At 44.6% G+C, this 112,214-nt stretch overlaps 1 protein-coding gene across 6 annotated transcripts; it reads left to right on the forward strand.

Annotated features, from left to right (window-relative positions):
* The first annotated feature begins 17,241 nt into the window (after positions 1 to 17,241).
* Positions 17,242 to 77,844, forward strand: Smad1 (SMAD family member 1). Of its 6 annotated transcripts, none has more exons than XM_021169555.3 (7): positions 17,242 to 17,497; positions 43,749 to 44,328; positions 59,713 to 59,970; positions 62,774 to 62,890; positions 66,418 to 66,639; positions 72,288 to 72,544; positions 76,385 to 77,843. In XM_021169555.3, exons 2-7 carry the CDS (start codon positions 43,929 to 43,931, stop codon positions 76,526 to 76,528), a joined length of 1,398 nt encoding a protein of 465 aa, XP_021025214.1. In that variant the 5' UTR covers positions 17,242 to 17,497; positions 43,749 to 43,928; the 3' UTR covers positions 76,529 to 77,843. The 6 variants fall into 6 exon arrangements, with proteins under 6 accessions (XP_021025214.1, XP_029336413.1, XP_021025217.1 ...); XM_029480553.2 differs by lacking the exon at positions 17,242 to 17,497 and adding an exon at positions 31,892 to 32,093 and having other exon boundaries at positions 76,385 to 77,844; XM_021169558.3 differs by lacking the exon at positions 17,242 to 17,497 and adding an exon at positions 39,476 to 39,679 and having other exon boundaries at positions 76,385 to 77,844.
* The last annotated feature ends 34,370 nt before the right edge of the window (positions 77,845 to 112,214 follow it).

The raw sequence follows: 112,214 nt of genomic DNA on the forward strand, positions 1-112,214 counted from the left end.
GTAAGGCTTTCAATGAAAGTAACGAAAGTGTCCAACTGATGAATGGGGTAAAGAAAATCTAATATCAAACACAATGAAACACAATGTTCAGATACAAGGATGAAATCTTTTAATTTGTGACTACCTGAATGGATCTGGAAGATACTGTGTTAAGCTAAATAAACCCGAGACAAAAAGGCATGCTCCATGAGCTCACCCATATGGAATCTTAAAACCTTGATCTTCTAGAACTTAACAGTAGAATAGTTGTCTGCAGAAGCTGGGGAGGGAGGACACAGTCTTCATTGTGAGGATCAGTGAAGAGCCCTCGATCCTGTGTAAACATGGTGAAGAGACAGTCCTTCCCTGTGAGCCTTTATGTGTAGGTGTCCGTGTTCCTGAACGGGTGTGTTTGTTTGTAAGTAACGTTAGCCTTTCCCCTGTACACAATTGTATGAGTCCTGGCCGGATGTGCCTATGTGGCCCAAGATGCTAAGGTAGACGAAACCAGTCTGTGGGAAGGGTGTTTTCCAGCATGAGAGTAGCTGGTTCATTTCATTACTAGCTTGGCTCAATGCTAGTAAATGCTAAGGATTGTGGGAAATGGCTGAACACGTACAATCTAAAAAGGATATGGCCTCAGCGCTCAAGTGATGCTGCTGAGGCCACAGGAAGAAACAAGGTGACTCCATAGAAAAACCCCAGTCGCCATGAACAAACGCACTAGCTTTGGAACATTCAGGCCCATCTGTAACTTCCGGTAGCAACGACACTTCCGGTTTATCCCTTTTCCTGGCTCTCTGTAGCAGGACTGGACACCTTCAAAGTCAGTAAGTTGTAGGGTCGTAGTGGAGGCCTCAGGAAGTCCTTCCTGTCACCAAGGACTGGTGGGTACTCAAATATCAAGGGAAATACATAGAAGTGTGGTATTGTGTTTACATTGCAAGCTAGTAAAGAGTATTCCAGGCACATGGGGGACATGAATCTCTTTAGAGTAAGTTATCTCTCATTTGCTGTGAGTTTTCTTACACAAACTCTCACAATACCTGCATGTAGCTCACTCTGTGCATATTTCCTGCACACTGGGGCAGGGGAAGTGTGTAATGAAAAGCAAGCACCCGGTTCAGCTATGAGAAAAATGGACCTAGAAAGGACAGTGTGGGAGACCTTGGAAGAAGCAGTCTTGTGCAATTTGCCTCTTCAAGATGCCTTTTCCAATACTAGCAGGCTGCCGCTTGGGAGCTTGCTCCCCGTGTATTTCCAAGATCCACAGGACAGTGGTTCAATGGTAGCTAGAGTCCCATGTGGCTTGTTCACTTATAGCAGGCCTGGTAGATGCTCAGTAAGTATTTCCTGACCAAATAAATGATCTAGTGAGTTAACGGCCATGAAAGCATCTAAGCAGGACAAAGGGGGATTGAAGAATGCTGCTTCATTTCTGTCCACTAAGATTCTCCCTTGGGAGAGAAGCAGGAGAGCATTGATACGCATGCTCTGGGGAGAAGGCCTGTGTGACAGAGGGCTTCAGTCCAGGTCCTTGTGAGCTAAATTGAATCAGTGAGCATTCTCCCATAGAGGAGTATCCCCACAGAGAGGAAATGAAACCTTCGACGGAGAGGAAGGCAATCTTGAATTTTCTGGGCCTGGTGCCAGATATCCTAACACATTAACCATGAGAGACAACAGCAGAGGCACCCAGGACTCATGCTAGACTGTGCTGCTCTTCTTCCCTTGGTTAGCTGGTGCTGAGTAACTAAGTCCCGTGCTCCACAATTTCAGGGCCTGCGCTATCAGGGAGGCCTGAATTATTCTACCTGCTACAGAGGGGTAACGGAAGCTGCGTGAGGTGCTTCTGATCCCAGCCTTCCGGCACTGAGGGTTCACCAATGTTTTCATTTCACTGAAGATTAACTGAAAGAGGCAGGGTAACCTATACATATTGGGAAGAAAGAATGTTTTCTCATTCTATTCTATTCTATTCTGTTCTGTTCTGTTCTGTTCTGTTCTGTTCTGTTCTGTTCTGTTCTGTTCTATTCTAATTTATTTATTTATTTATTTATTTATTTATTTATTTATTTATTTGAGATAGAAAGGAGGGCTTGTGCTGTGAAGGCCAGAGAATCACTTTCAGGAATCAGTTCTCTCCTTCTACCATGTGGTTCTCACCTGAGAATCGAACTCTGGTCCTCAGGTATGACCTGCCGAGTCATTTTGCCTGCCCAAAGGAATATTTTTTTTTTTTTTGATTAAAAGAAACAAAGAACAAAAACTTGTTGTACAGTGGAGGAAAATTTATTGACGGGGATGTTACGAGACTCCTCATCATGTGTTCCTATTTTAACATTCATCAGCACATAGCAAACCTACCAGTTCTCGCTATTTGCTACATGGGAAGAGTTTTGAAAGCATAGAACCTTGAAAAGCCACAAGGTCTTTCTTGGCTAAAATGTGCATGCCTATGAAGGTGCATATCTGTATTCCAGTACTTTGGAATTGAGAGCACAAATTTAAGGCCTGCCTAGACTGCGCAGGAGACCATATTTAAAAGACAAAAATATTTATATCTAATTCAAAAAAAATTGGAGTCCTTCAAGTGGGAAACCTGCAAAGTCTTGTGCTAAGATGTTTTGAATATATTACTGTCCTCAGGTAGTTCACAGTGAGAAGACATCCAAAGGCAACTCCTGACAGTGGCAGGGAGTATCTGCGAATTACATAAGACGTGCTTAGTTTGGCGCTGGCTCCCAGTGTTCCCCATTGTACGGGGTTATTCTGTGTGTGCTGCCTCTCCCCATGAGTTGCTTGAAGGTAGCGATGTGTTCAAAACCCTGTGCACAGTTAGAGTTGTTCTAGTGTCCTTTCTGCCACTGTGATAAGACGCTCGGACCAAAGGCAAGTTAACAGAGGATTGTAGCCTACAGGTCACAGTCCATCACTGGAGGAAGTCAGGGCAGAAACTCAGGGAAGAACCTAAAGCAGAAACCTGTTTGCTGGCTCCCTTGCAGGCTGGCTAACACTCAGCTAGCTTTCTAAGGCAGCTTAAGCCCACCTGCCCAGAAAATGGTGCTGCCCACAGTGGGCTAGTTCCTCCTACATTAAACACTGATCAAGAAATCCCGCATAGACATGCCCACAGACCAATCAGATCTGATCCCTCATCTGAGACCTCCTTTTCAGGTGACTCTAGGCTGTGTCAAGTTGATAGTAAACAAACAAACAAACAAAAAACAGTGCTTAATAAATATTTGTGAATGAATCAATGTCTTTATTGTTGATTTAAATTCAAATAAATCCAAGTGGTTCGGACTTAAGTGTTTGTTGCAAACCATATAACATTTTTGTTTTTGTAGTGTGTGTATGTGTTTGCGTGTGTGTGGAATATACACATACACAAGTTATGCTGAATACTTATAATGACTTAGTTGACTTTTTTTCTACCTGTCTACATTAGGGTTAACTAAGTTGTGTATAAAAGTCTCCCTCACAGCCTATTCCTCTGGCAATGTGCTTTGCAGACACCTAAATGGCTCTTCAACTAATAAGCAAATCTGTATAAATTGAAAACCTCATTACCTCCTAAATTTTGTCTCTACTTTTGCAGTCATGACAACCCAACCCGGCACGTATAGATCTCCTAATTTCTCAGCTGCTTCTGACTTGGGGGCTCCTAATTCTTGTTCAGATGAAGCAAAGACTATAAGTTTGTGGATGAAACTCCCACGGCTCATGCAGCTCCAGAGCCCTGGAAATGTCCCAATCGTGGTTTGTAACAATGTTAAGATAATTAGTTTTGTCTTTTATTTTATTACAATTTAAAATACAAAATGTCAAGCATCATTAATGACATGACTATGGAGACTAGTCTCCCCCGCACCCCCCCAACCCCCGCTCTCTTTGTCCTTAGATTATATCCTACTAAAGATTTCAATCAGGTGAACAACGTATCTCTGTTATGGTTGTTTGTTTGTTTTTGTTTTTTGAGACATGGTCTCATAGCCTTGTCTGTCCTGAAACTTATTGTGTAAACTAGGCTGCTTGGCCTTAAATTCACAGAGATCTGCCTTTCCCCAAGTACTGGGGCTAAAGGTGTGGGCCTCCATCCTTAGCAAGGTGACTTTATTTATTATTTATTTAACTTTTGGCAACTGTATCTTTGTAAGACACTTAAAATAATTCCTCTCTGCGTCACAGGCTACATTCACAGGTTGGTTTATTTTATTTTTCTTTTTTTAAAATTCTTTTTCAAAAGAATACTTTAGCTCCATAATTGTGTAAAATATGACTATGAATCAATGGTATATTTACAGTCCGTGTATGGTAGAAAATTCCAGTTTCCATTCTATTTCTCTCTTATTAAAATCTATGCAACTTTTAAATATGTTTTGGTTTACTCTTTCATTATCCTTTTAGTTGGGAGCAAATGCTTATATTCTTATGGGACATTATCTTTTTTAAGGATTTGTTTTACTTCTGTGTATATATGTGCATGCACATGTGTGTTGTTTTCATGTGCACATGTACATACATGCACACTCATGTATGTGGGGGAAACAATAAATACCAGAAGACATCATTTGATTCCCTAGTGCTGGAGTTACAGGTGGTTATGAACAGTCCAATGAGGGAGCCAAGAGCAGAACTTGGGGCTCCTGAAAGAGCAGCAAGCACTCTAACCACTGAACCATCTCTCCAACCCTGGACCTCCATCTTTTAAACATAAACAAAATAGCATAATATACATTTTTGTTCCTACTGCACTTTCTTCTCTTGATGTACCCTGTAGCATAGGGAACAATTCAAATTCTTTATCATGGTTCCAAAATGCCCCATTAATTAACTAATCCTCTAGGAATGGACAAGTGATTTAATTCCAGTGCTTTTTTTTTTTTTTTTTTTTTTTTTAAGCAAACAAAACAAAAACACAAAGCTTTTGACAGTGGAAGAAGGGATAGCAGGTAGTGAATCTAGGCCTTTCAATAAGATGAGGACTGAAAAACTATGCATAAATTTGGCAATATGGAAGCCAAGAACATTTTAGCCAAGGAGAAACTGTAACACACATGGTCTACCCAGTAGGACACAGCAGGCTGGCTCAGTAAGAACAGTCCAGTAGTGTGGCACAAGACAGAAACTGGGCTGTAGATGGCAACGGGGAAAACAGAAGTCTTCCTTGGTTTCATCATCACTGTGACAAAGTACCCAGGAGGAGCAACTTGAGAATGAAGACTTTTATGTATTTATTGTTTGTTATTAATTAATTTGTATATTTACTTTCCATCCCGATTGTAGTTTCCCCTTCCTCCTTTCCTCCCAGTTCCTCCCCTGAGCCCTCCCTCCCTATCCTCCTGTCCTCCCTTTCTCCTCAGAAAAGGGGGTGCCACCCATGGATATATCAACCAGCCTTGGCATAACAAGTTGCAGTAAGACTAGGTGGATCTTTTATTGAGACTTACACAAGACAGCCCACTTGGGGGAAAGGGATCCAAAGGGAGGCGACTGAGTCAGAGACAGCCTCTGCTCCTGCTGTTAGGAGTCTCACATGAAGACCAAGCTGCACAGCTGTTATATCTGTGCAGAAGGCCTAGGTCTGTCCCATGCATGGTCTCTGGTTGGTGGTTCAGTCTCTGAGAGCCTCTATGGGCGCAGGTTAGTTGATTCTGTAGATTTTCTTGTGGTGTCCTTGACCTCTCTGGCTCCTTCAACCCTTCCTTTCCCTCTTCCATAGAATCTCCCAAGCTCCACCTAATGTTTGGTTGTAGGTCTCTGCATTTGTTTCCCTGAATCACTGAGTGAAGTCTCTCAGGTGACAGTTATGCTAGCTTCCTGTCCCCAAGCATGGCAGAGTATTATAAATAGCACCGGGGGTTGGCTCATGGGATGGGTCTCAAGCTGAGCCAGTTATTGGTTGGCCATCCCTTCAATTTCTGTTTCATCTTTACCCTTGCACAACATCTTGGCAGAGAAACTTTGGGTAGAACAGTTTATTTTGACTCATAGTATAAGGAGGGATGCAGTCCATCTTAGTGGGAAGAGCATTTGTTGGGTGGCTGTACATGTGCACGTGTGTTATGTTAACAGTTTCCTCCAAGATTAAAACATGCCAATCTTCAGAAAGCTCCTTAAGCAGGAATGGAAACAGCTCAACTCAGCTTCAGGAAGTCCCTGAAACCAACCAGATTCACTAGGCCCCTCCCTGCTATAGTAACCAATAAAAGCTGAGAGTCTCTCTCAGACAAATAGAGCTGCCAAGAAAACTTTCAGACAAGGCAAGCTGCAAAGGAACCTCAAACCAAACCAACCGAGATACCTGGAAAGGATAATCTCCAGCTTGTTGAGCTGCCTGCAGGCTGTGCAGTGTGTTCCAGGTTCCCAGGTTTGTGAGCTGTCACCCATGCTGAAGTGGGCTTTGGTGATGCAGCTGTCTTTGAGTCATTTCTGCTCCTATAAGTAACCCTTCACCCATATCCCTGTAAGTAACCCCAATAAGCTCATTGGTTCACCAAGCTGGAATTTAATGGTATCCGTACTTTGATCTTGGGTGAGTAGATGTTCGTGTTGTGTCTCCCCAGGAAAAGTTTTGTCACATTACAATGTACAAGTAAGAAGCAGAGAGCAGAAAGAAAAGAGGGCTGGAGTACAAAGCCTCAAGGCACATACTATAATTGATTAGAATGTTTTATGTATGTATTTTGTTATGGAAGATATTGGAGCATGTTTATAGTTTATTCTCCATTTTCTAGTTGTGGTAAGAATAGCTGGGAAATATAAATGTGTGATGAGCATTTCTTAAAAACTACTTTTTTTCTGGGGCTAGTGAGATGGCTCAGTGAATAAAGGTGCTTGCTGCCAAGTCTGACAGCCTGAGTTTGACCTTGGGAAGAGTGTACGTGATAGGAGCGAACAGACTCCAGTACATCATTCTCTGACTTCCATACCCTTGCCATAGCATGAGAGCACAAAAATAAAATGATGATGATGATGATGAAGGAAGAGGAGGAGGAGAAGAAGAAGATAAATGATCTTTCCTGAAGTTCACAGGCCACCATAAGAAGACAACCATCTACCACTTATCTAACTACAATCCAGCTGAAGTTCTCATTAATCCAGTCATGTTTCCCCACTGTTTCGGACCCACCCACCAGTCTCACTAGGCCTGCCAAAACCATTCCTGCTTTGGCCTTCCTGAGTGTGATGGTTAATATTGACTGTGAACTAGATGGACTCTAAAATAACTAGGGGATAATTCTCAAGGTATATGTGTGAAGGAGATTCTAGATTAGGTTCACTGAGGTGAGAAGACCCATCTTAAATGTAGGTGGCACCATCCCACTGGGGAGAATTGTGAATAAATAAAAAGGCAGAGGGACAGGGCATCAGATTCCTTCATAGGTGATTGTGAGCCACCATGTGGGTGCTGGGATTTGAACTCAGAACCTCTGGAAGAACAGCTAGTGTTCTTAATCACTAAGCCATCTCACCAGCCCCTCTTTGAACTTCTTGACTACAGATGCTATCTGACCAGTTGCCTCACATTCTGGCTGCTGGACCTTCCTCAACGAAAGACTGTATCCCTCAAACTGTGAGCCAGCACAACCCTTGCCTCCCTCAGGTAGCTTTGTCAGTTGTCTGACCAAGACAATCAGTATTCCCAGCTGCTCTGTATGGAAGCCTCCCCATCTGTTGTTTCTCTCGTGGCTTTATATAAAGCATTCAGATTTAACAGCCATAGACTTTTGGAGTCAATACATTTTTTTTTGGTAGTTCTTATTTTTTCTATTAAGAATTCTGGAGAGGTAACCCCAGGCTTTCCTCCTCCACATTAGACCATATGATAATTTCACATTGTGTTTAGAATAAAACTCTGAAGTCCTGGTGAGGATTCAGGCAGGATTGTTTGGCATCTGTATTGTCCCTTCCTCAGCTCAGAGGACTCAGGGAAGCCCTCTGGTCACTAACACAGACCCCTGCCTGGGCTCTGACATCCTTATCACTCACAGTGTGATTATTCTGACACTTTAAATGACCATGTCTTGACCTATGTCCTTTGCTCATTGTGTCCCCAGTGACAACCGACAATCCAGAATGAAGCCTTTATACAACACAGACAGTTCAAGGCTGTGTCTAGCATACAGCAGGAACTCAATAAATGTTCACTAGATAAAATCTTGTTCTCTCTCTCTTGTCAGGACTTCCTCTAATAACTTTTTCATCTATTCTTTCTCTAATACTAATGGCTTTTGGGATGATACAACCATGACAAATTTAAATTTGATTTAAATAAATAAAATTAAAACAAATTTGATCTTCTAAAAGTCCAATCTTTAGAGAGTTTTATTTAGACAAATGAGACTATCCCTGAGTTCATTTGGGTAAAAACCAAACAAACAAACCAACCTGCTAAGTTTGTCTTATATGGGCAAGTGCACTGTTAGTCTGTAGCCTGGGCTAGTCTTTCTCTAGAGAGATGAGACACTCAGGTGAGTGTTGATACAGAGTGGGCAATCCTGGAGGAGGACACCATCCCCTTTTTGCTTATCCAACCCCACAGGAAATAGTGTGTCCCTCTGGCCGTGTACTGCTGCTGGAGACTGAGCTTAGCTGGAGGCAGGCCAACCTGGCCATAAGACTAAGACCATGTCTTTCAAGACACCACATAGATAGTCTCACTTAGATTTCCACCTCTGTTCTCTGGTTCAACCTCTCACTTAGGGGAGTAAGCAAATGCTTGCATATGTGTTTGCTTTTCTAAATGAATTTTATTATAAAATCCTTGCAAATAATAAAAATAACACACACTGAAAATAAGTTAGAATTGGCATTTGGAATGAGTACTAGCTGTTTTTGTATGTCAACTTAACACAAGCTGGAGTTATTACAGAGAAAGGAGCCTCCCTTGAGGAAATGCTTCTATGAGATCCTACAGTAAGGCATTTTCTCAGTTAGTGACCAAGGAGAGAGGGCCCAGTGCATTGTGGGTGGTGCCATTCCTGGGTTGGTAGTACTAGGTTCTATAAGAAAGCAATTTGAGCAAGCCAGGGGAAGCAAGCCAGGGGAAGCAAGCCAGCAAGCAGCACCCTTCCGTGGCCTCTGCATTAACTTCTACCTCCAAGTTCCTGCCCTATGTGAGTTCCAGTCCTGACTTCCTTTGGTGATGAACAGCAATGTGGAAGTATAAGCTGAATAAACCCTTTCCTCCCCAGCTTGCTTCTAGGTCATAATGTTTTGTGCAGGAATAGAAACCCTGACTGAGACAGAATGGAAGCTGTGAAGGGTCATACTAAATTTTACACTTTCAACTTAGAGTAACTACAGGAACCAGCAAAGTAAAAAGGGGCCATTGCATTGGAGGCAATAGAGGGGGCATTGCAGGGGCTAGGGGGCTATTATAGGGGTGGGTGAATTGTGGGGACTAGGGAGTCATTGAAGGACAATTGTGGAGACTAGGGGGTCATTTCAGGAGCTGGGGGGTCATTGTGGGGACTAGGGAGTCTTTGGGGAGGGCCAGGGGGCAATAGGGGGACTGGAAGGCCGGGGAAACAATAGAGGGGCCACTGGAGGGGCTGGAGGGGAATAAAGGGGTTATTGCAGGGGTTAAAGGGGCAATAGAGAGGCCTAAGGGGTAAACGGGGTGGGGAGTAGCAAGGCACTCATACTCTGAAGCAGAAAATGGGGACAGCAGAGTGGGAGTCTAAATAGGGACAGGGGTGGGCACATAAAGTAACAGTGAGAATGTCTGAACAAGCCATGAGGGGTCATAGTATTAGCTATCTGCCTAAAAAAGCCAATAATACCTCCAAATCAGTGTACAAATAAGCATAGATAGTTTAAATGAAATTTTCCCATCTGTACTGAAAATGTTCCCACTAAGAGTCAAAGACCATCTATGAAATACCGAAACACCAGGTGTGAGAGTTCCCCTTTCAAATTATTGGTCAAGATTGTCCAGCAGATTCCCCAAACAGACTGTTGCGATTGCCATTGGTTGCTTCCCAGAGGTGGAAGGTAAGTCCTATTGCTGAGGTGGGCAGGTCTCTGTGAGTTCCAGCCCAGTATGGTCTATACATCAAGTTCCAGGGCAGCCAGAGCTACAGAGTGAAACCTCCAGATAGTCCCCCAGCACCCAAGAACCCCCTCATGATGATCTCCCTAGGCCCAGCAATGACTCTCTATTGTCCCCTAGCTGTGACCCCCACAATAGCCTCCTAGTTCTGGAAATGGCCCTCAACACCCACATGAACTTCAGTTATGGGTTCCAGAGGCTCTGAGCTGGAAGCCTCCTCCCTGAAATTAACTTTCACCGTACCAGAAAGCAAAGCAAAGCAAAGCAAAGCAAAGCAAAGCAAAGCAAAGCAAAGCAAAGCAAAGCAAAGCAAAGCAAAGCAAAGCAACACCAAGCCATGCCTTTTCCTTATTACGAAGGTAAAACAGCATTGCACGTCATACCTTTTTCAGATTATTTTAGTTTTATTTTTTGAGCTAGGGTCTCACTACGTAGCTCCGGCTGGCCTGGAACTCAATGTATAGACCAGACTTACCTGGAACTCTTAGAGATCTGCCTGCCTCTGTCTCCCAAGTGCTGGGTAAAGGCACAGGAATGATTTTTGAAAGCAGAAATCATTGTAAATGGTGTGATATGCTTGAGTCAGATTATCCCTTCACTTAGAAAACTGAATTGTCTTAGTGACAACTTGAATTTAAAATCAGAGGCATTTTCTGAGCATGCTTGAATCTTACTAGAATAGTATTTCAGGATATTAAAAAAAAACAAAAACAAAAAAAAACAAAAACAAGACCTTTAGAGCCTGGTGGTGGTGGTATACACTTTAGTCCCAGCACTCGGGAGGCAGAGGCAGGCTGGTCTCTGTGAGTTCAAGGTCAGCCTAGTCTACAGAGTCAGTTCCAGGGCTATCTAGAGAAATGCTGTCTAGAAAAACCTAAAAACAAACAAACAGACCAAAACAACAACAACTCCCTTGAACAGAAATGTCAACAGCTGTATGAATCTTCTAACATATTTAGCAAAGAGTGCTGAACATTCTCTAAGGGAAGAATAGAAGTCAATAAAAATGGATGAGCCTAGAACCATTATGTAAGGAAGAAGGGGGCATAATATGGTGAGCACTTCAAAGTTTATCTGCTTGATCATTAATACAACTGACTCACGAGTCAGAAATAACTGATGAAGGGGGGAGGGGAGCCTTTTGCAGCAGGAAGTCCTGGTAGCTTGCCTGATTGTGGTGTGCTGGTAAATGTTTAACAACCAGCTTTCTAAAGAGAGCCGGAAGGACCTTAGCTCATGGTGGCATTTGTTCATTTTGTTGTTGATGTATTCATTAGCACCACGAGTAACTTGCTAAATAGGTCTGCAAAAGACTTGCAAACTGGGCCTGGTAGGACAGGTTTGTAGGTAAGGGTGCTTGCTGTGCCAGAAGGACCCCAGTTTGATTTTCAGCACCCATGTAAAGCCTATGGCTACCCATGCAGGTAACCACAGGTTGGGGGTGGGGATGGGGCATGTAGAGACAGATAGATCTCAAGAGCTCTCTAGCCAGTCATCCTAGATGAAAGGGTGGGCTTAAGATTTGGCCAGGAAAACTGTCACAGAAAAACAGACTGTGATAGAGAAAGATCCCTACAGTAAGTATGGAAGCACATTTGAATATAGGCATGTGCACACATAGTACATACCCCCGCCCCCGCCCACACATACCCCCCAAGGCTCATGATCCGGGGCAAGCCGTCTGAGCACATTGCTGTATTTACCCTTCACCTTCTTCCACAGGGACAAGGATCCAGATTTTAAAAGGACATTCTCCACTCTTCCTCGAAGATAGGAAAGACCGCAGGAGAGTGGCTGTCAGAGCGTGCTGGCAGAGACTGTAGGAGTGGTGACAGCCAGTCACAGGTGGTACTGGTAAGTAGCATCTTTCTTAAAGGAGTTTCAGGCTCAGATCTCCTCTTCTACTGAGGCTGCAGCAGCCATCTGTAACTAGCCAAGAAAGAAAAGCCAGGAGACTGGCAGTGTACTCTGTTTTAATGACCTTGAGTTGTCTCACAGCCCCTGGCCTTCTCCCTTGGGTCTTCTATAAGCCATGGCTTCTTCAGGCATTGTATTAAAAGTAGGTAAACTCATTCTTCTTCTATCTCAATGGACACAGACCTACCAAAGGGAGATTGCCACTGAACACAAAACTATGGAAAAATTTTAAAAGATCATACAGTCACTTTCAAAAATTCATTGTTCTGTTGATGTGAGTTTGCCTATAACTCTTGGCTTGGAGACAGAAACTCCTCTAAGCACAGCACTGTGAAAATCTGGGAAAGGGCCTACCTGTTGTATGCAGGCTACAAGGAGAGGCCATGTTGAGTACCATGAGGGCATCAGCACACTTGTGGGACCAGCGGCGAGTCACTTAGCAGTTGGCACGTTAGCTATTCATCTGCAAAACAGAAATAATGACATCCATACTAGAAGGATTTATTTTTTTTAAAGATTTATTTATTATATATAAGTACACTGTAGCTGTCTTCAGACACTCCAGAAGAGGGCGCCAGATCTCGTTGTGGATGGTTATGAGCCACCATGTGGTTGCTGGGATTTGAACTCTGGACCTTCGGAAGAGCAGTCGGGTGCTCTTACCCACTGAGCCATCTCACCAGCCCGAAGGATTTATTTTTATTGTTAATTATATGTATGTACGTGGGAGGGCCTGAACACTTGCATATAGGCATCTGTGGTGGCCAGAAGAGGGCGTCAGATCTCCCGGAGTTAGCTGTGCAGGAGGATGGAAGCTACCCAGTGTAGATGCTAGGAACCAAGCTCAGGTCCTCTGCAAGGGTTCTATGTGCTCCAAACTACTGAGCCAACTTTCTGGCTCCTCGGTGTGTTACTTGAGGGATTAATAACTTGTACAGAGGGCTTGAAACAATGCCAGGCAAACAGCGAACACAAAACCTGCAGCTGTCTTCACCGCCCTCCTCGCACCCGTAATTCAGTAGGTTATGGTGTCATCTAAAGATTATGAGGATGTCCTGTACTTCCTGGGGATGTTCTGAGACTGTGACCAGGCCTTTCCAGGGTTTAGTCGTCCTTCTGCTCAGTAAGCTCTGCCTTAGTTAGGCTTTATTGCCGCTAAGAGACATCCTGACCACAGCAACTCTTATAAAGGAAAATAACTAACTGGAGCTGGCTTACAATTTCAGAGGTCTAGTCCATTATCCTCATGGCAGGAAGCATGGCAGACATGGTGCTGGAGAGGCCAAGAGTTCCCCATCTTGATCTGTAGGCAGCAGAAGGAAGCTGTCCCACTGTGCATGGCTTGAGCATATAGAAGACCTCAAAGCCCCACCTCCACAGTGACACACTTCCTCCAACAAGGCCACACCTACTCCAAGTAGTGCCGCCCCCCCCCCCAGGCCTAGGGGGGGGGGCAATTACCTCCAAACTGTCCCAGCATTCAAGTGCCCCTTTCTCAAACTGTTCTTTGAGAATGGCCCTCAACTTGAGAGACCCACAAGCCCCACAGAGACCAGCAATCCACAGATCCTATCACCATCACTGTCCCATCATGTCACCCTCTCTCCTTGCTCATCACCACTCAGTGCTTGTGGTCACTCCTTTGTCTCTGCTCTCTAGTGCCTGACTCCCTTCCATCACACTCACCGGCAGAGTCCCAGCTTTTGGGACACTCAACTGGTTCGGCTTCAGTTAAGTGAAGCTGGCTGCCTGGGTTTGCTTTAAGTTTTGATGGCTAACTTCAGATGGGTACTCAGCAGTGTGGCCTGGCATTTCCACCATATTTCCCTACTTCCTGTGCTTTCTGACTCTGAGAAGATGACAGTCCAGAACTCGCCTCTCATCTACCCACTAGACTCCCATTCTCTGGAAGCAGTCCTGGGTCTGTTCATAGAGAGGGGGAAGCAGGATAAGATCTCCCTGGTGCTCACACCTCTGTACTCGCTAGTCTGGTGCACCTGGGCCTCCCCGCCTTCCCTCCCAGCCTTGGCTTCTTCTCCCTGCACTACTGTTCTGGCTTCTGATGTTCCACGAGTCTATGAAGCAGAACTGCCCTTTCCTCTGCTAGGAGGGACGGGAACTGTATTAGTCAAGGGTTTCTGGAAGAACAGAATATGATAAATACATGTTATGAAAGGAATTTATTCAATTGGCTTGTGTGAAGGGTGTGGGCAATCCAACCACGGTCATCAGCACTATAGGGAGTCATTAGCTGGCAGTACACAGGCTGGATGCTCCGTTAGTTCAAGCCTGTGGCTGAAGGCCTGGAGGAGTGCTGCTTTTCAGTGTACATTGGAAGGCTAAAGAAGCTAGGTTCTGATGGCACTGAGGAATGGAAGCAGGCAAAAACAAACAAGCCAAAAAAGAAAAAAAACCCTCAAAAGCATGAGTTATCCCATTTTTCTGGTTAGCTAAGATATCTACTAACAATAAAGGAAGGGTGACCAAGCATGCTAGCAGCGAGAAGGAGCACATTTGAGCATGGAACTGAGGAGCAGTGCGAGTGAACATCAGACACTGGCCAGGGAGGGCCTCACGGCACGCTATGAGTGATGGCATGGGTGCGGGTGAGCAGAGCTGCATGGACGTCTCTGGGAAGGGCTGTCCAGGGAGGGTATGGCCATACACTCAGGTGGAGCTGTGTCCAGACTGATCTGCAAGATGGAGGTGGCCAGGATGGCACTGGGAAGAGAAGAGAGAAAGACTAGGCTGGGGTGGGAGAGAATGGCAAACAGAAGGTAGATTGCGCATGGCCTCCATGTGGTAAGATGGTTATTCTGAGAGAAGTGGGAAGCCAGTGATTTTTGTTTTGTTTTTTTTTTTGTTTTTGTTTTTTAACAAACAAAATGACTTTAATAATGAGGTTAATCACAATTTACAACTGTCTCAAAAATGCCCTTTTTGAAAGAGTATCCAAAATTTTATTACCATTTAAAGAAATAATCTGCATGGAGTAAAATAAAAATTTATACTGTGCATAGTATTAGTAACTATCATTTAGGGACATTACTCATACAGTAAGAAAGGCCATCTGTGGTGCTATACATTACTTTAATAAACAGTTGCATGATGCCACTGTATATCTCTCTAGGATTTTTTGTTTATTTTTATTATATGTGTATGGTGCTTTGCTGGTATGTGTCTCCATGTTTTCACTTATATTATGCATGTTTCAACAAGGCCTTCCCTGGTGTGTCTGGCCTGGTGCCCTGGAGGCCAGAAGAGGATATTGGATGCCCTGGAACTGGAGATATGGTTATGAACTGTCCTGTGGTTGCTGGGAGTTGAACCCAGGACCCTCTGGAAGAGCAGACAGCTCTTAACTCCTAAGGCATCCCTCCAGGCCTCCCTTCAGAACTTAAACAAGAACCGTGCACTGCCTTTAGATGCCTGCAATTTAAAAAAAAAAAAGCACTATTTGGATAAAATTTACAATCATAGAATGTAGCTATTCAAAATGTACAATCATATGACTTTTGCTATATCCACACAGTTGTGTAACTACTTGATTTTATTATTAATCTTATTTTGGAATCCTTTAGAGACCCTCCTAGGCCTTTCAATCCTGCACCCGACACTGTAATCCCGGGTTTTCCTATTCTGTTCCATGGCTTTGTCTACTATGAACATCTCGCATGAAGGAAGCAAGTTCATTTGGCAGAATGTCTAATATTTGGTTGTTTAATTTTGTTTTTTGAGACAGGTCTCACAGAGGCCACGGTGGCCTTGAAGTTACTATATATCCAAGGATGCCCTTGGACTTCTGACCTTGCTCCAGCCCAGAGGGTGGGCATTATAGGCCAGCACTACCCCACGCGGTTTATTCTGTGCTGAGGATGGGACAGAGGCTCTCATTCCACCCTGGGAGACAGGGGAAGTGCTTCTTTCCTTTTCTATGGCTGAATAATGTTCCCATGTGTGGATATACCTCACTCTTTTCATCTACAGAGGGGCTAAAGAGGGGTGGGGAATGGCCCTGAATGGCTTTAAGCCAGGCTCACTCCAACTGTTGCCCAAGGGACCAGAGAGCAACCAACTATGTCAAATGCTGCTTTTAAGGAAAATAAGATGAGATCCAAGAATTGACCAGTAAGTGCTCAAATAGTTTAATGAAGAAAGAAATTTAATTAGCAGGAATATTCTTATGTATAATTTATAAATGGCATTTTATGGGTTTATGGGATTTGTTGCATTTCCTTTGAATAATTAAATATGTAATGCAGATATAATACTTAAATAATTAATAAGAATTTTAAGTGGAGTGCTAAGCATGTAAAGGTACAGGAATAATTGGAGAGTGTCATTAATTTGTAGTGGCCTTTGGTATTTCTTTATATTGCTGGCAATGATTTTTCTCTTTTTTTGGTTTGTGGGGCATTTACTCCTAGAATAGTTCTTCTCTGAACATAACTCAACATTATGATAAGTGTTCAAGATTTCATGCCAACTTCCAGAAACTGACCAAGAAAAAAAGTTGATTGTTTCAAGAAGGTGTTTTTGGTGTCTGAACAGATCAGTAAGATGTGAGTTCCGTTGTGTGTGTGTATTTTTGCTTTGTGGGTTTTTTGGGGGGATGGGTGGGAATAGGGGCAAAACTGTCATCTAAAAGATCGCACCAAAATTTACAGTACTAAAAGGGTATTTCCCAGTCCAAAGCCAGCCTGGTCTGTAGAGAGAGATCTCATTTCCAGGCAAACAAGAAAGCAAGAAAGTTCAGTTGTAAAATTCTTGTCCAGCATGCATAAGGCCATGGGTTTGATGATTCCCAGAACCTTATAAATAAAAATATGTGCAGCCCTGTAATCCCAGCACTGAGGATGTGGAGGCTGGAGGAAGAGAAGTTCAAGGCCTTTCCCCCTTCAAAGCGTGTTCGAGGTCATCCTGGGCTATGAGACCTTTTAACAAACATACAAATGGTTTCTGTCATTTGCCGCAGGAAGGGTACAAACTGGAAATAAATGCATCTAACTAGTAGTTGTCAGGTCAGCCAATTTGGGGCTCATGCTACATGAAGGGCCGGTAAATCACTGAGTCAGTGATTGCAGGGCCTTTAAAAATGCGTTTTTAGGACCATTGAGTGGGCTCGATGGTCGTGTTCGAGAACTTTTCAGAAAATAACACAGGCTTTGGAATTTGACTGGCAGCTAGGCAGGGACTAGAGTCAGAGGAAGGCGCGGGCCGGGAATTTGGAGAGGATCCCTAAGCGGCAGCGGGCGCGCGCGGTGCGCGTGTGAGCGAGGGCAAGCGGCAGGCGGGTTGTGCGCCGGGTATTGGCAGGCGGGCTGTGGAGGCTGGGCGGTTCCGACTGCCTGACGCCAGCGCGACCAGATCAATCCAGGCTCGGGGAGCGAGCGGGCGCACCAAGGCGAGGCCGGGGCCGAGGCGCGGGGACCGCGGCCGGGAGCTAAGCAGAGCGCGGGGACGGCGGCCGGGAGCGGATCGGAGCGCGGGACCCGGCGCCGGGTCTCGTGCGTCCCTGCGGATGGGCGCGCCGCCGAGCCGGTAAAGCCGAGCGTACACGAGCCGACTCGAGACAGACTTGTCCTGTGCCGCGCGGGGCGCACCGGGACAGGGACCAGCTCCTGGGGGGGATCCTGGGCGGGCTCCGGGGGGCATCCCGGGCGGGCTCCGGGGGAGGGTCAGGGACAGGCTCCCAGGGGATTCTGGGCGGGCTCTGGGGTCGATCTGGGACGGGCTCCGGGGAGGATCCGGGAGGACTCGGGGACCCGCGCTGAAGGAAATCTGGGACGAGCTCCGGGACGCAGTCCCCCCCCCCCCCCATGATGGCGCCTCGCGGCCGCGAACCTGCCGCCAGACCTCCCTGCCTCCCCGCGTCTTTGTCGGGCGTGTCCAGTTCTCTGGGGACCCCCGTTCCGCATCGGGCCGCAGCCCCATTGTGTCCCCGCCCCGGCCTGCAGACCCTCGCGGGGACAGCGCTGCGCTCCGCTCGGGTCTCCCTGGATGGACGCGCGCGCCCCTGTGGGTCCCCACACAGCCTGATTTGGGGATCGAGGTTAAGGAAAGTTCGTAGCGTAGTTCCCTCTGATTTATTCAAAGGTCTGGCGGCCTCGCGTCTCCCCCCTCCCCTCCCGCCCCCTTCCGCCTACACCCCCTGCGTCGCCCAGTGTCGCCTCATTCCTTTCCCTTTACCGGATTCGATTGCCTCACTGCGCGTTCCGAGCGCCGAGAACAACTGTTCTCGTCCAGACCGTCTTTGTTAGTGTTTCTGTCGCGGGGTGGGGGCGGTGGGCGTGAGAGCGCGGGCCTGTGCGGCCGCTTTGCGAACTGCGTGAGAATGCTGCGGGGCCAGCGTCTCCCCGAGGTGCTCTGAGGAGCCAGGAGGGACCATCGCCGGCCACATCCAGACAGTATGGTAGTCGCGGCTTTTGTTTATTCGGAGGCACATGCAGTTTTTCCAAATGCACGGTACAAAATAATCCAGCCAAGAGCTTTCCGACTGAAAATCGCCTATGCCACGGCCATCTAAGAGAGCATCGTTGTAGAATGCTTGTTGTCAACCCCTGGCCTCTTCCCCCTCTCTTGGGTTCCTGGGTGACATCTGAAGTTTTCAAAGCACGGACTGAAAGGAGTTGCTTGGTTTATGTAATGCCTTCCTGTTTTTGGAGCAGAATCACAGCATGCCCTTCACAGCATCAATCTCTCTCTAAGGGCCTGTGGTGGATAATGTGCCCACACCTCAGCACAATGAGAAAAACTGTTCCCTGACCAGGTTCATTTTTCATCGTGTTTATGATTACCACTGTAAGTTGTACCGGAAGCTGATGAGCTGTGCTGGAACAATTCACAAAGAGTCAAGGCAGAGGCAGCAGTGTCCACTGCCTGGGTGTTTTCAATTGGTGCGACGATGTTTTGCACCAGCGTTACTGTGATGTAGGTGCCAGGCCTAAATAGACTGGACTGACTTTTGGGTTCGCCCTCTCCATCTCTGCTTTCCTCGTTTTCAGTTAGATGATATTTCTCTGAAGGTGGAGTGCCATCTGTGGAAGTCTGCATTTCCTAGGGAACTGTAAACCAAGGTCTCGGGAGATGGGTTTTCTGGGGGTGGGGATGCCAGAGGCTCCAGAATGATCAGGTTTCTTCAGAGGATGGGGATTTGTCCTTGATTTAGTTTTGACCCCTGCAGCCATAGGTAGTAATCAAATCCGCTCTCCCTTTTGCAGTGTCCTCTAGTTCTGTATCCTTGGAGAGATGGTGGTCTTGACATTTTGGAGGAGGAGCTGGGTTTTGTTTTGCTTTTGGCAATTAAAAAATGCTAAACTCTTGTACATTTTGGAATTTAAATTCCTTTTCTGGTAAATTCACGTGAGCATTAAGAGGAAGTAAATCTTGGTCCCCAGTTACACACATTAGTTAAAAACTAAATTTCGGTTTTTAATCTTGATTTCCAGCTATTCTGGGCTCAAGATAAAATGCAATAATGTGGTATATTGGAAGAAGAATAAGCTCTGATGTAATTAGATGAGCATATTTAAGCTGCAGTAGCCTACATAATCAAGGCCAAGTTGTGTGTGTGTGTGTGTATAAAAGACCTCATTTGTGTGGTCTTACAGGGCTAATGGAGGCATCGCCGAGACTTTATAAATAATGTAGAGTTGTGTGTAATGCGGAGTCTCCAGAGAGGCAGAGAGAGCATCATTACCAGCCTTTTCAACCTGCTTGAGATCTTAAATTGATTTACAGCACTGAACTGGTGCAAAATGATCCGTCAGGATGACATGGGGTCAGCCTGTAAAAGTCTGTGATGTCAGCCTATTAGTTCAGCCATCATAATTAAACCGTATTCTAGGGCAGCTAAGCAGGACTCTGGCGTTATACTTCAGATATGGGTACTACATGGATTTTGTTTATGGTGGAGAGGGGAGGTGGTGAAGAACCTCTGTGTTGTTAAAAGAGGGCAAAGTGTTCTGAACTGTGATTTCTGGGGTGAGGGGTGCTGCATCTTGTTAAAGGTGTAGCTTTTCATCTGATGCTCTGGGGTGGTAATGGGGACCTTCACAGTTCCGATCTTTGTATGAAATGTGTGCGTTCGTCAGTGTGAATTTAACTTGGCCTTCAGGATGCGCTGAGATACCAAAGGAAGGCACACTTCTTTGTTTCTGCCCTGAGCTTGCACCGTGCTGGTAAGTGAGTGAGGAGGTTATTTATTGCTTTAACAGGTTATAGTCACCAGGCTTCCACTGAAAACCTAACAGCGACTTAATCGGAAAAGAAAGACCATCGCTTTTGCTTAAGTTCTTGTAATTTAGGCACTCAGTCTATTAAGTAGAAGTAGCCTTGACTGTGTAGCTCAGTCTTTATTTAAGATACAGTGTTGCCTGCACCGCCCACATTTCAAGTAGTCATAAGTCACTACCATGTTGAATGGAATGTGCCTGTGATGGTTTTTATTCTCACAGAAAATCCTAGATTCTAGAATCTAGAGAGTTGACCTAGGACTCCTCTGCACAAATACTTTTTTTTTTTTTTAGAAAGGCAGTTTGGTAGCCAGGGCTACATAGAGAAACCCTGTCTCAAAAACCAGCCAACTAAACAACAACAACAGCAACAACAACAACAACTTCAGTTTGGAATGCTGCTTGAAGACAATGGTTAAAATGAAGTTGGCTTTCAATAGACCCTATTTGCCCTTTGTGACCATGATTTGGAGCACTAGGTAGCTAGAAATTATTGTAGTTTTTTTTCTCTCTTTCTGAGTTTTTACTGTGTGCCAGGCATTGTTTATGGTGGTTATAACTTATTTAAGCCCTGGAACTTCCAGAAGAGTGGTATTCCCATCTTATAGGTAAGGAAACTGAGGCAGAGTGCCTGTGTGTTGCTTCAGGCCACACAGCTGGCAAGTTCTTAGGATTTACAGTCTAAGCAGGAATGTGAATCAAGCCACCTGATAGCCCTGAGCCTCAGTCCTAACTCTGTTTTATTATTTATTTTCTGTTTTGTTTGTTTGCTTTGTAAACTATTTTCCTCTTAAACTTTCTCATGCACCAGAAATTTTTCTGTGGCCTGAGTATACGAAGTCTATGAAATAGGTCTACAAACCAAATACTTCCTGATAATTAGTTACAAAGAAATGTCCATTATTAAAGGCCAGCAGGATGGTTCAGTGTGTCAGTAAGGCTGATGGACTGCACTTGATTCCAGAACTCACATGGTAGAAGGAGAGAACAGACTTCCACAAGTTGCCTCTAACCTCCTTAAACAAATTGAAGATAAAAACATCTTAAATTTATTTAAAGATAATTCTTTAGTATACAAAATATATACACATACCACTTACTAAAAAGGAAAATAAATGTGCTAATTAATCAGACGGACATTCTGTTTGTTTATTTTACATTAAAATTGGCTGGGCACACAGGACACAGGGAATCTTCAGATTTTCACAATAGATGATACTTTGACTTCATGATCGTCAGTGCTGACACCTGTCAACCTAAATATGTCCTGTCAAATGACAGAAGTGTGTTTAGGGCTGTTTTAGAAATTATTGGGAATTCTAACCTTATCCCAAGTCAAACTCAATGAACATTTACTGAAGCCCAGCATCTCGACTGTCGATTTGTAGGATCGAACATTCTACCACAGTCCAGGCCAAGGATACTAGTGTCTGCTGTGGGAGGTGTAGGGGAGCGCTACGAAGCTTCCTTTCCTATAATGAAACGGTTACTTAAAAAAATAAAGTTAAAAAAAAAAAGCCCCAACATTTGTCTGTGTCTGTGAAGAGGGCAGGTGCCCGACACATGAGGGTTAAAGAAAACCCACTGGCGTCTTCTCTCCCTCACTGCCTGGGTCCGGGGATCAAGCTTGGGTTGTTATTAGGCGTGGCAGTAGGCACCTTCACCAACCTTCTTCTGTACCAAGGCACTGCAGTTCTGTAAGAGTTACACATTTGGTGTCTATGGTAAAACTACAGCCATATAGATACAGAGAGATAGTAGCTTTTTTTCTATAATTCATAACACAGGATAGTCTCAGATCGGAGCTGACGTGTTGTCCTTAGTTACTGTGTGGTATAAGGACGTGTGTGGACAGTGCAAAGCGTGCATGCTGCATGTTCCAGCCCAGTTGTATGGTGCAGCAGGGGTGCCAAGAACACCGTGGACTCATTGTCTGTCTGTCTGTCTGTCTGTCTGTCTTCCTTTCCTACCTGGAGACCCTCAGGTTCACTATCTGGAGTCCTTCGGTTTGGAAGGCTTTGCTTTGTCAGTATGGACATGTCTGTCTGCTTGTACTTTCAGGCCTTGAGACAAATGGGTTCCTTGCCATCCTGTTTTTGGAGGGTGCTTTCTCCCATCACCCCCCATTTAAGCAGCACATGATTTGAAGACAAGTTTGCCAGGAAAGCAGCGCGTTTACAAGTCTGGGCAGTTGTATCTCTGCTTTTCTGATTAATTCCCTCCACTTGCCCTTTGTGTTGCTGTGATCGGCCCCAAGCTGACAGATGCTGCTGCTGAAGAAGGTTGCAGTCACCTGGTTGTTATCAGAATGCCTCTGCTTCCCCTAACGGAGCAGCCAGAGATAAGAGAGGTTCTCGAAAATTCCTTGGAGAGTTTTTTTTTTAAGAATGGGTGTCAACTTTTGTAGAAAGTCTCACAGTTCAGTTGCTCTTAACTCTTTTGGAGGAAGAATTAGAGCTGTTTAAGAATCTGATGGAAGTGTGGTTCAGTACCTACCTACCTGGCTCCTACATCCTGTATACTCCTGTCTTCCTATCCAGAGATGTGGCTATGCACTGGTGAGTTTGTGCATAAGGCTCTGTGCTTTCAGGCGAAGTACACTGTTTGATTTTGAGACTGTCTTGCCAAGAGCTGCAGAGACTAAAGGTGCTTACTGTTAAATACTGCTTTCAAGAGTGTCTAATCCAACTGGTTCCTACCGAGTTGGCCAGTCTGAGGCCAAGAGAGGTTACCTGGCTTGTGTAATGTCTCCCCTCTAACTGATGGAAACAGAAAGCCAGATCTGGATCCTCTGTGTATTGTGGGCCCATTTATTTTATTTTATCTATTTATTCTTTCTGTTCCATTCAGTGTTCCTGAGGCACTGAGCTGAGCACATCCTGGATTTTTTGGGGAAGGGAAGAAAGAATAATTTCTTTTGGCATAATTGTGTTGTTTTTATACTTAACATTGTTTGAGCTAAGTAGCAATTAAATCTGACAACCATAGAGAAATGTTTGCTTTCTACAGCTTAAAATTGATTTTTTTCTCATTCTAGACATCAAAAAGAAACCCCCCCATGTCTGATTTAATCAATGGGATCTTACTAGAAATGGGTGATCTGAGGCTGTACAAAGTTGAGATTATTAAGTCAGACAGTTGTGACATACTGAACAGTGCATGAAAGTCTTCTTTCGACTCTTTAGACCACTGTATTCCGCACTAAAAGCTGAAGTTTGGGGTCTGTCGGGAAGGAGCTAGGTGGGTAGTAGGAGAGAGTTGGAAGCGTATGGGAAGAGAAAGGGTAATTTAACTATAAAAGGGTGGAGAAAATATAAGTCAAAATGATGTTGAGATTGGTGAAGTGTCTTGGTGTTCTCTGTGGTACCAAGATCACGGGCTATGTTTAGCAACATAGAGCATCTCTTCTGAAGTCTATTGTTTTCAGGCTGTATTCCTTCTTTTGCCATTATCGGGTAGTAGACATCTTCAGTCTAATTTGACCGTCAGTGTTCTGAGTTGTATAGCAAAAACACATGAAGTATTTTCAGCAATTATTTAACTGTGCAATGGCCCCCTTTAAGTTTGAGAAGAAATGAAACCAGGAAGCAGGATACTCTCCTGCAGCCACTTCAGATCCAAACCGATCATTTAGGTGTGTACTGAGATAGGGCACAGTCAGTCCGCAAACCAGCTCTGCAGCGTGAGCGCCAGGGCTCTCATTTGCATAAAAGACACTTTCTCGTGAACGGTTCAAACATCAGTGACTACATCCATTTTGGGGGATGTAGTCAAACTGGGAACTGCCGTATTTGGAGGGTGGAGCAGCTCAGCTTTGCAGTTTTCATTATAAACTTATAAACTGGCATCTGAGAATGGAGTACCCCTGGAAGAGAAAGCCTCAGAGCCTGTCAGGATCCAGGAATCCTTTTCTATTGATTCTCCTACATCTCTTTTTCTGTGTGGTTCCCAGAGTTGAAAAGAATCCCTGCATTTCTCTTTGAAGAGCCCACATCTGTGCTGTGGGGAATTCGTGGTGTTGGTGGCTTCTCCTTCCTCTGTAGTATTGTTTAGTATTAAAGATACTCCTGAATCGAAAGAAGGCACACATAACACACGTCAGCGTTAACTAAACATCCATATGTTTCTTAGTCCAGGGCGTCAGCGAATGTTTATGGTCATATTTGGGAAGGAGCGATATAAGAGGATCTACATGCTTATTCAGAAACATGTTGTAATGCTGAGTTTTTAAATGTTTTATTTACAGTTTTCCTGAATTTAGGAGAGCCTGTGCTAGATCCTTTTCATTTATCCTTTTCATAAGTTTTAGGATCTGCTGATTCAAACTGTCCCTTCCTGCTCCTTGTCTGTCTGTGCCCTTGCAGAGCACAATCACTTCAGACGGGCACAGCTATTTTTCCTTTCAGTTTCAAACACCAGAAGAAAAAAAAAAAGAGTAGCTAATTATCTTAAACTACTATAATTAGGCATTAAATTAAGTCATTCATTTAGTTAAATTCAAGTTCCTTTATTTGTTTGGATTGAAAGAAAACATTTATTTTTATTTTTTTAGTGGAAGAGGGATATAAACCCCTTACTTGGTGATGATTTTTTTTTTTTTGGTGTAGTATTATAGGAAATGTGTACATCAATTACCCATGATTTTTTTTTTAACAGTTAGAGTAATTAGTGAGAAGACACATAAAAATGAAACAACACAAAAAAAGATCAGTAACACTGTAAGAATTATTACAGAGCAGTCTGGGGACTCCGGTGGGGTAGAAGTACATGGGGCTTGCATCGTAGGGAGCACAGTGGATAAGCAAGGGCGGATGGCCCTGCAGCAGCCCCGTCCACTGGAAATCCTGCAGTGGTGTAAGTGCCAGCCATGTACCACCCAGAGCTGTGGCCACGGGTGACTGTCAAGCTCGGAATGTGGCCAGTGCAGCTGAGGAATGGCCTTTATTCACGGCTGACCTTGGTGGGCGTTCCTGACGGAGCCTGAGAGGAAGGGGGATTTGTGGAAGTTCAGATGGACAGTTGAGGGGTTGCCATGTGCTATAACGCAGAAGCAAAAAGAAGTCACCGAGAAAGCTCGGTCATGAATTTGGAATCGGGTTGGGGTATGTTGCATTTTTTTTTTAATTTTGTTTTTAAAAAAGCTTTCTTTTATGTGATGATGAATCTTTGATAAAATGGAAACGAACAAAAACCAAACAATGAAGATGTGGCCATTACATGGCTGTGGGATTACAAAAGGGATGTCAGAGATGACCTTTAAGCTTCAGACGGCAGTGGCTGGAAATGTGATGGAGCCACTCCATAGAGTGAGGGAGAAAGGTTGTGCGGGCGAAACATTGGCGTGGATCTATGGATTTCCACTAGGATGCCTGGTTAAGTCCACAGTTAAGTTAGAGATGGGAAACTCAGAGCTATGGGTGGGTCCTGTGCAGGGCAAGCTGCTTCTGCACAGAGCTACCTGCTCTGTACCCAGAAAGCCCAGAAAGGGAGGCAGCATGTATTCACCTTTTCTATCCAAGGCCACACACAGGAATTAGGAAGAATATTTGAAGAAGTCAAAAGAGGCAACTGTAAGAAAGCAGCAGCCTTGGAAGGGTCCATGGGTAGAGTCCAGAGTAGGCTCAGAGAGGAGGCGTGCCTGCTACTTAGGTTAAAGGGGGAAAGCATATTTAAGTATTATTAATGTAATTATGCAGAGAATGAGTGTATTAGGAAATGGGGAATAGATTCTTAAACTCCTACTAGACCCTTCTTTTTTAATGAGACTCTATATAGAGAGGGTGCAGAGATGAAGGGACATCTTCAAAGAGTGTGATTGTGATCTGGAGCACAGATGACAAAATACTGACCCTGTATTATCTGAGCAAGAACCAGGTTATCCAGGGAAGTGCCACCACAGAGTGCGCACCGGCCTGGAGTGACCGTCCAAAGAGTGCACAGGGGCTTGGGGTGATCGTCCTGCACTGCCCTGCAGGGGGCTGGTTACCTGTGTTAACATGGTGCCCCATCAAGCCCCCAAAACACTCACATTGTAACTTTGGAGAAACTGCCATTAGCCTGTGATTCTTCTCCAGTAGCAGAAAAATGGAGATGGTAGAACAGCCCAAGATTTGCTATGGACATGAAAGAGAAATGGTTTTGTGTTTCATCTAGTTTGAAGCCTGATTTCATGTTCTACCAAGGAAAAACTCTGTGTCGCTTTAGAGATATTGAAACAGTGTTAAGATGCAGGAGTTGGCATCTCCTTAGGGGCAAGTGCAGAGCCATGAAAGGCTCAGCACAGAACTAGCCATCGAATGAGAGTTCAGCCTTGGTAACTGCTTAGACAAATCAACGGTTTCACAGCTGAGAATGTTAACAAGGCAGCATCTCGTCCAGTCTGGAAAGAGGAGTGCAAGAGGAGGAGTCTAATGGGATGCGGAAGATCTTTGGAGAAGGAAGGGCAGAAATAGCCACGTTTGGGAATTTGTACTAAAGCGTTTTCCTGACAGCTGCTGATGAAGGTGTTTAGGAGGTGTGGTAAACTGAGGGACGATCCCTTTAATGAGCTAGATACGTTATTTAGATTGCTCAAAACCTTTCAAAATTATCATTCTGAATTTATTTCATAAATTTATTGATGCTTCTTTCAATTGGCTTCCCACCGCAGGACTGGCATTAAATAACTGTCTCCTCTGTCTGTTTCTTCTTTTTACATCATTCAGTAATGTTCATCTTCCCCCATTCTGACAACAAGTAATTCAGTCAGATAGATTCTGGGGTGGAGTCTCGCTGTGGTAATCTGAAGGAAAGCTGGCGAATGGCAGTCTGAGGGCCTTACCACTCGGTAACTGCCAGATGTGCCACCAAGGGCCGGATCCAGAGAAGAGACGTTTTCTAGATAAGACAAATGTCCTGTTGGTCTGTATGCACCAAGTATGCAGACAGCCTCACAGCAGGTCTCAACAGCACTACCGTGACCACTGGGAACCTTCCAGATGCAACAGAAAGCAACGGCCCAAGAGAAGAACTTGGGGGACTGTGAGTGAGCAGTTCACAACGGAAACACAGGCCGAGAACTGTGTCCTGCAGCAGTTCACCCCTGGGAGGGGGCTGTGCTTTCTTGGACCTTAGTTTGGACCTTAGTTACTTCCTCTCTGTGGATCAGAACGCGTCTGTCCGGCAACACTAGGCTTCTCCGGTGAAGAAGAGGAGCCCAGCATTTCAGGGAACCTGGAGGGAAGCGGGGGTTGTGGGGGTTCGAGGTACATGTAAAGGCCACCCATTTCCTCCGCAGTAGCCTGTTTCCTCCAGGACAGGTCTCGGAGCCAAGGGTGACCTCTCTAGAATTTCACGTTTCTCGTGCTGTTAGGGCTCCTGTGCATGTGCGTGGCTCTGTCAGCTGGCAGAGTTAGTGAGCCTTGAAGACACTGGCCTTCCCTAGCACCTTGGGAAATAGGTTTCCCCGCCCTTCTGCCTGTGTTGTAGTATTAGATTTCACAGTGACAGTTTCTCATTTATACGAGTTAACAGTGATGTCTTAGAATGTGGCTTTGATTATTGAGACGGACTGGTTTATGAAGAGTTGGTGAGAAAAGTTCCCCTGTGTAATAAAACCTCTTCTAAAGTTAAAGAAGCATCCAGATTTAATCTCCTGGTTTTCTGTTGTGGATAACAGTTACTTTGCAGGGGCTCTTCATGTACTACCCAGATGAGGTCTGCTGGTGATCGGCAGGATTCTGACCCAACTGACTCAAATTCTGTCTTGCCTCAGCGTCAGGTATAAGGGTGCTGCGTAGCCACCAGACAGAGTTTATCTGTCTTCTCACCATCGCCTTTAAATGGCCCGAGAATATTTTCAACGTGGAGGGGGAAGCGTGCGTGTCTCTCCTGTAGGCTCTGTGTTCAGCCTGTGGCTATCCCTCCTGCCCATCTTTTATGCCTCTTCAGGATGACGAGTGGTTAGGAAGAGGGACCCTGACTCGGTATCACTGGTCATGTCACTCAAACATCTTCAGCTCAGTTGGACCGGAAGAATGAATGTTGAGATGCTAATTTTATTAAATATAGTGGCTTTTCTTATTTTAAGAGAGAGAAACTCTGTGTGTGTGTGTGTGTGTGTGTGTGTGTGTGTATTTGCAGACAGCTTTTTGGGAATCTGTTCACACCTGCCACCTTGTTTGAGGCATTACTGTGTCTGAGCTATTGACGTTTGTCTTTCTACTGCATACTCCAGTCTGTGAGTCCCTAAGCAATACTCCTGTCTTCTCCTCTCAGCTCTCCATGGGAGCGCTGGCATCATAGATGCACACTCCCATGTCTCTATTTTTCCTTGAGTTCTGGGGATCGAACTCAAGTCACCAAGCCTGGCAGGCAAGCGCTTTGACCCCATGAGTCATCTCCCTGACCCAGTACCTTTTCTTGACGGGGAATGAAATGAGCCCTTATAAAAGCTCAGGACAGTTGGTATGTGGTGTGCCATCACATCTGTTTCAGCTTCCTGTTTTGTTGTGGGTCCTTGTTGGCTTTGCAGTCTGGAGCGACTAATAACAACCTCATTATCTTCCCTGTTGTGTACCTTAACCCCCTTGGGTCTCGCCTGTGTGGGAAAGAGGTTCTTACCGGCCTACTTTTCTCCTTTAGCTTTCTCCCGTAAGTTCCTGAATGTCTAAAATGTATAGTTATACTTAATGCACATCTCACAGTTTAGGTTTCTGTTTAGTTTGTCTAAGCTTGAGGGGATGTTTGATAGGTTTTAAATGGTTTTTTTTTTTTTTTTTTTTGCTAACTGGAAGAAAACAGAACTTATCCAAATGACTGGCACAGAGAGTAGGATGGCATTTACCTGTGCTTAAGGAGAGTGTTGTCAGATCGTACGGGATGAGATGTTCCGTGTTTCAGGAAAGCTCCCTTCTCAGAGGGCACGCCTTGTGTTGGGTTTGGTTTTTAAGTCAGTGTTAGCCAGTGCCGCAGACATCACACATTTCTACCTGTCTTTCTGCACATCCTGTGCAGTGTGAGAGGGGAAGAAAAGCGTGTAGCCTCTATGTGAAGAGGCGATCCAGTTGGTGCAGTTACCATACAGTAACTAACATGAAAGGCTGGATAATAAGCTGTTGATAGTCTGTGGCTGAGTTTTAAAGGCAGTTCACATATGCTTGGGGTAGTCTCAAAAATCAAGGGGTTGGGAAGGAAGTTTGGTGGTTTGGTAGGGAGTTCTAAATTTTATTATTTGTGTGTGTGTGTGAGCATGCGGGCATAGGACAAGATGAGAGTTGGTTCTCTCCTTCCACTGTGTGGCTCCAGGGGATTGAACTCAGATCATCCATCCGGTGTGGAGACAAGCAACTTACCCCCTTGGGTCTCGCCTGTGTGGGAAAGAGGTTCTTACCGGCCTACTTTTCTCCCTAGCTTCCTCCAGTAAGTTCCTGAATGTCTAAAATGTATAGTTATACTTAATGCATATCTCACAGAGTTTGATGAAGTTGGGATAAAGGGTTATAAATACAGGGCTGGGACTAAGGAGCTTGACACTCTGAGGAGCAGCACAAACCTGCTTGTCGAGTCTGCCCTCTGTGGTAATACCTTTTATTTTAGTTATCATGTTAACGCCACCGAGTTCCTTGAGGGCATGCAGGGTGTCCTCATGATTTCTGTGTGAAAGCACACTGGGTCCTCTCACCTTTTCTGTTCCCCAGAGAATCACCTACAGGCCTATCACAGGAGTACCAGGCCCGGTGCACAGGGAACCTGGCACAGTCAGCTGTCTGCCTGACACTGTGTTTATGTGTGGAGTGCATAGTCTTCCGTTTTGATGTTTTTGAAAACATGTTAGGAAATCTGCCCTGTTAGTTGTCAGTGCCTTGTGGGTATGAACCATGCATGGCTTTTCTGCTTGGTAGCCTGTGACATGGTGTGGGGCCACTGAGGGCTCTTGCTCTGTCCTTCTTTAAGAAGAGCCAGAATGTGGGATGGGAGAGATGATTCAACTTTCAAGCACTCCTGCAGGGTCACAGATGTGGTTCCCAGCACCTGCAACAGGCAACTCAGTCACCTGTAACTTGCACTCCAGAGGATCCAGCGCCCTCTTCTGGTCTTTGCAGGCACTACATTCATGTGCATACATGGTACTCCTAGTTTGAAAAGAAAGGATGTGTGTTTTGGACATCATTCCCTCCGCCCTAGCAGGAATCAGAAACTCCTCAAGTTGAAGAGTTTGCAGCTCAGCATAGAAAATCGGCAGGGGGCCTGGGATGCTTAGATTGCAGAGAGAAAGGATGAATATGGAAGAGCTGAGCATGATCACCTGTCAGTGTCTGGGAGATTGTTCAGTTGTCACAGCGTGGGGACGGAGCATGGGGTTGCAGCTGGTTTGTAGGAGCAAAAGGCCAGGGATACATCTCAATTGCTATCATGCTGAGGTGGGAAGAGTCTTGGAACAGGGCGTGAAAAGGAGTATCAGGAGGCAGGAGGATAATGAAGTCGAGTGACTGGTGTGTCTGCCGCATCTGCTTTCTCTTTTCTCCACTGCCCCACCCCCTACTCCCCGCTTCTTCAGTACAGACAGCATTGGACTTGCAGCTGTGTGTTAGACTGTACAGTGACTGTTGTGGTATTTTTATCTTACTAAAATAAGATGCTCGAAAAATTCTTGGCTAAATTTTCTTCACGTCTATGCTTGCTCAGTTGGAAATGTATTACCTCAAGAACAGGGAATGAGTCTAGTAACTTCTTTTTTGCACTTTTATATTTTTAATAAGGGATCTTGAAAATAGAATTGTTAAACTATATTCACTCATTTGTGTGTGTGTGTTTGAGGGAGGGGGCTTGTGTGCCACAGGGCACATCTGGAAGGCAGAGGACAACCCTGTCCTCTCCTACCACGCAGGTTCCTGGGGTCAGCAGCAAGAACCTCTACCTGCTGACGCTGATTATCAGCCCAGAAAATGAATTTCTGAAAAAGAGTTTAGTATTCTGCAGTCAGCTAAAGGGGTCCAGGAGTGGAGTGTCTGCGTGGCCGTTGGTGACATCCTCTTGTCCTGCTTCACTTAACTTGAAGCTCTGTGAGTAGACAGGAACAGGATTTTGTCATGGCAGCCCTGATAAAACCCATGATTCGTCCATGGTGTCCAAAGATGGGGACAAAGCAAGAGGAAAAACAACAGCAGCAGCAGCAGACATAAGTTAGGAAGGAAAGGGGTGGAGCCGTTAAAATTAAATACTAAACAAATCCCTCTGCCTTATGCGTTAAACAAAGCAGTGTCTGTGGGGCAGTGATGGCGCATGCCTTTAATCCCAGCACTTGGGAGGCAGAGGCAGGTGGATTTCTGAGTTCGAGGCCAGCCTGGTCTATAAAGTGAGTTCCAGGACAGCCAGGGCTATACAGAGAAACCCTGTGTGTGTGTGTGTGGGGGGGGGGTTGTCGTTCAGGAAGCAGGGAGCCTTGCCTAGCTCCCTTGGCCCACAGGTCTGCAGGGTGCTCAGGTTTTAGTTACACAGACTCCACCTCCTAGGATTCCCACTGGGATGAAGGGATTTGGTGTCTGGCTGGTTGAGGGTTCCTCCCCCTCATTCAGATTTCCATTGTAAGGGACCCACAGTTTAGGAGACAGAGGAGTGGTAGTGGCCACAAAGAAAATGACAGCATTGGCTATTCTCCTTCCTCTTGCATGTGCCCTGGGTAGATAAATAGCCCAGAAAAGTGCCCCGTGCCAGTCTCCACTGTACTTTCTGTGCAAGCCGTGATAATGGGAAGTCTCTTGAGTCTTGTTTTCTTTCTTCTGTGCTTTTGGGCCAGTGGTGAGCCCAAAAGTTTAAGGATCTGCTCAGTTATGGATTAATGGGCACTAAGACCGTCCAGTAATTGAGCAGGTACTGGGGGTTCCCAGCCTTCCGGAGAGCATGGCGTTGGGGCTTTCTGATCGGTAAGTTTTACGGAGCATACTGGGTAGGACTGGACTTAAATCTGAGGCAGGAAGGTCTGTGTGCGCATATATCTAAAGCTTGGTTTTTCTAAATATAGTGAAAAGTGACCTTTGTTAGCTCTTAGGATGGACAGCTTACTAATGGACAAAAGCTACCACTCTGGCTTCTCCCCTGAAGCGACTATATGTGATGATCTGTTCGTAGGCGTCTGGAAGGTTGACACTGGGCTCTCGTTGATTCCATGGGAGTGGGAGAAGGAGAGGGGGCTATGGCTGCTCTCTCACTGTTTCAGGGGCTCTCTAGAGTTCATCCCTACAGTTAGTGTGCCCAGTTCACAGGTTTACTCTAGAGAAGAGGCAGAGACAGTTTGCTGTGAAGATGTTCAGATAATTGAGAATATTTTCCCCTCTTTTCTTGGTCTTCATGAACTATTGACAGAAAGAGGAGTTAATAGGAAACAAACTTACTTTTTTATAATAGGATACCATTTTGAAAAATTGAATTTTTGATCCTTTAGCCAAACTTCTTAATGAAAGAATTCATCTGTGTCCATGTTCTATTTATTTAGGCAAGATCGTGGATCCTAAATGGGCTCGGGCTCACAATGTTTCTCTGAAAGTTCATTCAGTGCAAATGCCCCTTCAGTTCCCTTTATAGATACACCTAAAAAGTCCCTGCGAGCACCTGTGGGTCCCACTGCTGCCAGGGCTTTGATGTTACAGAGAATGAACCTTTTACTGACGTCCAGCTTTTATTATTGGGGTTTTAAACATGAAAACAAGAATCTGGTAAAAGAAGTGGTTAGCTCCCCCCCCACCCCCGCCCGTCAGCTCTCTCTGTGCCTGCAAATGCTCACGCGTCCTCTGTGCACAGCTTTGTGTTTCTTTTAGACTTTTTGAAGAGGTTTCATAGGAGAGACACCGATTTGTAACGTCTTTTAACTGGAAAAAAAATCCATTTTTTTCCATGTGGTTCATGAATGTATCTCTTTTTTGCATTTTCATTAATGCCCATGTGTGTTCAGTGTATTTAAAATCTGGTGTTGTTAAATGTCTGTTCTTTCGAGCAGGATATGAACATAGATCTTTGCTGCGTTCACCTGATGAAGCCACCTTCCTTTAGCTCTATCAATTCTTGATTTCTCTCCATCCTTTGCCAACCTTAGACCCTTCCCCATGTCCTCCTGGAACTCTCCAGCTTTGCGGGGGTGGGGGGCCGCTTTCCCACGTCCTCCTGAAACTCTCCAGCTTTGGGGGGGCTCTCTACTCCCTTTCTTATTAGTCATTCAAGGTCTCACTGTCCCTTGTTCACCTCCCTCCCTCCTGTCTTGGGTTTGAGACAACCCCTCCAGGATTCAGTATCTTGCTCACCATAATGCTGGCTTTTAAACTTCTAAAAATTAAACGGGTGTCTCCAACCTTATGTTTAACTGTTCTCTCTGTTTACACAAGCGGCTTTGTTATCAGGGCGCGTCAGATCTGACCGCTTCTGACACACCATGCTGCTCTCAGACCTTTAACACCTTCTGTCTCAGTGACTGCCACCTTTTCCGTGGAGACTCTCTCACTCACAGAGTCCCTCCCTCTGCCCCTTCAGTCTGCCACAGCCCAGCAGGCTGCAGTAATCTTGTTAAACTACTAGTCAGATGTGCCTGACTCAGCTCAGATCTTCTGACAATAGTTCCCACTGGAGGCTGGTCCCCTGCTTACCTCTGTCCCCTCTGTCCCTTCATCCCTGCTCTACTCTAGTCACCTTGGACTCTTGGCTTTCCTAGTACATTGCAGATGATTCGGGACAGACGGCCTTTGCACTCCCTCTGTTTGCTTCTCCTGGGTCTCTCAGGCTCTGTTCTCAGTGAGGATTCCTTGACACCAGAGCGTGAGCCTTTGTCTCAGTACTTACAGTCGTTCTTAGTACATCATTGGTGTTTGTTGAGTGAATTTAATAACTGTGGAAATCACCTTCTTTAAGTATTAAAAAAATAAAGTTAGAAATGAAAGAAAATTGAACAGGTTTCATTTGACATATGTAAGTAGTATCAAAAGAGCGTCACTTGGCAAATCGTTCCTTTAACAGACTGTGTTCAGATGTTTCCGTGGGCTGTCATTTCCAGACCATCCTAATTATATATTCACATTTAATCCTTGTAACAACCAGCAAAGTAAACTGGGGTTCAGAAAAGCAGCAGCATGAAGTGGGGAACAGTTCAAGCCCTTTCAAATTAAGGACTTTTGTTTTCTAGTTACAAACCATCATAAAATTACAAAAAAAAACCAAAAAAACCCAACTTTGAGAGCCTGAAAAACAGGCCCTGGCTAATTTTGGTATTAGTTTGCCGTTTGTTTCCATTTTGAAAACATAAAGCAAATGGTTAATGTTAAAATTCCTGACAAGGTCAAAGCAGCAAGTTTTATTTCTCTCACCTGTGCAGGAAGTGGCCTCCACCCAGCTTGACTGAATTAGGAGGGAAGTGATTTTTTCAAGTGATAAAAAGAAATAAAATTCCTTGCTCTTCCCACAGGAGGGGCTCAACAATTGGAAGAGTGGCGTGAGACCATATGTTGGTTTGCAAAAGGATATAACTCGTAAAGATGTTTCCTTTGATGCCTGTGATGAACGGGGATGTTTCCCCTCTAGAGGGTCCTGATTAAATTAAGCAATTAAGAGCGGGGCTGAAGGCTCTAAATATAGGGAGCGAGTTCAGGCTGTCCTGCCCTGTGTACACCAGCATGCCGCACAGATGTGGCTGTTGTTACAAACAGCACCTGCCAAGTTCAGCAGAAAACCAGACTCGCATGTTCCGAAAGATGTGAGGGAGGGGTGAGTGGGGGGAAGCGCTTGGATGGTCTTCCTGCCTGTGCTCAAATCCTGGCCTCAGTGGATTTGCTCTTTAAATTCCTTGTTTTTTAAAACCCCATTCATAAATTTTTCATTTTCTCTCTTGTCCTTTTTGTTGTGTTTTGTTCTTTTGGGGTCCCACTATGTATCCCCTGGTTGGCCTGGAACTTGCCAAGCAAACCTTGAACGCACAGAGACCTGCCTGCCTCTGCTTCCCAGGTGTTGGATAGAGCCACCAAACCTGGCTGATTCCTGGACTTTTATGTCTAGCTGGACTGTAGCTAGTTCCAGAGAAGTTACCTCACTTCTGAGCCTCCAGACTCTTAGTAGAATCGAGACAGTCCGTGAGATGTAGAGACAGCCACTGTCTCCCCAGACGGGAGCTCAGCTAACAGCAGAGCTCCTGGGTATGAGAGGAAGTTTGTCCCACTTAGCCTGCTGTAGACTGTAAAATGACTGTTGAAGATAAAGGTCCAAGGAGAAGAGTGCTTCTTGCTGTTGTCGTCGTCTGTGTGCTCATTCATTTGTTTTATTTGGGAGACAACTAAGGGGCTCATCTCTCCTGCATTTCAGGACTGGGCACCCAGGTGAACTGTTTCAGGAGAGGTCAGGGGTTTCTGAGTCTGCCCAAGGTTCCTTCATGCTGATTAAAGAAAGAGCATCCAGTAGGGTTTAGGGAAATGCCAAGGAGATGGAGGACAAGGAGATGAAGGACAGCCAAGTCTGGTGGTTGAAGTTGGGGACAGTAAGGAAACTTTGTATTGGCTTTCATCTCCTCACCCAAAAAAGTCATTATCTAAAACCAAAAAAAAAAAAAAAAAAACCAAACCAAACCAAAACAAAACAAAAAAACCCCAAACAAACCAAAACCTTAGAACTTGCTATTGCCTACGGAATTTGAGTGAAATGAGGCAGGCCACCCTGTTTAAGCCTAGATGTGTTGGGGGAAAAATTTTTGTGTATGCAGAGGGTAGCGTTTTCTAATATACGAAAGCTACATTGAGACACATACCTGATCATCTAAATATTTAACTACAGCTGTATCCTGGGAAGCCCTGTTGTGGTGATGTCTGTAAATTCTTTAATTCATCAAGGGGACACTCCTTGTAAAGTCAGTGTCACAGTGTCACAGTGTCTGTAGGTTTGTAAGTGGTAATCTGGGACCCACACCCTTCTCTCTGTTGATTTCTAAGTCTTGTACTTAACCATCACTCCGAGAGACCGTGTGGCCATGCCTGATAGCCTGTCATACTGGAAGACTGGCTGTGCTTGCACCTTAAAGGCAGCTGTACCAGCTGGGCTCTCTCTACCCCCTGGACCCTCTTCTTTCATTACCTACTACCCCTGCCCCACCAGGGAAAATCCAACTCTGGAAAGGACTTTTTTTTTTTTTTTAAATGCAAACAAGGTAAACTACATACCATGTGTCCCAAGATTGAGTAGATTCCTGTTATCTCTGAGCATCCTTACGTTGTTTTCTTATACAGGAATTTTGTAGAAATATATTTCCCCTAGGGACTTGGCCAAGAGTTCATAAAGTCGTTAAAACAGGCTTCCGGGGCCAAGAGAGGCTCAGTAGGTAAAAGCGCTTGCTGCCAGAATTTCACCCACATGGTGGAAGGAGGGAACTGACTCCTGAAAGTGTCCTCTGACCTCTGCATGAGCAAGGACGGATGTGTGCACACACTAGCATGCACACACACACACACTACATAAATGTAATTGGAAAAATTAAGTTAGATGCCACAGAGGGAGTATTGAAGGGTTCTATAACTTTCAACTTCCTTTCGTTCTAGAATTTCTCTCTGGCTTTGGTTAGCAGGAAGCCTTGCTGTCTGTTTGACCCCAGAGAGTTCTTCTGGGGTGTCTTGAGAGTTGAGTGCTGTTTTCTTGAATGGGATGAGCAAGGAATGAGCAGGCAGTTCACCTGGCTCTGCCCACAGAGGAAGCCCCTTCATAGCACTTCCACTAGAAGGTGTTCTTTGGGCCTAACATAGTGAGGTCTGTCTTCATTTTTCAGTTGAGTTGACTAGCAGCTTCAACTTGTCTTTTCTCCTGCCTGCCTTATCTTTTCCCACCTGACAGCTTCTTCTGCTTGTTGGGAGAGAGGGAATGCATCTGCCAGGTGGTTACACACTCCACCTCCTTTCTGATAATACGTAGCCTTAGTTCAGACTCAGTATGTAAACTAGGCTGTCTTCAAACCAGAGATTCACATATTTCTGCCTACCAGAGTTCCCAGATGAAAGGGGCTCAGGATTCTGCCTCACTATTTCTCTCAGCCCTTAATCCATCCGGGTCCCCAACCTATCGGAAGGGCTGCCCACATCAGAGAGGGCTCCTACCACCCTCCAAGAATCTTCCTTGGAAAATTCCCTGACCGATAGATAGACCCAGAGGTGTGGGTAACTAATTTAGGTACTTCTTAACCCAGTCAAGTTGACAATGGAGATTAACTTACAAAAGCTGTTGTCTCTGTCAGGTGATGGGGATGTGGCTGGCTTGGGATTCTGTTGTCTGGCTTTTCAAGTAAGAAACGCTTGACTCTATTGAAATTTTTAGCTCTTTGGTCTTCTGAAGTTCTGCTTAACCCAGTGGCCTAATTTCACACAGCCCTAATGATTATAACAGTGGTTTTCATACCCACCTTCTGACTTCTGCATTGATTCTTACCAACAAGACTCATTGTATTTTTTCACTGAATTACAGGTTCTAAGTGTTGGGTTTTTTGGTTTTGTTTTTTAATGTTTTATAACATGCTCCTGGCAGTAAGCCTGTGAAAAAAGAAAATTTCCTTGTGAACTTTGTCTTTGGATTCTGCAGCATCTAGTCCTGTGTTAGCATGTGGTTTCTCTGCATGTGAGGAATTACATTTTTTTAAAAAATCTATTTCTGAATAATGAAAGTTAAATTATAGACCCCTGTGTGCTCGTCTTTGCCTCTCTTTGATGTTCCAGTTTAAATATTTCAGAGGAAGCAAGTTAAAATTAGACGCTGGGATAGGTTGGCCCTGCCTTTCTGTGCTGATTCAGAGCCCCACCCCCACCCCCCCACTGGCCCCAGTCTATACCAGCAGTTCTCAACCCGTGAGTCAGGACCCCTAGGGGTGGGGTGAGCAACCCTTTTACAGGGGTCACCTAAGACTACAGGAAAACACAGGGATTTACACTACAGTTCATAACAGTAGCAAAATTACAGTTATGAAGTAGCAACAAAATAATTTTATGGTTGGAGGTCACGACAACATGAGGAACTGTGTTATTAAAGGGTCACAGCATTAGGAAGGCTGAGAATCACTGTTCTGTCCAGTGGATCTCTCAGCTGTACATGCTGCTGTGATGTCCAGGGTCTATGGCAAGATGGTTTTCCATATTAAAAATACAAAGGACACAGCTCTATAAACTTTCTATGGATCATGTTTATTCTGTATGTCTGTGTAAAATGGTGGCCATGGTGTAGTCGGGAAACAGGCGCTGAATTGGTTTGAGTTACTAGAAAATATCTATCTTAAATATATATATAGGATCAAACAAAATCTTTTTAAGTTTTTTCTTGAATAACTTACCCAGCTGTTAAGCAGTTTCATAGTAGAGTTAATCAATGCCCTGGGCTTTTTGTTCTGCTCAGTACACTTGATCACTATGTCTTGATACCATGCTTTAGTTAAGACGGAAGGGCTGAACCAGAGGGTAAGAACTGGGGGAGGAGTGGGCCGCCTGCCCCGTGCACAGCTGAGCTCTTACCTGTCAGTTACTTGTAAAGGCAGTGTGAACCTTCCATCTTCTTTTTCTCAGTTTTAATTATACCCTCAGTTGCATGCATTTTGTCTAGTCCACTGTTTTCCATGCCAGGATAAGAATTGGGAGCTCTTGACTCTAGCTGCATATGTATCAAAAGATGGCCTAGTCGGCCATCACTGGAAAGAGAGGCCCATTGGACACGCAAACTTTATATGCCCCAGTACAGGGGAACGCCAGGGCCAAAAAAATGGGAATGGGTGGGTAGGGAAGTAGGGGGGAGGGTATGGGGGCCTTTTGGGATAGCATTGGAAATGTAATTGAGGAAAATATGTAATAAAAATATTAAAAAAAGAAAATATATTTATTACAACATAAAAAAAAAAGAATTGACAAACAGCCTCTACATCCAAGCTAAAACCATGACGGCAGTCTTCGCCTCATTTCCTCCTTCTTATTAAAGTCAGGCCTTCACACATATGCAGATCTCCAAGTCCAGGCTTCTGAGGAGCCTGTAAACTTCTGCAAACTGCACAGCTTTCCGGACTGTTCATATCAGCTTTTGGTTACATACAGCACCTAACTCTGTAAGGATGCTCGTAAAGAGGTCTGCTCTGAGTTGCTCAAGGAAAGTGAAAATCTTCCATGCCAACACACTTTCAAAATGAATATGTGTGCTTATGTGCATGGTATGTATGCATGTGGACACACACAGACCATGGTGTGTGTGTGTGTGTGTGTAGTTGGTTTTCTCCTTCCCCTTCTACATGGGCCCAGGGGTCAAACTCAGTGCTTGTTGGGAGCAAGCACGTTTACTCACTGTACCATCTTGCCAGCCCACCATCGATTTTCTTGAATTATCAGCTGTTGGTTGAATCCACAGATGCAGAGTTCATGGATATGGAAGCCAACTGTGTCTTCCGATACAAGCTAGAATGACTCTTCCGAGTTTCTCAAGGAATTCGAGGCATTGATTCGGAGACTGCATTTGGTGGTGTTTACACAGTTAGGTAATTACTGTTTCTTTATGAGATGAGAGGCAGATAAGAAAATGTCCATTGTGCAGTTGGCTGATTTAGTTTCCTCTGACACAAAGCAAATCACGCAGCAATTAAAAGTATTTAAATCTGGAACAGAACTCCGGGTTCTGCAAGAAAATCCCCAGCTCGGAATGCTGAACTATCTCTCCTGCCTCCTCTTACCCATTTGTGACTGTGTCTCCTGAATATGTGTGTGTGTGTGTGTGTGTGTGTGTGTGTGATGTACCTGTGTGTATTGTTTGATTAGCAAATATTCACATAATGACGTTTCAAAGACTGATTGGAGCATATGGGGAAGTGGGCGACATCTTCTGTAAACCCTGGCTGCTGTTCACTGTTGGCAGACTCACAAATCGTCCGCTCTCTGTTGCCCACTTGCTCTGCTCAGTGTTCTCTAAGCAGGGTTTCTGAACAGAGGTTCGGGGCTGATAACAGTCGACACTGTGGATGTGTGCGTTGCTGTTTTCCAGTGATAAGTAATTCTATGATGAATATCTTGGTGTGAATTATTTTCCCCCTTTTCAGTTTAGAATATTGTTTCTCTACAGGTAAGTCTAAGCTTGTGATGAGGCGACAGGGTCGGGTGCAGTGTTCCTCATTGGGGTTTTTTGTTGTTGTTGTTTTTGGTCAGTGTGAAATGTCTGTGTTTGCACAGGAGGGAAGGAAATCTCTGTGTGCTGACTCATGTTTTTATGTTGCGCTTTAAACTGATAAGGCCAGTTAGCTTCTGATATAAACTAAGGCAGGAAGTACAAAAAGGGACAGAAGGAAACCCTTCTCGTCGTCTGGCCGAGTGTATAAAGCTCACTTTGGAGTGTGAGGTAGATCGCCTGGAAATCTCCTGTCTGTATTTTTTATGGCTGCCATGCTCATATTCCAAGGCTTGTGGTCTTTTTGGTTTAATTATTGTGAGCACCGTTCAGACCATGACTGCCCAGGTAAACACCGTTGTTCCCAGTGTGGTGTCTGCAGAAACCCTACTTTCTTGAAGGTACTGTGCTGCCTTCCCTGTGTTCCTGAATCACACAGTCAGGCTTCACTTCAACCTCCCGCTAAGATGCTGTACCGCCCTCCCCAGTCTTGCCCCTCTGGTCTTGGCTTCTGTGACTACACAACTGATCCCTAGGATTCCTCTCCCATGTCTGAGAGCAGGCAGGTTAGGACTTTTAACAGTCTGTGCAGTAGACTTAGGCAAAAGGGGTTTAGACCTTGGCTCTGCCTCTCGCAGATTGGCTTGCGAGTAGAGCCAACATTTAACTTTAAGTTCTACTTCCTCATGTCTGAAGTGAGGAAAATGGAAGTCACTTTTGTAGGAAGTGCTCTCGATGCTGTCTCTGTCTCTGCAGAAGTCTACAGTCCTTCCCAGGCTCAGGCTCCTCTTTGGAAAACTTCCTGGAAATCCTGGAGTTAATTCTTCGCCCCTTTTTGTCTTTACTGTTTGACTTTATCTATTCAAGCTTAAGCCTGAGTAGCCAGTGATGCCCCAAGATCGAGACTGATAGTTGGGGTGCGTCCAGCTGTGCAGCATCCTTCTGCTGCACCCGAGAAGGGAGAGGACTGTGGAGAGTTTAGTGGGGGCTTTATTGCCATGCCTGACCCCCTCCCAGAGCCCACACCTCCTAATACTGTACTGTACAATTTAAGACTATGGGACACACACAAGCATCAGCCTGTACTCCGGCTTCTGCCTGTTTGACGACAGTCACCACTTCCTGTTAGTTACCCTTGGTACTGTGTCAGCATTCCTTCTGCCAGAGGCCAGGGAGCGCTGAGGAGGCCTCCGTGCAGTCCTGTGGGGCTGGCATTGGGTTAGCCATCTGCTCCATGGACTAACTTGGATGTCTTCACCTCATTCTTCCTGGGAGCTTTCAGGGTATTGGTCCCTGCCTCTGCCCTCCAGTCTAGCTCAGTTCCAGGTATGCATGGTAGCTGTTTTGAGAGGAATAAAGATCCAGAGTGGTGATTCTCAGGTACCCCGTGCACCCCAACACACTCATTTTGTATGGTAAACCCTCATCAGAAAAGAACCCTAAGGTAACTTTGAGATAAATAATCCTTCTTATTTGAAAGTCAGTTATGAAAATATTAAAATTATTATAATATAAAATATTAGCTATTATATATTAATTGTTAATATTATAATCATATAAAAATATTAGCTATTGGGTGAGGGTAAAGAAAAGGGCTGGGAAAATTCAAGGCCTCTTTAGTTGGCTGCTGGAGGCCCAGAAAGGAGTAGTCTTTACAGTTCTGAAACAAAACATCCCCCACCCCCCCAACCCCCCACCCCCGGAGTTTTCCTGAACAGTGAATTTTCCGTATCAATAGGTTCTGGCTAACCAAGGGTGACTTCTGATAATGGCTAGGCTTTGTTTTCTTTCTCCTTCCCTGCTAAATGAAAATGTCAGGATAACTGGTAAATGTGGGTGTCTCCCTAGAAAGGAGAAGTAGATCTCTCTTGCCTGATGGCAAGCTGTTGCTCTTTCAGGGACTTGGGAACGTAGAATCTTTTCTTCATCTTTGTCTAAGTTCTTCCTGGAGCCAAGTCTCTCATCAGACATTTACAGAGAAGCTGTCCACTGCCAGGTACCACGCTCCACAGATGGAGCGGACAGGTCACTTACTCTAGGAATGAAGATGGAAATGCAGATTATCCCAGTTAGCTGTGGTGACCATCTGTGAGGATCAGGAAGATTTCCCCCAATCTGTTCCTGTTACTGCTTATTTGTGATTTTTCTATTTTTATAGTTTTCTCTAGTATACTTTAAGAAATAATTTCTAGATTGCTTGTATTTTTCTTTGAGCTTAAATCACTGTCCACCTCCCCATGTTGGGTACAAAGAACATAGGTTTCTGGTTTTTCCCCCCTCTTCCAGTAAGTGCACTTTAGCTATAAATTTCCATGTGATTATGGCTTGCCACATCTTACTATTTTTGATATCATATATTTATAATCATTCAGTTAAAATATTTCATCTCTACTGTAGTTTCTCCTTTGACTCATAGTTAAAACCTGGTTGTTTCCAATAACAATATTATTGTTGATTTCTTAGCTATCCTAAGACTGAGGGATCTTACTGCCGTTTATTATGCGTGGTTGTGTGCACATGTTGCAGACATCAAGAGTTGTCCGCCTTGGTTGTTTTGTTTATTCATTATCGGGACAGAGTCTCCCTGACCTGAGCTTGCCAACTGGCAAGGTGAGTTCAGAGACTCACCTGTGCCCTCTCTGAGTGGGGTGACAAGCAGAGTGTGCTCAGAGTGTGGACTCTGAGAATGGAGCTCAGGCACTTGAGCTTAGAAGGAAGGAAGGCGCTTTAGTCACCAGTGGGATCCTCCACCCTCAGCAGCTTATGCGCCAAAGATTTCTTCTCCTTTTTCACATGTTGGTTTTGCATATCAATTTGGTAATTTTACACTTTAGTCTTCTGTATCTGTCAGCTCTTGGGTATCAGTTAATCGTCAGTCTCCCACCAGGAGTGTCAGTTGCTGGAGTTTTGATTCTTTGCAATTTTGTGCCTGATATCTGTTGAGACTTGTCGCTTTCGTTTACATATGAGGTGGTGATATGCAAATTGCCCGAGTGAGTGGATCTTTGTGCCCGAAACCCTCACATGACCTTTGTCCAGGGCTTGGGTGCTGCTGCGAACACTCTCTTCTCTTCCTCTTGTAAAACTGCCAATCCTGCTGCCTCAAGGCCCCACCCACCCTTATAATCTAATTTAACCCCAGTGAGTTCCTCAGAGGCTCCAAGCCCAAATACAGTCGAGCAGAGTGGGCACTACGCCTTTAACGTATGCATTTTAGGAGAACGGAGCCCAGTTCCTGGCGTCATAGAACACAAATGTTCATGATCTCAGCATGGGCTTGCATCTCTCTAATGAAGTCACTGAATTGTGAGGCTGAACAGTGTAAGCCAAGCATAGACTACCTGTACAGAGACAGACTTAGGTAGTTAGTACCAGACACATATTAATTAGCTAATTGTGACACAGTTAGAGCTAATTTTAAAGTCAGCTTCTTGTCTTTTCTTTTGCAGGCGCTAACTGGGATCCTCGCTGGAACAGGAGGAACAGTATTTTCTACCTTTCCAAACCGCACACCAAGAAGCTAAGGAGAATCTATGTAAATACACTGAGACCTCTGTTGGCTTTGCGCCCAACACCCCGGAGCTGGCACCTCACCTGTCTGAGGAGCGTGTAGAACTACACCAGTCGCTATGAATGTGACCAGCTTGTTTTCATTCACAAGTCCAGCTGTGAAGAGACTCCTTGGGTGGAAACAGGGCGATGAAGAAGAGAAATGGGCAGAGAAAGCTGTGGATGCTTTGGTGAAGAAACTGAAGAAGAAGAAAGGGGCCATGGAAGAGCTGGAGAAGGCCCTGAGCTGCCCTGGACAGCCGAGTAACTGCGTCACCATTCCTCGCTCCCTGGATGGCAGGTTGCAGGTGTCCCACCGGAAGGGACTACCTCATGTCATTTATTGCCGTGTGTGGCGCTGGCCCGACCTCCAGAGCCACCATGAACTGAAGCCTCTGGAATGCTGTGAGTTCCCATTTGGTTCCAAGCAGAAGGAGGTCTGCATCAACCCCTACCACTATAAGCGAGTGGAGAGCCCGGGTGAGTGACAGAGCGCCCAGTGGGCCCCTTGAGTCCCACTGAGATCAAAACAAAAGCACCTTTCTGTTTGGGGTTGTAATTCCAAAATATCTGGGGGGGGGGGGGATTCTGTATGTATTTGTACCTGTGTGTGCAAAAGAGAAAGAACGCAGGCATGCTCAGATGTCCGTCAGCCTTCCCTCGCTGTAACAAGCACCTGTAGCAATCACTGTGTTGAGAGAAAAGCTTCATCTTGGTCATGAGTTTGAAGGCTTCAGTCCTTGGTCCCATCAGGCCTGTACTCTCTGACATCCTGGGGTGGAATGAGTGGTGGAGCAGAGCTCATTCTAAAGAGGAAGGAGCTTGAACCCCACTCTCCCCCTCAGTGCCTGGGATATTACTCATGAGGCTTTGGGGACAAGCCTTCAGCACTTGAACATTTTAGGAGTGCTTTCCAGGCCCAAATTTTAACAGCCCTGAGTATTTCGTGCATGCATAAGCTCCCTTCTCTCTAAGTGAGAGAAGGGAACAGGTTCTGAAAATTCTTCCTTAGGAACAGGTTCTGAAAATTGGATTTTGTGTGTGAATTTGCTTTGAATGGTGCACATTGGTTTTGCATTTCTCTCTGCAAGTTTAGCTTGCAGTGCATCAAGAGAAGACACCAGAAGCATAGGTGCTTGCCCTGTGCTCACAGGAAGGGTATCACGGTGGGGTGGGGGTGGGGGAGCAAGGTGCAGCCGTGACCAGAGCCAGGTCATGTCTCCCGGCAATGCCTTTTGTCATCCGTGTGGAAGTGTGCTGCGGTGTGTTCCCTGCAGCTCTGTTCTGTGCAAGGATTTGATGCTGTTTGCGTTACAAGAATCTCTGTCATGTCAGATATGGCACTGGGGTATGGTGAAAGTTGTATGGTCAGGATTCCGAACTCATATACAGAATCAGCTACAGTTAAAAATGATCAGCAGAGGAACTCTGTCTGTATTGAGTAAGCTAACCCTTCCTGGTACTTTCTCTTTCAGTTTTGGTGGTTGAAAAAGTCAGTGCACTCCATTGCTTCTAGGGCTCAGAACTCAGGGCTCAGAACTCAGGGCTCAGCTGGGCTTCCTCTTCTACCACAGGCTTCTAAGGAGGTTGGACAGCCACCTTGTAGAGATCAGGGCAGTACTTGGGCCTGGTGCTGCTGGAGGGTGACCTGCAAGCTCTTGGTGCTGTCAGTCCTCATATAGGCTGGCTTGCACTGGTGAGCCCAGCTCTTTGACCACACAGCGTCACCTCAGCAATGGGCTCCATTCTCAGAGTCTTGGGAGTAAATCAGCCCCATTATACTGGAAGGAGATTGGGGTCTTCCGATGATGAGGCTGGGTGCTGCACAGCTGTTCAGTTGTCTTGATCAGGAGCCATTGCAGACAGAGGAGGACAGAGCCCCTCTTACTCTCTGAACAACCAAGTGACCATCTTCATGGCATTCATACCATGTCAGGCATCGTAAGTGATTTGGGGGTGATTTGACATGTAGGGCAGATGATACAGTTTCCACATTACACAAGGGACTTGAGGGTATGAGAGGGAGTGCCTATGTGGTACCAGTCTCCCGTGGATACAAACCTCTACATCTTTAATTTATATAGTTTTGCCCCTGAGTTTGAGTCTACACTGGACAGGTGGATCAACTGGCACGTGGTTCTGTATCGAAGCCTTGAGATGCTTCGCTGTCATCCGCAGAAGGATTGTGTGAATGGACTTCCTCACTTAACTGGTGGTTTATGGCATCAAAATTATGTGGCTCCCCTCCCTGTTCCTGCTCCTGGGATGGCCAGGTCATCTCCTTCTCTTACAGGAACTTCAGACGCCAGGGAAAGAGGAGTTGTTTCAGTGAGTGCAGACCTACAGTGACGTGTTTCTCTCTTAAGGCATTTTGTATTTTTGTGCAGTATTTAAGTCACGAGAAAGTAAAGGCCAGGAATAATTGGCAAGCACTTTTGTGTCCACCACCTAGTTTAAGGAAAGAGAGCATATAAGGTTAAACGAGGTGTGATAGTGTACCCTGTTAGTCACCGCCATTCGGAATCGCACATTTATCTCCGTGCATATTTTATATTAACACAACGATCCATAGGAACACATATCACTTTGTGTATTTTAAAATATTCTACAATGACATTAGATTTTCCTGGAACTGATTGTTGTGTTCAATCCATAGGGTGTTGCGTGCTTCTAGAACGTATGTTTTTAGGATTACCTTGTCTAGTGCTATGACGGGCCTTCTCCTCTGCTGGAATTTCATTTGAGAAGGACGGATAACATTAGGCCCATCACATAGTATTACCTAGCTCTCTTAAGTGTTTTCCATACCCTTCTTACATACCTTCTGGCTTTCTTCCCAGGTGCCTTTCTTATTGGACCCTTTGAAAATGGCACTGCTGTTCTGGGCTAGGACTACATTTTCTCCTTTCCCTGGCCTTGCTGGGTTCTTATTAGCTCTGCAATTCTTTACTCTTTGTCAAACCAGATGGGATGTGGGGTTTTGTTTTGGTTTATTTTTAGGAACATCTCAGATACAGACACATGGTTTTCTTTTAGCCAGAAACCGAAATGGAGATGGGATTCTCGGCGAGTAAAAAGTATCGTGCAGATATTATATACAAATTAGATTCTGGGTACATGTGTTTCGGTGGTCATGGCCCACAGGGAAACTTTTAATGTCAGGTAAGTAAGGAAAAGGAGCCTCTGAGTCAAGAGACTTCCGTGTCAGACATCTGGAAAGCAGAGGGGTTTGGGCACGGGAAGTGCTCTCACACCTAAGGGATTGTTAAGAACACCCCACTCTCACTCATGGTGCCAGCTAGCCAACATTTTGTCCTGCTCTGCTGCATCCCCCGCCCCGTATGTAAACTGCTTACGACAACTGTGTAGCCCCTGCAGCTGAGGTCCACTGAGAAGTGGCCATGATCGAAAGGACCTCTTTCCCTTTGCTCTTTAGTAGCGCCCTGTGGGTTCTGGCTTCTGCCTCCTTTCCCACTTCTTTCCCACTTTCTTCATGGCTGTGTACTTGTGTTCTATGTGGGCACTCGGTGCCTTTCCACCTGTTCATAACTCCTTCCTCCTCCCTCCTGGGCCAGCTCGCTTCTCTTTCTCTTCCATATCTAATCTTGCAGAGGTCTGTTTAGGTGGGACTCTTCTTTAATTCTGCTGTTTTTGTGCCCCAGAGAGATTATGCTTTTCCCATAGCAACCCGAGCTTCTTCATAATAAACTTCACAGCCAGTACTGTTCAGCTGAGCTCCGTGAGTAAACAAAGTGTTAGGTGGGCACTGTGCTGGTGTCTCACAGTGACACTGATCATTGTTGGTCACTGAATACGCTGTGACTATCTTATTCATATGGACATCTGTCTTTCTAGAGGTGGGTTTTCCATTTGTCTGCAGCCTTTGAAAACCATCTTCCTCTCAGGTCCTTTCCTTCCTGGTGTTAAGATTAAAAAGGGAAACTATTTCTGGCCAACTCTAGTTACTTAGTAACTTGCTCTAACATAAAGGGTTGATGAGGAGGTGGAAGGCTGGCCAAGTATGAGTCTGGGTTTCCTATCCTTTCTCTTCTTCAGCCAAGAATGTTGCCAGCCACTCACAGGGCACTTCTGGAAACCCCTTGAGGGTAAGGAAAAGATGTATTTGATTTAAATAGACCAGGGGTTTCCTTTCAGTTTTCATAGTGTGAAGTGGTGTTGTGCCCCCGTAGAGTGCATGTATGTGATCACATGACAGCTGTGCACTGCTGGCACTCAGGGTTGAGATTCATGCTAAGGTCACTGAACCGCTGGTTAGGTGCCAGGCTAGTCAAGCCCCACAGCCCTTCTAGGTTCTCCCATCCGTAAGGTGCAGGTGAGTTGGTCTTTACGGCATTGAGCATTTGGGGCCTTTCTTGTTCTGATACTTGCTCGTTCTAAATCTTTCCTTCAGATAGTCAATTGATTGATTGACTTCTGAGAAACAATTGATTTCTCTTCAAAATCTGGTCAGGCAGATTTTGTCATTGCTCATTTGAGTATCTTCATTTTCTATTTCTTTGCCCCAAAGCAATGTCATCAGTTTAAGTCATTACAGTTTTTCTTTAACCTGGGCCGTGCCATCTTGTTACACACCCCAGCACTCTGGGAAACGTTGCCTCTTGTGCTCACCGGAGCCCCAGAGATGCTTCCTTCTGTGGAATGGTCATGCCCTGGCCACCATTGAAACATGCGTCTCTCCAGAAGGCCTTTGGAGTCCCTTCCTCCCCCGCCACCTCGCACGCGTGTAGACACTTGCAGGAAGCAGTTCTCAGAGCTCCCGACACTATGACCCAGCTGCTGACGTCGCAGTCCAACTGTTTGCTTGGACTTTACTAGCCTTCAGAGTGGAGGCTGCTTATTAGTGGTTGGATTAAATATTGCTTCTCTTTTTCTTTTCCCAAAGTAAATGCTGACCAAGGCTGAGTAAGTCACCTAATTGTGGCATTGAGAGGACCATTCAGCTGCTGTCCACTGCTCCCAAAGTGCCTTAATGGGGGTTTCCTGTCCTGTCCACTGACTCTCTCTCTCTGTCTCTCTCTGTCTCTCTCTGTCTCTCTCTGTCTCTCTCTGTCTCTGTCTCTGTCTCTCTCTCTCTCTCTCTCTCTCTGTTTCTCTCTCTCTCTGTGTCATGTTCATAAAAAATATTTTTGCACTTTGAACTTCACCATGGAAGCCCTTATCAAACTCAGGTTTAAAATTCTGAGATTTTTGTCAAGTGTGCCAGTACATTCCTATAATCCCAACACTCAGGGGGCTGAGGAGAAAGATTGTTTGGGGCCACACGCCAGACTTTGTTTCATAAGACACTGTCCCCTAAACAAATAAAGTTTGAGATTTCCATTAACAATGGAAATGGAAATCTTAGCTTAGTTGGCAGCCTAGTTGCTGCTGGCTGCTTAAAATTGAAATACACTGAAAATCTTCCTTCCCTGTTGGCTGAATATGGGCTTCAGCTCCAGCCATTCTGTTCATCCTGGAAGAAAATGTTTTAAATGTTATAGAACTGAAGAAAGGTTCATTATTGCCCAGCAGGAACAGGGCAGGGGAAGGAGATACTGAGGAAAGAGGCGAGCTGTGTGGGTCCTGAGGATGCTGGAGATGTTCTACATTTAACAGTTCTGACAATAGACTCTGTTGGTGGCATAAAGCTGTATATGAAACTGTAATGATCTCAACTGAAATAGCGTTCTGTGGATAAGTGTCAGTTGGTCTCACAACTCAGTCACCCAGTGCTCTGCCCTCAGACAGCCAGGGACCCTGTCGGATGGTGCAGAACTGCCTCCATTTAGTCACAATGGAGCCTGATTTTGATTCTTTCCTGGGCTCAAGATGTGCTACCCCAGTGCTGGCAATGGTGGGGGCAGCGGTGGGTGGCAGTTCCAGTCACACGCCAGCTATTGAAACCCCAGGGTGGAGGCTGCAGTGGGCAGCAGTCACACACCAGCTAACCAGGAAACCGCAGGGTGCCGCCCAGGTGAGGGGAGCTTTAGGGTTAGGTAGGTTAGGCAAGAGTCCATTTCCAACTTGGAGTATTTTGACTCAGAGTTAAATCTCTCTGCATCTGGGCAACAGCCAAGCTTGCTGGGTGGGGGGCCAGTATTGGCGTTATCTGAAGGCTTTAAGGTTGTAAGTTAGAGACCAAGATGTGTTCATAACAAAGATTTTGAAGATTGGAGATAAATTAACTATACTAACAAAAGAAATGAAAACAAGGCAGCATGTGCTGTGTTCCAGGACATCTACATTTCTCTTCCTTCTTACATTTATAATAAACACAGGAGTCTACAGGAACTATGCCCACCAGAAGACTGGCATATAATTATAGCAGCATATGCTAAATTCAGTGACAGGTGTGGATGAGGATGAACTTAGCTCATAAACCTCGGAATAGCACCGGCAAGACTTCCTTACTTGAGACACCTGCACACTGTTCCTACTAACCCTGGCTGTGGTGCAGTGCAGAGATGTCCGTGTATGGCCACTATCTCAGAGATCTCTTTTTATGTGGATGTGTGCATTTGGAGGTCAGCCAGTCTTGGTTGTCATTCTCAGGAACACAGTCCACTTCTTTGCAACAGAGCCTTTCACCAAGGTTTATGGTCACCAGGCTTGACTCTCTTGGCCTGAGAGTTTCAGGGCTACTTCTGTCTTTGCCTACCTACCCAGTTTGGGAGCCTGGGGAATTTTAAGTGTGAGTCATTGTGCCTGGATGAATTCTGGAGTTGGAATAAGTTCTTCATGCTTGCAAGCTAAGCACTTTACCAACAGAGCCATCCCCAAGCCTAAGAAGAGGATGTGAAGGGTTCTCTTATGTTGTAGAGGGGCACAGAGTCAGCACATGCTGCTGTACCCACGCAGAGGCCAGAGGATGACGGCTCGGGAGTTGGCTTCCTCCTTGCACCACATTTTTGAGGTAGGGTCTTTCTTATTGTTTCTGCAGCTGAAACACACAGGGCGCTTTGTTCTGTTTCTTCTTTAATGCCAGATGTAGTGGCCCACACCTGTAATCCCAGGAATAGGAAAGCAAGGGGAATCAGGCAGGACACAGCAGCAGGACAGAGAGACTGCCTTAAACCTGAGGCTGTCTGATGAAGAAAGTCCTTTCAACAGAAGCAGACTGTAAACTACGCTTGTGATAGGTCAGACATCCAGAGACTGCACATGGAGTACCAGTGAGATAGGCTCGGCCCACAGGGGGCTGGTAGAGTGGGGTTCCTTAGGAATTCAGGACAGGAAAGGCCATGTGAGGAAGATACCAGTTTCCTTCAGTAATGCTGTGAGATCCTGATGGGGACAATGGGGCTAGGCTTCACCCGCCTTGGGCAGTTTGGCCCTGAGCCACTTACAGACCTGCGGGGGAAGCTGATGGTTGCGATGGTCCATCTGTCCAAGGTTGTTGTGAAGATCATAATAGTCACAGCGTATGAAGAGACCTCCATACTAGTGCATACTTGAAAATGATGTGATCTACAAGATAAAGAAGGTCGCTGCTTTCCTCCATATCTCCCATAGAGTAAAATGAAACCTGCAAAGGAAGCAAGTCTTCACAAAGCGATTAGTTCCAGAAAACCTGTGGCAGTCACTACATTAAAATGGTGACGGTGAATCACGGCAGCCAGTGTTTGTCCTGGGCTCCATATTTACTGCCACACATGCATTCTCACTCACTTCTGACCTAAGAAGCAGGTGCCAAGGGCTGGGGAGATGTAGAGCCAGAGTAATGTACAGCTTGAAACTGGAGATCTAGGATCCAAGTTCAAATCCCCTGCTTCCCAAGAACCAGGGAGCAGTTGGTTTTCTCCTTAACAGAGGAGCCAGACATCCAGAAGTATAAGTATTAGGGCATGTGTCCTAAGATGCACATGGCAGCCTGCCTGTGGCCTGGGCTGAGTTGGGAGCATCTGTGCCATGCCCTGACGGGAGCACCCGAGCCCGTGCCCTGTGTGTTTAGGAAGTTCTGTTTACATTTATTTCCCATCCAGCAGTGATCAACCTTAGAAAACCAGAGTCTCGCTTGACAGAACATATTTGTTGGGATCCACTTTGAACTCAGAATAAGCTAAACACGATTAATTGAACTATGATTGTTAGTTAAACAAGGCGGCTTGGAGGTCATTGTCGACAGAGCAGTGGATTGTTAGGTACCTGAGCCAACTGCTCAGAAACTTCCTTAAGACCGCGGTGGTCCAGCTCGAACCCTGATCCCACTAGACATTAGCTATCTAACCATAGGTGAGCTCACGTCTTAGGTAAGTTACTCACTCAGTCTTCTGCATCTCCATTTCCACTTTATCTTAAGATGCATTCCCATCAGTTTTAATGTCCTGTGTGATGTCTGTCTGCATGTGCGTATGTGCACGTGAGTGCAGATTTCTTGTAGGCCAGATGCATGGGATCCCCTCTGGATGAGCCGCCGGATGTGGGTGTTGGGAGCCAAACTCCAGTCCTTTGTAAGGCCCGCTTGAATACACTCTTAACCTGCCAAGCCAGTGCTCCAGCACCTCCGATTCTTCATTGGGCAGGCATGACTTAGGATAAGGTATTAGAGCGTGACTCTAACACTTGATACAGCCATCAGCATGTGTAAGTGACGTCTGTCTCAGGGAAGTACCGTTGTTCCAGCTCTACGATTGAAAGGAAAGAAGGTTTTAAGAATCTCTCCTGTTTCTTGTCTATTGAAGAGTTAAACAAAACCCTATGGTTGGAAAGCTAAAGCAGTATTGTTCTCTCATGCATTGCCAACAGTGGTTTTTGTTTTTAACTCCTGGTGTGATAATTTTAGCTTATACTCTGAGGTTATCCTCTACCCTAGAAGACTTCTGTACTCTCTTAGAACCTCATGCTTCCCTCTGTGGAAGTGAAGCAAATAAATGTTTAGCAAAGGAAAGGAAACTGGGCAAAGAGAAAAAGCGGGGGTGGGATCGGCTGATGGGGACACCAGCGTGGAAGTCCCAGCAAGAGCGTGTGCTGCCTAAGTTCATGCAGTGGGGACCCTGGGCCGCCTTGAGTGACAACACATGTTTTTTCCATGACACCATGCAGCTTGGCCAAAGAAACAACTGTTTTATTTTGTTGTGTTGTGTTGTGTTTGTTTGTTTGTTTTGCACATTTGTCAGTGTGTGTGGCGGTCTGAGAGTAACTGGCAGGAGCCCATTCTTTTCCTTCTACTATTTGGAGTCCAGGAACCAAACAGGTCCTCAGGCTTAGCAACAAGCATCTTTACTTGGTTTCTCCGGCCCCTAGACACTGCTTTATTGTGAGCAGTCTAAGGCCAACCTGGCTGTTCCCGTAGCATACTGGTTTGAGTCTGTATTTTACCTAAGACTCAGAGCTGCCACTGTATGGGGTCTTAGAAATGCCAGGAGTCATTGCTAGGTATTTGACACAAGTGAGAAATTTGAGGTTTGGTTTCCATAGCTAGAGACATGGAACAAGAAACCCATGTCCTATACCCAAAGCTCAGTGACCCAGGCTGAGTCCACCCAAGGGTCCGGGTTCTGGTTGACGTCACAGGGATAATGTTCACAATCTGCTGTTAAGTCAGGAGCAGACTTTGGAAAGACTGCTCTATACTATACTAAACAGGGCAGGAACTATAATATAACTCTCAAGTGTATTAATTGAAAACACATGAAGGACTTTTTTGTATGTCAGACTCTGGGCAATACAAAAGAAGGAACAACAACAGTTCCACCCTCAAGGGCATGACACTCTACCAGATGAGGAAGTCAGGTGAGAGCTAAAACATAGCCGTTACCATAGTAAAGCCTTTTACAGCCACCATGGAGCACAGGAAGGAGGCGTTCCTGCTTGCGTGGACAGGGAGCAGGGAGGGCGTCTATGAGAGACAAGGAGACAGAGACCACAGAAGCCCAGGGTAGCCAGGTGGGAAGGGAGGGCTTCCCCCAGAGACAGGTCAGAAGAGGGACCTCAGTCCAGGCTGCAGTCATAGCCAGCATATGTGGCAAAGTCTCACAGAAATGCATTTCTCAGGAACCATCAGTGGTGGACCAGAAATTACTGGCTCACATTTGCCAGGAAGTTGAGTTATATTTAGGCTATTTTTGAAGTAAACTGAATGTTTGGCTTTTATTTAAAAAAAAAAAAAAAAAAGTTGATACTAGTATTGAATAAAATTCATTTCTCTACCCGTGTTCAAATTGTATTTGCGATTTTTTTCTTCTATGAACATACTGTATACTTCTTCGGAGTAATTGCTACATTCCTACAAGGTAAACACTACAGTATCCTCCTTAGGTAAAACAGTCTGTTGAAAATATGATTCTCCAACCAACCACCTAAGCATGGGGGTGGGAAGACGGCTTAGTCAAGGGTTTACTGTGTCTGGTCCTCAGCACACACAGGAAAAAACCTGGCATGGCGGCCCATGGTTGCAATCCCAGTTCTGGGGGAAAGAGACAGGGCAGTTATGGGGGCTCGACGGCCAAGCCAGTCTAGCCAAAACACTGAACAGGTTTTGTGAAAGAGCCTGTCTCAAGAAATAAAGGTGACAAACAATTGAGGAAGAGAACCTAGTGTCTGTCTGTCTGTCTCTGTCTTTCTCTCACACATACATACACTCTACCCCCGCCCTCCTTCTCTCTCTCTATCTATCTCTATCTCTGTCATATATATACACACACCACCACCACCACTACCCTCTTTCTCTTACACACATGTGTACATATAAACCACACATACCACATACTCACTCTCTCTCTCTCTCTCTCTCTCTCTCTCTCTCTCTCTCTCTCTCTCTCACACACACACATACACACACAGACACACAGACACACACGTGCATGCAAGCGCACACACACCCATCGCATGCACCCCGTGACTTTCACAATCTCCTCTGTTTTGTAGGACTAAGTAGTAAAGCCTGGTGGCTGTGATCATTCTTTCACTCAAGCCTTGGCCCCTCTTTCTTCAGGTGCTAGATTCAGGATGAGTTACTTAGCTAGGCTGAGCCTGCTTCCCTGGAGATTACAGTTGTAAGAATCAACATGGAGACACCCTGTGGTGGAGCTGCGTCCTCCAGTTGACTTTTATAACCACAACTCAGGAGGCCTTATCTAATATTTCAAGCCCTGCCCACCCTCAGCTCACCACCAGTGAGCAAACAAAAAGGTAAAGGGTTTTTAGCTGTTGTTTATTGCTGTTAAAATTTAACCTTGGTTAAGATTCGGAGAACCATTTCTTCGGTTTCCGAGGCATATCTTGAAGTAAGGGATTTAGTTTTATAAACAAACATACTATTACCTTGAAAGCCGTCTTACCTCCCTCCCCCCCCCCCACACCACCACACACACACCTCTTTACATGGATGATTTCTGCTCACAAGGTCACCCAGTACACTCTTACCAGGGACATCTGTCTTAAGTGGCTGCTGAGGCGACTTGCCCTTTTGGTAAAGGTGTTACTGTAAGACTGGCTGCTCTCAGAGAACCCCAGTGAGATGTCCTGAGGTCTCGCCTGAACAGAGCTTTGCACACTGCAGTGCTAGCATTAGGTGTACACAAAGTTATTGCAGAAGACAAACAGGATTTAGGGCAGAGCTGCCTGAGGAAAGCCAGAGTGAAATCCCAACACGTTGGGTGATTTGCTCAGAGTCGAGGTGGTTGTCCTGCTGAGGTCCCTTAACCAGGGACCTCCTCTCACCCTGCAGAACCAGGCAGGAAGCATTTAGTAGCCTGATTGCCATTCTGTCTTCATGGAGAAACACAGCAAAGGGACTGGCAACCTCATCTCCAGAGCTCTCTGTGTGTTAAAGCAGAAACAAGCTGCCTTTTGGAGAACGTTTGGAGGGTCAGAGCACAGTTGAAGACTTGCCAGGTTTAGATGAGAACACATTGTCACTGACCATTTCAAGCCACGCTTGAGACTCTGGACAAAGCTCCCATCTGGGATGTGAGGGTGCTGTGCACTCTGCTGTATAATTTTAGCCGTTCTTGGTCATTTCTTTCCCATGCGCCTTGGCAACGTAGTAAAGCAGAGCCCAGTAGAAGAATCATAAACATCTCCTTGGACTGCAGCATCCTGCAGTTTCAGTCTCGGTTTGGTTGTCCTATTAGCCGGAAAAGGGATTTTACTTTTTCACGGAAGGAGATGCAGAGTTGAAAAGCAGAGTTAACAGTAGCAGGGAAAGGAAGAATTCTAACTTCTCCCTCCCGAAAGGTCAGGAAAAGATGGAAAGAGAGCGCATCCTACTTTTAAATTCTTAGAGAGCTGGAGAGATGACTCAGTGGTTAAGAGTACAAACTGCCAAGTTCAATTCCCAGAATCCACATTGGACACCTCACAACAACCTGCAACTCCAGCTTCAGGAGGCTTAATACGTCTGATTACAGAGGGCACCGGCATCATGTACATGTACAGATGTGTACACAGACTCGCACATATACACACAAAATTAAATAAAGGCTAAAATAAAGAATCTTAAAACATTTAAATAAAGATGTGGCAGAGAGTGAAATAGCTTAGTTGGTAAAGTGCTTCCGGCACTAGCCTGAGGACCCCAGCATCCAACAGCAGATTTCCCTAGGTGGCACACACACATGCACACATACATACATAAACACACACTTACATAGACAAACACACATGCTCATACATGCACACATAATCACACTCACACACATAGACACACACATAGACACACACACAGGCTTCAGGTGGTTGTCAGGTACATGCGAAAGGCTCCACTCGTCCAGGCCCCCTTTTCTGGAAGAGCACAGAGCTCAACCAGGCCTGGGCGTTCGTTACCAGAGTTCTCTGAACACACAACCTGGTTATCTTAGAGACGAAGCTTTAGTAAAACCAACCATTAAGCTTCACATCCAAGGATAAACCTCAGGGCCCAAGGGCAAAAAGAACAGATTCTGATAACGTTTAGAAAGCAAATTTGGACTCTGGCTTCTCCAAAGTATCTTATAGAAAACAGCATCTAGAACAGTTCCAAACCGAGCATGCTGTCCGTAAGTAGCAAGTTTGAGGTGCTTGGGAACTTGGAAGATACTGCATGTGTGTCCCTAAATTCATGTTGTGACCCGAACCCCAAGTACCATGGAATGTGGGTTTTAGAGACAGGGCCTTTAAGAAAAAGATAAAGTAAGATGAGGGCACTGTGGGAGGCCCTAGCATCCTTGTAAGATGGGTTAAGCTATGCAGAGATGCACCAGGATAGTAGGCCACCAGGAGCTGAGAACAGAGGCCTGGGGAGAACCCTTCATCATGGACGTTGGTCTCCATGATCACAGGAAAATGAATTTCTGTTACTACAGACACCTCTCTTTGGTATTTTATTACAGCTGTTCTGGGAAACTAATATAGGCAGTGTCTGCAGATCACAGCGCCACCATGGACTTGAGCTGACTGTCCCGTGCTTTTGCTTTTCCAGAACTGGGGATGAACCTGGGCTAGGCAGGGACTGCACCACTGAGCTATACCCAATGGCCTTTCTTCATTTTAACTACACATGCATGCAGGTGCCCTCAGAGTCCATGTGGTTGCTGGAAACTGGAAGAATGGTGCATGCTCCTAACTACTGAGCTTCTCTTTAGTTCTTATTTTGAACAGTTTCGCTAAGTTGCCCAGACTGGCCTCGAACTCATTTTGCAGCTAAAACTAGCTTTGCACTGAGTATCCATCCTCCTGCTTCCATCTCCTGCCCAGCTCTTCCTTGTTGTAAAGAAGGCACTTCAGCTCCAAGATACTTTCCTGTGCACTTGTGAATGGAATGGCCTCTCAATAAAGCATCAAGAACTTTTTTGTTTCCAAAAGGTAGGCAGAGACGTAACTAAAGCCATTTGGAAAGAGAAGCATGCACCCTGAACACCAAGAAGAAAAACCAACAGGAGCTGGGTGTCATTGAAATCCCTGGTGGTGGTACACACTTAATCCCAGCACTCTGATCACAGAGGCAGGCAGCCTCCACCAGACAACCAGAGCAGCCAGGCCAAACATGCAGGTGCTCTCTCCTTTTCTTAATAAAATGTGAAAATAAATAAACAATCAAAAACCCAAGAAATGAAATGATGGCAGGGCCACAGAGCAGAGCAGAAGGAAACGTCTGATAAATTGGCAGAACATACATAGGACGTTGTGAGAAAGATCCCCCCAGTCCCCAGAACAACGATGGACTCCCTAATCAGTGGCATTTAAGGTGGCTGGTTAAACAGTTAGAAAACGATAAAATTAAATGCATTCCTCGTACCACAAATAAAACCAGCGGCTCAGAAACCTAAAACAAATTGGGAAATTCTCCATGCCCGAGAAGGGAAGGGTATACAGGCATGAATTCTTCCATTCAGTGAGGGTATACAAGACTTTATGACTGCAGATTCAACACAGAGAGAGAGGGAGGGAGGGAGGGAGGGAGGGAGGGAGGGAGGGAGGGAGGGAGGGAGGGAGAGGGAGAGAGAGAAGAACCTTGAGAGAGAGAGAGAGAGAGAGAGAGAGAGAGAGAGAGAGAGAGAGAGAGAGAGAGAGAAGAACCTTGAGAGCTGCCTGTGAGGAGGTTAGAATAAGGGAAGAGTTGGAGGAGACTGGGTAGGAGGTGGGTGCTTCTGACCTTCAGAGCACAGGAAGTGTTTTCTGGATTTGAACAAAGCTCTGGGGATGTCGCTGAGGACTGACAATGAATGGAGCAGATAAGCCTAACCCTGGAGGTGGGAGTTATACCCGAACACGTTTTGAGCAAAAATGGAAATGAATCCAAGAATTTTGCATATAAAACCAACCATGCAGTTTTACAACATGTTGCTTTTCTCTGTTAATTTTGGGCCACTAGGGCAGAAGGGCTCTCAAAGGTCTTTGTCACTAAGGGGAAGCTACCTGGTGACTCTGGAGAACATCTTGGGGTGAAATAAAATTCCCCAGGGTGGGGTTCTATATGTTACAGGCAGCCCATCCCATGCAGGTCATCAATTTGGTGGTGGCTCTGCCTGGATTTGGGGAGTTAGCCACGCTGATCTCCACCATCTTAGTTTCTTAACCTGAAGCTTTCAGAAGAGGCAACTCTTTTTCTCTTGTGTTTAAGTACCTACCTCTTAGCAAAATGTGACTGTAACATCTGGGTGCTCCTTGACCCTGTTTTGTGGATAACTAGCCATCTTCCTTAGCCTTTGGGTGTTCCATGCCCACTGTGTTTATTTCTTCAACCTCCTCCATTCTCCTGCTTTTTATTCTAAAAGGAGCTAATGGGTCAATTAAAATACTTAGCTGGTAAGTAACATCATTCAATATCATTTCAATAACTCAGATGTCAGCAGACTGTCAGGTAAGAAGACCATCACAGGCAATATATAAATACATAAACAGGGTAGCCCAGGCTGGACTCCAGCCTGAGGTCTGTGGTCTTAACCTCCTTCCTGAGTACTGGCATTGTGGGTGTGTGCCACTGTGCTGTGTGTGCCTTTGGGCGATATGTGTATGGAGGTGTGCACATGCCACAGACCAACTTTGTGGAATCTCTTCTGTCCTCCCTTTACCAGAGTTCCAGGGATCAAACTCAGGTTACCCAAGCTGTGTGACAAGTTCCTTTCCCGATGAAGCCATCCCGCTAGCCCGTGATGTATATTGTTATATTGTTGCTTTAGGTTTTGTGTGAATAGGAAGATTTAAAGTGGAATAAAGCAACATGTTTTAATCTAAAACTGTGTTCTGAGCCTTCCCTGGGTCAACAGGCCAGGGGCGCTGCTCTCTGGCTGGAGTCCTGTGATCCGGACTGGAGAGTCACTCTCCCTCTGGTCAGTACTGTGGAGGGGTTCTGGTCATTTGCCCTCACTTACTGTGAGTTCATTAACAGTTTTTCACCTTTCTTATTCGCCTCTCTCGCTCTCTCTCTTTTCTTTCTGCTTCCAGTTCTCCCGCCAGTGCTGGTTCCGAGGCACAGCGAGTACAATCCTCAGCACAGCCTTCTGGCTCAGTTCCGCAACCTGGGACAAAATGAGCCTCACATGCCACTGAACGCCACGTTCCCAGACTCTTTCCAGCAGCCCAACAGCCACCCGTTCCCCCACTCCCCCAACAGCAGCTACCCCAACTCTCCTGGCGGCAGCAGCAGCACCTACCCTCACTCCCCGACCAGCTCAGACCCAGGCAGCCCTTTTCAGATGCCAGGTAAGAGGGCGTATCCAGAGATTGGGGATGGGGTGTTTGGGGGAGGTAACTGGGCGTGGCCTGCAGGAAGGCAGTCTGATCCCCGAGCAAGCATCCCCCTGCCCCCAGCCCGTGCTTCAGAACAGCATTGTAGAGAGAGGAGTCTCACAGCCCAGATAAGGGACGGCCTGTTTGATTCCTGCTGCATTTGCCCCTTGTTTTCAAACGTTTTGAAACAGCTGCATCCTTCTGGGAATGGCATGGTTGTTCCAGCCTCTGCTCTTCATAAAAGAAAGAGCGAAAACGCCATGTTACACACAGTGCCAGTTCTGAGAAGCGGCTCCGACATCGAAGAGCCCTTGCTGTCAATGCAGACTTGGAAGAGCTGTTTTCTGAGCGGCCACAACTCCCATTTAATTAGATTCATTTAACCAGTGATGTAATCCCATCAAGCCTGTACTTTTAACAAGGGATTGTAACAGACATGCTGGAGACCATCTGCTGTTTAACTTAGCAGAGACAGAACCAGCTATTTTCCTGTTGTAGTCATAATGGATGCTGTAATAGTTATCAAAATACGTGATTAATTAGAACGGTCTAGCTTTCAAATTGCAGGTTAGTAAACAAGCAGCTCAAATATTAGTGCCAGAGTCCTTGCCAGTCAACAGAAAAAGGATCGGATGAGCAGAAGACGAGCTTGGATCTGGGTATTTTGTGAGGGAAGATGACTGGGCAGGCAGGCATGCTTATGGAACCACTTAAAGTGCTTTAGGTTAAATTGCAATTCAGCATCCATGTTGAACCTTCGGAAATTGAAGGGTGGTCCACACTTTTTGCTGCTGCTTTTTTTCTTTTTTAATAATTACTCTTATTTTTCAACCTGTTAATTTTGCATTATATCTTTCTGTTTGGGATGGAGATAGGAGAGAGATTATTTTAATAACCAGACGAACAACACTCAATGGTTTCCTATCTACCCATTCCCTGGCAAGCCTGTTGAGTCAGATGGATGGGTTGGTGGTGGCAGGGTTCATTTCAGAGGACTTGAGCAGGGGCAACCCCGGGCAAGCCCCAGTGAAGGGAATCAGAGACTATTGCTAGAATTCACTCTTGTCCGTGGCTGCCAGGGTTCAAAGCACCATTGAGAAGAGCAAAGAGACCGGGCACGCACTAGTGAAGATAGAGCTAAGAGAAAAGGTGCGCACTAGCGGAGATAGAGCTAAGAGAAAGGGCGCGCACTAGCGGAGATAGAGCTAAGAGAAAGGGCGCGCACTAGCGGAGATAGCGAACTAGCGGAGACACCCGAACACGATCAGTAAAGACCTGGCCACTCCGAGCCCTGTCGGTGTAAACTCATCGGCTTCTGTTGAGAACAGCCTCCTGGTTTTGTTCCTGGCTTGAGCAAAGTAGACTTAACCTTACAGCTGCAGCAAGAAGCTGGAGTGTGGAGAGGGCAGACTGAGAAGTGCAGGAAAGTACCTGGAGCCTGCCTGGCTCTCTGCTCCTTAGCAGCTAGGCTAAGATTCTGCCAGGGTCGGGGTGGCGGCAATTGCCAGGGAGCCTTGAAGGAGCAGTTTGTTATTTGGGGTCCACAGTTGCCCCTAAGTATCTACCCAAGCATTTATGAACTCCTAAGGTAAATTTCCATTCTCAAGGCTCTGCCGTACATACTGGGTGGGCAGACAGGCCAATGAGGAACCTGGTTTTCTGAGTCCTGTAAGAAAATACCAATCTTGCATTAATGTGTGTGGTTTCAGTAATCTCGTTACTTATTAGAAACTGTTCAGAGAAGACCTATGTAAATTCTAAAGCAGAAGACAGCTGAGCTAAACTGATTTCATTCCTACTATTCTGTTATTGGGGATTTTTAGGCTAGTCATTGCTTACATGGTTATGGTGAAGGTAGTCCTAAGAGATTGCTTAAAGTCATGGGAAACCAAAGTCTCAATTAGCAGGCCATAACAAACCCAGACAGTAAATTCCTGCCCAGATGTTTAATGTCAGAGGCCTGGGAAGAAGTTTCCCGTTACTAAGTCTTGTCAGGCAGTTTAGTTACAGTGGTGAAACCAAACTAGCCTGCCGCATGAGAGTGTGCACACGTGTTCTTCTCAGTGGATTTAGAGGGGCCATGATCCTGGAGAGTCATGGTGGCTCCGGGTGCCCACTTACGGCTTGTGTTTCTTTTCACTGAGATGTCACTGGGAACAAAGTTTGGGGCTGTGATCATTTTCTGAAACTGTACCTTAAGTCCAATGTCTTTAGCCATCTCATCCTTTGTGGAGGGGTAAGGGTTTGTGGCTGAGGCAGGGTCTGATGTAGCCAAGGCTAGCCTTGACTTCTTCTTCATCCTGCCTCTGCTTCCCACCTGCCAGGATTGCAGGCATACACTACCACATAAGCCTGCTCGTTAAAAGGGCTGATTCAGCTTGAGTGCTTAATACTCAGGGAAGCAGGGGCAAGCAGAGCCCTGGGGCTCACTGGTCGAGCAGCCTAGCCTGCTGAAGAGTTTCAGGCCATGGAGAGTCCTTGCTTCCCCCCCAAAAGGTGAGAAGCTGGTTAGATGGCTCAGTGGGTAAAGACACTTGTTGCTATTGTGAAAACCTGAATTTAGTCCCTGGAACCTACATGTTGGAGAGACCTAACTCCCCAAGTTATGCTCTGATCCTCCCCCATGTTCTCCCCCCCCCAATAAGTAAGTCCAAAGTTATCTTCTGACCCCCTACATACATGTACACACACATGCATCTGCATACACAAAGACTCTCAACACAGAACAGAATATATGCCTGACACATGTATTTTCTTTTTCTTTAAAACTTTGTAGCTGACACACCTCCACCTGCTTACCTGCCTCCTGAAGACCCCATGGCCCAGGATGGCTCTCAGCCCATGGACACGAACATGATGGCACCTCCACTGCCCGCTGAAATCAGCAGAGGAGGTAAAGTCGGTTGCTGCTTCTCCCTCCTAGAGTTTATTGTCTGCAGGTCCAAGGGTTACTTTCAGTCATACAGACCTTCCAAAAGTAGCTGTTTATGAAACATACAAAAATCAGTTGTTGTTGTTGTTGTTGTTTTAAACCTAAGGGAAAGAATTCTCTAGAACCCAGCCCTTTGCTTAAACTCTGTCACAATCTCATAAGAGATCTCAGATTCAATACATATTGAATGTATTTTCAATAGCTTACGAAATGGCCTTAAGCATCCTCCTGCCATTTTGTACTAGCAAGTTAAGTGAGGCTAAGTCTCAGCATTGGCGATTAGAAAACCAAGCTGTGGCCAACTCTGAAGCCAACCAAGCAAGCTGTTCATCCATCGGTGCTGAATATTAAGCCGGCGTTTATTATTTATTTTAAAAATGAGCAAGTGTATCTATCTCATTAGCATGCTAATTTGCTTTTACCTTTTGTAAATGGTTACATGATGTAAACAAAGAACCATTTAGAAATATATTTATATGTGATTTAGTATCAATAAATACGTGATTTGTATAGCTGTTTCATGTACCTGTATACATATGAGGTTATTGGAGAGCTCTTGGGCATGAAGAGCTAGAGGGGACAATGGCGAGGCCTATGTTACATAACATAGTCCTTTATTTAGATGGCCATGTGTTCAGGTCTTCAGTCATTAATAACTTGGGATCGGTGCTGCAAGAATTGTCTTTTTAAGGGCCAAGGGGAAACAGGCCATCCACAGGACTGCAAAGCAGACTTCCCACGGGTGAACCCACTGAAATCCATACAGCTGGGTTCCCAAACGATTGTCTTTGTATTATAGTAGACACACACACACACACACACACACACACACACAATGCGTGCGCTGGCACCTCATCTATTTTATAGCTCTTATCCATCACTGAAACAATGGTGCAGTTTCCCCTTTCTGCACTCATGCCTAACTTGGTTACCAGAAGAATTTACAGGATGAGAATTTGTTTCTCTTCCCTTAAAGAATTTACAATTGAACTGAAATTCACCTTCCCTCCTTGGGGAGGGGCCTGGTCATCACCACCAGCTCCATTTCAGCCCAGTAATGAGTTGGCGGATGGCCCCACACACTTCTCAGGACCACAGTGGCATGTTGAGTGGGAGCAGAGAAAAGCAGATGCTAGAATCCCTGAATCCTGCCCCAGACACCAGGCACACTACCCCATGCTAAGAGGTGCCATGCTGCCCTGGCAAGGTCTCCCATCCGCTCAGTAATTTCTGGGAGGGGCCTCCGGCAAGCACTTAGCCCAGGGGTGAAGCAAGTTGAAAGTAAAAGCCACATGACTGCTGACTAGGTCTTATTTTGTTCCTAACCCCACTTAGTGAAACGAGAGGTGCCTTGGCCTGAGTCAGAGTTGCTGGTGCTTTTTCAAGACTTAACTATTATGCTGTCCATATGGTAGTGTGAGGGCAGCAGTGTGCCCTGTTCATATGTGTTCAGACCCACAAACTAACCAAGAACAAGCCCTGACACCAACTCTGGATTCGGGACGATGATGTGTCCATGTAGGCTCCTGACTTATACTGAATACACCAATCTGATGGCAGATCTCTGTGATGGGAGGATGTACGGGAAGTCTCTGTGCTGACTTTGCAGTGACCCAAAACGTTGGCTCCAAAAATAAATACCCTTTATGAAACCCTTAGCTGTACAGTTAAGTAAATCGGAACATACATGAATCAGTGATTGTGTTTTGAAGTTTCCTTTATAAGTGCTCTGTGTTTTATGGGTCTTGGTCATCGTTAGATGTTGGGAGTCAACAAGCAAAGAGTGTGAGAGAGGAGCCTCTATCTGACCCATTTTTGGAATTTTTATTTGGGGAGCAAGATACCCTGTGTGGACCCTGTATCTGTACTGATGAGATTAGCTCTAATACCCCAAATAGAGACCATACTTTTAAGATTTTTTTTTCTTTTTAAACAGCTTTTAAAATGTTCCCTGTTAGAGCCAATTTAAAATCGCCTTGTATAGTCAAAGGAAAAAAATGATGGCTTTTTTCCTGTTGTCACCTATGGTGGTTTTCCCAGAGCAAGGGTCAGCAAACTACAGCCTGCAGACAGATCAGCCCTCTGTCTGTTTTTATAAATAAAGCTTTATTAGAACACAGCTGTGCCCATTTGTTACATATTATCAATGGCTGTTTTCCTGTGATACAAAGGCATAATGGAATAGTTGTGCTAAAGACCATATGCCGGACAAAATCTTTCTGGCCTTTTATAGGAAAAAAATGTGTCTGAGTCTAAACTAGATGAATAGCATTTCCAACAGCACTAAGAGCTGATAAAAGGCTTGTGTGACTGTGGCCACAGCCGCCTTTGAGGTTTGACACTTGTGAATCACCAAAGCTTTGCTTGAAGAACAGTGGAGAAACAGGGGGGAACTGTTTAGAAAACAAGGGAAATAGTTTATTTTCAGCTAAGCCATTTAAGTATAAAATGTAACTGAAGAAGAACATGGAAGCCCTTCTCTCTCTTTTTTTCTTTTTTCTTTTCTTTTTTTTTTTTTTACCATGTCTGCTGAATTTTCTTTGCATTTCTTCCCCTTTGTCATGAGGCCCCATGAGGTTGAGATCAGTAATTATGTTGGCAATAGTGTGGTTTGTATGCCATGGGGTCTCAAAGGCGGGTTAAAGGAGGTTTGCTGCAGAAAGGATTCATCTCCCAACCTTTTGGTTGAAAGCATTTAGAAGTGTTTTCTGTTTGGAGATTCGTCAGGCTTAAGAGATCGGACTTAACAAGCTGCATCCTGTCGGTGAAGCTGGGTAGTTTCCATTGTTGGCCCATTCTGGGAAGCGAGAGACAAAACACACCTGCTCGGCATGACTTAGAGCAAATATAAGGAAGTTAGCATGGAGTCTGGATGAGAGAGATATGATTCACTGAGGGAGAATGGCCAGCTGGCAAGATTTCTTCCTGAGCTAGAATCACAGCAGAACTGCAGCCCTGGCCATCACTGGCTCTTGTGGAGCCAGGCAGCCTCTCCAGGATAGGCAGAAGTTGGTTTTGGTGCTTTGAGAAAGCAGAGGCTTACCAAGGCTTTCCCAAAAGAGCTCCTTCCCACACCAACCCTGTTGGCACGCCTCCAGGCCCCTCTTGTTCCTGAGCCACTTGGTTTTTCATTGGTCACTTGTTGTATTTCTTGTAGGTGGTGTGCCAACTAGAGTGATTCCTATTATTCCTGTATGTTAATGAGCAAGTAATAGATCGTTAGTATTCAGCAGGCACTGCTGCTGGGCTTGCTTAGCTGGTATTTTGGTTTTCTGCTAATCATTGGAGAAGATTGTTCCCCAATTAAAGGAGAATGCACCTTTAATAAGAAGTACTTCAGTTCTCAAAAAATGATACATGTGATCATTGTAGTCGCCCTTGCATGTCTTCTCTGTGTGGTGCCCAGCCAGGTTTACAGTGCGGTTTCAGTTTGGGGATGCTCCAGGCGCAAACCTTGAGCAACACAACCTTTTCTTCCCTTCTTACAGATGTTCAGGCAGTTGCTTACGAGGAACCAAAACACTGGTGCTCTATTGTGTACTATGAGCTCAACAACCGTGTGGGTGAAGCGTTCCACGCCTCGTCCACCAGCGTGTTGGTGGATGGTTTCACAGATCCGTCCAACAATAAGAACCGCTTCTGCCTTGGCTTGCTCTCCAACGTTAACCGGAACTCCACTATTGAAAACACCAGGCGACATATCGGGAAAGGTGAGCTTTCCCTTTTCTCTGCTTGCAGACGTTCGTCTCTAGAAGTGACTCAGTCATTCCTGTGGTGCAAATGCCAGTGAATGTTCAGACACTGCTATTTGAAGACATTTTCCAATTCCTATTATTGAAGACTATGCTAATTGATGATCTTAGTGGTTTTTCGACTCTGGTAATATTGTTAGGAATTAGTGCATACTATGGCTTGCTACTGTGGGCAGTACTCTGATGTTTTTGTTATAAAAATACCTTAGAAAGAATTTTTACATTTATTGCCTATGTGTGCATGCGCCTGTGTGCATGTGTACGTGTGTGCTCGAGGGTCTTGATCAGAGGACAGTCAGGGAGTCGGTTCTCGCCTTCCGTCCTGCGGCCATCAGAAATCAAACTCAAGTCATCAGCTTGGTGGCAAGCACTCTCCCCATTGAGTCACATCGTTATCCTACCTGTCTTTCTTAATAGACTTAATTATTTATTAGTGGTAAATTAACACAGTTCTGTAACGTTTACATGCATTTATTATATGATTAAGCAAATGGCTAAACGTGTGGGTAGGTGCTCAGCTCAGCCTTCCCTGCGAAGTAAGGAGCATGCAGGCATGAAGGAGTGTGGCCTCCCTTGGAAGTGTCGGTATAAAATCATAACTTAATGACATGGCGTGTGTTTATATGCTGTTGTGCATGTCTGTATGTGAGCCTGTCTACATGTGACCCTCTGAACATGCAGGTAGTTTTTCTACCCTGTGTACCGAAAGGGCAAAGAAGCAAAGATACAAAGTATTGACAAGCACATGCCTGGGGTCCATATCATTGCTGCTAATATCTGTCCCCACTGAGGGAGACGGTGGCTGCCTCCAAAGCTGGGTCGAGGCAAGCCCAGAGGATCTCCTGTGAGAGAATGAGAAGGAAGGATTCAGAAAGCCACGGTGCCTCTTGGCATCCAACTCCCACCTCACAGCTTTGGACAGTTCAGTAACCAGAATCTATCTATCCTTTGGTCTCCGTGGTGGGTGTGTTCCAAAAGAACTAAATGCCCATGGAGGCTCAGTTCCCACATATAAAACAGTGTAGCAGTCAGTAACTTACCACACTTCACCTTTCAAGTGTCCTTCTGAGAGCCATACCTACTGCAGAGTTCATGTCATGTAAACAGTGGCACTGCTGAGTGAATCGTGAGGAGACACAGCCTGCACATGTTAGGGTTGGTGCTATCTGAAAACATCATTTTTGATCTGCGTGTAGTTGAAACTGGATTCCAGATCCACAGATAATGAGGAGCAACTATAATTAACTGCAGTAGTGGATCTTACGATACTGCTGGGTGTGGTGGTGAGCCTAACTCCTGTAATTCCAGCACTTAGGAGGTGTGAAGCAGAAAATCAGGAATCCCAAGCCAAGTCTACACAGTGAGATTCTGTCCAATAAGCAAATTCTAATACAGCCATAGGAATCATTAGTAGAGAAATGACTTAATTGGGAAGTCCAGTCGCTAAATGAGCAGTGAGTGCTACAATACAAAAGTCATCGTTTTTGCAACCATTGAGTAAGGACCGCGGAAGAGTCATTGGTGTGGGGCTGATGAGGCAGCTCAGTGGGTGGGTGATGGGGCTGGGCTGGCTGCCTAGCCTGAAGGACCTTAGCTTAGTCCCCAGGACTGCCCGGTGGGAGAAACTCAGCTCCCGTGCTTTGCCCTCTGACCCCACCACCATGCTAGCCCGTGGGTCACACGTGCATACATCATCTCTGCAGGTCAAACAAGGAAGTGAATGTTATAAGACAGCCGTCAATATATGCCAAATATGAAGAGAAGTTTTATGACAGAGCGTTTGCATGTTTTAAAATATTTCTCTAAAAGCTATTTTAGTTGCAAGGCAAAGTAAAAATAAATTTATACAGTGGATAAATCTGCATAGCCAGTAAATTGTTTGATTGATCCCCATCGGGGCATCACCAGTGAGAGGCAGACAAGGAGCATGTGCTAGGGAATTAGAGGCAGGCAGATCTCCATGAGTTGCGGGCCAGCCAGGAGACAGTGGGACCCTGTCTTTAAATAAATAAACAAAGTAAAAAAAATAAAAGAATCAACATCTGTAGAAATAGATCAAATAAAAAAGGAGGATATTTTAATAAGGCATAAGAGGCATTTAAGAAAGTGTTCTAAGATTATTCTTAGAGGAAACCAAACAGATGGGACTAGGTAGACATCTTAATATGATCAAAGGAGGGGAAAATGGAAATGACAGCTTAAGGTGAACATAGGCTCACAGCTCACATGGGCGCTTTCCTATGCCTGTAAATGCAGGGTACATTTAGAATGTACACCTCTCAATACATTCAAAATGGAGGAGTGTTTGTTTCGCTAAATTTTATGGGGACTTTGACCCCAAAGTTAGGAAAAACCCACATGGTAGAATTTCCTCTTTAGGACATTACAAGGGACTGGGTGTGGTGGAGCACGCCTTTAATCCCAGTACTCAGGAGGTAGAAGCAGAGGCAGGCGGATCTCTGAGTTTGAGGGCAGCCTGGTCTACAAAGTGAGTCCAAGATATCTACGGTTATAGAAAGGAAACCCTGTCATAACCACCCCGGCCAAAAAAAAAAAAAAAAGATTAGGAGTGACATAGGGTTCTGGGGCTGTACTTCCTGAAATCACCCCAGATGCCAGAGTAGTGGACTCAGTGTAGAGTTTCAGACGGTGGAAGAAGCAGGGGTTATCGTGACAGATAAGCCGAGGACTCACATCCTGACCCGCAAGCAGCAGCAGACGCCATGCCGACATTGCTGCAGGTGGCATGTTAATACAGTCTTCTTGGGACATGTCCCACTAGAAATGGACATGAGGTGCTCCCCTCCCGCTGGACAGCTCAGGGGTAGCCTTCATGTCCATCCCTGTCGCTCTGTTTACCCGGAAGCTTGTACTGCCACTTCCCCTGACCTGGTGTGTTATTGCTTTTATGTTGCTGTGATGAAATCATAACCAAGGCAACGAGAGAACAGAGTTCATGAGAGCTTACGGTTCCAGAGAGATGAGCCCGGCACTGCAGGAAGGCCAGCGTGGCGGCACGAGCATGGTGCTTAGAGCAGAAGCAGGTGGCTCACGTCTTGAACCGCAAGCACAAAACATAGAGAACGTGAACTAGAAGTGGTCTAAGCCTTTAAACTCCCAAAGCTCACTGCTACTGACACTTCTTCCAGGGCTAAGAGAGACAGAAAAAAATTGCATATACAGACAACCTTTGGTCCTTAAAGGGATGGCTGAATATTGTAAACCAATTTCTTTCTGTAGGATTTGTGACTTAAAATGTGATGCCAAGATTACTTGAAAAGGTTAATAAGAATAGTTAAAAATTATAATGGGCGGACAAGTAAAGAAAAAATTCTGACATTAGGGCTAGTAAATATTACAAGTTAATCAATCAGATTTGCTGTAGAGAAAACAGCAAAGTAAACGAAACTCATGCTGCATTGCACATGAGAGCTGATGTTAGGTGTTGGCATCAGGTCAGCAGCATTCGCTACTGGTCCTGCACGTCACACCACACGTGGGAATGAGTTACTGGGTGTCTGTAACAAGGCAAACAATTAAAAAGGCTCTGTGAAAACACATTCGATCCGAAAGGTCGTTTACCTCAATAAAAGTCATAAAAATTCAGCCAAACTTCTCTAGGTTAAAACATATGTCACTATCTATCATCTGTCTGTCTATCATCTGTCTGTCTATACACACACACATACACATAAAATGAATAACATTGAAGGACAAAGGAGTAAGAGGAAAATACAAGATAAGTCATTTCTATCTGGCCCTAAATATACAACTCATAAAAAAATAAAATAAAAATAAAAACCCTACAACCGCAGCAGAATAGACAGGTGAGCAGTAAAGATGGGGAGTCCACAGGAGACACACAAATGGCCACTAAGCTGTGAGCGCATGGCCAGCCCCACATGCAAATTATAACGATTATATTATTTTTCAGCTGCAAACATTTTTGCTCACTGATGAGGGTCAGATGAACGAAGCACCCGCACAGTGCTGTTGTGGGTGTAAATCGACACAAGCATTCTGGAAAGTCGTTTGGCCATGCAATTCCAGGGTCTTCCATCTAGCCCTTTAACTTCCGGGAATCTCTTATAGATACTCGTAACAATTGGTCCAGTGACATTTGTCATGACTGCAATAATAGAAAATTGTTGTCAACAGTGTACTGTGGGAGAGCACTTGGATAACAGGACAGTTGGGCAGAGGTTTAAAAGTTTGCTCAGCACAGGTTCCCCAATGAAGGAGCTAGAAAAAGGACCCAAGTTGCTGAAGGGGTTTACAGCTCCATAGGAGGAACAACAATATGAACTAACCAGTACCCTCAGAGCTCCTAGGGACTAAACCACCAACCAGAGAGCACACATGGTGGGACTCATGGCTCCAGCTGCATATGAAGCAGAGGATGGCCTAGTCGGTCATTAATGGGAGGAGAGGCCCTTGGTCCTGTGAAGGTTCTATGTCCCAGTGTAGGGGAATGCCAGGGCTAGGAAGCGGGAGTGGGTGGGTAGGTGAGCAGGGGGAGGGGGGAGGGGATAAGAGGATAAGAGGAGAGGATTTCCAGAGGGAGACCAGGAAAGGGGATGACATTTGAAATGTAAATAAAGAAAATATCTAATAAAAAAATTGATTCCAAAAAAAAATTAAAAAAAAAAAAAGTTTGCCTGAGCAAGTGACTGAAGTGACTGGGTTTACTGATGGCAAAGCCAGCAGTGTATGCATACTAACAAGCAGGTTTTTCTGTCACCGAAACATTGTTAATATTTTCCACATCTTTATATTTTCATACACTGCCTTAATTTTCTAAGATGAAAAGTCATTATCTTTATTATCAGGATAAAGTGGTTTTTTTTCCTTTAAAATTGTTTTCTAGCCCTGTGTCTCTGTAGAAACGGCACATGGTGTTTCCTTGGACAGTCACCGTAGCACAGTGCCACAGGCATGGAGTGGTCTGCAGCCACACCACGTGCCTCCTTACTGTGTGCTTGTTCCCCCTGGGGAGGCTTTGAGGGCTTCCCTCCTCCCCATTTTTAATTATTTCCTGTGGGAAGGGTCACGTGGCACTGGGAGAACAGCTTTGCAGGACTGGCTCTCCCACCTTCACCAGGAGAGGATCCAGGCCTCTGCCCACTCTCCTAGGTGGGGTGTTGCCTAGACTCCTGGCGTTCTAAGCAGGGAGACATTTTCAGGTAATATTTGTAGTAGTTATTTTGGTGAGTTTTTATTTCTCACAGCCTACCCTAGGTTTTGTTCCTCCATGTTTATTGATCATCCCTTCCATCTCTCTGAAGTTTTCTGAACAATTTAGCCCTGGCATAAATGCAGGAGTGTTTAAAGGCACAGGATGCCCCAGTAAACTCTAGGTTTTACTGCATTCTATTTTTAGAGCACAGATATACTTTTAACCCTAGCCAAGTGGGGCATTAAATACTCAGTGAAATGAAAGTTTTATACTTTATTATTTTTTGAGAGACTTTGTTATTTCCTGAACAGACTGGCTGACACAAGGGTAACATAGTTACCGACCTGTTTTGTCAGAGTAGCCCAGCCTAACTCTGCCCAGGCACCTTTCAGCCAGATAATAACTGACTGACATGTCTGTCCCCCCGCAGGAGTCCACCTTTATTACGTTGGAGGAGAGGTATATGCGGAATGCCTCAGTGACAGCAGCATCTTCGTGCAGAGCCGGAACTGCAACTACCACCACGGCTTTCATCCCACCACCGTCTGCAAGATCCCCAGCGGGTGCAGCTTGAAAATCTTCAACAACCAAGAGTTTGCTCAGCTACTGGCGCAGTCTGTGAACCACGGGTTCGAGACAGTGTATGAACTCACCAAAATGTGCACTATTCGAATGAGCTTCGTGAAGGTGAGCAGTGCCCACCTGTCTCATTCAGGCTGAATGCTCCCCCCCAACACACACACATACTTCCCCCATACACATATGCTCACACAACACACACACATGCCTTCTCACAACATTTAAACCTGTGCCTTCTTGGTGTATATATACCTATCAGCAGGCTTACTGCAGACGGGTTTGTTTTTTCAAATCTCTAACAAGAGGATCACTGTCCAAAAAGTTATCTCTGGAACATAGCAATGTAATCTTTCCCTCCCACCGTGTGGATCCCAAGGATAGACATCAGATGCCGAGGCTTGGTGGTAGGTACCTTTACCCACCTGAGCTATCTTGCGGACCCTGGTCAATCTTCTGTACTTTGGAGAGAGGGTCTAACATAGCCCAGGTAGCTGGGCTGATGCTGAGGAGGAGTTTAAAGTCCTGATCTGTCAGCTCTGCATCTGGAGTGGCTAGGTAGGATTCTAGGCTGTGTACTACCATTGCCCTGCTGTAAGGTCTGTGCTCTACTAGGCCAGTGCTCCACCCACTGTGCTGTGTCCCCAGCCCCATAGCTGCTATCGTAGCATAGACGATGGCGTGTCTTTAACAGGTAGCTTAAATCTGTGGTCATGCTATGAGACAGCTGAATAAATATCTTTGTTCCTTTTGTTCTTTGCTTTCAGCACGGTATGCACAGGAGACTGGTGCCTAGTGACTGTAGTTCTGTAGTCAGTTATGATCTTTTAGGGGCTGTGCTCTTTTAGGTGCCTTCTGGCAGGCAGTTTGATTCCTGGGACCCACATGGTAGAAACAGAGACCCAGCTCCCTCAGCTGTTCTCTGTCCTCCCCATGTGCACACACGGGGCTGGGAGGGGAGTAAATAAATGTAACAATTTACACTGGAAATTATTTTCAGTTGGTCAGGCTTCTTTGTTTTGTTCTTACATATTTCTAGTAAATCATGCGTTTTATGTATAATTGAAAAGTTAGCAAGGCCCTGGCCTTCAGCTCCAAAAGTATCTGTATCAAAGAAAGGAGAAGATCGGCATCATTGCTCTTAACAGATATCTCTGTCCACTTCTGCCATTGAGAATGAAAGTTTTTGAAGATGCTGATGAAATGTTACTAGCACACTCTAGTAACTGGCTCGTCCCTGAAGTCTCAAAGATAAGTCTTTGTCCCACTTCACCGTGAGGAAGCGTGCTAATTACAGACTTGGACGAGGCAGTTGTCTTTCCTGTGCCATCTTCAGAAGCTCCGTGGCTTGTTGCAGGGCCTGTTTAGTGGTTTGTTCATCACTGGGCGATTCCAGAGCCTTGCTTTGCTCGGCCTCCCCCAGATCAAAGGCACCCTGCCCCCATCCTTAGCTGAATGTGGCACCTCCTTAATATTAAAAACTAGTGCCCCTTAAAGAAACTGGCCTGTATACTATGTGCAAATGTGACCAAGGAGCCGGTCCTTGTTCACTGTTCACAAGTGCCACTTAATTTTTGACTTAGCATTTTGGCTCAGGTGATTTATCAGCTACTTGACAACATGGATTTTGTTTGGGGGAGAGGACTCTTGAGAGTGGGGGTGTTTTGTTTGGGAGAGAGGACTCTCGAGAGTGGGGGTGTTTGAACTGTGGTTGAGGCACAGGGGCTGTTCTCAGATCTCCTTCTCATGGTCTGTAAAATGGGCCTGGCTCTCACTGGGGCTTGGGTAATTATGCCTGAAGTCCCTGATGGACTGTGATTATTGAATTCTTGAAGAAGTTTTGGCTCCAGTAAGCTGTCTCCTTGGCATTTGTTTCCTATTGGTTACACAACTAACAGTTAAATGTTACTTTTGTACATTAAAAAAAAAAATTGCACTAAGGTATTTAAAGTTTTTTGTTTTGTTTTGCTTTTACTTTTATTAGTGCATGTATGTGTGAGCGCAATGTGTGTGTGCTGCTGGAGGTCAGAGGAGGGTGTCAGGTCTCTCGGAGCAGGAGTGGGCTGTAGACTGTTGTGAGTAGTCGTGGGCGCCTGGAACCAAACTCAGGTCCTCTCTTAACAGTTAAGACATCTCTTCAGCCCAAAGCTGCAGATTCAAAATTTATTGACTTTTTTCTTTCTGCAAATACTTTATCATTATTCTAAAAAGAAAATACAAAGAGGGGAAAAGACACATCTGAAGCCTCTGCCTTCAGGATGCATGTGGCTTCCTGTGGCTTTATTAGGAACAGAACATGAAAGGATGTAATACTTACAAGAATGGCATCTGTGCAAGAGAGCGTGGATGTGGCTGGGAGCTTGGGATGGACAGATCCTGCCTACTAGAAAGCTGGCAATGGGCTCGAGAGATGGCTTTTACAGAAGGTCAGAATCCTGTTCTCATCAGCCACGTCCCACAGTTCATAATGGCTTGTATCGGAGACCTGGATGCCGCAGCTAGGCCTTCGTAGATAAATCCACACTCAGTGTCATGCAACAGCAATGCGACTCACAGGGACTGAGCACGAGTTGCTAGGCTTGCGTAGTAAGCGCCTTTGTCCAAGAATTCACCTCTGGCAGTGTTTTCTTCTTGAAATGGGTGTTGGGGTGCAGGTCCTTGAGATTGCATGGCAAGCCCTCTGCAGGCTGAACCATCTCCTTAGCCTATATATATATATATATATATATATTTTTTTTTTTTTTTTCAGACAGGGTTTTACTCTGTAACCCAGCTGGCCTGAAACTCACTATTCTGTCCCAGCTGGCTACAAACTTATGCCAATCCTCAGGCCTTACCTCCCATATGCTGGAATTAGAAGGGTGGGCCACCATGCCTGGTTCCCCTCTGTCCATCTTTGTGGCAGAGGGAATACAACCCAGGGTCTCTCATATGCTAAGCAGTACATTCCACCACTGAGCCCTGTTAGAGCTGTTGCTCGCTACCTTCTCCCCTTACCCTGAATACATCCAGTAGAGGTGATGTCAGACAGACTAATGTTCTGTCTCTTCCCCACTCTGGAAGATTAAATTCTTCTACCTGTCAACCACACAGATCTCTTGATCTTTCAGTCTCAAGTGAAACTCGAGGGAGGACAGTTATACACCCCAAAGTTCTTCCCAACACTTAGTCATTGTCTTGAAGTGGCAGGCTCCATCATTCATCTGGTCAAGAAGGTGGCTTGCTACATGGTATCAGAATGATCAATTAGGACAATAATATTCTGCAGACGTCACCATGAAAGCCAGGAGTGAATGGCTGTCCTATAATCCTAGCACTAGTGAGAGGCTGAGGCAGGAGGATTGCAAATGACTTCAAAGTCAGTCTGGGCTACACTGAGTTTGAAGCTAACCTGGGTTACTCAATGAGACCCTATCTTAAAAATTAAAAAAAGTAAAATGGTGTTGGTGTGAACAAGAGCACAAACTTGTGATTGACCCTTGTTTGAAAAGAGTTATGGCTGCTAGGGTCTGGTACATACCTCTCTCTAGCAATTTTAAGGAATATATCTGAGTGAGAACTTTAAAGACAAAGTTGGGTGTGTGCACTCCACCTGTGTTGTGTATGTCCTGGGTTTGAACATTCAGCAGCTACAGTTATATGCAGGTCTGTCTCTTTAGACAATGAGTTCCTTGAAGACATAGGGCTGGCGGACATCCTGCTGGGATTAAAGATGTGTACCACCCGCCATACCTGACAAAATGGGTCATCTGGGGGTCCTAGGATGGACTTGAGTATTCAATATGTATCCCAACATTTACCGACTAAATATGTATGCATTTGTGGTGTGCTGTTCTTGTAAGATGTTACCATGAGTCCAAGCAGGCTTCTACAGACTGATCATCTGACCTTTTTACTGAATCACTGAGACTAAGGAGCTAACTGATCCCCAGTGTGCTTTCTTTCGCCTAGGGCTGGGGAGCCGAATACCACCGGCAGGATGTTACCAGCACCCCCTGCTGGATTGAGATACATCTGCATGGCCCTCTCCAGTGGCTGGATAAGGTTCTTACCCAGATGGGTTCACCCCACAATCCTATTTCATCCGTGTCTTAAAGACCTGCGGCTTCTGTCTCTTGCAAACTATCGAGCCTTGCATGTACTTGAAGGATGGACAAGTCAGACAGGATGGAGACCTGACGAAGGAGCCACGATAATACTTGACCTCTGTGACCAACTATTGGATTGAGAAACTGACAAGCCTTGGTTGATAGCAAGAACCCTTCCAGTTTACATTGTGACATTCTGTTGTAAAATCAACTAAAATGCTGACTTTCAGCAGGACTTTTGTGTATAGTTAAAAAAAAGAGATGGCCAAGCCAGGGACAAATTATCTATTAGGAAAAAAGAAAAAAAATGATTGTAATCAATCCTTTTGTGTGGGGTGATGGCAGAAGGTTGGCGCTGATCGTCTTTCTGAGGTGGGCTTTCATCAGGCTCAGAGCCCACGTTGAATCATCTTCTCATGGGTTTTCTTAATATTTTAAAACTATTTGTTTAGAAATGAATGGGTTTTTTGTTTGTTTTTAAAGTACAGGTTAATCGTTATGACATGCATAGTAATCTTTCTGAAACTGTATGCTGACTGTATTACTGTCAGAATGATGGCAGGCATATGCTCTTTGCTAAATATGTATATACAGAATATTTGGAGGTTATGAATAGTCTAAATGGCTAGTGGGTTTACAGAGTATCTGAGGGGCGGGGTGGGGAAGAAAAGGACGGCTGCAAATGTAGACTATACCGTAAAGCTCAGCTTGCTGCCTTAAACAGACAAGCTGGTGTCTGAATTTGCTGTGTTTCAGTTTTTGTAGAGTTTTATCTGACTTCTTTTCTTCTGTCTCATCCGCTCCACGATACAGTTAAGCAGCTGGTTAATTCCTATAACTGTGAGAGCAAATGAGTAATTCCTTCTGTTCGCAAATCAACTGGCTTCGTGTTTCAATACCCAGTATATGAAAAGCTTGAATTGAATGAGCAATTTTTATGGAGTTTACAATACAGACATAGGCTTTGATTTCCAAATAAATTGTTTGCCAAACCTAGTAACGCTGTTCATTATTCACAGGTGTAAAGATCTCTCTATTGGAATCCATTTCAAAGGTTGGTTTTTTGGTTTTTTGGTTTTTTGTTTTTATTTTGATTTGGTTTTTTGTACTATTTGGTTTCTTTTCTTCTGTTAATTTTTTTTATTCTCCTTTGCTCTTATACAGTGAGTACTTTTATTCCAACACTAGCAGGATTTTTCTCTACTGGAAATTTTTAAATAAAACCTGTCATTATTGCTTACTTTGATTAAAAAATGTGTCATTTTTTTTCTTTGCATGTTAATATTTTAGATCAGTAAGATATGGTGCTCTTTTGAGTGCTCTCTGCCTGATACAAAAGCTAAATTACTGAAATGAAGACGTGAGCCTGAACTGCTAAGAGAGCTGAGTGATTTGGAATTGGAAGAGTAAGGATACATAAAACTGGAAACATTAAGGGAAAAACTAAATGTGTAAACTTAAAACCAATTTCTTGAGGGCAGGTGGGATATGTACCATGGTGTGCCTGTGCAGGTCAGAGGGTAGCTTGGTCTGTCCTCCCATGGTGTGGGTTTCCAAGATCAAACTGAGGTCACCAGGATTGACAGGCAAACACCGTTACCCACTGAGGCATCTTACCAGGAGATAGATAGATGTTTTAATGTCAGGAACTGCAGCAGCACACTTACTAATGAAGACCTTAGGTGACCAGAAGAGAAGATTTGGGAGCTAACGGTGCACACGTAGGGTAGCCATGGGAGAATGTAGCCAAGGTGGCTGAAAACTGAGACTGCACAAGAGAAAATGATGACCTTGGTGCAGTTTTACTGGGATAGGGCTGGTCTTCCCTCTCAGCCCTGGCTGTACTGGAACTCGCTCTGTAGACCAGGCTGATCGGAGATTTGCCTGCCTCTGCCGCCCAAGTGCATGTGCCAACCACTGCTCAGCTCCACCAAGGGAATTTTTAAAAAATTATTTACAAAAAATAAACAATTTGAGGTCAAATTTTCTAGCCACATAAATGTCACTGTTTCTCCTTATATTCTTTCCTAGACTTGGTTCACAACCCCAAAATTTCAGAATCTACTGCCTCCCACCACTTGAAATCAACTTTAAAAGAAAAGAATGTCTTATTCCCCTGAAACTACAAAATGCAACCCTAAACAGTGGCCAGGCCCAGATTTCTTTCTCTTACTGTTGCCCCCAAGACTATCACTAGCAAGCAGAGAAAGCCTAGGCCAGGAGACCTAGACTGTTGACAGTTTCCTGTCCATCTTTGCTAGACCTCTCCATTTATATTCATCATCACAGAGTTAGACTGGGAATCATTCAGCTAAAGGTAAGAATGCCTTAGAAATGTGTCAAAAATACAAGCACCACCTTTCTTGAATCTTTTGTCGTCTGTACCTTTCATCAGCCTATGAGGCAGCCTGCCTGTAATTCCAGCCTGAGAAGACAGAGATGGGGAGTCCCCAGAGCAAATTGGCTGTGGAGACTAGCCATATCTGTGAACTCTAGAATTGATTGAGAGACCATGCCTCAAAGAATAAGGTGGAAGAAGGATGGAGGGTTATTCCTGAAGTCAACCTTGGGCTCCACATGCATGTGCACACACTCACATGCAAATTTGTGCATCACCAAACCATGACAATGGCCAATGGGAATGAGTAAAGTTGCCGTTAGTTAAATTATACCGTGGTGTATAACTGGAAGTTGTCTAAAAATAAAGAGTTCAGATAAAATTTACTGTTAAGTTATATCATACTATGACATATAACTGGAAATTGTCTGAAAATAGAGCTCAGGGCAAGAGTTCTCAAAAGCAGGTGGATAGCTGCCTTTGCCTTCCTTGAGTTCCCTTGTTGGAGGCTGGACAGTTAGTGAGTTGGATATTAGGTGAGTTGAGTATTACACTGTTAGTGCCTTGAAGGTGTGCTGGACAAAACAGGAAGAGCATCCGGTCTGTCCCTGGGTGTGTGTACCTGTGGTGCATAAAAATGCCCACTGTGCATAAGGGCAATTTCATAGAATTCAAATAAAATCTTAATGAAAAAACATTCTCACTGGCCATAGAAGATTAATGAGTATGTCTTTGGGAAATATTTTGTGAAAAGGAATGAGAAAAATCAAAGCAACTGTTTGTCTCGATAATGAGAAAGCCAATGAAGTTCAGTAAGATGGCAAAGGTGATGTGGACTGATTGCTGAGAAGCGGTAGCCGGGATGAGAGCCCTGCACCACCACCCCTCTGTCATTTGACAGAGCTTGAACTAGGAAATGTCTTAAGTTCCTTGCACATGGTCCCTCATCTGTAAAACGGAGACAGGAAAGCTAGGCTCATTGGGTCATCATGAGAATGAGCATGCACAAAGCCCTTAGAACTCCTCAGTAAATTACTAAATCTCCTTAAGCCCGACTGGGAAAGGCTTGCATTCAGCTGGTGTTTGGGGCTGGTGAGATGGCTCAGTGGGTAAGAGCACCCGACTGCTCTTCCGAAGGTCCGGAGTTCAAATCCCAGCAACCACATGGTGGCTCACAACCATCCGTAACGAGATCTGACTCCCTCTTCTGGAGTGTCTGAGGACAGCTACAGTATACTCACATATAATAAATAAATATTAAAAAAAAACAAGCTGGTGTTGGGGGGAAGACTCCTGCCTTTAAAAGAATGAAGAGAAAGCCTGCTTCCAGTCTAAAGGGAGGAGGGAAGTTTATGAATGCCTGGGTCTTTGTGCTCTGGTTCCCATACCAGGGGCTTTCCCACAGCATTTCTCTCTTCCTCACAAGAACATACCATTCAGTTCCCAACTCTTGTCTTACTATCTTTTACTGAAATAAATGATGAAGATGATGTATAAAAAGAATCAGTTTGTTTTTGACTCAGTGGTCCATGACTTTGACCAGGAAGGTCCATTGCTTTCAAACCTCTGTAAGGGACAGAGGTGAGCCGCCGCTGTCATCACAGGAGCATGGGGCAGAAATGAACTGCTCACCTTTTGGCTGAGCAACAAGGGCGCGATGTGGGATTGGTGTCTCCCAGTTGGCCCCTTGGAAAGCATGCCTGAAGACATCCTAGTCCTACCTCTTTAAAAAGACTTCACCATCTCCTGATAACATTTCTGCAAGCCAAGCCTTTAACACAATAGACCACTAAGTGGCTGTTCTGAAATGCTGTCCCCTGAGCCTAGCAGTCATTGCCACCTTAAGCAGAACAGTCACAGCTACCTGCAAGAATCCCTCAAAGTGTGATCTGTTAAGTTCCCATAGGAAGTGAAGAGTTCTCAGACCGCTCCTGAGATTCTAGCCACTCCCTGCCCCTCCCTCCCAGCTGTAGGTAAGTTTGCCCAAGCTGCACGTTGTCCTGGTTGCTGCTTGAATAGGTGTAGAGTGTGGAAGGCTAGGTGAAGAAGAGAGACCCCATCTAGGCAGCCATAGGGAGGCCATGTACACTGGGGTGAAGCTTCAGTGATGTGGTTATTTTTCTGGTAACCTGTGCTCATCCAAGTAGTCTCTTACCATGTCCCTGTAAATAAGCACAATGAACTGGCTGCCTCACCACACTAAATGTGAGGAGACTCATTGCTTCTGTCTAGTGTTGAGTCTCTATCTGAAATAAGGAGACGTATGTGCCCATTACCTCCCCAGGAAATGTTCACACCACATTGATATTTAAGATCAGAACAATTCATCATTTTAAAAAACATAAATAAACCACCCCAGAAGCTAGCTATCTTGTCCAAAGTTTCTTAGTATAAACATAAACTTACTACAAAATGAGAGAGGAAGAGGAGGAGGAGAGGAAGTAGTAGAAATTGTGTTGACTTTGTTGAAGAGAGATGGGTAGGAGTTCTACAGAGGAAGTGACATTCAAGTTTGAACCTTGAAAGCTGGAAAACATTTAGATAGTTGTAACGTTTCTAGGTGTCACCCTAGAAGGGTCAGATCAGAGTTACCTGTGAGTGATGCCGACTATTTGTTTTGACCTCTGAGCTGACAACTCCAGTCTGCATAGGTGATGACTCTGAGCTGTCTGTGTGCTCTGTAGAGGTTATCCCTGCAAAAGACTACTGAGGGAATACATGCACACAAGGCAGACAACAGAAAGTGCAAGTGGGAGGTCCACGTGCATTTGGGAGCATCAAAGTGTAGGCCAGTTAGACAGGAGCCACACCATTAATAATCTTGGGTACAGTATACTAAGGAATGGGATTTTTTTTCCTCCTATGATTATAGCCCCTTGATTTTTGAGATCACTTGAGGATCAAACACACATGCAAGATGCAACTCTAGTGAAAGATACAGAAAGGAATAGAGAAGAAACAGGGCAGGCTTCCATAAGCAAAGTTTGCTTTTCAGAAGTGTCAACACAGGACAGAGAAGGGTGTGGCCTCAGAATAGGCTTATACTTAGGAATTATGAAGCTGTAGCCAACTGATGAGTTTTGGGAGTATTTAGCTTCTTTTCCTGTTGTGATAAGACACATTGACAAAATAATGGGAGAAAGCAGTCCTAAGAATCCTTCAAGGTGAGGAAGGCAAGGCAGGAGCTTGTAGCAGCTGGTCACACTGCATCCACAATAAAGAACAGAGTGGTGTGTGCAATGTGTGTGCATTTATCCAGTCTAGGAGTCCTGCCAGGGAATGAAGCCACCCACAGTGGGTATGTCTTCCCATCTCAATGAATACAATCAAATGTGATGGTTTGAATAGGAATGGCCCCCATAGACTTATATGTTTGAATGCATGGGCCTCAAGGAAGGCACTATTAGGAGATGTGGCCTTGCTAGAGTAGGTATGGACAGTTTTGTAGGAGGAAATGTGTCACTGAGGGCTTTGAAGTCTCAGATGCTCAAGCCATGTTCAGTGTGGCATTCACTTCCTGCTGCCTGCCCTCCAGATGTAGAACTCTCAGCTCCTCCAGCACCATGTCTGCCTGCATGCTGCCTTGTTTCCTGTCATGACAACAATCGACGGAACCTCTGAAACTGTAAGCCAGCTACAATGAAATGTTTTCCTTTATGAGAGTTGCCTTGGTCATGGTGCCTCTTCACAACAATGAAACCATTCCCATCTCCCAGGCAATTCTAGGTTTTGTGACATTGACAATTAACTTACAATGGGGACAGGGCAGCTGTGGTACATAAAGCCAACATGTGACATGTGGGACTGTGATGGGCAGCCTATTTTGGTTGAATGAGGCTTTCTCCCATGACCCAGTAGAAAACTCTACAAGGGACAGAAAAGAGAGCCACGTTTCCAGAGTCAGGTGCCTGACACCACAGAGCCCCCAACTCCATGATTCTGTGACTATCAGTCACGCAGACAATGCCCCAAGCTTCTGGCATTCTGGCTAGACTCCACCCCCAGAGTTACCTGACTATAGCCACGTATGCTCCTCCCCACAATTACCTGATAGCCCAGCCCACTATAAAAGGAGCTGCTTGGCCCCTCCTTGCTCTCTTTAAGCTCTCACCCTTTCTTACTCTTCTCTCTAGCCTTCCTTCTCTCTCTCCCTTGCCCCCTCTCTCCACATGTCCATGGCCTGCCTCTCTTTCTACCTTCTCTCTTTCTCTCTGCCTTTCTACAATAAAGCTCTAAAATCATAGACTGTCTCTGCTCATCAATGCCTGCCATGCTTGAATGATGGGTTAGGCTTTCCTCTAAGGAGCTGCATCTAACCTCCTGCTGGAAGGCCTTCCTGTGTTCCCACCACAGACCAGACCAAGGACTCTCGCTCATGTGAGAACCATCCAGCACTGCCCTCTCCTCCCTTTGCCCCAGGGCTGACTGAGCTGCCATTCTGTTCTCAGCTCTTAAGTGGTATCCAGCATGGGATGACGGAGGCTGAGAACCTGGTACCTAGTGCTGCCCCCTGTCCACCCCACGCCGAGCTGGGATTCCCTGGCTTCCCACAGCCAGACACCCACCCAGGGCCGCATGGAAAGCATGCAAACACCTTCTGTGTCCACCAGCCCAGAGCACCGGAACTCTGGCGGGACACAGGTTTTCCTCCCACTCTCCCTTTATTCCCTCACACTCCAAGCCCTGCAGTAACAGTTTGAAAGTCTGAGCTGAAAGAAGTAGAGGTATTTTTGAGTTCTAAAAAAATGTTTATTGGTGAGGAGGAGGTAACGATGGAGAAGAGCATATAGTAGCTGGAAGATGAGGACATAAGAAGGTTGTGTTAGGACAAAAGTCGCGAGCTCAGCTGTGAGATCTGTCTCCCTGGAGAGTCATCCACAGAAAAGAGACGAAGGCGGCGCTGAAGACTGAAGAGCACTGCTGTGAAAGAGGAAGGAGACCACGAGTTAACAAAGCACGCATCCTCAGGAAGGCATGAGCGTGGCTGAGGTGGGCAATGAGCCTGCCTTGCCTCCTGTACCCACAGCTGAGGTAGCACTGTCCCTCCCATTCCCACAGCTGGTACTGGGGGCTCAGGGAACAAGAGTGTGGTCAAGTTCCTAGAGCTGAGGGTTGACAAAGCAGTCCTGGGGAAATTCTGTCAAACAATGACCACCGTAGGGATGATGCCTGTGTGGCTATATAGCTTGCTTTCGTCCTGCTGTGACCACACCTGTCTTATTCACTTGTCTCACTGCTGTGGCTATACCCGACAAAAGGGGCTTAAGAAAAGAGCATGGTGGGAAGGCATGGTGGCAGAACGTGAGGCGGCTGGTCACACTGCACCTGCAGCCAGGAAGCAGAGAGAGATGACCTCTGCTGCTCAGCTCATTCTCTCCCTTTCGAAAATTAAGCATTAACAACTCCCTTAACAATGAGTTGAGTATCCCAGATGGGCCAGAAACTGTGTCACTAGGATGACCTTGAACTTCTAACCCTCCTGTCTCCAGCTTCTGAGTGCTAGGATTACAAATGTGTGTCACCATGTCCTATTTATATAGCATTGAGGAGAAAGTTCTGGCCTCATGAACATTAGGGAGAATTTCTGAATTGACCTTGAGTGGTTCTATGTTGAACAGACATTTCACTAGACACTATATGCCCAGATCTCACTATCAGCTTCAGGATCAACCCACCAAACCACAGGACTCAAACCACCCAGGCTCCAGTCATCCTCTTATCCCTTTGAATTTGTGGTCTGCAGCCTGAGTGTGTCACCTTCACAGTCCCTTAAGCCATTCACTTTCCATACAGTCTTATGACCCAAATTCTCGTTCTCATTTTGTAGGCAAGGACTTATTTTGCTTGTGTAATTTTATCTCCTATGAGATCAGGTCATGGAAGTCTTCTATTGTACTTCTGGAAGTGTATGATCCGTAACTAGGTGACCTGGCAGCCGCCTTGACCTGGGTGACTGCCTAAATACACAGCACATTCTGCTGACACCAGTCATCATATATTAATAACCCACGTGTATCTAGTAAAATCCATTAACTTGTCCCTACCAATGTTCTTACCTCATCCGGCGCTTGGCTCTTGTCTAAATATAGTTAGAAACTTAAGTCAGCTCAGGTCCTGCCTTCTCCCGGGAAGGAGACGAGGTAAGTGAATTTAACATTTATAGGCTCTGTAATTCTGCTTTAGCATAAGCATTAAGTGTAACATCACTCAGACATTTCTTTAAAGTTAATCCCCATATGACAGGAAAGTACTTTAAGGCTCAAACCAGCATGACTTCAGTATCAATGAATTGTGGCACTAATTTATCTTTAAAGTGGGGGAAGGGTACTACATTTATTCCAGACTCCAGTGCCCATCTCCTAGGGTTTTCTAAGCAGAATCAAAGGGGAAAAGGCTTTGAGGACTGAGACCTGTATTCAGACCCTGCTCCTGTGCTTCCTCCTACGTAGTTTCTGGAAAGTTCTTCAGATCTATTGAAGCTTTATGTTCTGTATAAGGGGGGGGGATGAATGTTGTGAAGATTAGGAATATTAAATCTTACTGGCCATATCTATTACATACTCAATAGCTATTAAATAGTAGTCATGGTATTATGTTTGGTTATGCTGGTATGGTAATAAATCTCTTTCCCCAACCCCATCTCTGTGTGTTTGAAATTTTACAGTAATCACTTTCAAGTTGTATATACAGCATAGAAGTTATACCTGAATAATCTTGTAAATTTTCTTTGACTTAGAAGACAGAATCCATCGAATTCCCTTAGAAAATATACGTGACTTTTAAACTGAGAAACCTTAGTCCTGTGCTGTAGACAATCAATAAATATTGATCACTGACCCTGAGCTGCCACTTTTCATGAGAACATGAGCCCAAGACCCCCCTTCTACAGAAGTCTGCCCTTAATGCAAACATTAACTACTGCTTTTATAGCATACTATTATTATGATATCCATACTCCACATCGGGAAATGATTTGAAATATATAAAGAAGTATACCCCCAAGTTTGATAAATGAGTATAATTAGTTCCAAAATTCCTACCCATAAGCCAAAGCTAGTGTCATCAATCATTAGATATTCCCATTAAAATTAATGTGTGAAATGTCAGTGTTGCTCTTAATGGAATAATTAATAGAAGAGTGCTTTGCTTAATAGTCTTGAGGTCCCCACGGCTCTGTCCTGACTGCCCTCCTCAACTCTGTCTACCTTCCCTCCCAAAGTTACCGCACCCTTCAATCAACCCAGGGCTCCCAGTGCCTCCCGTATACTGTTGCTCACTGGATGAGTCTGCAGCCAGGATGCTTCTCAAGAACTTGTCGTTTAACTTGACGTTTCTCTCCCACATATGTCCTCTCAAACTTCACATGGGCACAGCTGGACTCCTGGACATCACTCTTTCACACAGTGTGAGCTTCTCTTTCTTAGTCACTATTGACCACTGACTGTCAATCATGCAGTTACTAAAGCAACTCATTCCACCCCAAAACCACCAGTTAAGTCCAACTGCATCCACCCTTAACCCACCCTCAGTGCATCCATTCCTTTTCAGATCTACGCCTGTCACCATAGTGGAGGTGGCATTATCCCTTGCCTAAACTACAGCTTCTTAAATTGAGGGTCATAACTGTATAGGTGGTTGCACAACTGAGTGAGGGGTTTGCAAAAAAAATGGCATCAGTAAAGGGTTTGTAAAAGTGCAATGACCAAAACTTAACTCCAAGTCAAATGCTTAATGAACGCAAGGCATTTCTGGCAATGCTTGTCCCTGGGGAATCATGTCACCTCACTGCAGCCTGGACCTAGACCACAGAACACTCACACTTTGCATAGTTCAGCCACCAAGCTGCTGCCAACCGTGTACGGTATGATTAATTCCCTTAATGTATAGGTTTCTGTTTTTACAAAAACATAATGGATTAATTACAGAAAAGAACACTTTAAATATTTTCCTACTGGCATTCCAATGAAAGTATTGAACAAATGTATCTGTGGGGTGTATCATATGACAATGCTTGATTTTAAAATTGCTGTTTGAGATGCTGGCTAAGTCCCATAGACATAAATTGTTCAATAAATTTTGGCTTGAGATTGTGATAGAATGTACAAATTCCAGAATGCCCTGAGTCTGTTCCTGCCATCGTGTGCTATGGATTTATACAAAGTGGTTCTCAGAATTGGCTATTATAAAATCAAAATATCGATCAACTTTGAAAACCTTCGAAGGTGCTTCACATCCAACAATATCAGCTATTCTGCCAGATGTGCTTCTTTCTGTAAAAATAAACGAGTATGTGAATTTGTTTTTGTCATTAGTAAACAGTAAAAATATGTACACTAAAGAATGATTTTTAAATGAATTTCTTGTATTGGCAAGTATCTGATTTGCAGGCCTTATTTCATATACCTACTTACCTAGGTGCCCATGAAAATTTCTCAGATACTAAGTTAGTTAGGGTTTTACTGCTATGAACATATACCATGACCAAGCCAACCCTTATTAGGACATTTATTTAAAGCTGACTTACAAGTTCAGAGGTTCAGTCCATTATCATTAAGGCAAGAACATGGCAGCATCAAGGCAGACATGGTGCAGGAGGACCTGAGAGTTCTACATCTTCATCTGAAGGCTGCTAGCAAAATACTGGATTCCAGGCAGCTAGGACAAGAGTATTAAAGCCTACATCCACAATGATGCACCTTCTCCAACAGGGCCACAACTTCTAATAGTGCCATTCCCTAGGCCGAGCACAGACAAACCATAACAGGTACTAAGGATGTAAGTAGGAAGAGTCGAAACCCTGGCCTCAACTTGCACTAGACTCTTGCTTGCACACTTTTCCTTCAGCCACCTTAAATCTTTATGTATAGCCTTTTAATCCAGAATTTAGGAGGCAGAATCAGGCAGAGCTCTGAATTCAAGGCCAGCCTAGCCTACATAGTGAGTTCCTATGACCCTGTCTTAAAACAAATAAACAACAAAAATCTTCATTTAATTTCCTAGGCAATGTGAAATTGCTGATCAGGGCTGTAGGGAAGGGCCAGCAGGTAAGGCTAAAGAATGTGTATGGGAGTTCACATCCTCTGATCCCATGAAAACCTCAGCATCTTTCCTGTATAACTCCTCATGCTCCTGTCCTTGCCAACCACATTTTTTGTCTTTCTGTGCCCTTTCTCTTTCCGCTTAGAATTCATACGTAGACCCTACTAAGGCTATGAAGACTAACCATGCCACAGCTGAGTGCTATGCTGTCTGGGAATTTACTCTGCTAAACAACTTAGTCAGTCATTGCTGATTCAGCCTCCCTGATATTCTCAGGACACTATGAAGTCATAGCCAGAAACTAAGGAGAAGAGTCAGTGGCTCAGGATTTGCTCTAAAGCCTCATGTGTCCCCCATACTATGTGTGTTCCCATGGGCAGTTTGTCACATTCCCACCAGATGTGGCTGTTCAGCTCTGTTTACAGCATTCTAGGACTTCTTTGGGCAACACTTCTAACTTCCACATTCCTCCCACAAGCCAGTTCCCAAGGTCTAAGAAGGACACGGTCGGCTTATCATAGACAGTGCTAGTTCTCAGTACCAACATTCTCTATTAGCTACCTTCCTATCCTTGCAACCACACACCTAACAAGAAACAACTTATGGTGGGAAGGATTACCCTGGCCGTGCTTTGAAGGTGCAGTCTATCACGGAGGGGGAGGTGTGTGGTGGTGGCAGAAGCAGCTTGGGTTACAATGGCAGGAATCTGGCTGTATTTGTATTTCTCAACGCAGAGAGGCTGGGCTCTACATCTCAAGACCCTTTCCCCAGAGACTCACTTAAGACATATTTCCCTGTTCCCCCAGGGAATCACTTCCTCCAGATAGGTCCCCAACTTCCCAAAACAGTGTCACTAACTGGAGACAAGTGATTAAATACAGGAATCTGTGCAGGGGGAGGGGACAGTTTACATTCAAACCACAGCCACTTCATAAATTGTTGGCAGTGTTCTATGTTTCCTAAATTAAATATAATATTTAAAGCAGGGTTGAACTATATGCTTATTACATTTAATGTCCATTTCACACCAGATAATGTAACTAACTATACTTGGATACTTTCAGTTCCCCCCCCCCCACACACACACATACATGCTGTGGACACTCATTCTAATTCCACTTACATTGTCAAAATGCAAAATGCATAATGAAATTACTGGGCTGTGTTTGAGCTTCTAAAATCATATTTTCACAGGATCTTTGTTTCTAAAATAAACATGACTTGCTTTATTTATGCGCCAGTCAAGCTATTTTAACTCCTGAAGAGTCTCTACATCCTATTATTGGTTTGCTCTGTAGGAAATGATATTCCAAAGCTGTTGGAGGAGTCTTGTTTCAGTTCTACCTGTGTCTGTTTGGAAATAAAAGCATCCTGCATCTCAGTCTGGTACAGATAAGGAGGAAGCCGTGTCCTTCATTCGGTTGCTGGTGAATGTGACCTCCTTAGTGCTGTTACTTGGCAAAATTGCTGATGAGTGTGGCTGACATAGTTCACCATACAGTAATCTGTTTTCATGGAATTTATTTATTCTGTGTATGGGCTGCTGTGTATATGTGTGCATATGTGTGTGGTGTGTGTATGTGTGTATGTATGCATGTGTGTGCATACATGTCAGTGCATAAATGTGTGCACATGTGTGTGTGCATGTGTGTACATGGTGTGTGCATGTGTGTACATGCATGTGTGTGTATGTGTGTGCATGTATATGTATGTATTCTTGCATATGTGTATGTGTGTGTGTGTGTGTGTGTGTGTGTAGGCTAGAGACTGACATTGCATGCCTTCCCATAGTCACTTCTTGACTTTCTGAGGCTTTTTTTTTTTTTTTGGTGGCAGGCTCTCTCACTCAATCTGGAACAGGTTGACAGGAACAGTTGGCTACTGGACCCCAGAGATCTTCCTTTCTCATCTCCTGAGATCTGGGGTTACAGTCAACACTAATGTCCCTAACTTCTTACCTGGGTGCTGGAGATCTGAACTCGGGTCCTCGGGATTTACGGCAATCACTTTACTGATTTATTGAACCATCCTCAGCCTATTTTCTTTACTTTTGAATAATACTGCAGGAGAATAGGAGGCTCTTTCCAGGTTGTACACCTGTCTACAGTGAACCCCTGTCCTGTTTTGAAAGCTGGGCAGAGAACAGAGAGAGTGGTCCAGATTAGGATCTCTGCCCAGGAAAGGATTCAAAGACAAAGTAAGGAGTTGGGAGGAAGTTTTATGACAAGAGAAAGTGAGACAGTGATGCTGCTGGGCAGGCAGGAGGAGGCTGAGAAGGGTCATTTGCCGCCAGCTGCTTCCCGGCACTGTTTGAGCCACATGAGTATCTACGTCAGCCCCTCTGGTACAAACGGCATGAACCCTGGTTGTTAACATCCTTCCTGCTGTAGGCAGCAGGTGCCTCCCATATTGGGTCTCCTTAGGGACAGTGGAATATCAACATCCTCTGGCTTGAATAGCTTAGTGTATGACTAGAAAATCCCTTTCCAAATGGCTTGGTCAGTGGCCCAAGAACACCCTTTTGATGGGGACAGCAGGTGCTTCCCTTGACCAGACCTTTGGTAAGAAACAAATCCTGTTTTACAAACTATGGCCAGCTTAAAGCCAGAGTTTGGAAAGAAACATGACACACCTGCAGACATGACAAGCAAACAGGACGGACAAGCCCTTAAGAAATGTGCTTATGCGCTGCAGAAGCCCCTCCCTTGACACGGCGGCATGCATTTTGCCTGGTAAACTCCAATTCTGAGTTCTAGTTTAGAAAGCATTTCTCTCCCTCCTTGTTCCCATCTCCAGACACTAGCCAGCATCCTGTGCCTGCTTGCCTGAGAGGCTTCCTGGCATGCTGGGTATCCCACGCTTGGAAGGCCCTCCCACCATGCAGTGGCTTGCACGGACTTGCATTAATGTAGCTGCTGGCTTTGTTGGCTTCCATCTTAGAGAGCTAGTTTCCCCTTTCCCCCAGGCAGCCCCTGCCTGCTTGTGCTGCTTGGAATCCATTCTTTAATTCCTTCTATGAGACCATGGAACTGCAAAACGGCCCTATATCTGCCAATGGCACACACTTAAAGGCCGACTGTTGGCATTCTAAGAGAAAGTAGCCCTCACCAGGAAATGGAGCATCTATATTATGGGCAGTCTACTGAGGGAGGGTTAATTATGAGCTAAGTAAGGTGGGGACAGGTTGAGGAACTTTGCAGGGTCAAGTTTGTCCAGACAGAGTTCATGTTCTCCTGCTGTCCTTGTATGGGGCTTGTGGGTAGTCATGGCTCCAGATGTATCATGGAGATGTCACGATTATGAAGCAAAGAACATCTTGCTGTGGACCATCTCGGTGAGACAGGTTGGCCCCAACTGTCCTAATGTTTGGTGTTTGAGTAGTCCTGTTGTGATGCTGGCCAGCCTGCCGCTGTTCCACTCACAGCTGGCTTTATTGCTTATTACTTGCTCCAATGGGGTGGGGGTGGGGAGAGAGAGACAGAGACAAAGACAGACTGTTAGAGACAGAGGCACAGAGAAAGACAGATAGTCAGAGACAAAGGCAGAGAGAAAGTGCCCAGTTTCTGAAGAGTCCTATTATTGTAGAAGAGCCAAGGCGGGCAGGATGCATTTGTTTACCTTCTCCAAGAATACTTTATGCGAAGGAGATTATGAAGAGAGAAAAGGGAGAAGAAAACAGGATCTGAGCATTATGCAAATACGGTAAAATAAAACATTAGCATTATGCATAGAGAAGGACAAATGCATGCAAATTGCAAATGCAGAGGAGAGCAGAGGACCTGACCAGGAGGGATGGATGACCAGGCAAAACCCCAACCCAGAAGAAATGGGGGAGGGAGAAGGGAAGGAAGACTAGGAGGGAGAAGAGGAGAGGGGGAAGTTACCAGTTATGACTTGGATGCACGAGTGTTTCTTCCATGCACCCATACTGGGACCCTCTGCCAAGAGGAAAGGTTTCATTTAACATCAGAGCAGAACTGCCAGGAAATTGCAAGGAGGAAGTAAAACCTGGGAGCCATCCAACCAGAGCCTGGGTCACCTGCAATGTGTGGTCACCTGCAGTGTGTGTGTGTGGTCACCTGCAGTGTGTGTGTGTGGTCACCTGCAGTGTGTGTGTGTGGTCACCTGCAGTGTGTGTGTGGTCACCTGCAGTATGTGTGTGGTCACCTGCAGTGTGTGGTCACCTGCTGTGTGTGGTCACATTCAAACAGAGCCAGGGTCTCTGGTAAAATAGTGCCTCTCATTCAGGGTTCCTTACACATCTGCCAATCCACGGGGTAAGTGGCAAAAGGCACAGGTTACAGATGGGTCCTGATTAGGGGTCAAATGCCAAATGCTTTTTTTTTTCCAATTATTGCCTGATCCTTGAATAGCTTCCAGTACCCTTCCCAATGTCTAGACCGGCTGTGTCTTGCTCAACTGACTTGCTCTTCTGGTCTCCACGCTTGACTCTTGGGAGTTTCACTGCGGACATAGTGAGGTGACAGAAACTGAATGACCACCCTGGAATCACTCTGTTAACCACATGATCATTCCATGTGTTCTTATGCCTCGATTCATCTTTTATACACCACACAGGCTCTGGTTTTGTTTAGGACTTCTAAGTTTTTTTAAATACATTTGTTTAAAATGTTTTATTGAGGTGACATGCATTTGGTTAAGTAACAACTAAATAGTACAGAAAGATACCATTCTTCTGCTGTAGGCTCCCCTGTCCCCCTCCTTAAATCCTGCTTCCCTGGAGTGAGCTGTTGCTAGCATTTGTTATTCTCCTCTGGGTCGCTATCCCCATAGCTCTAAATAATAAACTTCTCCATCTATTTCTGGTTTATTAACTCCAGGCCTTATTTATTGATTTCCGGCTGTGACAGAGGACTTAGCTAACTTCCACGGCTTCCACATCCCCTTCCTGCCTGTTCCTTGCATAGCAACGCTGTGATTCTCACTTCCTTCCTGGCCTTCATGTCTTCAAACTGTAATGCGCCCTTTCTCATACACACTGGCATGGCCCCTCTGACCTAGAAGGGCCCACTGTGAGGTGCAGATGCAAAGATCACAGCTGGCCCTGGTACTGGAGCTTCTGCACATGTGACGTCGAGGCTGGTGGCATTTACTCCACATTCTCTTAATTAAGCCAAGTCTCAGTGATTGTCCATAGTGGATACTAAGAATCCCGAGGGAATAACAGTATTTACGCTATCCTGGCTATGTCCAATGACCATCTGGGGCCAAGCAGTGAGCTCTATATAACTCTCCTTTCTTCTCTCTGGCTCCAAGTTCTACCCGCTGAGCCCTTGAATAGGAAATGTTTCCAGAGCCAAGTTCAAACGTCAGATTGTTTCCTGTACTGTCATTTCAGTTTGGTTTGTGCTCAGACCATAATGTCTGTACAAGTACACACCTATAACCCCAGCACTTCAGAAGTAGGGCAAGAAGTTCAAGGTCAGTGAAGGGGGACAGCCTGAGCTATATAAGACCCTGCCTCAAACACAACCTGCTGCTGAGATGGCTCAGTAAAGGTGCTTGCCACTAAGCCTGACAACCTGATTTTTTTTTCCATTTTTTTATTAGGTATTTAGCTCATTTACATTTCCAATGCTATACCAAAAGTCCCCCATACCCCACCCCACTCCCCTACCCACCCACTCCCCCTTTTTGGCCCTGGCGTTCCCCTGTATTGGGGCATATAAAGTTTGCAAGTCCAATGGGCCTCTCTTTCTAGTGATGGCCTATTAGGCCATCTTTTGATACATATGCAGCTAGAGACAAGAGCTCTGGGGTACTGGTTAGTTCATATTGTTGTTCCACCTATAGGGTTGCAGTTCCCTTTAGTTCCTTGGGTGCTTTCTCTAGCTCCTCCACTGGGGGCCCTGTGATCCATCCAATAGCTGATTGTGAGCATCCACTTCTGTGTTTGCTAGGCCCTGGCATAGTCTCACAAGAGACAGCTATATCTGGGTCCTTTCAGCAAAATCTTGCTATTGTATGCAATGGTGTCAGCGTTTGGAAGCTGATCATGGGATGGATCTCTGGATATGGCAATCACTAGATGGTCCATCCTTTCGTCACAGCTCCAAATTTTGTCTCTGTAACTCCTGATTTTAATCCCCAAGTCCTGCATAGTGGAAGAAGGGAAATGACACCGTAAGTCACCCTCTGACCTTCACAAGTACACTGTAGCATGCACGTGTGAACACATGGATATGCCTGCACACATGGACACAGAGAATGCAATAAAATTAACAAAGCAGCAATAAACTCTTCCTAGTGATGGGATTTCCTCCATGCAGTTCTTTATCCCTTTTAAAATTCACTCCTTTGTCTGCCTCAGACAGTCTCACTAGGTAATTTAGGTCGGCTTCAAATCCACAATCCTCCTGCTTCCACTTCCATAGTGCTGGAATTACAAGGAGCACCACAGGCATACCAGTTTTCTCTCTCTCTCTCTCTCTCTCTCTCTCTCTCTCTCTCTCTCTCTCTCTCTCTCTCTCTCTCTCTCTCTCTCTTTCTCTCTCTCTCTCTCTCTCTCTCTCTCTCTCTCTCTCTCTCTCTCTCTCTCTCTCTCTCTTTCTCTCTCTCTCCCTCTCCCTTTTGCTCTGTCTCCATCTCTCTGTCTGTTTCTGTCTCTGTCTCTCATATGATGGCTCTTTTGATTTGTCAGTCTGGCTAACATACAGTCCTCACATATTCAAACATGAATGGTGTAATCTCCTGTTAACTGATTGATTCTAGGTAAAGGGAATTAAAGCATAGATCTAATTCAGTTCTTAAAAACAAGGTGAAGGCTTCTCTGAGACAGGAGGACATTGCTTCTGTGAGCAGTAGCTTCCTATTGTGCCTGTCACTTCTCACTGGCCATGAGCTTCTGTTCTTGACAACTGGCCTGAGGATGGCAGAGCTGGCCACCTTCACATTAGCTCCTTCATTGCCTTAAACCTTGTCTCTCAATCATTTGTTTTTATTAGTACTGAGATCAGGGGGTGGTGGTACACCAATAATATCCAGATGCTACTTTGTTGTTCAGGATTTTTTTAGCTATCCTGGCTTGTTTGCTTGTTTGTTCGTTTTGTTTTCCATAAGAAGTTAAGAATTGCTCAGTCAAGGTCTGTAAAGAATTGTGTTAGAATTTTCATGGGAATTTCTTTTAATATTTAAATTGCTTTGGGTAAGATGGCTGTTTTCACTATGTTAATCCTACTGATCCAGGAACATGGGAGATCTTTCTGAAACCATGCTCTTCTGATATCTTTCTCAAATTCTTTCTTCAGTGCCTTGAACTTCTTGTCATATAGGTCTTTCACTTGCCTGATAAGGGTTATATCGAGGTATTTTATATTATTCGTGGCTATGTAAAGGGTGCTGTTTCCCTAATTTCTTTCTCAGCCAGTTTATTATTTGTATAAATGAGGGCTACTGATTTCTTTGAGTTAATTTTGTATCCAGCTACTTTAACAGTGATGGTGTTTATCAGCTGTAGGAGTCCTCTGGTAGAATTTTTAGGACCACTTATGTATATTCTCATATCATTCGCATATAATGATATGTTGACTTCCTCCTTTCCAGTTTGTATCTCCATGATCTCCTTTAGTTGTCTTATTGCTCTGGCCAGAAATTCAAGTACCATATTGAATAGGGAGAGAGGAAGTGGGCAGCCTTGTCCTGCTCCCGATTCTAGTGGGAGTGCTTTAAGTCTCTCTCCCTTTAGTTTGATGTTGGCAATGGTCTTGCTATGTATTGCTTTGATTATGTTCAGGTATCCACCTTGTATCCCTGATCCCGCTAAGACTTTTAACATGAAGGGGTGTTGGACTTTGTCAAAAGCTTTTTAGCATCTAGTGAGATGATCATGTGATTTTTTTTCTTTCTGTTTGCTTATATGGTGGATTACATTTGTGGATTTTTCATATATTGAGCCATTCCTACACCCTGGGAAGAAGCCTACATGATAATGATGGGTGATATTTTTGATGTGTACCTGGATTCTGTTTGCAAGTATTTTATTGAGAATTTTTTGCATCAATGTTCATAGGAGAAACTGGTCAGAAATCCTCTTTCCTCGTCAAGTCTTTGTGTGGTTTAGGTAACAGGGTGACTATAGTTTCATAGAATAAGTTTGGCAGTGTTCCTGCTCTTTCTATTTTGTGGAAAAGTTTTTCGGAGTATTAGTATTAGCTCTTCTGTGAAAGTCTGGTAGAATTCTGCACTAAAACCATCTGGCCCTGGATTTTCGGGGTAGGGAGACTTTTAGTGACTTCTTCTATTTTCTAAGGAGTAATATAGCTGTTTAAATAGTTTGCCTGATTTTGATTTAACTTTGGTAATTGGTATCTGTCTAGAAAGTTGTCCATTTCATTAAGATTTTCCAATTCTGTGGAGAAGAGTTTTTTTGAAGTAAGACCTAATGATTCTTTGAGTTTCCTCAGTGTTTGTTCATTGTTTCTCTTTTCATTTCTAGTTTTGTTTATTTGGATACTGTCTGTCTTTTAGTTATTATGGCTCAGAGTTTGTCTGTCTTGTTAATATTCTGAAAGAACCAGCTCTTCGTTTCATTGATTCTTTGTATTGCTTTCTTTATTTCTAACTGATTAATTTCAGCCCTGATTTTGATTATTTCCTGCCTTCTACTCCTCTTTGGTGTGCCTGTTTCTTCTTCTTCCTCTTCCTCCTCCTCCTCCTTCTTTTTCTAGAGCTTCCGGGTATGCTTTTAAATTACTGGTAGGAGAAGTTTTTAATTTCTTTATAGAGGCACACAGTGCTATAAACTTTCTTCTTATCATTGTTTTTATTGTGTTCCATAAACTTGGGTACATTGTGCTTTCATTTTCATTGAAGTCTAGAAAGTCTGTAGTTTCTTTATTTATTCCATGACCCAGAAATCACTGAGTAGAGAGTGGTTTAATTTCCACAAGTGTGTAGGCTTTCTGGTGTTCTTGTTGTTGTTGAAGTCCAGCTTTACTCCATGGTAGTCTGATAAAATATAAGGAATTATTTCAATTTTCTTGTATTTATTGAGGCTTCCTTTGTAAGAAGGATGTATGAGGTGCTGAAAAGAAAGTATATATATTTTTTGTTTGGGTGAACAATAGTTGTCTGTTAGGTCCATTTGATTCATAATGTCTATTACTTTCATCATTTCTCTGTTTAGTTTTTATCTGAATTGGTGAGAGTCAATTGGTGAGAGTGGGGTGTTGAAGTATCCCAGTGTCTTAGTCAGGGTTTCTATTCCTGCACAAACATCATGACCAAGAAGCAAGTTGGGGAGGAAAGGGTTTATTCGGCTTACACTTCCATGCTGCTGTTCATCACCAAAGGAAGTCAGGACTGGAACTCAGACAGGTCAGGGAGCAGGAGCTGATACAGAGGCCATGGAGGGATGTTCTTTACTGGCTTGCCTCCCCTGGCTTGCTCAGCCTACTCTCTTATAGAACCCAAGACTACCAGCCCAGGGATGGTCCCACCCACAAGGGGCCTTTCCCCCTTGATCACTAATTGAGAAAATGCCTTACAGTTGGATCTCATGGAGGCATTTCCTCAACTGAAGCTCCTTTCTCTGTGATAACTCCAGCTGTGTCAAGTTGACACAAAAATAGCCAGTACACCCAGTATTAATGTGTGAGATTTGATGTGCAATTTGAGCTTTAGCAGTATTTCTTTTACAAATGTGGTGTCATTTGTTTGGGTCATAGATGTTCAGAATTATGATTCTTGGTAGACTTTCCCTTTGATGAGGATAAAGTGTCCTTCCCTGTCTTTTTTTTTTTGTAAAGATTTATTTATTTATTATATGTAAGTACACTGTAGCTGTCCTCAGATACTCCAGAAGAGGGCCATCAGATTTTGTTACGGATGGTTGTAAGCCACCATGTGGTTGCTGGGATTTGAACTCGGAACCTTCGGAAGAGCAGTCGGCACTCTTAACCACTGAGCCATCTTGCCAGCCCCCCCTGTCTTTTTTTTTAATTAATTTTGGTTGAAAGTCTATTTTATTAGATATTAGAATGACTACTCCAGTTTGCTTCTTGGGTCCATTTGCTTGGAAACTTTGATCCAGATTTTTACTATAAAGTAATATCTATTTTTATTGCTGAGGTGTGTTTCTTGTATGCAGTAGAGTGTTGAATCCTGTTTTTGCATCCATTCTGTTAGCCTGTGTCTTTTTATTGGGGAATTGAGTCTGTCAATGTTGAGAGATGTTAATGACCAATGATTGTTAATTCCTGTTATTTTGTTGTTTTGTGTGTGTGTGTGTGTGTTTGTATATGTGCTTCCCATATTTTTGCTGGTATGGAATTACTTATTCCCTGTGTTTTCTTGGATGTAATTATTTTCCTTGGGTTGCAGTTTTCCTTCTAGTATTTTCTGTAGAGCTGGATTTGTGGATAGATATTATTTAAATTTGGATTTGTCTTGAAATATCTTTTTTCTCCACCTATGGTTATTGAGAGTTATGCTGAGTATTATAGTCTAGGTTGGCATCTGTGGTTTTTTTTAGAGGTTGCAGGATATCTGTCCAGGCCCTTCTAATATTCAGAGTCTCTGTTGAGAAGTTAGGTGCAATTCTGCCTTTGTATGTTACCTGGCCTTTTCCCCTTGACCCTTTTAATATTTTTTCTTTGTTCTATAGATTTTGTGTTTTGATTATTATGTGGTGGGAGGATTTCCTTTTTTGGTCCAGTCTAATTGATATTCTATAAGTTTCTTGTATGTTTATAGGCATCTCTTTCTTTTAGGTTGGGAAAGTTTCTTTTTTTTTTTTTTCTATGATTTTTGTTGAGAATATTTTCTGGGCCTTGATACTGTGACTCTTTAACTTCTTCTTCTACTTAACTACTATTCTTAGGTTAGGTCTTCTCATAGTATTTCAGATTTCCTGGATGTTTTGTGTAAGGAATTTTTTTAGATTTAATATTTTCTTTGACTGATGTTTCAGTTTCTTCTATTGTATCTTCTACACCTAAGAGTCTCTCTTCCATCTCTTGTATTCTGTTGGTGATGCTTGCATCTGTTGCTCCTGTTCTCTTTCCTACATTTTCCATCTCTAGAATTTCTTCAGTTTGTGTTTTCTTTATTCCTTCTATCCCCACTTTTAGATTTTTATACAGTTTTATTTTCTTCACCTGTTTAATTATATTTTCCTGTGTTTCTTTCATTTCCTCTTTAAAGGCTTCTATAATCTTCATAAGATTGTATTTAAGGTCATTTTCTTGTGTTTCAGTTGTGTTAGGATATACAGGGCTTGCTGTAGTAAGGTAGCTGTGATCTGAAATTGTCATACTGTTCTGCTTTTGTTGATTGTGTTCTTTGTGTTCTTTCAAGGGCCTTTGGCAATCTGGATGGCTTTGGTCCCTGGATGTTCCTGTTGTAGTAGGTATTGGGAGGGGGGTTGACCTCGATGGTTATGGTGTGGCAGGCCTCTGATGGGTATCCTTGGGCTGTATGATTCGGAATCAGCAGGTCTGTATGGTTCCAGAATCGAAGGTCTGATGAAGGTGGAAAAAGAGGTGACAGGAGAATGGAGGTCTGCTGGGGACAGGAGACTGCACAGGGCAGCTTGAAGTACCCCAGAGGACTCAGCAAGCAGGGCAGATGGTTGGGGCAAGGGAATGTAACCTGAACCTGTATGGTTCAGGACCCATAGGTCCGATATATGTGACCTATTTTTTCTTTTTCTTTTCTTTTCTATTTTTGATATATGTTCTCCCAAGGCAGCCATGGCTGACCTGGAACTTCCTGTGTAGACCAGGCTGACCTAGATCTTCCTGCCTCTGCCTCCAAGTAATGGAATAAAAGGTGTGAACTACTAAACTCAACATGTAGTCTATTTTTGAAGATTCATTTATTTGTGGGGAATGGATGGTATGTTGGTACAGGTACCAAAGAGGTCAGAGACATCAGATCTCCTGGAGCCAATGACAGGTTGTTGTGAGCTACTTGATGTGAGTTCTGGGAACTGAACTCCAGTCCACTGGAGAGCAGTATGTGCTCTTAAACACTGAGCTGTCACTCCAGCCCCACTTGGCATATTTTTACATTCTGAATGCTCCTTCTGTTATGTTCCATATACTGAAATCACAATTATGATTCTGGGAATCTCTATGTCGCTGGCACCTGACTGGCAAAAAGAGACCAACAGATGTGACTGAGATAAATGTCTTAAGATGGAGAGAGCATCCAGAGGTGTCCCACATAGCCACATAGTCTTCAAAGGGAACAGAAGGAAGCAGAGGTGGAGTCAAAGAAGGACAGGTGGTAACAGGTCGAGATGAGAGAGAAAAGCAGGTGAAGAAGGAGCTAGACTGTTGTCTTTGAAACAGCACAATAGGGCAACAGGTCAAGAGAGGCAAGGGACCCCCAGAAGCTGTGCAAAAGCACAGATGGTGGCTGAGATGGAAGGTCTCTCTCTCATTTCCTGTGCCTTTGGGGTGACACCAGTCTGTGCCAGTCTTCTGCCCACAGTTCCCACCCTCGCCTCTAAGGTTCTGGGTGCTGTGTCTGCCTCCTCATACACTCCAGAAGCTGAGGAGTTCTGGGCCATTCCCAAAATGATGGCTATTGCTGGGGGAAGTTTCCTGTCTTTTTTTTTTTTTTGATTTTTAATATTTTTATTACATATTTTCCTCAATTACATTTCCAATGCTATCCCAAAAGTCCCCCATAGCGCCCCCCACTTCCCTACCCACCCATTCCCATTCTTTTGGCCCTGGCATTCCCCTATATTGGGGCATATAAAGTTTGCAAGTCCAATGGGCCTCTCTTTCCATTGATGGCCGACTAGGCCATCTTTCGATACATATGCAGCTAGAGACAAGAGCTCCGGGGTTCTGGTTAGTACATCATGTTGTTCCAACAATAGGGTTGCAGATCCCTTTAGCTCCTTGGGTACTTTCTCTAGCTTCTCCATTGGGAGCCCTGTGATACATCCAATAGCTGACTGTGAACATCCACTCCTGTGTTTGCTAGGCCCCGGCATCGTCTCACAAGAGACAGCTATATTTGGGTCCTTTCAGCAAAATCTTGCTAGTGTATGCAATGGTGTCAGCGTTTAGAAGCTGATTATGGGATGGATCCCTGGATACAGCAGTCTCTAAATGGTCCATCCTTTCATCACAGCTACGAACTTTGTCTCTGTAACTCCTTCCCTGGGTGTTTTGTTCCCAATTCTAAGAAGGTGCACAGTGTCCACACTTTGGTCTTCATTCTTCTTGAGTTTCATGCGTTTATCAAATTGTATCTTATATCTTGGGTATCCTAAGTTTTGGGCTAATATCCACTTATCAATGAATACATATTGTGTGAGTTCTTTTGTGATTGTGTTACTTCACTCAAGATGATGCCCTCCAGGTCCAACCATTTGGCTAGGAATTTCATAAATTCATTCTTTTTAATAGCTGAGTAGTACTCCATTGTGTAAATGTACCATAATTTCTGTATCCATTCCTCTGTTGAGGGACATCTGGGTTCTTTCCAGCTTCTGGCTATTATAAATAGGGCTGCTATGAACATAGTGGAGCATGTGTCCTTTTTACCGGTTGGGACATCTTCTGGATATATGCCCAGGAGAGGTATTGCTGGATCCTCCGGTAGTACTATGTCCAATTTTCTGAGGAACCGCCAGACTGATTTCCAGAGTGGTTGTACAAGCTTGCAATCCCACCAACAATGGAGGAGTGTTCCTCTTTCTCCACATCCTCGCCAGCATCTGCTGTTACCTGAATTTTTGATCTTAGCCATTCTGACTGGTATGAGGTGGAATCTCAGGGTTGTTTTGATTTGCATTTCCCTGATGATTAAGGATGTTGAACATTTTTTCAGGTGTTTCTCTGCCATTCGGTATTCCTCAGGTGAGAATTCTTTGTTCAGTTCTGAGCCCCATTTTTTAATGGGGTTATTTGACTTTCTGGAGTCCACCTTCTTGAGTTCTTTATATATATTGGATATTAGTCCCTTATCTGATTTAGGATAGGTGAAGATCCTTTCCCAATCTGTTGGTGGTTTTTTTGTCTTATTGATGGTGTCTTTAGCCTTGCAGAAGCTTTGTAGTTTCATGAGGTCCCACTTGTCAATTCTCGATCTTACAGCACAAGCCATTACTGTTCTATTCAGGAATTTTTTCTTGCCCATATCTTCAAGGCTTTTCCCCACTTTCTCCTCTATAAGTTTCAGTGTCTCTGGTTTTATGTGAAGTTCCTTGATCCACTTAGACTTGACCTTAGTACAAGGAGATAGGAATGGATCAATTCGCATTCTTCTACATGTTAACAACCAGTTGTGCCAGCACCATTTGTTGAAAATGCTGTCTTTCTTCCACTGGATGTTTTTAGCTCCCTTGTCGAAGATCAAGTGACCATAGGTGTGTGGGTTCATTTCTGGGTCTTCAATTCTATTCCATTGGTCTATTTGTCTGTCACTATACCAGTACCATGCAGTTTTTATCACAATTGCTCTGTAGTAGAGCTTTAGGTCCGGCATGGTGATTCCACCAGAGGTTCTTTTATCCTTGAGAAGAGTTTTTGCTATCCTAGGTTTTTTGTTATTCCAGATGAATTTGCAGATTGCACTTTCTAATTCGTTGAAGAATTGATTTGGAATTTTGATGGGGATTGCATTGAATCTGTAGATTGCTTTTGGCAAGATAGCCATTTTTACAATGTTGATCCTGCCAATCCATGAGCATGGGAGATCTTTCCATCTTCTGAGATCTTCTAGAATTTCTTTCTTCAGAGACTTGAAGTTTTTATTATACAGATCTTTCACTTCCTTAGTTAGAGTCACGCCAAGGTATTTTATATTATTTGTGACTATTGAGAAGGGTGTTGTTTCCCTAATTTCTTTCTCAGCCTGTTTATTCTTTGTGTAGAGAAAGGCCATTGATTTGTTTGAGTTAATTTTATATCCAGCTACTTCACCGAAGCTGTTTATCAGGCTTAGGAGTTCTCTGGTGGAATTTTTAGGGTCACTTATATAAACTATCATATCATCTGCAAAAAGTGATATTTTGACTTCATCTTTTCCAATTTGTATCCCTTTGATCTCCTTTTGTTGTCGAATTGCTCTGGCTAGGACTTCAAGTACAATGTTGAATAGGTATGGAGAAAGTGGACAGCCTTGTCTAGTCCCTGATTTTAGAGGGATTGCTTCAAGCTTCTGACCATTTACTTTGATGTTGGCTACTGGTTTGCTGTAGATTGCTTTTATCATGTTTAGGTATGGGCCTTGAATTCCTGATCTTTCCAAGACTTTTATCATGAATGGGTGTTGGATCTTGTCAAATGCTTTTTCCGCATCTAACGAGATGACCATGTGGTTTTTGTCTTTGAGTTTGTTTATATACTGGATTACGTTGATGGATTTCCGTATATTGAACCATCCCTGCATCCCTGGGATGAAACCTACTTGGTCAGGATGGATGATTGTTTTGATGTGTTCTTGGATTCGGTTAGCAAGAACTTTATTGAGGATTTTTGCATCAATATTCATAAGGGATATTGGTCTGAAGTTTTCTATCTTTGTTGGGTCTTTTTGTGGTTTAGGTATCAGAGTAATTGTGGCTTCATAGAATGAGTTGGGTAGAGTACCTTCTGTTTTTATTTTGTGGAATAGTTTGTGAAGAACTGGGATTAGATCTTCTTTGAAGGTCTGATAGAACTCTGCACTAAACCCATCTGGTCCTGGGCTTTTTTTAGTTGGGAGACTATTAATGACTGCTTCTATTTCTTTGGGGGATATAGGGCTGTTTAGATCATTAACCTGATCTTGATTCAACTTTGGTACCTGGTATCTGTCTAGGAACTTCTCCATTTCATCCAGGTTCTCCAGTTTTGTTGAGTATAGCCTTTGGTAGAAGGATCTGATGGTGTTTTGGATGTCTTCAGGATCTGTTGTTATGTCTCCTTTTTCATTTCTGATTTTGTTAATTAGGATGCTTTCCCTGTGCCCTCTAGTGAGTCTGGCTAAGGGTTTATCTATCTTGTTGATTTTCTCAAAGAACCAGCTCCTTGATTGGTTGATTCTTTGAATAGTTTTTCTTGTTTCCACTTGGTTGATTTCACCCCTGAGTTTGATTATTTCCTGCCGTCTACTCCTCTTGGGTGAATTTGCTTCCTTTTGTTCTAGTGCTTTTAGGTGTGTTGTCAAGCTGCTAATGTGTGCTCTCTCTAGTTTCCTTTTGGAGGCACTCAGAGCTATGAGTTTTCCTCTTAGAAATGCTTTCATTGCGTCCCATAAGTTTGGGTATGTTGTGGCTTCATTTTCATTGAACTCTAAAAAGTCCTTAATTTCTTTCTTTATTCCTTCCTTGACCAAGGTATCATTGAGAAGAGTGTTGTTCAGTTTCCACGTGAATGTTGGCTTTCTATTATTTATTTTGTTATTGAAGATCAGCCTTAGTCCATGGTGATCTGATAGGATGCATGGGACAATTTCAATATTTTTATATCTATTGAGGCCTGCTTTGTGACCAATTATGTGGTCAATTTTGGAGAAGGTACCATGAGGTGCTGAGAAGAAGGTATATCCTTTTGTTTTAGGATAGAATGTTCTGTAGATATCTGCCAGATCCATTTGATTCATAATTTCTCTTAGTTTCACTGTGTCCCTGTTTAGTTTCTGTTTCCATGATCTGTCCATTGGTGAAAGTGGTGTGTTGAAGTCTCCCACTATTATTGTATGAGGTGCAATGTGTGCTTTGAGATTTACTAAAGTTTCTTTAATGAATGTGGCTGCCTTTGTATTTGGAGCATAGATATTCAGGATTGATAGTTCCTCTTGGAGGATTTTACCTTTGATGAGTATGAAGTGTCCCTCCCTGTCTTTTTTAATGACTTTGGGTTGGAAGTCAATCTTATCAGATATTAGAATGGCTACTCCAGCTTGTTTCTTCATGCCATTTGCTTGGAAAATTGTTTTCCAGCCTTTCATTCTGAGGTAGTGTCTATCCTTTTCTCTGAGATGAGTTTCCTGTAAGCAGCAAAATGTTGGGTCTTGTTTGTGTAGCCAGTTTGTTAGTCTATGTCTTTTTATCGGGGAGTTGAGTCCATTGATATTAAGAGATATTAAGGAAAAGTAATTGTTGTTTCCTGTTATTTTTGTTGTTAAAGTTGGCATTCTGTTCTTGTGGCTGTCTTCTTTTAGGTTTGTTGAGGGATTACCTTCTTGTTGTTTCTAGGGCGTGGTTCCTGTCCTTGTATTGGTTTTTTTCTGTTATTATCCTTTGAAGGGCTGGATTCGTGAAGAGATAATGTGTGAATTTGGTTTTGTCGTGGAATACTTTGGTTTCTCCATCTATGTTAATTGAGAGTTTGGCTGGGTATAGTAGCCTGGGCTGGAATTTGTGTTCTTTTAGTGTCTGTATAACATCCGTCCAGGATCTTCTGGCTTTCATAGTCTCTGGTGAAAAATCTGGTGTAATTCTGATAGGCTTGCCTTTATATGTTACTTGGCCTTTTTCTCTTACTGCTTTTAGTATTCTATCTTTATTTAGAGCATTTGTTGTTCTGATTATAATGTGTCGGGAGGTATTTCTTTTCTGGTCCAGTCTATTTGGAGTTCTGTAGGCTTCTTGTATGTTCATGGGCATCTCTTTCTTTAGATTTGGGAAGTTTTCTTCTATAATTTTGTTGAAGATGTTTGCTGGTCCTTTGAGTTGAAAATCTTCATTCTCATCCACTCCTATTATCCGTAGGTTTGGTCTTCTCATTGTGTCCTGTATTTCTTGGATGTTTTGAGTTAGGATCTTTTTGCATTTTACATTTTCCTTGATTGTTGTGCCGATGTTCTCTATGGAATCTTCTGCACCTGAGATTCTCTCTTCCATCTCTTGTATTCTGTTGCTGATGCTCGTATCTATGGTTCCAGATTTCTTTCCTAGGGTTTCTATCTCCAGTGTTGCCTCATTTTGGGTTTTCTTTATTGTGTCTACTTCCCTTTTTAGGTCTAGTATGGTTTTGTTCATTTCCATCATCTGTTTGGATGTGTTTTCCTGTTTTTCTGTAAGGACTTCTACCTGTTTGATTATGTTATCCTGTTTTTCTTTAAGGATTTGTAACTCTTTAGCAGTGTTCTCCTGCAATTCTTTAAGGGATTTTTGTGCTTCCTCTTTATTGTCTTCTGCCTGTTTAGCAGTGTTCTCCTGTATTTCTTTAAGTGTGTTATTAAAGTCCTTCTTGAAGTCCTCTATCATCATCAGGAGATATGCTTTTAAATCCGTGTCTAGCTTTTCCAGTGTGTTGGGGTGCCCTGGACTGGGCGAAGTGGGGGTGCTGGGTTCTGATGATGGTGAGTGGTCTTGGTTTCTGTTAGTAAGATTATTACGTTTACCTTTCGCCATCTGGTAATCTCTGGGGTTAGTTGTTATCGTTGTCACTGTTTAAAGATTGGAGCAGAAGCTGTGTTCCACTCACCAGCAGTCTCTAAGTCCTGCGGCGGGGGTCGTGGGTAGCTGACGGTACCCCGGTGCTGGTCCAGCCGGAAGAGGCCTGTGGTCCTACTCAGGCCGGTTTTCTGCTTCCCTAACTAATGCAGTCTCTGGTCCCGTGCAATTGGATTGGAGCAGAAGCTGTGCTCCACTCACCAGAAGTCTTAAGATCCTGTGGCGGGTGTTGTGGGTAGCTGGTGAGTGTCAGCCGACCCTGCGCCCCAGCTGCCCCGGTGCTTTTCTGACCGGAAGAGGGTTGTGGCCCTATGTAGGCCGGATTTCTCTCTCCCCAACCAGAGCAGTCTCAGGTCCCGCGTGATTGGACTGGAGCAGAAGCTGTGTTCCACTCACCAGCAGTCCCAAAATCCTGCGGTGGGGGTCGTGGGTAGCTGGCGGGTGTCAGGCAACCCTGCGCTCCCGCTACCCCGGCGCTGATCCGGCCGGATGAGGCCTGTGGTCCTACTCAGGCCGGTTTCTGCTTCCCTAACTAATGCAGTCTCAGGTCCCGCGCAATTGGATTGGAGCAGAAGCTGTGCTCCACTCACCAGAAGTCTTAAGATCCTGTGGCGGGTGTTGTGGGTAGCTGGCGAGTGTCAGCCGACCCTGTGCCCCAGCTGCCCCGGTGCTTTTCTGACCGGAAGAGCTCCTGTCTTAAACTATGGTGTTAATGGGATCTTCACTCTCTACACAGATGAATAATGTCCTGTGCTCTGCCATCTTGTGGGAAAGTCCCTGTGGACTTCAGTGCACCAGACACCAGGTGATATGGGCAATAGAAACCCACAAAGCCCGACATGACCATGCCTTGAAGGACAGGGCACACTGGCATAGGCAGAACCATGGGTGTGGCTCAGTGCATGAAATATGAGCTCAGCAGTTCTGGGGTCCCTGGTTCAAACTCAATACCAAAGAGAGAAAGAGAAACATCCACACAGAGGAAAACTCAATAGCCTTTAGTCAGCTCTTCAGAGGCACTTGCAGTATGAGGGTATACTACCACAGACACAGGCACAGGACAAGTTACGCACATTTCCAATAACATGGGGAAAGGATGTCAATGAACCATGAATGTTTTCAATTGTTTAAATGATTATCATTCATTCAATACACGGTTAGTGAAATGTCTGTTTTGTACCAGCGACTGCCTGAGGCTGCACAGTGCTGGGCCAGAGTAAGACAGATATTGCCCGCACTCCCTTTTATACACATGAGCCTCTGGAAAATGGCATCACTGGTCTGTGCTTTGCAAAGCCTGAGGTGAGAGGGAGTCTGGTCTAGACTCAGGAGAAGAATGCCTCTGTGCAACTGGACTTGAGAAGAACACAGTATCAGTCGATTCTGCTGTACATTGTGTGTGTGTGTGTGTGTGCGTGCGCATGTCAATATTGGGCAGGGAGGCCTGATCAAGAGTACACCAGAGGCACAGTCAGGAGACCTGGGAGGCAGTTGGTCTTTTCAGTTCAGCTCTGAACACCATGGCTGCGTGATCCCATTCAGCTCCACTCAGCTTCTTTGTGTGTGTGGAGTTGGGGTGTTTAATTTTATTTTTTCTTAAAAGAAAGAAGCCAGGTGAATGATGTCAGGTAATTTCCAGACTTAAGCCTACCTCTCAAAATATGGATGAGTGCATTAAAAGTCAAGTTCACATTATATGTCACATACACATATACTTTCCACTCTAAAACTTTCCTTTGAAAAACATTTTGATCAGTATTTAATCATATGAGCTCTCATTTCCTTGTACATACATGGGAAGAGAAAAAAAAAGTTAAGCATGTTCATATAAAATAAAAACAATTTTCATTTCCACTTGAAATGGCTTGACATCGGCAAATACATATTTCATTATCCCGGGAGTCACACTGACTAAAGAACGGCATTTTGATTGGTCTTTAGGCATGAAGTACTCCTAGGGGACTTTGGCTACCGGGTTTATTTTCAACTTGAAAGTTTCTAAAATGTTAACATAACACTGTTAGCTATTGCAGTTAAAATATTATTTAGGAGAGCAGAGGGGTGAGTCTGTTTACGGCAGCAAACGTCCTCTTTGGGCGTTATGAGATGATTTCTCTTTCAGTCTTTTGAAATGCTAACTTTCTTAGGTTGTCCAGATGATTTGACAAATTGAAAGGAAACCAGCATGTGATCAATAGACTGCAGTGAGGGCTGCAGTAGAGCTCCTGCCTAGCGTGCAGAGCCCTGGGTTCGAATCCTGTGGCTGCCAAGTCGGGAACCTCTAGAGTCCCCCTTTAGAACTGGGCTGGCCATGCTTCTTTATCTGGGTGATCATTAACTCTGTTCTTCAGTGGGTTTTCCCTTCATTAATAAGATCCACCATTTTGAGACCATACCTCTGAAAAAATTAAGTATCCATGTATCTTTAAGTAAAGATATTCACTCTTGTCTTCTAAGCTATTCTCAAGATATCCATGCCTTTGGTTTCTTTTTTAATATTTAATTTGAGGTGCTGGGATCAAGCCCAGGGCCTCTCACATACTAGTACTTTGCCACAACGCTCTACTCCTAGCCCCCCAACAATTTGAATTTCTCCCTAGGCCCAAACCCTCTGCTCTTCAGGAGTTTCAAGTTAGTGGCTCACTTGACATGGATTTTAAGCGAACCCGTTGTTTCGCCAGCAGGGAGGCCTTCTGAACTCTCTCGACTCAGGTGTGCCTTAGCTTAAGTCCAGGGAAGGTGCCGGTCTGCTGAGTCTTTTGGGTGGCCTTGAAGCAGAAAGCAAAGATGAATGTCACTGAGGAGGGGTTGGGGGAGAAGCCATGGGACAAAGGCAAAGGCTGGATCTGTCTCTTATGATCAACCTTTCTCCCTGCCTGGGAAGCCATGTTCCTCCAGCAGGAGGAGGCCCTCTGTTTCTCTGGATCAACCAGGGTTTTTTGACATGTGAACACAGTTGCAAATGGAGTTGAAGTGTACATGAAAGTATTTAGACAGCATGTTCCTTAGAAAATGGCTTTCTCTGAGGATCTCAGTTCAGAGGCCCAGTTCCTCGGTATGCCTGGGAAAGAGCCGGGCACAAAAAGCCTGCTGTTACACACCTGTAGGTGTCAGTTACGTTTCTGTTGCTGTGACAAAACATCATGGCTTTCCAGACAGGAGAGCAGTCCACTGCACAGCGCAGTGTGCAGTAAGGTCATTGTACAGAAGTACATGTGGGTGCTAGCAGCTGTCTCAAAAGCGAGTCCACAGCCAGCTTCCAGGAGCTTCAGCTTGCACTGCAGGGTCATCCCTCCTCTCCCACCTGCCCCATCTGCTCTCACGTCCTACGTTCTGCGGAAATGATGCTCTCTACTGAGAACGTCCAGAGCTGGCCTCCACAGAGCAGCTCCTGATGTTTTGGCACTCCCAGGAGTAACAAATTAGGACATATGTAAGTTCAGTTGTGTTATAATTTTAAAAATACGAATAAGACAGCCCTTACTGAAATATGCATAACAAAGTATATTGTTTTACCCACTCTTTAAGGATATACTTCAGGGGCATTTAGGCTTATATCGTCATTGCCAGCATCCACATTTACAATTTTCACATTATTCCAGAAGACACTGTGGACCTGTTAACTCTTCAGGACTGTCTCCTCAGCCCCCCTTCTGTTTCTCTCTCTCCATGAATTTACCACGTAAGCACCTCATATAAAACAAATCAGGCAATATGGATTTGTCCTTTTGTTCTTGGCTTAATTCACTTTTCATAATTTCCCCAGTGTTCCTTTAAAACATAACATTTTTTATTCACAATAATTGTGATGAATGTAATCATTCATAAGTCACTGTAATTTCACACACAGGACTCATGATCCTGTGTGTAATCTTCCCGCAGAGATTTTGTAACAATGTAAAAGATGAAGAGCTTGAGGCAGACACTGTGCTCGCCAGGGTCCTTTCTTTTCTGATACTATAGCTGATAAAAGAGAGAGCCCTGATCACAGCTGTTAGTCATCCTGATTGGAAAGATTGTGCCAAACCTCTGCTGTCTCCAAACACATGGTTCCAACATGACCTCAGAGTATATGTTAGGATTTTTCTTCCTGTCAAGATAGGGAGCAGTTGGAAAGAGGGCTCAGCAGTTAAGATCGCTTGTTACACGATCTCAAGTTTGAATCCCACAGACACTTTACACCCTCAGACTGATCCATTAAGGGGCTGGAGACTGGGGGATTGCTGGGACTTGCTGCCTTCTAGCCTAACCAAGAAAACCAAGAGCCTTGGATTGAGGGACAGACCCTGGCTCAGAGGAATAAGACAGTGATGGAGAAGGAGACAGGATGCTCTCTTCTGGCCTCCATGCATGCACAGGTGTACATACCTGTACATATGCACATAAAGAAACAAGTGAACAAATCAGAGCCCATGATGCTTCGTTCCCTGGGGATGGTGACAAACAGAGTCCTACTCTGCTTCCATCTGGCTCTACAAGTGTTTCTTCAGGTGGGAGAACATTATCTTGATTTCCTTTCCTTTATCTGATTTGTTTCCATTTTTATTTTAACGTGAATATACATACCTGTATCTCATCTCTGGTGAATGGAAAAAGGTAAAAAGTGTGGAAATCAAATTTGTTAAGATTTATGTCGTGGTTTTGCTTTCATATGAAATTCCAGTAATTGGGGCTGGAGAGATGGCTCAGCGATTAAGAACACTGGCTGCTCCTCCACAGGACTGGGGTTCAATTCCCACAACCCACATGGAAGCTTACTCCAGTTCCAGAGCACCCACAGAGACGTGCATGCAGGCAAAAAGTGTCTATAAATAAATCTTAAAATAAAAAAATCTTTAAAAAACTTCTAGTAACAACAGCCAGGAATATGACAAAGCTTACACTCTGACATGGAGGCAGGGATGCACCACTGGATAAATCTGTCTTTCTGAAAGGGAGAGAGGGAGAGATGGCGGTGGCGTGGTAAAAAGGTTTTGCCCCACCCCTGGTTTCCAAGCTGAAATCAAATGCTTCTCATGCTAGCAAGCAGCCTTCTACTAAGGCTCCTGTTGGCTGCACTTTCCTCTCAAAAACCACGCAGAAGAGACAGACCCATCTGGCAACAGCTTGAGAGCACAGAGCACTTTCACAAAGCTGTTCTCTGGGGATAAAAACACGGATGAAGGAGCAGCTGTCCATGTCTTGCCTTCATGTGAACCCTCAGCCATTGATATTGTCTTGCTCTTCCCCTAAAGCTCAGCCTTAGTGGTAACTGGCCTGTAGAATGACAGAACAGGCTGTGCCCCAGGCTTTCTGACCACACCCACTAGTCTCTGTGATTGGGCCAAGCAGGAATCCTTCCTGGAGGTCTTATGTTGGAGGTATATCCCAAGGGGCCAGGAACTGAGTCTGTATTGCAGTAGTACATTGATCCCCAGGCAGTAGCTCCAGGGCCCACCTCAGAGGCCAGCCAGCATCCCACAGGAGAGAGCTGGCTTCTTCCCAATCAGCTATTTGAGTCAATGTACAAGAAGGATATATTTTGGAAATAGTTCACCAGTTATCCCTACGGAAAAAGTAATGATTTAAGGTACCAGGTAGGAAACTGGATATTTCAAGGCTTACAATAAACCGCTTTTGAGAAATTGACTCATATTCTCAAAAGCTGTCAAGATAGATGAGAAAACCCTGGGACAATTGAGCGTGCAGCTTTTGATTCCTTTATCAATACACTTGCTTGGGCACCAAAAGGCAGGCAGGCTAGTACAGCCAATGCGGTTCTTTTAATTAAACCAACAAGCATTTCTCATTTATTCTACAAGCTGAAATCATGCCTGAGATCAAAGAAGGAACAGTCAGCAGTCCAGTCTTGTCCCCTTTTCTTGTGAAACTGAAAAGAAACAAAACAAGACGTTTGTGTTAGCTCTAAAGGGTGCGAGGTATATTTATCACAGGCCGTTGAATAATAGA

This window comes from Mus caroli, unplaced genomic scaffold, assembly GCF_978045245.1.
Source record: "Mus caroli unplaced genomic scaffold, Mus_caroli_1 scaffold_10, whole genome shotgun sequence".
In the NCBI taxonomy this organism is placed as follows: Eukaryota; Metazoa; Chordata; class Mammalia; order Rodentia; family Muridae; genus Mus; species Mus caroli.

Excerpts from the sequence above, each read along its gene's own strand:
- Smad1 (XM_021169555.3), top strand. The coding sequence starts at position 43,929 with ATGAATGTGACCAGCTTGTTTTCATTCACAAGTCCAGCTGTGAAGAGA. Across the intron at positions 59,971-62,773 it reads CAGCCCTTTTCAGATGCCAG|CTGACACACCTCCACCTGCT; the intron begins GTAAGAGGGCGT and ends AAAACTTTGTAG. Across the intron at positions 62,891-66,417 it reads CGCTGAAATCAGCAGAGGAG|ATGTTCAGGCAGTTGCTTAC; the intron begins GTAAAGTCGGTT and ends CCCTTCTTACAG.